General features: G+C 46.4%; 1 protein-coding gene and 2 long non-coding RNA genes across 9 annotated transcripts; all 3 read right to left on the minus strand.

Annotated features, from left to right (window-relative positions):
* Window positions 1–32,172: 32,172 nt before the first annotated feature.
* Window positions 32,173–34,987, minus strand: BMP4 (bone morphogenetic protein 4). The gene is made up of 3 exons (XM_042865232.1): window positions 34,878–34,987; window positions 34,097–34,473; window positions 32,173–33,212 (listed from the first exon to the last, which is right to left on the minus strand). Exons 2-3 carry the CDS (start codon window positions 34,464–34,466, stop codon window positions 32,368–32,370), a joined length of 1,215 nt encoding a protein of 404 aa, XP_042721166.1. The 5' UTR covers window positions 34,467–34,473; window positions 34,878–34,987; the 3' UTR covers window positions 32,173–32,367.
* A 3,600-nt stretch (window positions 34,988–38,587) lies between these two features.
* LOC122180553 lies at window positions 38,588–85,572 on the minus strand. Of its 7 annotated transcripts, XR_006179166.1 has the most exons (11): window positions 85,410–85,572; window positions 85,035–85,141; window positions 83,753–83,948; window positions 58,032–58,146; window positions 57,636–57,730; window positions 48,028–48,135; window positions 45,509–45,583; window positions 43,333–44,034; window positions 41,216–41,967; window positions 41,042–41,079; window positions 38,588–39,102 (listed from the first exon to the last, which is right to left on the minus strand). It is a non-coding gene; the product is annotated as an uncharacterized LOC122180553 (long non-coding RNA). The 7 variants fall into 7 exon arrangements; XR_006179169.1 differs by lacking the exon at window positions 41,042–41,079; XR_006179162.1 differs by having other exon boundaries at window positions 41,042–41,967.
* Window positions 85,573–103,600: 18,028 nt separating this feature from the next.
* LOC122176624 lies at window positions 103,601–143,627 on the minus strand. Its single transcript, XR_006177782.1, has 4 exons — window positions 143,486–143,627; window positions 134,129–134,334; window positions 106,889–107,037; window positions 103,601–103,831 (listed from the first exon to the last, which is right to left on the minus strand). It is a non-coding gene; the product is annotated as an uncharacterized LOC122176624 (long non-coding RNA).
* Window positions 143,628–144,179: the final 552 nt, after the last annotated feature.

Raw genomic sequence — 144,179 nt, forward strand, 5'->3', positions numbered from 1 at the left:
TCCATTCTGCCATGCATGGGGCAGTTTCCACTTTCTAGGATTTGCACTAGGTTTTCGTGTCCTCAGATGGGTGCATCTGTGTCACTCAGTGCATCTCACAGTGGTGATAGGTCAAATCAAGGAGAGCAAAAAATAAAAAAGAAAAGAAAAATGCAATCATGTCATTGCTGCAGATTATATAACCCCACTTTGTTCCTAGCTACCAAGCAGTGCTGTGGGACATGCGTTCATGTGAAAATAAGCCCAGCCAGACATGGAGACATATACAAAATGGATGATTCATTGTAATTGTTGCACTGGAATTGCTCGACAAAGAGACAGGAGGAAGCTGCTGATTATCAGACACCTCAAGAAAGACCAGAGATACACAGGAATTTAATCTTACAGTCACTGTGGACGTGTGAATTTTCATCCACAGAATAATAGGCAAGCCTGTGAAAAAGAAATGAAGAAAAGCATGCTCATTAGATTCAAAATAACTGGAAAAAGTTGCGTATCCACCAATTCAAAAAGGGTGGAAGTCACTGAGTCACACCGGCTGAGACCATTGAATAGGTCAACCACGAGCACCCGGAGGTTCTAATGGGCTCTACACCCTTTATAGGGTGAAACGCTTTCATAATCCTTTGAATTAGCAAAGCCCTGAAGACAGAAGGGACCACAGAGAAAGCACCTGGTTCATCTGCTGGTTATCGCCCTTCTGTTCCTTGGGACTTTGCTTTACTCAGGGAAAGCAGCCTCATTGAACCCTCAGTACACCGAGTGACTTGTAAGTGTAAGTATTTGTTGGATCAAAGTATGCATTACTTCAAAAGCATAAAATGCCTAGATATTGAAGGCAATAAATCTTTCTCTGTAAAATACATGCATATATAATTTATACGATAAGCTTAATACGGAGATTTTCGTGTCGGCTTCCCACGGACATGAGATACAGGCATTTATGTTCCTGAAGAGTGAGTCTGTCTGTCCGCTCTCCATCCCAAAGAAAATAACTTTTGAGCTCATTAGCCAGTTTCAACGAATTCTGGCAGAAGGATAAAGGTCCTGAGGGTACCGAGTTCCCACGTGCTTTGTGGTGGTAGGTGGCCAGGTAGGTGTGGCAGGCTTACTGATGCTTGCCGTGAAGGAACGGCATCAGCACAGACACAGCACTTTCTTAGAGAATCCCCAAAGGCCTCATGAATGCCCAGGCAGACATGGAGTAAAGAAAGCTTCAGTCCAAATTCACCTCTTAGTGGACATCATCAGCAAAACCAAAGCACGGAACTCCAAATAAATGCTGCCCTGTTCTTTTCCTGCTCGTGAAACCGCTCATTTCTCCCTCTCTGTAGGTCACGGTGGTACCCTCAGAGCACCTTCACATCACAGCCAGCAATTCTACACGTACTGCTTTTGCTTCTTCCCGTTTAATGGGAGCCCCATTGCATTTTTATGCCTTAGCTCTCTGCTCATAACTGTCAGGCTATCTCCTAACATATGGAAACAATTCATTTTCTTTGTCATCATTTGGATCTGAAACGAGGGTACTCTGAAATGCAGCTATACACGAATTTCCCTGAACTAATTACATAATATTTATCCTATTTTCTTTAAAGTAATACTCGCTAGCTAAGAAATGAAGAACTGCATTGCTTATAATAAACTCTGCATGCTACATTGTAATCTAAACTGTACAGTTATATATGGTGAAGAACTAAAAGGTTTGAGTTATTCCCCTTGGCAAACATTTTTTTAAGGATTGCTTAAATAAGCAGTACAGAAACCAGATGTCATTTGGTAAGAGTATCTGAATGACCAAAAATTTGCTGTCTGGGTATTTTTTTCTTTCTTTCTTTCTTTCTTTTTTTTCCCCCTTTATAAAAACATGAGAAATTCTTTGGATTTATATCATATTTAGCAGCTGTGAAACAGTGCAAACATCTGTTTGTACCTACAGGGAGCTGACCTACAGGGTCCCCATCTCTTAATCACCAAGCAACAAGCCAGTCTCATATACATCGTTTATTGTTTTCTTTTCAGCTGCCTCCTGCACTTCAAAGTTTTTATACTCTCATGTTCTGTTATCGTGGCAAGAGGGACAGCCCATTTGTTATAAGCCCAGATCACTGCAGCCACCCATAGAAACTGCCATAAAGCACCCAGAACTGCCCCTCAGTGTTCTCAGCAGCCATACTTGGCGCGTCCTTACAAAAATTGTTGCTTCTTTTTTTCTTCTTTTGTCCTTCCAGCGTTGTTGGATTATTTATTTTAACTTAAAGACTGGAAGAAAAGAAGATGAAAAGGAACAGAAGTCTCTCTTTATGGCTCGTTCTGTTGTGGGAAGAGGGGCTGACAAGACAGCTCCATGAGGTCCTACCCACCCTATTTTTCTAGGTGTCTATGATTGTTATCACAAGCCTGGTATTTCCTACGTCCAAACAGCATCCCAATCAGCACAGAGTAGGGAAATAGGGTGACTTTATTGGCTGTCCCCCTCCAAAGAAGCTCTCCTGCCACATGTATGCACAACACCACACCTAAATTAGATCCCAGCCTCCTTCAGGGCTTTTAACGCAAGGCAGAGGAGGGAAAGGGAATTCACTCAAGAGAAATGTTTTGCCCTCTCTTTACAGCATTACTTACACACACACACACCATCCTTCAGTGATTTAGCCAGGAGCAAAATTTTTCAGCCTCTGCGATAATCTCTCCCCTTTTTTCCCTAATGGAATATTGACCTTGGGACCTTGATTTTTATGCAGTGAGAGAAAGGTGCAAACAGCGGGAAAGAAAAGATTTGTGAGCCTTGGACATGAGAGTGGAATCAGCACTCCCAGATATACTATGGGAGCTTAAACTGTACTCTGAACTAAGTCTGAAAACAAATGGGGAACACTGTATGATTCCATCCCATTACAGTACAAATAAATCATTTCTGGAAATCTAAAACAAATGGCCCAAGCTCAGCTCTACGGATGATCCAAATGCAAAAAAGCTGCTAATTCTAAAAGGCAGATGCAAGTAACCAATTAAGCAAGAATGCAGCAAAAAAAATAAATAAATAAATAAATTAGGAGTGTAACTTGTTTAGCAGGAAGATGTTAAGGCCACAGAAGTGGGTCTTCCAATCACCTTTTTTGGTATTCCTGAGCAAACATTCTTTTTTGCTTACGTTAATATGGAATGTATTATGACAACGTTCTTATGGATATCCATGCCTTTTGTCTATCAGTACTTGCAGATACATTCAAAACAGCTGCAAATATTTTTTAAATTATGTAAAAGTCTCAAACACTTTGAAAAGAATATTAATATCCCTTTAAAACAGCAGTGTATTATATTAAATTAGGGGTAGGAATTTAGAGAACAAAAAAATATGTTGTTAGCGTTAACGTTTCCACTGTTCTCAAATGCAGTCATCTTAGATAAGGATTAGTCTTATTTGGGTTAAATTTAAAAGAGTTATGGTGTTTGCACATTTAGATGACAAAGCAGATAATCACATATATAGATTACAAGGAAAGGTTTGTGTTCACAAAGCTCAGCAGGTTTTCTTTCGCTGTTTGTACACACAGATATCTCTATCTATAACCTCTCTCTACAGCTCATCTCTTATCACAGAATCCTAGGATCATAGGATGGCTTGGGGTGGAAGGGACCTCAACGATCTTCTGGTTCCAAGCCCACTGCCACAGGCAGAGTTGCCAAGCACTACACAGACACCAGCCCAGGCTGCCCAGGGCCCCATCCAACCTGGCCTTCAACACCTCCAGGGATGGACGGGGCATCACAGCCTCTCTGGGCAGCTGTTCCAGCACCTCACCGCTCTCACAGCACACAACTTCCCCCTGACATCCAACCTCAATCTGCCCTCCCTCAACTCCAAACCATTTCCCCTTGTCCTGCTGCCATCTCCCCTTTCCAAGAGCTGACTCCCCTCCTGTCTGCAGGCTCCCTTTAGTTACTGCAGGCTGCACTGAGGTCACCCCGCAGCCTTCTTTTCTCCAGGCTGAACAAGCCCAGCTCCCTCACCTGTCTTCACAGGGGAAGTGCTCCAGCCCTCTGATCATCTTCGTGGTCCTCCTCTGGACCCTCTCCAACAGCTCCATCAATTTTCATCCATGCAGCTATAAAATAATTCTTGGAGAGAATTTCAAAGAACCTCTCTACCATCCTCCAGTGATGGCTTATTACAATCTGCAACAAGGAGGAGGCTGCTCTGGGGCACAAGCAGCAAAATACATCCTCTCTTCCATACTCTTTGGGAGGGACAAATATTAATTAGTGCTTTTCCCTGGTGCATGAGAGCAATGCTATTGTAACCCAGAAGCACTGGCACTACATAAGACCACTGCACAACTACAAGTACAGGACCATGGGAAACCCCCCAGAAGTCATTGCAGCTTTCCACACAGCATTTGGGAACCATTTGCTCCACAAAAACAGGAGGACTGGCAAACTGACCCAGAGTCCAGCATAAAAGAGAAACAACAGTGAGAAAGAAACCAGGAGAGCTAAGAAAACATGTTGCAAAATAATCCTGAAAATGTGTGCATATGCAGAAGTGATTGCAACTTGGAAATGTGTTTCCTGGCTCTTAAGCCAACCATTGTTTTTAGTTTTAAGAGATGCCCAAAGTGTAACTTGGAGGTAGCGTATGTTCTGCAAGCAAGGATCCAGTCTTTCTTCTGGCTATTTCTTTTGTTATGGCCTGCAATATCATTTCTTTTCGTTTGATGTGTGCAGCTCCATTTGCAGACTTCTAGCCTTGATAAACAACATGACAAATAACAGAAAGGACGGGGAAAAGAGGAAAGAATAAAGCTGATCCATGTGCTAACTCCGCTGATGGGGACTTATGGACTGTTATTACATTTCATTTTTTGCTAGGATTAAACAGCTAATAAATATAGATTTCATGTCCCATAAATAACATTGTGTTTGTCAGCTCACTCAAAGAATAATCGATAGTTAGTGCAAGAGATTTTCCAGTATGATGAAATAAGCTCTACGTTTACTTTTTCCAGAGATACCTATGAGTTCTCCATTTGATGTTGTCCCTATTTAAAATATCAGCTATGCTCTCCCCAAAACCACCTCGAGTGACCTAAATGTTGGCAGCTGGGTGCCTTCAAAACTTCTGGAAATAAGACCCGGACCTAAATAATTCCTGCATCTGTGGAAAAATGAAAAGCCACTTGGAAACCGCTTGGAAAATCAGGATATAAGCCTTGGTCAGAAGCTGCCATCCATCCTGGGCTGTCTCCCAGTGCCTAGTGCTTGCTTGGAGTTCATCATGAGAGAGCAGCTTGTGGATATAAAAGTCTTGGTGCTGTCAGCCCCTTCTGACACAGGCGTTGCCTCTTTGCCAGGCCCATGGGTTACAGGTCTTGGAAATCTGAAACCACTCTCCACACTGCTGCAAGCTGCAAAATGCATAGTGTCACAGAATCATAGAATCACAGAATGGCTTGAGTTGGAAGGGACCCTTAAAGGCCACCTGGTCCCACTCCTCTGCAGTGCACAGAGACACCCACAGCTCCATCAGGTGCTCAGAGCCCCATCCAGCCTGGCCATGCTGTGTGCAAAGCATTTACACTGACCCGCACTGAGAGGCGGGTTCATGGGACAGTTGTCTCTGCTAAAAACGTGGGAGATGTTCACTTTACTAGTGTTGGAGAATTAGCCTCTGAATTTATCCTCTGATTGATCTGGGATTTGAAAAATGGTAGCCCTGACAAAATTCTCTCTTAACGATCAGATAATTCTATGGTGGCCGTTGTGCCCATACCTCTCTGTGCATGGATTTCACGAATGAAAACCTGCTGCAGGGGGGTTGGTATGGCCCTGTGTTTCACCTGAGAGCACAGAGCTTCTCAGACGCAGGTGAAGTGCCTCAGTTCCACCTGCCCTCCCCACTCACCTCATTTTAGAGCAGCCTGGATGGTCACCATGTATTTTTGCATGCCTCTCCTCGCTGTTTTCCTCCATCCAACACCTTGCAAGGAGCCCACAGAACCTGAGCAGCCTCCCTCCTTCCCATCAGGCCCTGACTCGGCTCCAGTCTCTCGATGGTCCAAGCAGCAGATCTGCCTCGTCCCTCTGCTCTCACTAGTGGAAGGTTTCTGCAGATGGCTCTGAGCTCAGCTTCTGGTCCTCGCCCCCTTTGTCACAGTAAGTCAGTGAAGCACAGCACAGGCTGCCCAGAGAGGCAGTGCTGCCCCATCCCTGCACACAGCCAAGGTCAGGGGATGGGCTGTGAGCACGGATGGAGCTGTGGGTGTCCCTGTGCACTGCAGGCAGTGGGACCAGATGGTGTTTAGGAGTTCCTTCCAACTCAAACCATTCTGCGATTCTGTGATTTCAGCATCTGTACCATGGGGCAGGGTGTCTCCTATTCAGCCCTACAGACCAACCAGGAGAGATTTATTTTTATTTTTAACTTTTTAAGTACTCAGGTATTTTGCTACTTGTGCCCTGCTTGTTTGGACAGAGGCAAGGCAGCATACTCAATGCATTTGTTTTTTTGCTTTTCATCTCTACCTTCCACTCATGGGTGGCACTTATCTATTCTGCTTTTTCACCTGTGTCTAATTTAAAGGTTATAGTCCATCCATTAACCCCTGCTAATACCACCCTAGAGGCAGAGCAGTGATATTAATTTAGTGGAACTCTGTCCTAAGACTTCATTTCTGCATTTCTTAGTCCACAAACTCCTGTCCTGTGTTTCCCTCTAGCCAGCAGCCTTCATATGCACAAAACCAGGCAGCAGTTCAGCATCAAGATGGTTGTTGTATGGCAGTCCAGACACTCCCACAGTCACCCTCCCAATCTTCCACATTCATAGGAGTTATTTGCTCCTCTCTGTGCACATAGCCTGGGTTTGTCTCCCAGCAGCTGCACCCAGCACACAGCCCACAGGAGCAATGGTCTCACTGGAGGAGCTGAAATTTGCTGTGTCTGCACATGGAAGCAGCCCTGCTATCTGCACACGTGGTTACCTGGCAATTCCAGCAGACGATTTTTGGATTATAGTTCTATTACCCGCACTGCTACCAGTTCTTGCAACCTGCCCCTGCCAAGAAAACTCCAAGAGAAACAAAATCCCTTATAACCCACGCTCACAATGCTCACAAAACCTGGCAGCTTCCTTCCAAAATTAAGCGATTAAAACAGTGCTAATGAGACATTCATCACCTGTGCTTTTTCCCTTAAAGGAAATATACAGGGCTCTGTATATTTTGCATACAGGTGCATGCAAAATCATGGTAATAGAAAGCTTTGAAGCACTGTAAAACAATAAATGAATAAATAAAGGTCATTCTGGCAAAATGTTCCCCAAATACTTGAAAATGTAACTGAATAAATAACTCCATTTTGGACAGAAATCTGCAGACCTTAGCAGATGTGTCCAAGCTAAACGAAATATCCAGGGAACTGGATCTCCTTACTGATGAGAAATAATCAAGAGCACTGCCCTGGCACGGAGGCAGCCTGGAGGAGCCCTTTTCCAGCTCTCACTTCCATGATAGCTCTGTATTATCCTTAGGCATCAGCCTGATCCATCAGTGAGGTTATTTACTGTGAACCCAGACCAATGGGCCGCCAAGCCCACATCCCATATTGAACTGGAAACAGTCAGAGCTTCGCCAAGTGAATGGGATTATTGGATGCTTACAGTCGAGCACGTGTCTGTCTGTGGAGGAGTGGGAGCACTGTAAAGATGACTGCATGGAAACGGGAAAATCCTCTTAGGAAGTGGTGGCTTTGGAAAGATATAGAGGTCACTTAAAAAAAAATAATAATGGTGTTTTAAAAATGCCACTGTGGGAGAGTCAGCTTAAATTATTAGGCAAAGTGCTAAGGCAAATAAAGAAATCACATTCCACGGACCTGCGTGGAGGTATAGAAGGAATATATTCAACGGGATGATTTTTGTTTCTTTTACTAGGCCATGCTACAACAGTACCCAGCATTGTGTTTGCAGGGTTGGGTGTGAAATCTGCTTATGGGATTTCTGGCAGCACTGCTCTGCTCCGCGACCCTTTGCTGCAGGGCTCCAAAGGTGAAGCCCTCAGCAAAACCTTTTTCCTCAACAGCAATGGGAGCAGGAGCAGGCCCTGAGTTTGTAAATATTAACTCATTTCAAATGTCAGATTATTTACTCTCTGCTCTTATAAGCACCCAGGCCAAATGGATGGGATCCAAGTTTGTTAACAATAGCTCTTGGCCAGGACAAGCTGTAGCAAAGGTTAAATCCTGTTTGCTGTACTCCAGCCTGGAGCCCCATTGACTCGAGTAGCACTGGCGGCTTTGGGAGGATGGCAATGAAGGTGGTGAAGGCATGGCAGCAGAACCCCTGCCAGCATGGGTTTGCCATCACCTTGCCATGGGCACCTTACCAGGGAAAGTGAGGACACGTCTGCATGTGCACATTGATGCACAGCACAATGGAAGTGGAAAAGAACCATGTCCTATGAAACAAGTCTCTCTGCTGTCAAGATAATACAAGTAGGTTTGCTTGTTGTGCACTGGAAAACTGAAAAAGTGTCCATTATCTTGCCTTGGGCCTATCTGCATGATGTTATATATAGACGTATGTATGCACCAAAAATTTTCTTCCATTCCATTACACAGCTCCTGCATCATTCCACATTTTCTCCTTGCTCCTTGCCACCTCCACTGAAATACATGGCTGCTGCATGGCCCTGCGAAAAGAGAAAGCCAAAAGCGACTTTCAGAGATGAGGTAGGAGGAAGCCAAGGTATTAGCCACCCTGTTTGAGATCCTTGCTCTTCTCCTCTTGTTGACCAACCACACAACAAGCAGGTGCCATTTGATGACAGATCTCCAAATTCACCCCCCAAAAAGAAGCACTGGGTGGAAAGGAGGTGTTGGAGATATCGAAACAGGCTGCCCAGGGATGTGGGGGGTAGGTCACCATCCCTGGAGGTGCCCAAGAACAGTGGAGATGCGGCGCTGAGGGACGTGGTCAGTGGGCATGGTGGAGGTGTGTTGGAGTTGAACGTGGGGAACTTAGAGGTCTTTTCCAACCTCAGTGATTATAAGGAGGTGGCAGACCATCCTGAAGCACACATGGCACATAATGAAGAGTTACTTGCACTTGGCAAAAGCAGTGGGACTGCAAGACCTCCATAGATGACAGGATCTTCATGGATCACAGAACACAGAATCTCTACTATGAGGAAAGCTTGAGGGAACTGGTCTTGTTTAGCTTGGAGAAGAGAAGGCTCCATGGAGACCTCATGGTGGCCTCCCAGTGCTTGAAGGGAGCGGATAAACAGGAGGGGGAACAGCTGTTTGTGAGGGTGCATGGTGATAGGACAAGGGGAATGGTTTAAAAGTGAGACAGGGGAGGTTTGGGTTGGATATGAGGAGGAAGTTTTTGAGCCAGAGGGTGGTGAGGCACTGGCACAGGTTGCCCAAGGAGGCTGTGGATGCCCCATCCCTGCAGGCATTCAAGGCCAGGCTGGATGTGGCTCTGGGCAGCCTGGGCTGCTGGTTGGTGACCTGCACACAGCAGGGGGTTGGAGCTGGATGAGCGCTGTGCTCCTTTGCAACCCAGGCCATTCTAGGATTCTGTGATTCTAACATTCACTGACCACAGGAGCACATGACACTTTCCTGGCTTGGTGTGACAAAGCATGCTGACCCATCAGGGCACGCAGTGTGCTTTGCCCGGTGTGACCTGCACAGATGGCTCACAAAGGAAGCACTTGCCAAGCCAAGTGGTGCACAGAGCAGTTTAGCCGGGAGCACTCACGTCCAGAGACATTCCTGCGCTGATTAGGGAGGCTGAGCGGGAGCCAGGGGCGGGTCGACCATCTCCTTCCTCCGGCAGCTCAGATCACACCTCTCGGAGATGCTTGGGTCAGGCATGGGAAGTTCATGGCTGCAAGCTCGGTGGCGGGGAAGGGGATGCGGGGGAAGTTCACAGGGTTCAGCCAGAGCCAGGTCCGGAACAAAACGTCTGATAAGCAGAGAGAGAGTCAGACATGGACATGAGCCCCGGGAATCCTTGCCTCTTCTCCAGCTGGTGCGTGGTGCTGGGTGCTTTGGGGACAAAAGGCCAGGCTCTGCTCTGACTCAAATGATTTCTGCAATGAATGGAGGGACCAGTGTCCAACAAATAAAAAGATCAGATGAGCAGATGGGACAGATCAAGCTGACCACAAAGACTCTGTCCAACATTTTTTGACAACTGTCAGAGACATATGTGCATAAGGATTTTGGAGTAACTGGGAAGGGCATGTGGGCTGGGAGGGAGATGCATGGCTGCAGGAGGACGCAGGCTCTGGATACTGACTTGGTGCCTTTGGTGTGTGGCCCCACGTCCTACAAGGAGGAAGAAGCTGGTAGATCATTCATCACACCTCCTCACCAGGCTGAACCAGCCCTTCGCATGCTTTTCCTGGTGTTTGGTCCATCACTAATGAGCCATGTACTGGGGGGAATTCTTAGGTCATTTATTTTGCATCATGTCTGCTAGGAGAGGTAACACTACAGTAACTAATTGGGAAAGCAGACAGATAGCACTGAACAAAGCCATGGGCAGAGAGACCATGTCTGCGAGCATGAAGGACTGGAGCTATCCCTTCTGCCAGCTGCCCTGATGAAGTCTGCATTTGAAATGAGCAGAGATGGCACATCCCAAGCAGCCCATCCTGCCCTTTGTGCAATGTCTCTGAAAAAACAAACAAAAAAAAACAACAAAAAAAACCCCACAACCACACTTTGCTCATTTATTTTGTCAGCTGCTCTTTTGGTTATTTAGTGCATTCCAAGGATCGTGAGGAAATACAACGGATGACGTTCTGCAAAATCAGTGGCGACAGTTTGCAAGAGTGACTGGCAGCAGCGGATGCCCAGAAAACCACAGCCCTGGAAACGTGCAGTTTGTCACCCACTCATTGGTTGGTGTTGTGCCTCCACCAGGCAAAGCCAGGTCTCTTTGGTGTGTTTGCTATGTGGCAAATTCAAGAACCTGGAGATGGAACCCAACCATGCGAGAATTGGCTTTGGCCTCTTAAAAGTGGAAAGAATTTAGCTCAGTAATATTGCTTCCTTCTGGCCCAGTCATATTATCCTTACATCATTACAGCCTTCTTTCAGGCTGCTTCCCACCCTATGCTGCCTTTTTGTCCATGAGTATTTGCATTAAGGCAGTTTCACACTGTGAGCTTCTAATCTGGCCCTGGGCTTTAACAGAGTCTTGAGTCCTTTTGCAATCAGAATAACACATGTTCCTAAAAGCATAGCTCCTTCCTCTGTGGATTTGCTTTCTCTTGCTCTTTCACACACTAGAAAACTCTGGTTCCCTCAAAGAGATTGGCTAGAGGTTGGACTTGCTGATCCTTACGGGTCCCTCTCAATTTGGCATATTCTATGATTCTAAAAAGCAATTGGACGTTACTGCCTCCTTTTTACCAACTCTAAGCAGACACAAAAAGGACACTCAGGCAAGCTGGGACCAAAGCAGGGATTTTATAAAGCACTTATTCCCTTTGCTGCAGGCAAAAAACAGAGAGCAGCAAGTCAACTATGTGAGTGCCATCTTCTCCAAGGCCAAAACACCACACCAGCAGCAGTGACAACAATGCTCACGTGTCACTTCCCCATGAAAACTGCTGCCATCACCAAAGAGAAATTCTGCAGTAAGGCTGCTGGTGTTCACATTGCTTGGGCATCACAGCAGGACCTCTTCATCCCAAGGAACACCAATATGTGGTAGTGATTGATTTGTCCATGGATGTCCACCAGCACTGCAGCAGCTCCCAAATCCCTCTCTCGCCTTTTCCCCCAGCACCTCGAGGCCCATACAAACACTGCACCATTCTCTAGCCTTCTGCGTGATGCATGTTTTGTATACACACACCTCCCAGAGACTGACTCCATCAGCACATCCAGCGCAGCTCTGCACCTTGCTGTAACTCCCCCAGATTCTCACCAATAGCAGATCATTCCTCACGTTAAGGCTGTGTTAAGCAGGGTAGTACTTCCTGAACTTCAATCTTGCTTGCTGGTGTTATCCCAATTGCTCAGCAAAGGTCTGTGGACCACGTCCCTCATGCTCAGCAGCTTCCCACTGCCACAATCATCCTCGCCTGTATGGAAGAAGGAAAGAGGAAAGAACAACTTGCTGTGAATGAGATCTCCCAGGGAGTCAGAGTTAGCAAAACAACCACTGAAGAGGGGGGAAGTTTCCAGTGCGTTTACATGGCTGTGGCTGGAGGCAGCAAAGCTACCCGGGCAGATGGGACCGACATCCAGGTTAGCGAATGCCACCTGAACCCGCTCCCCGCCAGTTAATGTAAACAGGGCTGTCGGGCGCAGCAAGTGCTGCAAGGCTTTGATCAGAGCCAGCTGCACAGCCAGCCTCGCCGTGAGCCCACAGCCCCTGCCCCATCCCAGAACAGGGCCCTGAAGCGGGCTGGTGTGTTTGCCAGGAGGGGAAGGAAGTTCATGGGATCTGTACCTCGCACGAGCGAGTTTTCTGATGTGGAAGAAATGCTGCGGGTCATGCCAGGAGCTGCCCAGGCATAGCTACAAGAATTTGCTGGCCAACAATTCCCAAGTGCAAAAAAATAACATTAGGGTTGGAGATTCTTTTTTTGGGGTGGTGAGTATGGATGGAGCTCAGCGATGGTTTTTTCCCCACCGGCAAAGCCCAGGGAACTGGGGTAGGAAGCTCCCATCGCCATGCAGTTCACAGCAGAACCCTTCCTCAGAGAAATGATCCGGGTTAGGAAAATAGTGACTGGGGGAGTGAAGAGACAGGCCTGGGTCACCCCAGGGATGTGCTTCAGAACCCAGGCTGCATCATCCAGCAAGGGTTGTGGGACAGCACAGCTCACCTTACATCCCCACCCTCTGCTCTGTTAAGCAGCAGCTGCAGTCCTTACAGAGAGAATAACTTGGCTTTTTTTGGTATGGAGCTGACCTACGCTGTGCAATTCCTGCATGCTGGTAGAGGAAATAAGTATCCCAGGCTGGAAAACACCAGCATTTTCTGTTTGAGAGGAGCAATAACTCAGTGAAGTGGTAAGGAGTTTACAAGGGCTTGGAAAAAATTACCTCGTTTTAGTAAGTGTTAATTATATGACTAATTAAATAGAGAGGAGGTTGAAACACTTTCCAAGTCATAACCTGTGTGCTTCCAGACCAGTCCTTGCGTGACAGAGAAAACAGGGAAGGAATCCTGTTTGGCCTCCATGGCAGGAAGTGGCTACTAAACCAGCTCTAACTTCTAATTTATTTATCTGGAACTGTTTTAAAATTCACCAATGTTTCTGCTACTTAAAAAAAAAAATAAAAGAAAAAAGAAAAAAAACACCAGCCATTCAGTAGAACATATTTGGAGCAGCCTGAGTTTTAGGAAAGATATAAAAGGCCATTTTGTTTATGTTTTTCAGCAATGGTATGTTGGCTTCTTTTTTTTTTTTTTTCCTAAATGGCTGTGAAGAAAAAAACCCATTATGTTAAATCTCTTATCTTCACACAAAGTGGTTGCAGCTATCATAAAACACACACATTGTGTCATTTCAAAACACAAGCAGGCTCACAGACAAACATTCTCCAGATTACCTCCTCTCTCTCCCCTCTTTATTTTATGATTGTGTTGATATTAATAAAGTTTAGCATATTCGAGTGAGGTCCTTTGTTCCTCCAGTCAGGTCTGAGTTGTGTTCGCCTGGGGAAGCACAAGGAAACCACAGGGTCACAGGCAATGCTTGTAGAACTCCCTCTGCACTTCAGTGCTGCATCCCACTCTCACTGCTCTCTTAAGCTTTAAATGGGAAAAAATAGTGTCTAAAAGTAACAAACATTGGGCTGAGATGCAGAAGTCTATACAAAAAAAAGGTCAAATCTCCCCCCGATGGAGATTGCATCTCCATTCCATAGGACTGCACTGCACACTCTTCAGCTTTGTACAGTCCCAGGATGCTCTGAGCCTGCTGGGATGTAAGGGATTGCTGGCATATGGACACGTGCCATCATCTGCTGCCCTCTCCCTCCCACCAGCTTCCATCCACACTGGCAGGATTGGGCTGGGCAACAAACATCAAGCCAGCTCCAACTGGAGAGCACTGGGGAAGCCCAGCCAAAAATAAATTCTAAATATAACAAAAACATGGAGGAGTGAGAAGCAAAGAGCAGCTGTGCAGGTGCGTGGTGCTTTGGTGGGTTCCTTCCTAGAGAAGGCTGCAGGCTGATTTGAGCCAAGCTTGGTCCTTCAGTACTACCAATGCCAATATGAATAGGACACATCTGCTGGCCACCAAAGGAGGGACACCTTGTTTCCCTAGAGCATCCATTGGCTCCCATAGCATTTCCCTCACAGAGATTACATGCACCAGCATTCTCTTCCATCCCAAATCACCTCTTGGTGTTACCAAAGGTGAGTTTGACACAGAGTCAACAGTCTCCAAGAGCCACTCTGGCCCAGGCCATATGCCTCGATCTCCATGACAGTCATAGAGGTTCAAGATTTGTGAAAATGACAAACTAGTGGAACAGAGATGGTCAGAGTGTGTGTCCTGGCTCGTAGTGCTGGTTGGCATGCTCAACTAACTGACTAACCAGCTCTTACACATTCAGACTGCCAACCCAGCCAAGCACCATGTGCACATCCAGCCAACCAATCTCCACATGTGCACGCACAACTAACCCAACCAGACAGCACATACATGTGCACAAACAACTCAACCAACTCGCACACGTACCTGCCCAAACGAGCACCTGCACATGCACAAATTACAATCACTTGCACAAGCACTACCAGCCAACACAGGCACAGCCAAGCAAGCAGCACATCTCCAGCCAGTGCTGCCTTACACTGCAGTGGAGCATCATGGCAGAAGACAGGTTGGGTTCTTATGACCTTGGGCATTGAGAACCAAAATGCTTTGGGAAGCAGGACTTGCCTTTACAACCTGCTGGAAACATACTCTGTTGCCACAGCAGCATCCTCAGTGCTGTTCATTGCTCTGATACCTGTGATGATCCTGGAGGTGTGTCACCAAGCCATGGGGACACTGTGTAGATTCAAACTGTGAACCCACAAGTTGCTTGCAGAGAGATTTCCTCTCCTGGCAGCAATAGGAACTCAGAGGAACTGCACCCCACCTGGTCTCTGTCTGCCACCAATGGTTTGGGGTGCTGCCAGTCCCCACCAGCAGGAACCAGGAAGGACCTCCCAGAGTCTGGAGAGTGGGTGTCCTCACCAGGAGGTTCACATATCCCTGCCCTCATGGTGATGAGAGTGCAGGAGGCAGCAATACCATAAAAACACACTGAGCCACCACCACTGTGCAGAAACCATGTCCCCTCCCTCCACTCTGCTGCCATGCAGACACTCAGCCTGCCAGCTCAGGCACAAACTGCTTGTCTCCCCATGAGTCCTCACTCTGGGGCAGCTACCCCAGAGTTAGCCAGGGGCAAAGGAGGTAAATGGACAATAGATATCAGGCTAGTCCAAATAAAGAAGCTTAGAGGCAGCACACACTCTAAAAACAAAGCTCTAAACTTCAAAACAGAACGAATGCACAATTTCGGGGAAACTTCTGAAAGCACTGATTTCCTCTAGCGCCGTAAACACGACGGGTTTAATGAGCTTGTCCCACTGATGTGCTGAAAACAGACGGAGCCGCCGTGAGTCACCGCTGGTGCTAGCAGCAAACAAACCCACCAGGCACAACACCCGCACCGATAACACTTGTGCAAGGCTCAAACCGGAGGACCTTTCAGCAGCTATAACTAATCTATTTCCACCGCTACGCCGCATTGCTTCAGAGACAAAGTGGGAATTTTTTTTGCTGTTAATTAACATTTGTTCGCGCACAAAATGCAGAGGCCGGTGCCAACCGGACATACCTAGATAGAGCCTAATATTAGATTTCACAAAAGCATTCATCCTGTCTAAACAAACATCCTCCATACGATATTAACCTTAAAATCGTTGCCCAAACAGATGTTTGCACTCGTAGGCACTGCTCGGCATCGTTTCCCAGGGTGAGGCAAACCCTCCGCATCCATGACCGTCCCTGCACCCCAATTAACCCAGGCATTGACAGGAAAACAGGCTGTTGTTTTAGTAAGCTTTGCATAAAACTCGGTTTCGGATTTAAAACCATATCAGTCACTATTTGTCTCTAGCAGAGACTCGGTGTAAGGTTTCTTCCTCTGGCTTTATTGCCGTGCAGTGTTACTCACTTCTTTTTGTTACAGCCAGAGACAAAGTCCTGCTTTAACAGCTGAGAAAATTTGCTGGCGGATGATATACGACGTTGATTAACCAATAATGTGGCTCAGGTCTGGTCGAACATGCGAGCGGCTGAAATGGGAAAGCAAGTTTTTTAACAATTTGTTATACACGGTAGCAAGAAAAACAGGAAGGAGGTGTTTATTAGCAGTTTCCAAATATACCAGCCAAAATAAAACTCCCCGTGCAGTCTGAGGTATTCAAAATACAGCAACGACCAGAATTCCTAAGATTATAAAAGGGTAATTAATCACAAACAGTGTTCACAGACCAGTGGTTTGGAAACTTCCTTTTTATTGAAGATCTGGATCAAGAGCAAACTTCAAAGCACAACTAATTGATCTGAGATTCATTGCGTCTGGTCGATAAAGCAAAAAAATAAAATATCATTCCGACGAAGCCAGATCCACGGTTTACATTCATTATGCCCTGACAGCCCATAAAGCACATTAAAAAGCCATTTTTCAACGAATGCTATAGCTCTGACCTATTTCAACATAAAAGCAATTCATACGCGAGAGACTGTTGCTTCCTCACAGTGTATTGCACCCAAAAGCCAGCCGTGTTATTCCAGGCTTGTTTCTCAGGAATGCGAGCATATCTTGGAGACCGATTCATAAAAGGAAGAGAGCAGCCCACTCCCGGGCCAGGCTCGCATGCTTTATTCAGAAGTGAAATTTCCGAATTTTGTTTGGCTTCAGCCAACTGTTAACTCTAGTGGAGCCGAGGGGGAAGTGGTTGCAGACAGCCAAGGTGCCAGATGAGCTCTTCTTCTCCTTCCTCTTCTGAAATTACCTGGAAACAGCACCTTTTCTCTTAGGGATTGTACACATCTCACCCAGGGAACAATTTGCTGCCAGCAGCCGTTGCCATTCACCAAAAGGTGAAATTTGCAATTTCACCTTTGTGATTTGTTGTGAGAGGAGCTGCATCCACGGGAGGATGCCGTGTGCCCCAGTCATACACTCACAAAACACAAGCCACGGCCCCTTTCTCAATCATAAACTCAGAGAATCATTAAGGCTGGAAAAGACCTCCAAGATCACCAATTCCAACCCCAGCCCACCCTGCCCACTGCCCACGTCCCTCAGTGCCACACCTCCACTGAACACCTCCAGGGATGGTGACCCCACACTGCTGGGCAGCTGTGCCGACACATTGCCACTCTTCCAAAGAAGAAATGTTTCCTAATATCCAACCTGAACCTCCTCTGGTGCAACTGAAGGCCATTAGGTGATACGGAATTGGGAGGAAACATAGAAAGGTTTTCTCCTTTCTGGCTGGCACAAACTATCCCAGCCTGGAGGCAAAGAAGCCGCCTGCACTAGGCAGAGCTTTTCAAGGCAACCTGTGAGTCTTCATTGTTTTTCTGGAGAACCAGAGGAGTCCCTGGCAAAAAGACACAGGAGTTGCATCCCCTTCAGCCCTCCCTCCATCCTGCTGGAGGGTTCTGCTTCTCAGCAATCCCAGCTGGGCCGTGGGATGCAGAGCTTGGAGCGCACACCCGGCCCTCCCAGCGCCAAGCCTCCCCACCTCAAGCGCTGTCAAAACACAGGCGGTGCGGACACATCCAATTTATTCTCAATAGGTTTTGCAGGCTTTAATTTTGCTGCTCCGCTTTCCTGGAATGAAAAGCAGAAGCCTCCAAGCTGCCAGGTCGCTGAAGGCTCTGATAAAGGTTTGATCTCCAATGTGGGCTGTGATTTTTTTTGCCTTTTGTCCGCTGTTGTCTTCACCTGTGCCATCCTCTCCCTGTGAGGGAGCCTGTTGCTGCGAACAGGAAAGAGCACAGTGAACAAAACCTTTTACAAGGGATTAAATTTCATCTAAAAGCATGTAATTCTACATAGCCAGGAGCAGTTTCTAATCTTCATATATAGGAACTTACAAGGCATGGAATTCAAAGCCACCGGATTAAATGAAAAATGTGAATGAAAAGCTACATGCTGATACTCAGCTGACCTAGGCAAGTTACTGTACATTTTTCAAAGTTTTAAATTACCACTAATGGAAAACGTGGGGAGCGAGCTTCAAGTGCTTCTCCACATCACGGCTTTAAAAAAAGAGTCCGAAACAGTGAATGAATATTTGTGGAGAAGCCCACGATGCTTTCCAACACAGTTGGCCTCGCTTTGCTCTTGCTGTATAGATCAGTAGGTATCATCGGATCAGATTAAGACCAGCTGTTCATTTCTAGGAAAGGAATTTCCCAAAAAGGTAAAATATAATGCAAGCTTAGAAACCTAGACACTTTGGAAGAAAAAAACCTCTGCTCGTGACTGTGAAAAGCAGAGAAAAAGACATTGAAAAGCAAGACACTTAAAAGACATCTTAAAAGCATTTAAGAACTTTGGTTTCAATTATTCTGTATTAAAGGATAGGTAAGCTTAACTTGCTCAGACTCTTTAAAAAAATAAAAAATAAAAATAGAAGGGATTGTAAATAAAATTGGAAACAGATATACAACGGCCGGGTTCCCACAGGTGCGCTCCTCGCTGTGGGATATACCCGTGTGAATTTGCTGTTTCCCATCGTGTCAGGGGAAACAATGAATTCTGAGGTTACCCCGCATGCCTTCAGACCCAGCACAGAAGAAGTGACCTCTTGTCTGGGCAGGCTGAGGGCTGCAGGTCCCCTGCACCAACGCGAGGGGTTGTGCCGCCGGGGCTCACCGCCAGATCAAAGACGTGGGCCACTCACAGGGAAACAAGAGGGGAAAGCCCAAAGAATCAGAGAAACAAAGGGAAGGTTGAGGAGATAAGGATCAGTCTCAGATATGATATTTCACCCAGATCAGAGCCGGCGCAGAAGTTCAATTCAAAGTTCATAAGACAAAAATACAAAGGGAGCTGCTGGAAGGTTTTGTTGCTCTACGTCTGTGCTCTCAATGATATTCCCATCCTCCAGGTGACAGAGGTTGCCTCTCTATTATGCAACATCATAGAACTGAGCTCACCTTTTCCTCCAGACCTCGCCTCCACCCAAATATGCACTTTGAGCATTTCTAACACCTTTGTACAGCCCAAAACCAAACCCCTCCAGGTGCTCCCAGCAGGTGAGGCGTGAAGCTGTGAGGTACCCAGCACAGCCAGACCCCCTGACCTTGGGGAAAGGGACTTCTGCACGCATTGAAGTTACACCAGGGAAGGTTCAGGTTGGATAGTAAGAAAAATTTCTTCTTCAGAAGAGTGATATTGCATTGGCACGGGCTGCCAAGGAAGGTGGTGGGGTAACCATCCCTGGAGGTGTCCAAGGAGAGAGGAGATGTGGCACTGAGGGATGTGGGCAGTGGGCATGGTGGGGTGGGCTGTGGTTGGGCTTGGGGATCTTGGAGGTCTTTTCCAACCTGAATGGTTCTGCGATTCTGCAAACAAAGCAAAGAGATAACACAGGGCAACACACTGAGATGCCTATAGTTAAACCTTGAAAGGACTAATAACAAAGGGAAAAAGCCTTCACCTTCAGATTTGTCAGAAGTGCCAAGCTTTTTTAGAAATTTGGTGCATGCTGTGTTGGTTCATACAGATCTATGATTTGGTACATGGAATATTTACAGACACAACTGTTTTGGCTTGCAGGTGGATACCTGGGAATTATGTGGCTGTTTATCGAGGAGAAACAGAGCTCTTGGAGATGTAGATCCTTTAGAAGGAGCTAGGTTGCAAACAGCTCCCTAGCACATCAAAGCCTGCAGAGATGCAGCCTGCACCGTGCCCATTAACCCACTGCTGACTGGCTGAGGCAGCACAGGAATGTCAGCTCCAGAGGTTTTATTTGGACCATGGGGGACAACGGTGGGATGTCAACACCATATACAAACCAATCTACTACAGGCTGTACTATTTTCCTTGTTGCCTCCAGAGAACACACACCTTCTGAAGTTTCCTAACATGTTGCCTCATAAGGTGCTTTCACAACATCCACGCAGCGGATACATTAGCCAGCCACAGCCGAGCATAATTCCAGTCTCATAAATCTTCCAGCAATTACAAGGCCTCGTTCAACCTCCCCGTGAGATAAAACAACTGCTGCATCATGGCGTCACAAAGGGATTTTTCTTTTTTTCTTTTTTAGCTTTTGCTTTCCAACAAATCAACCCTGCAAAATGACAAGTGCAATGTGCTGCCTTCCACATGGAGCCTTGGATACGAAACCAGCCCATCCATTCCTTATTTTATTGACAAAAACGTAGAATCATTAAGGCTGGAGAAAACCTCTGAGATCAAATCCAACTGCAACCCACCCCCCCATGCCCACTGCCCACGTCCCTCAGTGCCCCATCTCCACAGTTTGAGAACGCCTCCAGGGATGGTGACCCCACCACTCCTGGGCAGCTGTGCCAATGCATTACCACTCTGTCTTAGAATAAATTTTTCCTCGTATCCAACCTGAACCTCCATTCTTGACATCGTTGTTTGTCACCTACCAACGAGAAGCAGGGGGTCCATTTAGAACAGGAAGAGAAACAGCATTCTGGGTTACCAGCGCTGGGCAGTGGCATCCAGCTAAGTGCAGCCAAAGGGCAGGACCTTTGTGAACCATGTTGCTGCAAACGTGCTCTGACTCACAGCAGATTCTTACTGCTGCTTGCCCACAGTGTGAGACAGAGCCAAACTACCACATTTCATTGCCTGTTGTGCTCTCTTCCCTTGCCATAAGGATGAAGTAATGGGTACCCTGGGCTCTGTGCATGAGGTGCTCAGACTTTCCTCTCTCCCCATCAGGAGTGGAAAATTGTTGGAGCTCCCTTCTGAAAGCCCTTCCTTCTCCAAACACATTACTACGCTACTGGAAGCCATTCAATTCAGCCAACTCATTAAGTGACATCTCCTGAGCACATTCTGCAGGAAGAGGAGGCTGTGTGGTGGGCAGGGTTGGGAGGAGGGCTGCATATAAACCTGCAAATGCCGGGGACGCATTACTGTTTTGGGGCTGCTCGTTTCCACCAGAATATTATTAATAACAGCAACAGCCAGCAAAGCTGAGGCATCTCCCCTGGCAGATGTTCACAGTATGTGTTTGTGCTCCCGTCGCTGATGTACGAAAACATTCTCAAGACAAGATGCTCAGCATGGCCAATATGCCACAGCCTAAACAGCAGCCTGTTTTCTCCTTCACCTGTCCCAAAACAAGATACTTTCTGTAACTTCTCATGCATGTTACGGAGTGGTGACCACTGAATAAATACACGAGGCAGCCTTTATTCTGATGGTTTCTCAAGAAAGCAAAAATCTCAGAGCATGGTCTCCAAAGACTGCTTGGAAAACATTAGCAGCTCATTACTGATCAACTGTTTAAAAATCCCCATTAATGTATACACATACATCCCCAGACAGTACGTTTACCCCTAGTTAATGGCACTGAGTGGGGCTGGAAAGATATGTGTGTAACAACCCGGCACGCTCCCAGCCCACCCTCATTTACAGTTTTCTCACACAGGCTTCTTCTGACCTCTTCAAATCCCATCCCAATTACAGCCTCCCACTTACCCTTCAATGTAAATAAATCCTGCATGGTGGGGATCGCCGCTACCAGTGCAGATGAAAGCCACGATGATGATGGAGGCAAAGCACAACCTGCAGACAGTTCCCAAAAAGGGCAAGAAAACAAACTGCACACGGGCCTGGCAGGTGGGATTGATGGTGACAACCTGTGGGATAGGAGCTGATACCCATCAGGACACTTGGAGCTTGGGCACGGGGATCCAGAAGTCATGGAATCACAGAATTGTAGAATCACTGAGGTTAGAAAGACCTCCAGGATCTCCAAGCCCAAGCCCAACCCACCCCACCATGCCCACTGCCCCTCAGTGCCACATCCCCACGGCTCTGGAACACCTTCGAGACGCTGACCCCACCACTCCATGGGCAGCTGTGCCAGTGAAGAAGATGCCTAAAGAATGAAGAAAATGCAAAGAGAGGCTCCAAGGCACTGTATGGCTTACCTTGCTAAAAATAGGAAATTTTCTTAGGAGACTGCCTGATTTCTGTGCTGAGATGACCCCTTCCACTTCATGCTGGAGGATGCAAACACTAGGAGGTGCAAAGTTTTCTTTACATATTAACAAGGTCTTGATTCAAAGGGAGCAGTTTGAACCAGTTCAGGTGGAAATTACTGTGGTGCCATTGGCTTTGGCACTGTTGCATTGGTTTTACACCACTGACGCAGTGGATCTTTTCCCCTTGGGAAAAAAATAGGCTTCCACAAATGTGTTCAGCAGGCTCAGAGGGAGCAAAAGCTGAATCTCTGCTGTCTCTTGGAGCTTCTTTAGGCTGCTGCTGAGGATGTTAACAACTTTTTCTCAGGATCTGTGGACATCTTAGAGTACTTCTGGACACAGCAAAAGGGTAAACGCCATGGAGATGTTCTTCCCACTATAGTGTAAATTGCTTCTCTGAAAATTCATCTCTAAACACATCTCAGCTCTCATCCAGCTGTCCCAGGTCAGGATGCTGGGATTTCACGCTGTAATTTCTGCACCAGCTCTGCAATTTCATGCTACTGGGTGCATAGCAGGTGGGGCAGGTAGTGGGATTGAAGTTGCTGGAGTCTGTGGGGTGGAGGAGATTTTGGATTTTGGGACATTATTTTTTTCTCAATCATGGGCTTAATGCGGGGCTCTTCCACTGATCATTAAATAATTACCCTGTGGTTTGAAATTGTTTTTAGTGAGAAAGGGCTAAATGATCTTATAATGTCCTGGAACTGTCAACATGATATATGGGGCTTATTCAGCATAAATTATAGGCAGTTTCCATGCCACAGAAGCCGCACAAGTTCACGGATCCAGCCAAAATATTCAGCAGAAGTTTCTGCCAGGCCGCAGGGCCCGTTTTGCCAAGAGGTGCAGGTGTTTGCTGCCGAGAACGGCCCCATCGCCGACCCCAGTGGCCCCGCTTCCCCTCCTGCCATGGATTACCTGAATCGACGCGTTCTGTGATGCCAGGAAGCACAGGAGGGATTTTCAAAACAAGCCCAGCTCCAAGATGACACGGCCTTTCCTCTGCAGGTGCAGGAGCAGAGGATGGAGACTCTTGCAGATGCTCTTGGAGAGGTGTCCATCAGACGAGGTGCCTTGTAGGGATAGGGAATCCACCACCTCTCCGGGCAACCTGTTCCAGCGCATTACCAGCCTTTCAGAGAAGAATTTTTTCCTGATGTTCTTGAGCACCTCCAGGGATGGGGCACCATCTCTGAATGGTCTCTCAGAAAGGACAAAGCCACCACTCAGCCATGGCAGTGCCAGATTTACTGTGTCCATCACATCCATCACACGCCCTTCGTGGGACAGCGCTCCAAGCTCGCATTGCATTTCCCCAAACACTGCCACAGGCTGAGGAAATCACGTCTGTGTCCCTACCACTGACTTCCACAGGAGTTCAGGAGCAGCAAAGAACCTGCTCTGCTCCTCTCGGGGACAGGCAGCCCAGAGGATACCCAAGGCAACAATGGAGGACCACCAGCAAATGAACACCCCGACTCAGCACAAAGGTCTGCTTTAAACCAGCCTGGAAAAATAGTGACAGAGACCTGGGTAGCTTGGTGGGATGTCCATCACCAAAACTCTAAAAATGGAACAGGTGTGAGAATCCAGGCTGGAGTGGGATAAAGGCACAGAGCAAGGATGTTCCCTAAGCCCCCTCAGCACTGCATCAGTCATGCTGCTGGGCTCTGCACTCTACCACGCATAAGCATCCTTCGTTCAAGTCTCCGTTCAGGCCAAATGTCTCTGCAGCCTCACTATCTCTCACTCTTGGCCTCACTTTTCTGTGCATGCCACAGGGATGGTGGGCTGTAAAGCCAGGCTGAAACCTCATGGCTTGGAAATGCTTCTTGCCATTAGCCCCAGTAGTGGGAGACAGCAGTCCAGCCACTACCAAGCTTAAGGGACAAACTGCAGTTCCAACAACCTTCCATAGCCAGCTTGTCCATACTGATGGAGATTTGGGAATGTTCTGTGGGAGATTCCTTCACTGCTTTGCCTGGCCATGCCTTTTCCAGGGGGCAGTGGGAGGACTGGTGTCAACATGCGTGAACAAGGCTAGGAAATTTTTTCCCTATCCCTGCTCTTGGTTTTGCTGAATCTGAAATGAGTTGTTCAGAACAAGATAAGAAACCAGCAGCAACGGATGCATGCAGGAGGCCACGTGCTCAGACCAATGCATCCTGTTGGCCTTCACTGTGTAAAGCAATGGGGACAGACAGAGAGCATCAGCACGAGCACTGTCCCTTCTGCAGCCACTGCATCAGGCATGACTTCTTCTTTCACCTCTAGGAGGTGATGTCATGTGGGAACCTTTAACCACAGGGTAGGTTGAGATTGGTGCTTAGTGTCATTGGGAATAATTTAAAATATAGAATTATAGAATCATCTGAGTCAGAAGGGACCCTTAAAGGCCATCTGGTCCAACTCCCCTGCCATGAACAGGGACACCCACAGCTCGATTAGGAGCTCAGAGCCACATCCAGCCTAACATTGAGTGCCTCCAAGGAGGGGGCACCCACCACCGCTCTGGGCGGTGTTTAGGAGAGATTCCTAAGGGGCTGTGAGAGCAGGAATCCCCACAGAACTGACTCACAGTGGCTCTTCTAGACGTCACATTCGGCTCCAAAAAATGACATTTCCCGGCAGAAAACGTTTCCCCTTCCTTCTCTTCAGCACTGCTAATCATCACCCTCCCAGCCGCTGGATCAGACCCAAACCAATCACATCTGCACCCAAAGAAAGGAAAACGTCCACTTGTGTTTCATTTACTTTTATGGGAGCGTTAACACATTTCAGTCACATAAAACCTTCACCTTCAAACAGAAAAGGGGAAAGACAGAAAGGAAAGCCATGTGAGGTGATCGACTCAGCACCAACTACGCACCGAGCGGGACCAACCCCAGAGTAGCAGATTTAACTTCCCTGCATGGGGCTTTGGGTCAAGCACAGGGCTGAGGATACCAAGCACAGAGAGCAGGGACAACACCGGGACCTTGGTGTCACCACACTGCTGGGATGTGCCTCCATGGCCCCAGCCAGCCCACAGCTGCAGACGGCTGCCTCGGCCCCATCTGTGGGGTCTCTTGTTGGTGGTTTGGGGTTTCTCCACTGAAGATGCTCGTAACCAAAACCAGATTTGATTCCCAAATAGCCCCAAACTCTTTTAAAGCTTACAAATCTTCCGCACCTGTGTTTGCTCATTCCTGCTGCTCAGCCCTGCCCTGGGAAGGACGATGTTTATTCCACTCCTCCGCAGTTATTTACAATGGGGTTTTTGGATGGAGATGGAGCACATATTTGTCTAATGGCGACAGGGCAGTGAATTTGATTCTTCTCATTAACAGTCATCAGCTTAACGGGAAGCAATAAAAGATTTTTTAAATAGCGGGTGCTTGAGAGATGTTATTTATTGCAGTCGCTGTCAGCAGGATGAGAGCATTCCTGGGCTGCAAGGGGGGAAACTGAGGCATGAGGCCACTTTCTGACCCACCCTGGACCACACAGATGGAAGTGGGAAGAAACCTCCACCCTCCTGCCAACAGCCGTGCTGCCCTGGGGACACACAGTGATGTTATTATTATAAGCCATTATTCAGCCCACAGCAAAAGCGATTTGTGATGTGCCATGTACTGTTAGCTACATCCAGCACCCAGCGGGTCTGCTGCAGGGTCCCCTCCCCTGCTCCTCCCTCCATCGACCGTCTCCAAAGCTCCTTGTCTGCTCAAGCACAGCAACTTCCTCAGGATCACACTGTACTTCACCACTGCTAAAGAAGCATCACTACCAAACAAGAACAGACTGAGTCCTTGGGAGACTCACTGCAGTGGTCCATCTGGGCTCTCACTTCTCCAATAGCCAAAATTTTTCTCCCAGTTTCCCAGATGTCTCTACTGAAAGACAAAGAGTTCTTTTCTCCCCATGGGATTTACCAGCTGTACCATCACTTCTTTCTCCTGTATCCTGTACATGTTGATCCTCCTTGACTCCTATCATTGGTAAATCAAACTGAAAATCATTGCGAACAATTTGTGGGCACTGCCTCTTGCAGGGAAGCTGTCCAACTCAATCAACCATCTTTTGAGGAACGCTGCGGGGATCATTTTCAATATTTTTAAACACCGAAACAAATACCAGCTGCATACATTAAATGTCTCAAAATGCCATCTAGGAATACCTGCTTCAGTTGTCCCACATCCAGAAATGGTAAAGGTCAGCGAGTTTCATGGGATGCCTTGCTTGATGCCTCTTCCAGACCTGAAAGCCCTTGCGTAAGGCTGTCCTTGAAGCACAATACCGTGCAGGGTCCAGGCTCTTTGCTAGGATGTGCAAGCAGAGACAAAGAACATCACCATGTAGTTCAAGTGGGCCGTTGGGTCCATAAGAAGCAGAGCAGGTACTAAAGCATGTCCTAGAGCCCGGATTCTTCTTTTCAGTGTAATTCAACAGCAAGGAACTCTCCCCCATAAATCACCCAGCAGCATGGGAACCCTCCCACAGCAGGTCCAGAGCCCAACCACATGAGCAGACAGTGTGGCATCAACTGGGCTGTGATGTCTTCAGCAGTTCACACAGCTTCAGCCCATCACCCTCTGCGCCCCAACATGGAGAAGCTCAGGGTAGCAGGGATTGGAACCAAACAGGCTTTAAGGGTTCATTCAAAGCCAAACCTTTCTTTGACTGTGTGTAGGCAATTCCCTACTGAAAGTCATGTTGCCAGCACCTGTCCCATGGCCCTGTGAGCCCTCTCCCACGTGTCTATCCTGCACAGGGCTCCCCCAGAAAGGTCAATAATCAATTTAGCGTATCTTAGTTAGTCTTGGCATGGAGGCTTTCATTTGTTTTCTTATTAAATAGCAGGTGTGTGTTACAGTGCGGACAAAACTAACAAAACCAATAAAAGTAACGCAAAGTTCCAACTGTCTTCCATATATGCTGATATGTAAAGCAGTGGCACTTGTTTCAGCCTATTGCTTCATAGTACATCATCTTACTTTACTGGAGGGAGAGGCAAAGGACAGGTGGGTACTGGGAGAAGCATTTGCTCCTTGCCTGTGGGACTCCAGATCTGCCCACCCTGCTTGGTGCCAGGCGTACCAGACAATAGAGGTCCAAGCAGCACTTCCTGAAGAAGAAAGTGGGTGGGAAGCTCTGAGCAATGGATTTATGGATACAAAATTGGAGCTGTCCTATTGAATGCAATGACCTTAATTTTGGCTCAGGAAGCTCTGACCTGTAAATATCAACAGGTAGTGGGTATTCTGGAAAAACATCATTACAGGTTTGCTTTGTTCCTTCATCCTCCTACAGCATCTTCAGAGATGGGCTGCAGCACTAGATGGTCCTTTGGAAAGAGTTAGCCCAGGCTTCTTTTGAACGCAGGGCAGCATCAGCATTTTTCCATTCATAGCTTGCTAAGACTGGGAGCCAGTGCATCCTCTAGGAGCTGTGTGGTCTCCCAAGGTCTGCATATCATCATAGCATCCTAGAATGGCCTGGGTTGCAAAGGAGCACAGCGCTCATCCAGCTCCAACCCCCTGCTGTGTGCAGGTCACCAACCAGCAGCCCAGGCTGCCCAGAGCCACATCCAGCCTGGCCTTGAATGCCTGCAGGGATGGGGCATCCACAGCCTCCTTGGGCAACCCTTGAACAGTGCAGGTATCTGCAGGCTGTGAGAAAAGGGGGAATTAGAACAAGAGTGGAAAGGAAAATCTGCATTTATTAACCAAGAGAAATGTGAAAGCAGTACAGAAGGCAGCAGAATAACCAGGCAGCGAACAGCACAAAGGCAGGTGTGAGCACACTGAAATGTGCCTGTGCTTTCCGAGGCGCATGAACAGACCCAAAGTGCATGGCTGGGTTAGGATTAAAGCTCTCCTCAGCTCTGATGTTATGGCAGAGGCAGCAGAACCGAGGTCTCAGCATGTGTCCATTTGCTGGGTGGGACAACCCGTGGTTGACACAACAGAACCAGAGCTCACTGTGGCCTCATTCCTCTTGGGCTCTACAAGCTGAGTTTTATGTGGCTTGAGTTTAAGTGAGGGATGCTCAGGACAAACCCAAGGGCAGAGGAGAGTTTTGCAGCTAACTCACAAGGCAGATCAGGCAACTGTTGGTTCTTCGTGTGTGACTCAGCCCAAGTGCACACATCTCTCTGGGCCCAAGATCCCCACCTGCAAAAGGGCAGAAGGATCTCCTCACACCTGCTCAGTCCAGTGGTTCCACATAGGGACAATGTCTTGTGCTCAGCACAGAGGAAAGCCTTTGGGTCTGCTATCATGTGGCAAAACCTGAAAATAAAGAGAACAGAGCGGCACTTTCAGTGCCAAGGTTCAGCAGCTTTTCAGGCCACCAGAGCTCAACTATTATTGTAATAGGTGAGAAGCTTGCCAGAGGTGTCCAAGCATGAAGGCCAAGAGGAGAACGGCTCCATCTTCGTTTGCTGGATCCTTAGCAAAGCCTCTGAGCTCATCCCAGAATAACAGTGTACAAACCTTGGTGCCTCTCTTCCAAACCAATTGGCATTTTTAGAAACTAATTTGCAAAGCCTCAGGCTCTGTGGCTACAAGCAAATCCTGGCTGTCTGAGCAGCACTTCTCAGTGATGGCATCTCCAAAACAGCAGCTTTTTTCAGATTGATGCCGTAAGATCTGGCTTTGGAAGGCAAATCTTCACCTAGAAGAAGAAAGTTCTGCCCGATGATCCTACAAACCAAGAATCTGTAGGACCTCAGTTGGAGCCACAATGGGTTACAGCACCTTGCTGAGATGTTCTCCTCATCTGCTGTATTCATAAACCTCATAGAATCGTATAGGTATAGAGTTGTAGAGTCAACAGCTTGGGTTGGAAGGGACTTTGCAGCCCACCCAGCCCCAATCCCTGCCTTGGGCTGGTTGCCTCCCACCAGGTCAGGCTGCCCAGCCACTTCTGTAAACCATCAGTTTTTGGTACCCGGAGTCACAGCCTTCCTAAGGTGGGCCCAAAGATGAAGGTGCACTGTAGTGAGACGCAGTGCTCACCATCTGGGGTGCAAGATTTTGGGTGAGAGCTGCCTGGGGCTGGTAGGAAATCTGCACATCCACCTTCAAGTCGTTCTGCTTTCGTTTACAGCCGGAGTTGAGTAAGAGGAGGGATTACATTGATACATCTTATCTCAAACCTTTATGCACTGAAGGGCCAGGGATTTCTGTGCCACAGACAACAAAGCGCTCTAAAATAAGTCACGTCTGCAAATGCCACATTCCATGGTCTAAAGGAGTTACTGCACTTTTAAAGCAGATATGTTTGTCACACTTTTAAACAAAGTTGAACACAGGCTCTGCAACGCTCCATCTCTTCTCTGCTGTGTGATCAAGGTAATTTCTGACACAGATAAGCCAGCAAGAAGCCAAATGGGCTGTAGGTGTCTCTGATTATCGCAGGGGAGTTGGATTTGATGGCCTTTAAAGGTCCCTACCAAGACAAATGATTCTAGGATTGTGCATGCCACATCCATGGCACAAAGCTAGCAAACAGCACTGCCACTGTGCTGACCCCAGAGCTGGGCATCAAACCCCAAAGCACAGCATCAAACCCCAAAGCACAGCATCAAACCCCAAAGCACAGCACAATGGCCAGAGACACTCCGTGGGATTCCTGGCTGTTCCCCACACCTGCACTCAATTCACAGCTTCCCAAAGCAGCTCCTCTGCCCTCTCCCCTTCCCGAGGTGGTGAGAAGAGATCTGATCAGCAAAAAAAACCACCCCCAATTACCAGCTGGAAACTGGTAGGGGCCTGAATCTGTTTGACCTGACCACTTTGCTGTGCTTTCCTGGGGACAGAGGGATGCAGGCACACGGGAAGGGGAATCCTCAGCCCCTGCACACACTTTGTGTTGCATGCAGGAGTTCAAATGTGCTTCACTGAGTCAGCTGCTCAATGCATCCACGAGTGTTTTGTTACTGACAGGCAATCCATACCCATGGGTCAGATTCTTCAAAAAGTTACTGAATCGAAATGTCTTGATTTAACAATAAAAAGAGAAACGAAGAAAGAAAGATTAAAAAAACCAGCAGTTCCCTACAGTTTGGGAGCAGGACAGACCCTGCAGGATCAAAGCAAACGAGAAGCTCTCCAAGGCCGCACAGCACCAAGACAACATCTCCCCTCGCAGCACCTATAGGACATGCAGGTGCCTCTGCAGGGCTGAGGCTCTGCTTTCATCATCAAAACGCAATGCAAAAACCAACACCAAAGCAAGCAGACCCAGAAAGCAGCAGGAATGCAGCAAAGCAGTTGGAGGCTTCTCCTCACGCAGCCGCAAGGGGAATGAGCTAAATCCCAGAGCCACTCGTGCTGCACGGCTCCATCACACTGCCAGGGGTGGGATAAACCAGGATGGATGAGAGCAGGGAGACAAACCTGGGAGAGGCCTCGGGAGCTTTTTGTTTTTATCCTTTGAGGAAAAGCAGAGGGATTTTCTCCAGTCACTGTGCTGCGGGGTGATGGGGCTGAGCCCCTTCCCCTGTCCCACAGTGGGGTTATCATGGGGAGGTGGGGAGCTGTGTAATTGCCCTGTCAGGCAGCTGAAAGGCGCTTGCCTTTAGCTGATGCCACTTCAAAATGAAATTCCTTCTTTGGCACAGCTATGTCTGATATGCAGGCATCAAAGGGGAGGCAGCAGGTCGCCGGTGCCCCGGGCCACGCATTTCCCTTCTTAAAGGCAGGAATGAGAGTGTCAGCTCCGGGCCGAGGGGGGCCCAGCAGCCATCACTGCTGCCCCACACACCCTACACACCCCACAAACCCCCATGCAGAGCCACGCAGGGACCCCGCAGCGTGGGCAGACACAAAGCACCCACAGCCCCTCCATCAGCAGTGCCATGAGGGGGACAGAGGGGAGCACAGGAGGTTGGAAGGGCGGTTGTTGGGGGCGTTTTTGTTGTTTCCAAGAGAACTGCAGGGCCGTGCTGCCTCCCCCCTGGCTCCCATCTCCTCTCTCCACCTGCACTCCTCAGGGAGCCAAAGCTTTTGGCAAGCATTCCTGGCCGCTTTTTTATTGGTTTCGGCTAAGCCGCCCCTTTCGGAGGGTTGGAGAGCTTCAATCGTCAAAAGAAAAGAAAGAAAACAAATTAAAAACCAAAAAAACGCATCACACCCCCCCACCTCTGCTGCTGCCCTCCCTTCCATTCCCCCAATGGCTGCAGGGGGTCTGACCCCCCCCTCCCCCTCCCTGTGCCACCGCTCCCCCCAAACAGGCTCTGACCACAGCATCCAAGCCCCCACTGTACCTGTTTGGCTCTGATCCCCTTCCTGCTCGGAAGCAATTTGGAGACGACGCAGCGCAGGTAGCTATTAGCTAACACATATTTAACTGCTCCAGATATCTTTCGTTTCTTGTTGGGGTTTTTTTTGGCATTGTAATGGGGCGATTTGATCTTCAAAGGCCCCGTGCAAACCTTTGAAGCTTCCCAATCTCCAGTAGGGAGGGGAAGAGAGATTGGGAAGGGAGGGGGAGGGAATGTTAACAGTTTTAAAACCTGGGGAATCCTGAAGATGAACGAAGGGTTTAAAACCCATCGGGTTTAAGCACATAGCCCTCAGGTAAACCTTCACCTTCTTTTCAAATGCAATTTTGGTGGGTGGCTTTGCAAACACTCGGGCCAGGTGAGCAAGGTGGGCTCTATTCCCAGCAGCTGACTGTCCAGTGAGGTGCTCCTCAGCACCGGGGGCTCCATGGTACCTCGGTGAGAAACAGAGACACCGAGATTGGCAAAGACTATGGGGTGGGGGGGGAGGGGAGGAAGGGAGAGAGAAAGAGAGGAGGGAGGAAAAGAGGGAGAGGAGGGAGGAGGAGAGCAGATACATTCCCTGCTGCGCTCCGGGCCAGCAGCACCCCAAGAGGTGAGACACAAAATGCATTTACCTTTAAAATAATGACTCATTTTATTTTTTTCTCTTTTAATACGTAGTTATAAATATATTTTGTCAAAATATATGATCATTATTGTCAAAAAACATTTGCACATAAAGTCATAAATAAGGTCAAGGTGAACGTTTAGTTTAGAGGAAGAGTCCAGCTAGAGCAAGCAGTTCTGGGGGGGACGGGAGGGAGAGAGGAGGGGAGGGGAGGGAAGGGGTCAGCGGCACCCGCACCCCTCCACCACCATCTCCTGGTAGTTTTTCAGCACCACCTTGTCATACTCATCCAGGTAGAGCATGGAGATGGCGCTCAGCTCCGTGGGCACGCAGCAGGCCTTGGGGATGCTGGAGTTGACGGAGTTGACCAACGTCTGCACGATGGCGTGGTTGGTGGAGTTGAGGTGGTCGGCCAGGGGGAAGGGGCAGTCCCCGTGGCAGTAAAACGCCTGGTAGCCCGGGGGGGCCACGATCCAATCGTTCCAACCCACGTCGCTGAAATCCACATAGAGAGCGTGGCGGCGGCAGTTTTTTTTGTTCTTGCGGGAACGTTGGTGCTTGGGGCTGCGGCGGGCCCTGCGGGTCAGCGCGTGGCCTCGTCCGTCGTGCCCGAAAGTGACCAGGAGCGGCCTGAGCTGCGCCCAGTCCCCGCCGTGCCCTTGAGGTAAAGATCGGCTAATCCTGACGTGTTTGCCCTGATGAGTCTGTGCCTGGTGGAGGTGGGTCACCTCGATCACCAGCCCGTGGTTCGGCTGCTTGTCCTTGGTCCACCGGATCACGGCTGGGCTCACATCGAAGGTCTCCCAGCGCGTCACGTTGTGGTGCACCAACCGCGTGTCCAACAGGCGCGTAATGGCCTGCGAGCGCTCCGACAGCGGCTTCATCACTTCGTAAATGTTTATCCGGTGGAAGCCCCTCTCCCACGCCGCGCTCGGCTCCTCCACCTGCTCCCGGTACAGCCGCAGCTCCGCCGACGAGATCACCTCGTTGTCCGGCACGCTGCTGAGGTTGAAGACGAAGCGGATCCGCGGCGCTTCGCTGGGACCCGGGACGCTCTCCAGGTGCTCTGAATGGGTGCAGGGAAGGGGGAAAACGGGACAAAAGAACGAAACGGGAGCGCGTCAGCCTCGGGGCACGCAGCCACAGCCCCGGCGCCGTCCCGGCCCGCATTCACCTGCCTGGCTCAATTACCCCGCGCATCCCAATCGCAGTCGCAGCGGTCCCGGTGCCGCGCGCACTCCTCCGCACTCTGACCCCTTCCCTCCGCCTCTCTCCCACTTCGGAGGAGGTTTTTCCCCTTTTGCTTCCCCCCTTGGGGCTCTGAAGCAGAGGGGAGCACAGAGCTGCCTTGTTACGGGGCGCAGGGGGAGAAAGCGAAGCAAATTCCAAAGCCGTAATGATGCGGCTGGATTAATAATTCAGATTTACTTTGGAAAAGAAACATCCGCTAGGAAACATTTGGATCAGATTACAAGGGCCTATTGAATAAACCTTATAAACACGCAGCTGTAAGTATTAAATTCGAGGAGGGGTTCTTGGGGGGAGAAGTTTTCGTTGTTTTTTGTTTGTTTGTTTTTGGTTTTGTTTTTTTTTTTCCTTAAGAGCAAAACCAGGCAGCGATCGCTTTGGAAGTTCAAAAGAAACACCGCGGGGGTGGGCGACCTCCCGCCCTCATTCGCTCCCGCATCGGATGCATTAAATCCACGCGAGCCCAGCAACGATCCCGTGGCACAGCGACCGAGGGACAGAGTCGTCAAAGTGCTCCAACACCCTGAAACAGCCACGGGATGCTGGAAAGCCCGGCAGCACGCTGTCACCCGCAAACCGCACGCGTCGGGAGCGTTTTTCCTCCCGTAAAAAGTGAAGAGGCGGGCACAACCCGCTCCTAAACGCATCGGTGAGCTCCCGAGCGCTGCCGGGGCTGGGAATTTCCCTCCTCCCATCACTGACCTTCATGGTGGAAGCTCCTCACGGTGTTGGCCCGGCTGGTCGATCTCTCGGGATACTGCAGGCTGATCTCCTGGAGGCTCTCCTCCTCTTCTCCGGACTGGAGTCGATAGAGATCCAGCATGTAACTGGGGATGACGGCTGATTTGCTGGGCTGGGGCCGCCTTCGCAGCCCAAACATCTGCAGCAGAGTCGTTTCGAAACCCCGCAAGAGTTCATGGCTTTGGGCAGAGCGGCGTCCGGATCCGGCTTGTCCCTGAAGCTCTGCTACTTTCTTCCTGCCGGTCTCGGGGATCAGGCTAGCATGGTTGGTACCTCCCAGCAGGACTTGGCATAGTAGGATGACCATCAGCATTCGGTTACCAGGAATCATGGTGTCTCTGGGGTGTAAAAAACGCAACAACAAACGACAAGGAAAGTCAGGATGAGAAGCGAGGGGCGGGGGGCGGCGCCCCCCCCCCCCCCCCCCTCCTCTTCCGAAGAAAGTTAAAAAATACGAAAAAAAAATACATGGCAAAGCGAGATGAGAAGGAGCCAGCGGGGACAGGACGGCTCCCGGGGCATCGCGGCCGCTGCGGGAAGGGGCGCGCGGCGCGGCGGGGCGCGGAGCTGAGGGTTCGAATCCCGCTGCGGGACGCGGAGACAAAAATAAAGTTAAAAAAGAAGAAAAGGAAAAAAAATAAAAAGGATTTTTTTTTTTTTTAAAGCAAAAAATAAAAATCGGCATTAAAAAAAAAATAATAATAAAAAAAGCCAAGGCGAGGAAGAAGAGGGCTGTACTCACTGACAGCAAGCAAGGCATATCAGCACAGTCCATGATTCTGGAGAGCCAGCGCGGACCCAGCGCGCCGAAAGCCTCCGGGGCAGCGGCTGCCGAGCGCCTCCCGCGATCGCCGCCCGGGCGCAGTGCGGCCGCCGCCGCCGCCGGCCCCGGTTTTCTCCCGGCCCCGCAGTCACGTGGAGCCGCTCACCACCCCCCCGTCGCCCCCCCCCCCCCCCCTCCCGGCCCGGCTCGGCCCGGCCCGCCGCCCCCGGCCCGCCCCCGTCCGGCCCGGCCCCGCGGGGGACGGCCCGACCCGCCCCGCCGCCCGCGCCTGGTTCTCCCTCCAGGGAGGGGGGAGGCGGCGGAGAGCTGCGGTCGGGCGGGGAGGGGTCCGCGGGGTGAGCTCAGGTGGGCGGCACCGTGGTGTCCCTTAAGTCCCCCCTTCGGTTTGGCCCCTCTCAGGTGCGTCCCTCGGGACGCGTCCCCGAGGGGCTGCGTTAACCCTGCGCTCTGCCTTCGGTTCCCACCTGAAATCGGAGTTTTCTCTCCCTTCCCTCTGGAATAAAGCTCATTCCCTCCGGGCCGGGTTCCCTGACCTCACGGGGGACACGTGTCCACAGCACGGTACCAATAGGGACACCCAAAAGAATGCTTCCTCTCCTGAACGTGCCAAAGGTTTCAGTTACGGCCAGATTTGGGGCTGAGTTGAAAGCCCAGGGCTCAAAGCTGCTCCCCAGCAGGGTGTGGGGATGGAGTGGTTGGTCACTGGGAGCAATGGGGTGGTCTGGAGAGGGCACTCGTGGGGTGGGAGCCCTGATGAAGAGTGCTGGGGTGCCACAAGCAGACAAGGTGCAGACTGAACAATCCCATGGTAAAGAAAGAGTTCCTCCAGAGTGTCAGATTCATCCCTTTGCCCTCCTGGGTTGGATAAACCACCACCCGTAGATAGAAAAGTTAATGAGATTACGGGACCAAAAGACACAGTCAGAGGGTTGGCCACAGGAACTCCTCATGGAATCACAGAACCATTCAGGTTGGAGAAGACCTCCAAGATCCCCAAGCCCAACCCCAGCCCACCCCACCATCCCACTGCCCACATCCCTCAGTGCCACATCTCCACTGAACACCTCCAGGGATGGTGACCCCACCACTGCTGGGCAGCTGTGCCAGCACCTCACTACTCTTCCAAAGAAGACATGTTTCCTAATATCCAAGCTGAACCTCCCCTGGTGCAACTGAAGGCTCAGCTCATAGACGAACTGTGAGCACAACCCTACATGTTCCCCCAAAGCACCAAACTGCCGTGCCCAAGCACACAGCAGGACTGGGGCAGCACTCATCACCTTCCTGACACTGCCCCACAGCTCACACAACCAGGCACGACTTCCTTTAATATTTCATGTTTTCTAGCTCAGGCCTGACCCACGCATTACAAAAGCCTGGGGATGTCACCGAAAGGGCGCACGCAGATAAAAGGCAGTGCTGACACTGTAATATCTCTGAGTTATTCCTATACCACTCTGAGTTTAAAAGAAACATCTGTTAGCAAGGTATTTGGGCTATGAATCCATCACAATTTGTGAAATATTGCCATCGCCATTTCTAATGTATCACGCTGTGCGTTATTCTTAACAAGGGAAAACAATTTTTGGAGTAGCTGCTGTGCAACTTTTTAAAGTTAAATAACATTTTCATTGAAAATATCCCCACCTAAAAACAAAGTTTGTGCAAGGGCCTGCATAGCACTGCTCTTAAAACAGACCTCTGGGTTCAGCAGAGCAACCCATGCCTCTGTGTGGGAGCAGCACTCAGGTGTCACTCCTTCCCTAAGGACCTCATTCAGATTTTGGTAGGATCGGAGGTGCTGGCAATGTTTATCGATGAGGAATTCAGTCCCACAGCATCCAGTGCCTCCACGACGAAGCTGTCCCGTGTCCTTTGCCCAAGGAGGCTGTGGGTGCATTCAGGGCCAGGCTGGATGTGGCTCTGGGCAGCCTGGGCTGCTGGTTGGTGACCTGCACACAGCAGGGAGTTGGAACTGGATGAGCACTGTGCTCCTGTGCAACCCAGGCCGTTCTAGGATGCTATGATAAGAGGGATCCAAAAAGTGACTTATGTAATGCTGGTTAACCATGGCTCTGCACTAGGAGGTGGCCAGCTGGGGACAGCAAGCCCGTGGAGAGCACTGTGGTTTAGGCTCTTGTAGGAGGCAGTGGTGTATTTGAGTAGCTTATTGGTTACTAAGAAGTGTTAGTCATGGGGAAAGCTGTAGTATTTATTCCGTAAAATGTAAATACATAACCCAAACCACAGCGGAATAACCATGGATGGAAATAGTGTAGCATTTACTGAGGGAGCTGAAATGCGTTTCTACAGAAGCTGTATTTCCTTAGCCCCATAGAGAGTAATTCACCTTGAACGTAGCTTCTGCTCCAGCCCGTGGAGTTACACACAGGCTGAACTCGGTCCAGGCACGCTAAATAACTGAGTGTGTTATATATTCCAACCAAAAAAAGTGAATGCCAAAATGGAGCTAAAAATACAAATGTGGAAGGTTTGAAAAGCAAACACTGCTTAATTCAGCAGCAGATACAACATTGTATGTTTTAAAGATCCAGCAAATCAAAAATAGAGAACGTTATGTCTGTGCTCCGTGTGAGACACACCTCACCACGCATCACATCTCGTGGTGGTGGGGAGAGTGGCTCAGGTTCTTCCCTGTGATCTGGGAATGTCCCAGCCGTACTGGGGCAATCCTACCTCTGTGAAAACCTCCCAGGATTGGAAGCAACACTGCTCATCTCTGAGCTAAGAACCACTTCGCCAGATATTTTAGGTCAGGTCTTAGGAAGCATTTCTTCTAAAAGAGCGGTGCTGCCGTGGTACAGCTGTCCAGGAGTGGTGGGGTCACCGTCCTGAAGGTGTTCCAGTGCCATGGAGATGTGGCACTCCATCCACATGGTGGGGTGGGGATCTTAAAGGCCTCCTCCAACCTGAATGATTCTGTGGTTCGCTGGGAATGTCACCTTGCAAAGAATAGCCAGAGGACAAAGGTGAGTTGTGCATGTAGACCTCAGGTCATGTTTGCTGGTGGTGGTGAGAAGCCCAGGAACTGGCAGGTCCTGGATCCCTGGTGCCCAGCTCTGCTTGCAGTTAGTGTTCTCATTTCAACCCTATAATCACAGAGTAGCCTAGAAGTATTCCTGATACAATCCCAGCTGCTAACATCTGCTCTGCTTCCAGGTTTTGTGTGCTCAGGCCTTACCAGCAGGCACTGTGGGTGACAGAAACACAGAACCATTCAGGTTGAAAAAGCCTCTGAGATCCCCAGCCCCACGCAGCCCACTGTGCCCACTGCCCACCTCCCTCAGTGCCACACATGGGACACCTGCAGGGATGCTGACCCCACCACTCCATGGGCAGCCACTGCAGCACTGCTCTTTCAGAGAAGAAATGTTTCCTCATTTCCAGCATTCAGCACCTCTAGAAATTAGGCCAGTTCTGTTTACAAGACAAACTTCTCCACTCATGGCAGCACTTTGGGAGATGCCTCTGGACTTGGGCAGAGAGAGACCTCCCCAAACCAGTTCTTATATCCTGTTTTTTTTTTTATTTTATTTTTAGAGCAGCTGCACCTTTTGGGCTCCAGAGTTTGCAAACAACCTGCCTTGGGAAAAGAAAGAAAAAATCAACCCCCAACCCCCCCCCCCCCCAAAAAAAACCCACCCTTGTCTCACCGGATTTGTGCTACAGCAGAAACAAGCCTAAAGCTGTAAATAGGTAAATAAAGTTATATACCAGAGAAGTTGTAATGACATGAATTACAGGAGGGGATGCCCATAAGTGTGCTGAGATCGACTCCCTCCTACCCCCTCCTTTCAACTGCCTAAGCTGGTCCATTAAAGCAAAAACACTGAACAAACAACTCCGAGGGATTACATTTTCCAAAGCAGCTCCTCGCTGAAGAGCCTGAATGCAGCCGATGGAAACAAGCACAGCTGCTGCAGTGGTGAAGGGAACAGCTTTTATTGCCACACTGAAGTTTTTGTTATTGCTCCGAACGCTTCAGAGCTGGGCTGTCCCACCAGTGCTTCCTGCCTTTTCTTGAGAACAGAAAGCCAGACCTCTCGTGGAACGCAGGATCAGGCCCAGCTTGGAGCTCACTCCAGCTTTACTTTCCTCTATTCTTAAGTTTTAAGGCTGATTTTTATCGTTTTGCGAAGTCTACAAAGAGGACGACCATCCCCTGCAGGGAGAACATTCAGACTGAGCAAACCTGGGAATTTCACCCCTTCCTTTTTGTACACACGTCGTCCATCTGCTCCAGTTACAACGCAAGGCCCCTTCAGTTCAGTGCTGTCCCTTCTGAGATTCTTGGGCAGTGCATGGAAACAAGGAGGCCTGGGTCCTGGGGAAGTGCTCCAGCAGTACAAATCACAAAATAAAGCTAAAGCCATTCTAGTGGTATGTTATGGAAAGTCTCCTGACCTGTGCTACAAACAACTCCAGCACAGGTTGCTTGGAGAGGCAGTGGATGCCCCATCCCTGCAGACACCCAAGGGCAGGCTGGATGGGGCACTGAGCACTGATGGAGCTGTGGGTGCCCCTGTGCACTGCAGAGGAGTTGAACATGATGACCTTTAAGGGCCCCTTCCAACCCCAACAATGTGAATCTGTGACTGAAGCCACGTGTTGTAAAATCGTTTGTACACTGATTGATGACTGTTACCAGAGGAAAATCCATATTCTCATGCACGTTCTGGAAATAATCATTGCTTTTAGCCTACATTTGCTTCCCATTCAATCAAAGCCTCATCCTTGAGATGCGAGAGGGACCTCCAGAAGGTGAGGGATGTATTTGCAGGATCATACAATCATTAAGGCTGGAAAAGACTTCTAAGGTGATCTTTGAGGTCCAGCTGCCAACCCATCACCACCAAAGACCATCCAGTTCCAGCCCCCATACCACAGGCAGGGTTGCCATAAACTACACAGACACCAGATGAGGCTGCCCAGGGCCTCCCAACCTGGCCTTGAACACCTCCAGGGATGAGCATCCACAAAACCATCGTTTTCCTAAGGAACACTGTAAGGCCATAAGAGAAGAAGGCTCATTTCAGACTGGTTGAGCCACAAATACGTTTTGAGAACACCGCAATGCTGGCATCTCCCTCAGCATCCACACCACTTCAGAGTCTCCAGCACTGATATTAATGATTAATTAATTATGGCTTTAATGATTTCAAATGCTAGCACAAGGCATAAATAAGCAGAGCAGGACAACTGCTGCAAAAATAATTCTAGGAGGACATGCTTGAATTTGCTAGATAAGTTTGTTTAGAGCACTAAACACGTTCTACTTGGTTTTCAGCAGCAGAGGAGTTTAGCAGTGAGCATTATTGTAAGTGCCTGGAAATGCCAGCACATCTATGAATTTCAGACTCATGACTGTGACTGTCCTCTCCTGAAATTAGAGAAGAGAAATCCTTTTAGGGATTCCCATCTGCCTGGAGGTGGAGAACACGGGAACAGCTTGTGGCTTCCATCTCCAGCCACAGGAGGCTGGTGGGGCTCATTTGCACCACCTGCCTGGTGACTAAGTGCTCACCATGAGCAGATCAAGGGTCATTCATAGAAAGTACGCATCAAATAGGCTTTCATAGCGAATGTGTATGAGAGCATCAGCTTCCCACAGACATGTGATGAGAAAAATCACTTCAGGAAGAAAGGCTGCCTCTCCATGGCCATCTAAATGAGGCTGCAGGTTATATTGGCTTTGTTAGTTCTGTCCTACTTCAACTCAATATCCCATGTACCTTTATAGCCATGCATGTGGTTATAAACACACACGAACACGTAAACACAAATCCATCACACTTGGCTAAATCATGCTCAGTGCAGTAAGGTCTTCACTCAAGCTTACTCTAGTGCAAAGCAATCCATGTTAGTGCAACACATTTGTCAGGTCAACGCAGTTCACTCCAAGTACCCTACAAGTTTAGTCCTTCTGAAACAGGTAGATGGGAAGGAAGGAACTACAAGTACTTCCAGTCCTTCCTGACAATAACTTTCTAGCAGGACCTACTTCACTGCAGTGCAACAGGACCGTTTTATTACTGATGAAGTGAGCTAAGGAGTGAGGTGTTCTCTGGGTTTATTCTCAAGGTAGAAGTGTTCTTACTTACTGTTACCTGCTCTGTCCTCTTCGGTTCTGAGACAACACCTGTAAGCAGAATCAAAGCCCACCACATTCTCTCCTAAAAATCTATTACGCAAAGGCACTTGAGCAAGAGCAGAGCTTGTGTCAACTGCAGCAAGGCACGGTTTCATTTTTGGCTTTTTCCTCCCTAAGCAATTACCTGTTTCCCCCTTCACTGCTTCCATCACACACAGACGCTGAGTCAGCAGCCTAAAGCTGGGAAGTTCAAAGGCGAGAGGTTCTGGGCCACGCTGCAAGTGCTGGCGTGCCTGCAGGAAGGCAGGTCTGATGATGAAGGAGTTGATTTGGACTTCAGAAGCTCTAGCTTCAGCTTTGTGACTCTGTGACACCACAAACCTACTTTATCCAACTGGTTAATTATATGCTTAACCGTGAAGGGTGATTAAAAAAAATTAGGAAAGGAGAAGATTAGAATTAAAGGCATGTCAGAGTCTCCATCTGGGAAGGAGAGCACTTTGAACCATCCTCAGAAATGAAGCAAAACCACATGTCAGTTCTGAACAAGACCTAGAGTCACTGCATGGCTCAGGTTGGAAGGGACCTTAAAGATCATCCAGTTCCATCCCTCCTGCTGTGGGCTGCTTGCCACCCGATAGATCAGTGCCACCCAGTGCCACAACCCAGCACACAGAAGGTTCTCACAGCATTTCAGTCCCCGTGAGAATACCGGGAGAGCTACATCATACAAGATTGTTGGATAAGATCTTGTTTATGGCCCATGAAACAACAGTTTTGCTGCTATCAGGGTATGCATTGCCCCACACATCACAGAGGGACATCCTCACCACTCAGCTCTTGGAGAACAACCAGGGCTGGCTCTCCTTTTGTCGCACTGGCTTGAGAAGAAGAGCAGAAGGGAAACATTGCTGGGAGACGGAAGCAAAATCTTCCCTGTAAGAAAGAAGCAAAAAATGAACATGCCTGGAAAGGAAGAACTAAACACATTGTTGTCTGAGCTGGGTTTTCAGCATCTTTCAGAGATGGGCTTTAGCTTATGGGCTGGCAGCCACAAGGCCTGTGGGCCGAAGAGAGGCCAACTCCTTGACCTGCGGACTTCAGTGCAAAGGCAGTCTGTGTTCTCTGATAGCTAATCCAAATGATGTGGGCAAACCATTGCTGTACGTGTGTACCATGCCTGTCTGATCCCACAGGCAAACCAGGCTTCTTAATCAGGGCCATTTGCAGGGTCTACTTGTTTTATTTTAAAAATACAGCCCACAGAGAAAGAAAACCGAGGGACTGTTCCAGGAAAAGAGAGAAGAAAGACATTTAGGAGAACTATCTAAAATTCAGTTTGAAGAAGGAAGAAAAACTGCAAACATCCCACATCTCTCCGTTATAAATGAAGGGACCCTGGGAGGGAGGCGCTGCACACCCACCTGGGCACAAGGGTTTGCAGCCAGATCCCTGAGGAGAAGCAGGAGAGAAAAGTGATATGGGAAATAAGTGAAAACCAAGAAGGCAAATTCAGGCTGGGCAGAGGGCCAAAGCAAGGCCAAGTGCAATTCTAGAAAATGGGAGCGAAGCCAAAGGCACCAAGGTGTCACAACAGGTTTGTGCTGCTCTGCAAAGACAACTGTGAGCGACGCAGCCGGCAGGTGCACGGCATCACAGACCTGGAAGGATGCAGGCTTCGAGCTCGGGTGTTGAACAGATGGCTTAAGATAAGAGTTTAAAGCAGCATTTTCCATTTGCGTTGTGCCCACTCTCAGTGTGACACTCATGCTTCACAGCAGCAGCCAGCTGGGCACACTGGTGTAGCACTTTGAGTCACAAAAAGCAGAACAAGGCAGCTGCAGCAATTTCCCTGAGGATCTCTTTGGTCTCACCCCACATTCCTGCTCGTCCCACCTCTGCCCTGCTGCTTGCTGCCTCTTCCCACCCTCTGTGCTCGTCCCTGAGGAGGCACAGAGGCAAAGCAGGGCGGGGGGTTCTGCTGCTTCCACTTCAGACCAGGCTGAGCATGGCAAGGACACATGGGGCCGAGTGGGTTTGGGACTTGAGGGACTCCAAGGAGGAAATTAAGTGGATTAAGACACATGGTTGGAGAGCGGAGGATAGAATGAGGAAGTGAAGAGAGTTTAGAGCCACTGAGTGTTGACTTGAGTCAGGGACAGCGGATCCAAATACGGATCCAAATCACAAAACAGCAGTGACTCCTTTTTTCAGAGGTTCCCCTGTTGGTAAGCCACCAAGAGCCCAAAATGAGACAACCCCAGAGGAGGAACCATGAAACAGAAGGCATGACTGGATCACCTTCATCACAGCTTTTGGTAGGGAAGCATGCTTGAAGTGGATGTCTGAAGGTATTTACAGTGTTGAGAATGGCTGCAGCCTGCAGGCAACAGAAGGGTCACCAGAAAACTGGAGACCTAACTGGTCTGTGCTTGCAGGAGACAGCTCTGCTCTTTCAGAGGTAGCTCCCAATGCACTCAACATTCTTCAGGATGCAGAGAATTTATCTCACTGAGCAGCATCCACACAGGCTCATTCTGCCCTGCTGGGCAAAAACTCCTTTCTCCCCAAACAGCAAAACTCCAAGTCCAGCCTGCAAACAAAACAAAACAAAAGAAAACAAAACAAAACATCCGACCACAGGCAGCGGACGAAACTACAAAAGCATTTTTTTAAATAAAATAAATAGCTAAAAGCTGAGCTCTGGGCTCGGTGCTGCATTCCCACAGTCCTGGCTCTACCAGCTACAGAGATCCCAGAGCTCTTGGCCTTCACGGGGCGAGCAGCTCCGTGTCTCCCATGGCAGAGGGCACACATGGTGATGTGGCTCGCGTTACTGAGCAGGATCGGATGATAGGTGCAGATCCACGATGCTCAGCAGCAGGCACAGCTGGTCAGCAGCCCACAGGTCAGTCCTTTCCCTCTGTCTGAACGTCCATCCCCACCTTCCTGCTCTGAAGTAAGAAGAGGCCCTTCCTTCTTCCTTCTCTTGTTGCTGCAGCTCTGCATGGACATGATTACAGCACAGGGCATCAGTGCAGTACGTTTCAGCTCACATACACTTGTTACAGCCAGAACTGTTGTAAAATGGTTGTTTTGACTGCACCGTAAGAAACGAGCAGTAAATCCAGAGAAAAGCCCTGCCCCACAGCCTTGGGAAATGCACTGTCATCCTTTGCTCCCTTTGTAGGTCGGGAGATTTTTCTCCACGTAATTTTATGCTGCTCAGACACCTGATGACCCGAGTGGTCCCAGGAAAGGGGAATTGGCTTCCTCTTTAAAAAGCCTGCTGTTTATTTGCAATTTAGCTTACCTGACTTGTTTAAAGCGTTATCAGAGTACGCCCATCTACTTTCTTTTATTCGTTTTCACCTGATATCCAAGATTTGCTTGAATTGAGAATGCCTAAAGCCTCAGGCGTGTTCCTGGGTGTTCTCAAGTCTTAAATGCCACTGCTTAAAGAGTTAAAGATCTAGATGGCTGCACTAAGAGGATGATAAACTAATCACTCAGTCACTGCTGGTGAGCCTGGTGTCATTTACTGAAACAAGGAATGCATTTAAAAATGTAAAAGAAACTCCATGCGGTGCAAAAGCCAAAGATGGTTGTTAGATTGTCAAGGTTTACTTTGGAGAAAGTCCTCAGTTTAATTACTTGCATTTAAACAACAGAAATATTTTTCCACACATTGAAGAACCGACCGTTTTCCTTTCAAGTCAATGTGGTTTTTTTTAATATGACTCAGGGCAGCAGATTACATTCAGGGGACTACAGAAATATAAGAAAAGGGCTGGGGAGAAAAAAATAAATCTTATAGGGGCAAGTAAGAGATGTGTCCTATCATAATCATAGGAAAAGCAGATACAGAAATTATAGTACTGCAACTTCACATCTCCCCGTTGATTTGTATCTTCTTGTTCTGTGAAACAGTGTGATAGAAAAGCACAGCTCTCAGCACTCAACAGAAACAGTTTTCTCTTTATGTAAAAGCCAGGCTCTGTTTTGGTGTTAGAAGAAGGAAATGCTTCAAATCATTTTCCTTGCAGACTCTGAACTGTGAAGGAAATGAAAGGGTCCAACGCTTTGTTTTTGCATTTTAGGATTTGGAAGACTGGAGTTTTTTTAATCTGGCCCTATTCCTATCAAATAAGACTAAAACATCAAAGGAATTTTGTAGGGCTCACCCAGTCAGCTAAGCTGCCAATAATATCACTTTTGTATCGTTGGTTCTTATAGCAGAACATGACAATTCCAGCGTGCCTTGGGGCCTGTGCTTTTCCACCACACCAAATCACAGAGCTACAGTCAGTGGATTCCACCACAAGTTCATCACTGATGAGGAATTAAGGCCTGGAGTGATAGAGGATATCCCTCCAAAGTAAAACAGAGGTGTGCCCACAGCTCCTCTCTGCAGATCAGTGTCAGTTTGCCCTAGCAAACTGGCAGTCATAGGAATATGGGTTTTGCACATCCTTACAGTTTAGCAGCTCTTCAGAGACTCTGGATAGGTTCTCTGATGTGGCTCTAGCAGACCAGTTGGTGTCAGTTTGACCTAGGAAACACAAGTAATAACAGAAGATGAAGCAATATCCGCTTAGCAAGTGCTAACTGCTTACCAGCTCTCCAGGGACTAGGTGGGCACTGCTTGCTGGCTTGAGCGAAGCTCGTCCCACAGCTCTGGTACTGCAACCCAAATTTCTTCCTCTTGGGAGGCAGAACACACACAGGACCACCACGACATGCCTGACAAGCTGCCTGGGATCCCTTCCCTGCTGGGTGATGGCCGATGGCTCAGGTGGCTCTGCTGGTATAGGCACAGTGTCTGTAGAAGTAAAGAGAGCTTCAACCAGAGCCATGGGATCAAAATTCGGTTGCAACCCCAGCTGATCAAATGGAGAAATCTACAGCAACCTCATGTCCTGAAGTGAACATTGAAAATACATCAAATTGCTCTTGAAAGGCGGCTATTTCCCTGCATGCCTAAAAAGGGAAGCTAAATGAGTAACTCAGGTGTTGCTGTCTACACTTAAAGATCTAAAGGCAAAAAAGATGAATGCTAGTCAAAGGAACCTGCTGTTCCTGTTGTATAAACTTTTCCCTCTACAAAGAGACTGCGTTCACCCTAGGAACTGTCTCACTTGCCTCACTGCACTCCATGAAAGGAAGAGAGCAAACACTTTAAGATCAGTGGGATCCAGTAATGGTTCCACTGGTAAGGAATGGGAAACTTGAAATATACTCGCAGTTCAACACAGCATAATCACTGTGCAAACTATTTCTCCCCCATCTTTGTATGCATGTATTTCAAGAGTTGAAAAACTGCTGCTCTAGTGCTTCTCAGCAGCTAATAAAAACCCTTGTTAATAACATCTGGGTACAAGATAAGGAAACCTTGCAAAGAAACACGAGGCATTCAACAAGTTTCTGCAGTGGGTTCATCACCAGTCCTCTGAGGACTTTGCTCTGATGTCCACTGAGGTGTTGGGGTGTTTTTCCATTGACTTCACTGGGCCCTGAACCAAGACCAAAGCCTCCCCGCTGCGTTTTGGACATTTATTTGTGTTTGATCTGTAATAAGATCTTTCATTTCTCTTATTTCTGTAAAAACAAATAAAGCCACAGAACAGGAAAGCAACTAAACACACGCTTATCTTTGAGCATATCCCTAAACCCGTTCACTTCAAGCCCTTAAGTCCTATGGACCCCTGAGAGAGAAAAGTACACACTTAAAATTAAACATGTGCTCAGGGTGTTTGCTAATTAATGATGGCCCTGTGTCTTACAGGGCCCTAAGCACATATTAAAGCATTTGAGGTTTTAGGGTCAGTATGGGAGAAATTCCATGGAAACCACCTCAGAAGTACAGCTCTCGGTGCTGTATCTAACACTGAGCCTGTCTTTATGAAAGGTGAATCTGATCTAGCAGTGATTCTGTGACAGTACCATTTGCTACTAGCTGCAGGAAGTGGAGTTTCTTAGTTGTACAAACAAGAATATCTAAAACAAGAGCCTTTTCTTGACTATTGCTACAAAACAGCTCCACTCCATCATGATGACCAAACTCATCACAGCAAAACTCCTTTTTGCAATGTATGTGTTCACTGGCATCTCATGAGCAACTGTGTCTTGCTTCAGACAAAATATGGTCTCTGGCCTCCTCCACTTTGCTTAGAGGAAGCACTCATGATCCTCTCAAGGGCTGCTGTTGGAAGATAAGGGAGCCTTCACCATCAGACCAGACAAAAAAAGAAAGATCATTCCCAGTCATCTGCAAGGAGCAAAAAGCATTTTTTTCTTTGCCACACCTTGTTTATTTTGGACCTTTGCTAAAGAATTTTGGAACTCTCAGCCCACAGATAGGGCCTCAAATTTAACAGCTCTGACAGGTCAAATCAATGTTGTCTCTCATGAGAGAACATTTGGGAAGACTCCTTGCAGAAAAGGCCTTTCCATACAGTTCTGCCTGAGAACTTCTTCCAGTTTCTACTGAGCATTTCACATTCACATGGGCACCACATGCCAGCTGACATCCCACCTCGTGCCTTTATAGCATCTCCCGTGCAAGGACCAAGACTTGTCCTTCTCCATTTCTTTTTCTTTTAACATATCCTCCTAAACTTATTTCTCAAAGTCCACCATTACACTCCACTTTACGATGCTCTGGCCCTCCAGCTCTCTCTATACATTTTATGCTGCCCCACGCTCATAGGTTCATTGTTCTGCAGGCTGAACAACGAGGCTATGCTTTCATGTCCACTACCAAGGAATCTTGATGAGATGTTAGCACCCACAGCTCAAATTAGCCAGAGCACCAAGTCTGATGCTCCTGCTGGCTTGGCTATTTATACAGGCCAAGGAAAGAAAGACAGGTGACATCTAAACCCAGCATTAAGCCTTCAGAATAAATAAATAAATAAATAAATATTTGAGTGCTTCACATCATATGGCTGCACTGTCTTTGATCTTAATCTGGATTTACCACAGCTTCACACTTACCTTTGAGTAAAAGGCTGAGTCAGTGCAGCGCCCAATGAATTCACCAAGAACAAAAGGATGCTGCAGGCTTTGCTTGCCTGGAAGCATTAGTCCTCCACAATCCAGGATCTAGAAAAAGACACAAAATAGCTTCAGCCCAGCCCACGCTACTTTGGAGGACAAAGAGGAGCATAAGCACAGGAAACTTTTTATGGATCCTTTCACAGCCCCCAGTTTTCACATTAACAGCAACAGTCTCTGTAGCTCCTTAATTCTTCAGTGCCAAAGGCTCAGCCCATGGGACGCCACAATAAGAGGAAACTTTCTGAAGAAGCAAGAGTGATCATCCAGTTTTAAACTGCCCTGGGGGACAGCCTACACAACTTTTGGAGAGAAACGTTGATATCACTGCAGGCAAGCGGATTTTAGAAAGTCTGTGTGATGGACATACAATGCTACTCAACATTCCCTCACTCTGCTATCCTTCCCAATGCTTTTCCACAGGCTGCTTTCCACATAGACTGTGGAAATGATGTGTTGTCTTCCTTCTGATGGCAGATATGTGGATTTTCCCAAGGAAACTCAGGGAAAGAAAATGTGTTCGATATATTTCCAAATCCCAAAGAAGAATGGATGGCTGTACTCCGAACAGACCTCCGAAAATTCACTTCTTTCACCACCAGATTCCTGTTCCCAATGCTAACGCTAACCTCTCTGTTTCCCTTCCTTTCTACACAAGATTGATTCACAGAACTTGATTTAAAGGATGTTTATTTCCATAACAAAAATGATCAGGGGTCTAAAAAACATGACCTATGAGGAAAGATTGAAAGAATTGGGTTTGTTTAGTCTAGAGAAGAAAAGACTGAGGGGGAGACATGATAACAGCCTTCAACTATGTAAAAGGTTGTTGCAGATAGGAAGGTAATAAATTGTTCTCCGTGTCCACTGGGTATAACACAAGAAATAATGGGTTTAAATTGCAGCAAGGAGGAATTAGGTCAAGCATTAGACAAGTTTCCTAAGAGGAAGGACAGGTGAGCACTGGAGTAAATTAGTCAGGGAGCTGCAGACCCTGTCACTGCTGAGACAAAGGTTTGCCAGGAATGGTTCAGACCTTGGGGCAGGGGGGATGGATGATCTCCCAAGGTCTGCTGCTAGGATGTATTTGCACCAGTCAATGTCATCACAATTACCCACAGCACAGGAAGAAAAAATCCTCCTTGAGCACTCCCAAAGATTCTTACTCTTGGTTTTATCTGTAGCAGCAATGTATTTGAAGGCATCCACAGTTATTTCTATCTAGACAATTAATTAAAGAATCATTTTTACATACCTACCCCCTGCATGTTTTCCTCTCGTGGTTCACGCTGTAAGATGACTTTTCTCCATCTACGAGGAGGCTTTTCTCCAGATAAGAAATGCAGGACTCCCACATAGGCAGTCCTGTCTGGAAGTGATGCCTGTCAGCATCAGCTGTGCCCGACCAAGGCCCTTTCAGATCCCTGGGCTCATACATCACACCCATGCCCTGCTCACAACAAGAGTTCTGCAGGAAACCCATGGAAATACAACACTCACAGAGCGTGCGCTGAAGCCAACCTTGTCAGACAGGATTCCTCTCCTCCCAGCATGGGGGACTCAGCCCCACAGCATGTCCCAGTCCAACCAGTTCACCCCCAGTGCAAAGGACAATGGAATGGCTTTTAAAAAACATATCACAACTTCCTGCCATTGCAGGCAGCCCTTTGCTATAAAAGCCATTTGGCTTCTCAACAACACAAGCGATATTCAATAAAAACAACGGGACGTTTCTCCACATGCTTGATGGTTCAAGACAATCATCCTGGTAGATACACAGCTAGAGGAACAAAAACCCCATCTATCTAACCAGTGAAGAAAACACAAATATAACCATTCCGTGGTGAAACTAATCTGCTCCATATATCCTCCAGTAAGCCATGATTTCAGTTTCTTGCCCAGATTGCAGTTTCTTTTCAAGTGACATTAAAACTACCTTACCCACGGTTGGTTTCTTACTTGAGGAAAACCACAACAACTGTCCCATTCACCAGGAAACGCCATTTTGGTGCGTTCCAGCCTAAATGTTTACTTTTTTAAAGTCTGGTGACAGATTTCCATCAACGAGAAGGAAAAACATCAGCAGAATTCAAGGATATCTGGGTAAATCTTGTTTCAATGCTCTGATTTCTCATCTGAAATAACGTTAACATAACTGCACTGCTTTCACTGTAAAGTCATGTGTGCACACACACATGCAACTCACCAAAAATAAGAGAAACATTTTTTCTGGCCAAGGAAACATATAGTATGGTACCAGGATATAGACACAAATATATTTAAGAGAACTTCTTGTATCATTATTTCATGCTGTTCAGCAGATGCAGACTTTAATGGCACACAACATCTCACCACAAGTGTTCCTCCTTCAGGTTTCCAGTTCAGGTTCCTACAAAGAAGCACCGATTCCTACAGGTCCTGGTCTGATAACAGGGTTTGTCTCCCTCTGCTGGTGCTGTTTTAGCTTTTAGTGTCTTGAGTGGCTGGAAAATATTAATAATATTTTCTAAAATACCTGAGAAATCCAGGAGACACTCCTCGCTCAGTTCTCTAATCAGAGAGATCAAGTGCTGGCTGAAGAGCCAGGTGTGGTTAAATAAAGTAACACTGATATGTTGATGCTGATCAGGAACTGCTATTTCCCTCCTTGCATTTGCTGAAGATTCTTTGTTTCTGAATCAGAGCTACCAGGGAGGCTAATGGGGCTGCACCCTGGGGCATTATTTCTTCATGTCCCCTAACAACCAAACAGCCACACCACAGCATGCTTGGACATGGGTCTGTTTAAACCAGAGCTCCACTGAATAAGGGCCTTAATTCGGGTCCATCTTCACGTTTTCCCACTCTGTAAGGACAGCAGAACTCTCACTGATGTGTGAATGGATAATGCTCTGCCCATGGAACCTGCAGTCCCAGCCAGCAGCATAAATAACTACGCAAAGACCAGGGAGACAATGCTTACCAGTTTAGGACAGAGTATTCGTGGAACGGCAGAATCATGATGGCTGGAAAAGACCACTGAGATCATGTAGTCCAACCATCATATTCCTGGTCCTGAAGCAGGACAGCTATGGTAGGTGAACGTACTGGACGCAGAGGAACCAGCTCTCGAGGCTGTGCAGCTATGCCTTCAAGCCTAAGACTTGCTCCTTTGACTGTGAACTGGTAGTATTGTCAGGAAGAGTGGCATTAAACAGGACTATTCCCTGCAGTGATGAAGTGTGACAATTGCAGGGATGGATACCTGCTGTTGTGCCATCTGAAGCTACGGAAGGCAAACCTCACGCCATATTCCTGAGACATTAACTGCACCCCTTAAACCTACACGCTCAGATTACCACAGAACTCTTTTCTTCTTGGTGGATTTGGCTGGGGAAGACCCTAACCCAGAGTGTCTCACACCACAGCACGAGCATTTACAGCAATCTGGCAGCACATCTAGAAGACAGGGGAAGCTGATACACAATACTGTGTATACAACACCAGGTAGGATTCATCTTACCTAACTCTATCCATCTGAAAGACAAGCATCAGCTCTACACTCGTCATATTAGCTCCCCAAAGAGTCAGCAGTGACATCCACTTCCAGAGGGCAACTTATTCCATGGCTTTGCTGAGATAAACCCAACCCCATGAAAGCATTATCACCTCCATTTTTCACTTCAAAATAAGAGATGACTATCAGTTCTGTTCTCATCATTCACCTGACGGACAAGTGAGGCTCTGTAGAAGGCAATGGAAACACCCTGAATGACTTCAGCTGAAAAATGAGTCATGTGCTGAGGTCAGAACAACGACCTGGGTAGATCCCACATAATCTTTGCATTCATTTGAATATCTTTGCTTAAGATATTTTAGGGAAAAAATGAGTCCGATGGATCAAATCTATCACTTTCAGTGTGAGAACTGAATCCTCCTTGGAACAGCTCCAGCTAAATCTCCTGCCTGTGAGATGAAATACTGGAGTTGCAGGGTAAGGAAAGTGATCATCAGGACATACATTTCCTGAGCATGGGAAATAGGTCTGTAGGTACAGTACTGATGCTTAAAGAACTCCCCATCGTGCGTTTCACTCCTGGTTCTAAAAAAGACGACCACTTCAGCAGTGTCAGATCCCAACACAGGCTGCTGCATTTACTTCTGCATTTAAATGCACACAAGCACATAAAAACACCATTACATCAAGAATATGCCATTACATCAAGATTGATTTAGCCGAATCCCCCATAATTAGGTCATAACGTACGATTCAGCAGTTGTTAAGTCTGTCGTAAGGAAATCTACAAAGGGAATGAAATATTTAAAGCAGCAATAACATACGGATCCTGCTTCGCTATTTAGGCACGGTTACACACATAAAAACAAAGGAGCAGCTCTTAATCACAAGGACAATTTATTTTGCTGACCTTCCTATGGGGACGCATGCCAAAGCTGCTGGGGGTTGGTTGTTGGGCCACTGGGTGGGTTTTGCAGCAGAAAGTGCTCTGTCCCATTGTTGGAGGCTCTGGAGAAAGCATCGTGCAGCGCTAATTTACAGGCAGCACAGCTGGCAGGGCGGCAGCGCGGTACACAAACTATGGTTAAAAATAGGGCTGGCTTGACGAAATCTCATTCTGGTGCCTTCTAAAGGTGAGGGGCTTGGAAGACAGGCATCTCATTTTGCGCCGCCTCTGAGTCCATTTTCATCTTTGTGCTTTTCCCCTTGGATCCTGAGCTCCGCTTCGGTTTTGAACTTACATCGGAAGGCAGGAGGTTAAACCAAACTGTTAACTGTGTCTCTTCAAAACTGACATTTAATACAGGGTATAAATCACTGTGGGAGCCTGTTATTCCTTCAGGAATGCAATTACATAGGGTCAAATAAAACATGAAAGAACCCAACAAGTTTTAAAATGTAGTATGTTCTCAGAAGCAGGCAAGAAGGAATGCAAAGCAGTCCAAATATGCTAACATCCACATGTTGTTCTGTATGAGGGGGATTAGAAGGAAAGGTTTCTGTTCTTTAATGATTATGTTGTTAAGCATAGGTATGTCTGCAGGTTCAGGGCCCTCACTGAACACCAGTGCATTCAGGGAGCTTTGGGCAGATTACTGTATTTATTTAAAGCAGGTGTCTTTCGCCTATCACTACTTTAGTTGCCACTGCTTAAGACGCCATGGAGCGTACAAATGGGATATGCAGGATGGACACTCATCTTTACCCACGAGGCTCTGGGCCCAGAATGGAGGTATTCCCCATTCATGTGGGCTCTAGCAGCCACATTGCTGGGAGAGAACCACAGAACGGCCCGGGTTGGAAGGGACCTCAAGGGTCACGAAGCTCCAACCCCCTGTGCCATGCAGGGCCACCAACCTCCACATTTCACAGCAGCCCAGGCTGCCCAGGGCCCCATCCAACCTGGCCTTCAACACCTCCAGGGATGGACGGGGCATCACAGCCTCTCTGGGCAGCTGTTCCAGCACCTCACCACTCTCACAGCACACAACTTGTAGGACCACAGTATTGCCAAAGGACATCTCTGGTCCATCTTAGGTCACCCCAACCCCTCTCAGTCCCGTTGCTTTGCCATGGAACAATGCTAGAGAGTAACAGGCCAACACATAAATAAAACATCACGCAGCCCGTTAAAATCTGAACAAAAGACAGATTAAGCAGGTTCAGCACCTCCTATAAAATCACTCCCTGTCACCATTCACGTTTCACTCACGTTTCTCCGAGGTCAGAAAAAAACCAACACCCTTCTGCTTTTGTGTTTCAGCTGCGTGTTTAAATAGCCCAGAAGGAAATGTCGTGTGGCCAGAGATTCGAGCAAATTTTAAGGTCAACTTCTGCCACCCTCAATCGTGCAAAGCAGTATTTTACACTCTGAATGGTAAAAGCAAGCAAACTTTGAAGTTTCTTCACTGCAAATCTGGGACTTATTGAAGGCAACAATTTTATCTGAAAGTCATTTTGGGGTGTTGGGTTTTTTTTTCTTTTTTTCCTGCCAAATGGGATTTTTTAATTCCAGAGGAAAGGCTTTATGGATAAATAAAATTTTGGACATCTTACTATGGGAACTGTTGGCAGTGTTCCTTTTTCTCGTTTAAGAAAGGTGAGTCCTCCTCTGGAAGGAGTGATTTTTAAAATGTAGAAGCACAGAACCTGTAGAGTTGGAAGGGAGCTTCAAAGGTCATCTAATCCAACTCCCCTTTCATGGATGTATGAGAAAGCCTATTTCCCTTCTGAAAGGACCCCCACTTTTTAACTAGCTAACTTGTTTTTAGGATTCACATTTCCACTTCTGAAAGTAAGTTTCACGTTTTAACTCTAAGGAAGTAAAAACAAACAAACAAACAAACAAACAAAACCCCAACAACATAGAAATCAATGCATTTAGGAACTCACTCCTCTTGTTTCTTCTGTGATCAAGCAAAAAAAAAAAAAAAGTGCTAAAAAAGTTCTTAAAAATGGAATAAATAGGGAAAAACAACCCAGATGTCTTTAAGACTATTTTTCTCCAGCAGATTTCCTAATGGAAAATGACAGGTGGGGAGTTTGTCCTACACAGGACCCATAGCTCCAGCTACCAGATTCACCAGTGTTACCTTCACTGACACTGCCTGAACTAAACCTTGCATTGCTCTCATTTGTTTTACAGCAACCCACTGCATTACAGTCACATGGGTCACTGGTCCTGCCAACACTTACATATATTCTGAGAACAAAGCCAGTGAATAACATTTAGCATAACAAAAGCTTTGCTCAAAGTACAGATAGCACTACATTCTGTTACAAAGATGATTAAATACTTCCTATTGTAAGAGTGTGGCTTCAGTTGCTGAACGTGCTGCCCTACTCCAGCCATGGGAGTGAAATACCTCCTGCTAATCGTGTGCCTCAGGGCTGCTTTGTGTGTGGGAAAGAGTTTTTTTTTATTGTTTTCTTTTTAATATCAGCCAGAATGACTCACCTGTTTCAGAGAAGGAGGACTGGGGACCAAGCATTGCTCCAACAGTCTCTGAGCCCTTCTGTTTTAAAAGTTCTGATGTCTTACTTCTTTGCAACAAGGGCGTAAAAAATACCAGCAAAGAAGGCTGCAGCTGAAGAACAAACCTTCCCTTCATCTTGCAAAAGCATCCCCAAGAGAAGAAGAAAATAGCAGGTAGCCTGTATGTACATATATACAGGCTCACCTTCATGTCAGAAGGGTTGCCCTGGATTCAGCTGTTCTCTTTGCCAATGTGGACGCAACAGAGAGTTCCACCTGGCTGCAGAAAACCCCATTGTATTTGTAGTCAGGAAAGAAGTGAAAAACTGTGTGCGTATAAAGGTAAAGATCCATTGTAGCTGCGTTTGGTACAGCACAGACTGTGTGCAGTTCAAGGAGAAATACAGAAACTGACCGCAACAAACCGAAATGTTGAATGTGGTTGAGCTGGGAGGAAGTAATGTCAATCCAGCTGTGAACAGTGCAAGTAGGAACACATGGAACTGCAAATCAGATACTAGGATCGATTATACTGAAACTGATGCGTTAGAGAAAAAAGGATGCGGTGCCTTTATTTAAGGGGAAAATTATAGAATCATAGAATACCCCAAGTTGGAAGGGACTCCTGAGTTCAGCGTGACTGGACTTGATCACACACAGGGTCACATCACCAGTGTCAATATTATACAAAACTTCAGATGAAATACTGGGTGAAGGATAAAGAAAGCTGTGGGATAATGTGACATCAGGGACAAACTTTGGATCTGAGATTGGCAATGACAAGCATTTGTGCCAGGCTACTCTACCCAGATATCATTTAATATCACTGATATTGGCACACAAAACTACTAGTTAAACTGGAGAAGATAAGACAAGTGTTGTAAGGGGGATGATAAATTGGCTAAAATGGAGATGATAGCAAGTTGTACTGACAGAAGAACTGAGCTGAAGGGAGGTTACTGGAGGAATTCTCAACATCAGCCATGGAATGACTGCATTTAACACTGCCTCTGCCAGCGTTGCTGCAAAATGTAGGAGCATTTCTAACCATATTTGCTGAGGTGCAGAGTTAAAAGACACCATCAACACCACAAAAAGGGGAACATCCTACTACACAGGACTCAGACAGAAATAGGTTCATCAGATGTCATTATCGCTGCGTAGGGCACTAGTGACTGCTTCCTCCTCAAGTCTTCCCTGCCCATTCATATTTGAGATCAATGCAACGAAGGGGGGAGGGAACGAAAGCTCAGCGCTGGCACTATGGCTGGGAGGAAGGAGGGAATAAGGATTTCTGTGGATCAGGGTAGAGGAGTTCACAAACAGCACCCCAAGAGAAGCACCAGAACTCCGAGGCTACACCTTGATCATGTTAGGAACAGAGTTAGAAAATGAGGTTGCTTGTTCTTATTTATGGGGATCTCAGCTAGCAAAAGGGAGAGAGTCCTAATCTCAGAAACCTGATAAAACCCCACTAGATGTTGGCTATTCAGCAGGAAGAGAGTGCTGAAAGAAGGCGCACGGTTCAGCAAACACTTAGATATCTGTGCTGTCTGCTGATAAAGTTGTGGCTCAAACTCCATTGCCCATTTCTTAAATAACGTGAGCAAGCACACATTTCCAAGTAAGAATCAGATTCAAAAGGCACTGTATGTTAAAGAGAATTTTCATACCCAGAAAGAAGCCAGCATTGAGCTAGAACTGCTCCTGAGACCATCAAATACACACATCACCAGGCAAGATTTAAAACAAGGCTCTGACTTGGAAAATCCAGGACACCTTCAGGGTTTCAGGGTAAATCCCACACCATGTGTATTGGCAGGTACTGTGTATGCCACGTGCAGTGCATAAGCTGAAGGGGCAGATCCTGAGGACTGTACTTAGTGCTTTATCTGTCTTATATCACTGGTAAAACTGGATTTTGATTAAGTATTATGCTGGGGATCCTTGTTCCACTCCACACACATGCATGCATTCAGGCAGGCAGTCTCATAAACTTTAAGTACATTCAGAAATTCCCATATTACCTCTTGGATTCTGACCAGCGTGTGAAGGGAGCACTGGTAGATGAACAGTACCCACCAGTTCCAAAGCTATCTTTTTGCTTCCTGTGTCATGATCTGACCTATTGTCTTTTCAACAAAACTCCACCAGAATAAATAATGAGCTGTAGCCCTTCTACCAACATACATCTGCTGTATAAAGCAGGCCAAGAAAACAACCAACAATGTCAGCTCTTCATTCTGTTCCTCAGATCATCAACTCTGAAAATAACAAAATCTGAAAGGCATATGGACCTTCTCATAAAAACAACAAACACACAAACAAACCCTTAGATGAGTTTCCCGAGTCAGCAGGATTTGTCTGCTAATTATTACTGTGCAGAGGGTCCAACTGTCCCACAGCCAGGGATCACCCTAGAGGAGGGCTGAGTTCTTCACTGCACGCAGGATGGTTTGGGTAGGCTGAACTCCTTCTTTGGGGAACACAAAAGGGGTTGAGCTCCCCAAGCCGCCAAGACCTAAAGGACAGCAGGGGACTTGTGGTGTCCCACGTGAGAGCTGCTTGAGCCCTTACCTTCCACTTGCTGCCTCCCAGAGGTGGACAGCATGGGTTCTGCAAAGATGGGGAACGTGACTCTGGTTCAGGTGCCTTCATGGAGAAGTCTTAACCTGCATGGGGACAAACTCAGATAGGTGAATGACATCAGGTCTGGAATAATGCATGCTGAAAAAAAAAAAAAAAGAAAAAAAAAGGAAAGGAAAACGAGACAAAAAGGGGAGGGAAGTCTGTAGGCAGAGCCTACTTGTCCTTCACCGAGCCCCTCTGCCAACCTAGAAGGATGTCCATGGGGCATGGGAGAAAGGAGAGCAACACAAACCTCCAGTGCCAGACACAGAGGAGTCCATGGGACTTGGTCTCTCCTTTTTGCAAAGGACAGAGGGGAACAACGTGAACCAACACAGCAATTACCTTCAGCCAATGGGCCCCTGTGCAGCCTCCACATCCCAGCTCAGCGCTGCTGCCAGCCCTCTCTTCCAGGGAGAGGCTCGAGCTCACCTCCTCATCCAGAAAAAAAAAGTAGCATCTGTGGGAGAAAGACATATGTCTGGCCTCTACCGTGAACCCTGCGCCTGGCAGGAGAAAGCAATGCCGATTCCAGCCCCAGCTTTTCATTCCTGTTGTAACAGTCATAAACGCCTGCTGAAACCTAAGAAGAACAAGACTGTAATCCTAATAAAACAACATTCTGGAACCCTGAAAACTAGATGGAGGTTTCTCAGGCCAACTTTAAAATTATGTTCCCCTCTCCAAAAGCCGTACTTTCTGTGTGCCGATGGGATGGATGCTGTCAGGCTGACCCTGGGAAGAGCTGTGATGTGAGATTTCAGCAGGGGAGATGCAGAAGGCAGTCTTTGCAGCACAGAAGCCACCCTGTCCCCAAAATAGAAGAAGCCCCAGGCTCCCAATGTTCCCTCCTAAAAGCAAGGCGGGACCTTTGTCTCTAAAGCCAGCTTTCCTTTCCAGGTGCCCTGAGTGCCTGACTCAGTAGAGCAGACACAAGCTGTGCTGGTTCGGATGCAAAAGCTGGTGGAAAGGCACAAGTTTTCCGTGCTGAAATCTTTCCCTCCTTCCTTGGATAGTTACACTGAACAGAAGCCTTGGGGCTTTTCACTGTGCACCAGCACCCCCAAAGTGATGAAGAGCAGGGAGGAAGGCGTTCAGCTTCCCTTCTGCCCATCATACAGAGAGCAGCTCACAGGGATGCTCACTAGCTGGCACGTATTTCGACTGAGGCACCAAACCAGCTTCGTGCTCCTTGAAACCTGAGGGTGGCAGATCCACAGCAGCTCTCAATTCGCATCCGTCCCCTGGCACTGGTGAAGCTGGAGTTGCACCAGTGAAGGAGCTGCTCTTTGGAACATCTGCACGTCGAGCCGTGCCAGCCCGTTCCGAAGGAAAAGCTCTCTGCTGCCAACTCCTGTGATTTTCCTGTGAATCTTCCCTGGTGTTATGCAAAGCCCAAGCTCCTGATGTGCTGCTCTATCTGGCAATACCACTTTAAGAAAAAAGTCTGCCGTCCTTATGGTCCTAAAGAAAAAAAAAAAGCCTCAGGAGGTGGCCTGAACACATGCTAAGGGCTAAAAGTAGCATTTGCAGAATAAAACCATCCCATGATTTTTAAAAGACTCCTGGCATTCTGGAGGCCTGACTTGTGATCTGGGGACTGGCTGCGGAGAACCCAACAACTAATTGGGAAAGTGCTTCGTCTGGTGTCAAGTCTGTTTTTTTTTTTGGTGGTGGAAAGCACTTGACAGCCCTCTAATCAGCTCAGTGACACATAGCAATGACAGGAGTCATTCCCTACAGGGAATAGTACATTTGAATTGCAAACGACCACGGGGTGCTAGTAGTATTTATCTGGTAAACAGCTCTTTCTATCATCATGTTGACTTAAAAGCATTGATTAATTAACTCTACTGAGTCCCCAGTGAAGTAGGAAACTATTTTCAGGTGGTGGCTGGGGAAGCTTTGAAGGTGCAACAGTGCTCCATGCCCCAAGTCCAGGAGAAGCTATTGGGGCCAGGATTGGTTCCTTCAGAGCTCAGCACACAGGTGCTCCATATTCCATGGAGATGCTGCAAGAAGATGTTGTCTGCACCGAGCTCTGACAGCCTCAACACACCTGGCCAGGAGGAAAATGAAGGGCTGAAAACTAGATGGACTTATGGACAGTAAAAGGCATGGAGTTCTTGAAGCAGGTCCAGAGGAGGGCCACTAAGATGAGCAGAGGGCTGGAGCAGCTCTCTTATGAGGAAAGGTTGAGGGAACTGGGATTGTTTAGCTTGGAAATTAGAAGGCTGTGGGGAGACCTCATTGTGGCCTTCCAGTGCTTGAAGGGAGAGGATAAACAGGAGGGGAACGGCTGTTTGTGAGGGTGCATGGTGATGGGACAAGGGGAATGGATTTAAAGTGAGACAGGGGAGGTTTAGGTTGGATATGAGGAAGTTTTTCAGCCAGAGGGTGGTGAGGCACTGGCACAGGTTGCCCAAGGAGGCTGTGGATGCCCCATCCCTGCAGGCATTCAAGGCCAGGCTGGATGTGGCTCTGGGCAGCCTGGGCTGCTGGTTGGCGACCTGCACACAGCAGGGGCTTGGAGCTGGATGAGCACTGTGCTCCTTTGCAACCCAGGCCATTCTGTGATTCTGTAATTCTATAAAACCTGCTCCCAGGCCACAGTGCCTCCGATCTTGGTGCTGATACTGAGGGCCTCCTTGGCCTCGGCTGAGCCATCAAACACCCTTGTGAAGACAGATGCGCCGATGCCCCCCTTGCCACATGAAGATCACTCTTGATTTGCTGACTTGGCCCTCATCAGGAGGTGGTGAATTCTTAGAAATCTGGCCCTGAGCTATTTTGGTTCAGCCTCACCTTGCACAGCAGGACAGATGGACTTCAGGACAGACAAACCTCAGCACGGCACTGACTGGGTCTCAAAGAAAAGGGGAAAAAAAAAAGGGAAAAGATGTGCCAGCATTAGCGAGTGCTGTTCCTGGTTTATTTTGAGTCTTTGCTGAGTGGAGCCTTCAATCGCTGACGATTGGAGCCTTGTGAAGGGGGTCTTATGGATTTGGAAAGAAATCAACAGGCATAGGCAGTGCTGCAGATCAAAATGATAGCATGTATTTTTGCTGGCCATAAAAGAGTGAGCATTTGCGAGTGTGATGCACAAAGGGAGGAGATTCAGCCATCAGCGCCTCGCACATGGTACGTTTTTCCCCCATAGCTAATACAGGCATCTCCCCGTGCTTCTTAGGATCACCTCTGTGTTGGAAAATAAGCTGTGTAAGTCACATTCCACTCATTGATTCAAATCAGCTAAGTAGAATTTTGCCTGATATTCAGTCCACAGAGAGGGGAGGGAGAGAGAACACTTAGCACTCAAATAACTAAAAGCTTCTACTGTGACACAAAGGCGAGCTTCACCAACCTTTCGTTTCCCCCACTTTGTCGCCGCGCACAGATCCAATGAAATCAAATGAGATAATCCCAGCCTAGAAGCAGAGGTGAAAACCTCCCAGAGCTCACGCAATCAGCGTGCAGCTCGGACACTGCCGACTTCCCCCTCAACTATTTCCAAATAAAACACTTTTGTTGCTCGGCTGCTCCTGCCAAATGAGCTAACAATAAAAGAAGAAACTCGCAAAGCCTCTATCCGCAGGAAAAAAACATAAGAAGGAGAAAGACGTTAAGGACCTTTAGGAAAAGAATATGAGAAAAAAAGAAACAGGAAACTATAGGGCAGACCCTCTGGATGGAGCAAACCAGCATAAGGCCCAGCTCTGTTGCTCGACCCCAGGCAAATTGTGGGCCTGGTGCTATGCTGCATTTCTCAGGGGTAGGGGGTGGTCTCCACTGGAAGATTGCGACACTGCAGGATACTTTTCCATATTAAAAAGGCGCTTTGGAGCGTTTTGTCTATTGCCAGGTTTTGGGTTTATTGAGGACTCATTTGGCAGAGCCATCCTGGAAGAACAATACAGATGTTTTATGGAGAAATAAACTGGGACTCGGGCTGGATTCTTTCAGTGCTGAATTCCACCTAATTTGGAGGGTGGAATGACTCTTTTAATGAAGGGTGCAATCAAAACCTGTATGAAAAGCCAACATGCCCTGGGCAAAGAGAGCAGTGGATACACTGCCCCTCTCTGCTGCAGCAGCCCTGTAAACCCCGGTCTCTTTAGCACAGCAAAAGCCTCCCTTGTCCCACCCCTCTTAACCTGAGGAAATGGAGGCTCACTGTTCCTCTTGGTGCCCTCTGTTGTGTCTCTTGGAGGGAAGCGGTGGTCTTTCAGGAATGAAGGTGATTTCCAGACCAGATGTGCTACATCTTGCATCTTTGTAAGGAGCTGCTCCAGTGACTCGTGGAGTTAGCTCTTCTTTGTCAACAGTCCCTCATCAGGGACATACAGAATACTTTTAATTAGTGTCTCCTCAACTTTTCCAAGGGAGGCTTCTGGTAGGTCCTTCACTTGGGAGAAACTGTAAGGGAAGGGTTGAAAAACGTTCACTTTCTGCTCACAGAGAGCTTTGGCTGGGCAGATTGGGCTCCCTTACTTGCAAAGAAGGCAATGCCAGATGACTGAACCATCCAGCTTCATTGCTTATTGTCAGATTTTTCATTTCAGAAGCCGTGCCTAATAAAGTCATCCAGCCTGATTCACTACCTAATCCACTTTCTTTAGCCTCCTCTCCAGATACACTGAGAGGAACATAATGTAAGTATCCATTAAATCACTGCAATTGTCATCTATCAAATAAATGTGTTTGCCCACAATGCTAATTGCTCGTACTTCAGTGAGAGCAAACCTGTTGACTAAAAACCTTCTCTGGCTTTTCACAGATCCATCAAATCATTCAGGTTGGAAAAGACTTAGAGGATCCCCAGGCCCAACCCCAGCCCACCCCACCATGCCCACATCCCTCAGTGCCACATCTCCACTGTTCTTGAACACCCCCAGGGAAGGTGACTCCATCGCTTCCATGGGCAGATTTTTCTTTGGTTCTTTCCTTCCTTCCCATTATGTGCAATTTGCTCTTTGCATCAACCATCCCTTCAGATCTGTTTGTGGAGCTCAGCACTTTGGCTAGCAAAGCAAAGAAGAGAGACTTGAGTGTTAAACTGACACGCATTCTCTAGGGCTATGAGAAGTGGCCAGATGTGCTGGGCTATGCTACAGAAAGGCTCACAGTGGAGAAGTGAAAGATGGGAACAAAATTCACACAAGCTCCTTTTCACCTTGTTGCAGCAAACTGCAAGGTACCAGAAAACAGCATACATCCTGAACAGCTCTGAGAAGCTGATAGCTCACAAGTGGAGGGATGGGCTCATGGGAAGACAAGGCTTTCAGGAATTGCACTGTGCAAGGTAGAATAGGCTGGCTTTGATCCAGGGAGCCCTTAAGCACACAATTTGCCTGCATAGGATGTGTCAGTGGACTGCGCTGCAGGCACAGAGAGAAATCTCCTTTTCTGACACTATTTCTAACTTCTTCTCATTCGTTTCTTTCTCTTTTGAAGTCAAAACTAACTTTTCAATAATACCTGTGGAATCTGCCTTGGTAGGAGCAGCGGGGACATTCCTGCTAGCTTTTCCAGAGCCTGCATTTCTCTGTTTCTCTTTCACTGTTATTTTTTGGACAGTACGTATGTTTTTGACCCATCTTTGGAAACGCAGTTTAGAGGATAGTTATTCAGTTTCTATCAACTGGAGTTGATACATTGCTGGGCTTCCCAGTTCCAGTCAGACAGGGAACTGCTGCAGAGAACACAGAGATGCTGTGGGCCTGGAGCACAGGGGTGGGACTGGGACAGAGGTGATGCATCTCCTTCTCTGGAGATACACAAACCCACCTGGATGCTTTCTGTCAGCCCCCTGCAGGGAGCCTGCTTTAGCAGGGGGTTGGCCTGGGCATCTCCAGTTGTCCCTTCCAACGCCTACTATTCTGTGATACACAGGATACAGAAAAGACAAGGAGTTGTTTTTGCCTAGCAGCTGAAAATAACAATACTGATGTTTATCTGTTACTGCTACTCCAGTTTTTAGCCACCAGAGACCAGTGGTCTCTGTTTGCATTTGCATTAACCTAGGAGTATTAATCAGGTCATGTAGACAACCAGGAACATAAACCGATGCAGGCAGCCAGCAGATACACACTACACTCAGAATCAACACACAGAAACCACAGGGCAGAGTGCAGCCCTCATTAACAGAACCAATTAATTGCAGACACACTAAGTGTGTCCAAACGTAAAAAATCTAATTCCCACCAACCTGTAACTATACAAACCTGAATAAATACTAAAGCACCCTGAGACCTGACCAGCTTACTGCCCCTATCAGATATCATGAGCTTTAGCCCCCTGAAAACAAGGTCCTCTCCAGATGGAGTAATTTCTATCCCTAAAAAAAGCTTCTGATACAACTCCTGGACTAAATCCCACTGAAAGCCAAGATATTCAAGGCTCAGCACTTCCCAGGACACAACCTCCAAAGCCCTGGTGTTACAGTCCTTTCCCACAAACACGCCAAGTTTGTCCTTATAACAAGGAGTTATTTGTCCCCAGCTCCTACTAGGAGGCTGTTTTAGAGCCTCGTTGCTCTGCGCAGTCACAAACCACCTTCTGATTTCAGCAAAGTGTATTTATAGCCGATTTGTACCCAGTTAGCCTCGTGTCCTTTAACTTAAATAGCTTGTTTGGGTGTTGTTTTTATTCTCTGATGTGTAGATGTACAGCCATCAACCTTCTCCTCAGCTTCCATTTCTTTAAGAAGTTAGCTCTTCCGTTCTTCTCTCCAAGGACAAGCTCTCCATTCTTCCAGCATCTTCACTGTCCTTTTCCACATGAGCCAGATTCACGCTTCAGGAACAAAAGGAATTGAACTGTCCACAGGCTGCCAAATGAGGTTTTGCCTATTTCTGGGAAACAGCACACCTACCTTCTAGAGGAAGAAATACCTCCCAGAAATACCTATATTTGAAGTTGTGCATACCTTTACCAGAGCCTCATCCTGTGACGGAGCCATCCACACATGTGTTTCTTCTCCTTTGTCATTTACAGCTGATGAGCCTCCAGTTTATAGTGGAAATTCGGATTACTCCCTAAACTCATGACTTTGCATTTTGCACTACTGGATTTCATCTCGTTTCTATTACTTCGGTCTTCAAGGTCATCCAGTTCTTTCCGTATGGCACGCCTCCCAACTTTGTGTCATCAGCAGGCTTCAGCAACATGCTGTGTTTTGTGCCAAGGTCATTCATGAAGATATTAAATAAGATCCGTCGCCAAGATGAATCCTTCAAGAGCTGCGCTCTTATACCCAGCCAGATACTTTTCCTTTCTATGCTACTCCTTGTCGCTCAGACGGTTCTTCAAAGTGTCCTGCAGTACTTCTTCAACTCTTTAATTTATGTGATAAGTGAGCAAAAAACACAACATCAAATGATTTACTGGTGCCCAGATAGGCAAATCCCATTGCCTCTTGCTTTGAAAGCACACTATCTAATCCTGGTTTGGTATAGCTTCTCCCTGGGCTCACACAGCTTATTCAGGTTGCCACCTTGTTCCTTTTGACTGTGACTTCTCCTGATGTCTGCGTTCCTCAGGAATGGTAGATCCACCGGCCTCAATGGAAACTCCCCCATATAGGCAACATCCTGCAGGCTGGCCTGGGCTTGGGAGCTCATTTCCAGAATGACACTAAGCTTGGTGCTGCCTGCATGAAAGGAAAATAAGACCCAAACCAAGCTGGGCCCTTACAGACAACGACCATTTGCACTATCGCAGGCCAACACTCCCAAGTAAACCAGCTCCTAGTGAGCCAGATTTCATATCACACTAAGACAGAGATGGCGACTGGTAAGGTCTGCTAGGCAAGAACCTATACCTGCCCAACCTACTGTGTAACGCCAGGTTTCTAGGAACCAGTACTGTGTATTAAAATTAACACTGCTAAATTAACGCTGTTAAAGCGTGAAGGAAGTACCACTCATGAAAGGCACTAGCTGAGTTTCTTTAATTTCACCTAATGTAATAACACTGTTACAAAGGAGATAAACAGCTTGATTGCTGACTTTACGTACTAGAATTTTGTTCATGATAAAATCCACTGGCTGAAGTACGAAGTTGCATGTATTTTTGTCCTAAGCAGGGAGAAAAAGAAAACGATGTATCGATCCAAAGGGAAGGAAGGTTATGTTATTTCCCTGGGAAATAAGCAGCTTGCCAGTTGGGATTCATTGGTATCGCTGTAATAAACACACTTCCTGATGTACATATGTGATTATAACGAGCACTGTACTAAAATGACACTGCAATTTAGGAATAAGACAAACACAAGTGATGCAGTTCAAAGCTCCGCTGCTCTCGCTGGATTTTTGTTTGGTTTTCTGTTTTGTTTTTAGCCGACTCTCCGTGCCCACAAAAGCAAGGATAGCCTCCAGGGTTACCCCAGCTGAAAAGCATCTGAAGTGATCCCCGCTGACCTTTCTTTCTGATAGCACCCCGCCTGCCTTTTAATGGAGGCCTGAACCGAGTCAGAGGTGAAACAGATAAATGACTGAAGATCCAACTGTTTTCTCAACGGGCGAGTTCCCACATGCTCGATTTTCTTTTCCTCCATGAAGAACAAGAGGGGAAAAAAAATTGCAAGTGATTAGCTAATGAACATCTGTTTTGTTTTATTTGTGCTTCCTTGCAGCCAGGAGTTGCACTTACTAATTTTTATTTCCTATTAAACACAAAAAAAAAGGAGCGTTTTTTTTCCAAAGCCTGCAGAGGAGGAGGGCTCACTGGTGTGGCCGTTCCTTCCACTGCTGTGATTACCTGGCTCACATGCCACGTCCTGTGTGGTTACCTTTTGTCCTGAACTTTTCATGTGGTTTGACGTGTCTTTAATTTAGACGATCGGATCACGTCTGACCTGAAACAAAACTGCTCTTTGGAGATCCTGAGCCCTTTCTGAATTCTACAGATGTCAATCCAGCAGGATGTAATGTCAAACTGTTAATTATATGCATGCAGGGCCAATGGTAATTACATACTAAACACAAATATAGACTGATTGTGCTCTTGCACTAACTACTATTGAAAATAGCTGATCTAAGGCCAAGCTCTCCGTTGGCCTCAGATTTGGCAACACCAGTGATTCACAATGACCAGTGTGTGCTCACCTCAGCTCCTACATTTCTCTCTTCTTTATTTTGAAGTGTTTTCACAGAACTGAACGTGAGACCTTGCACAGGAATAATCGGAGATGGTGTTTATGAACAAGCATCTTACGTGAAAATGACGACGCGATTTCTTTGCCTTCCATCTTACAGAAATCAGGTTTTCCGAGAGCTCATGACCACTCACCTGAACTTCCCAGTCCTTCCTGAGTGTTGCAAGCAGGTTCCCAAAATCTTCCACTGCTTTGGAGAATTGAAACCTTTCTTTACACGGTCACTTCAATTTCAGAGGCAACTATGGCTCCTTCCTTGTTTACTGCTGCCCAGCACTGAACCAGGAGTTAAGGAGATAGACTGCTAGCCATAAACCCTTTCAAAACACATTTTAGTTTCTCCCTCACACTCTCACAGGTTTACCTTCTGTTTACTTTGCCAGTGAGATGCACATGGCAGTCTCCCTTCACTGCAGTTATGAAGGCATTCTGTCCTTGAAAGTATAATTTTACCCAGCAGACTAAACTCCAAAAATACTGAAACAGCCACTTACGGCAAATCATGGAGCAGGATCCATAGCAAAGCTACAGCAGTGTAAATCTGGAGTGATTCTCCTTTAACACTTGTAACTGATATCATACTCTGCCACATTTTATCACCCTCATCTTTCTTTCTCGTCAAACTATCCAACCAACTTGTTCTCTTGAGAAGGATCATAAACCCACAGGTAATTGCAGGATGGCCACACAGACAGTAAAAAGCCTGCAGATGGGTAGTTCAAAGAGAAATTTCTCAAAAAAAAAACACTAAACCACTGAAAGGAGCCAAGCTATGTCTCGTTTGCAGATGTACTGAGAATCTATAAGTTTATTTAAAATCAGCAGTAGCTGCAATACGCAACGCCTATCAAAATCAGACAGTTACCACAACTGTGGCTTTTGAGAGAAGTGATTTACATCAGAACTGAAGAAGAAATAACAGGGCTTTTAGGCAGACAAATGTATGGTCCAGATACTTTTCCAGTAGCATATTCAATGACCAAGGCCTCCAGTCAGCAGCATACTTAATTTTAAGCACATGCTTAAGTGCTTTCCTGAACAAAGATGAAATGCGGGCCTACCAGGCAGCTCAAGAAAAGGAGTTTCACATTAATTACCCTTCTTGAGCAGTGATACAACTGAACTTTCTGATAGCGACAGGGCTTTCTACCTTCCTATGCACAATCCAAGCTTAGACAAAGCTTTGTCCTTTGGAGCTGTCATCTAGCAGAGAAGGCAGCACACCAGGAGAATGAGAAGAGTTAGAGGCTCACCAAAGTCTGAATGCTGCTCAGCATCCAGCCCACCCCAGCTACTTGGGTTGGGAGTTGAGGAAAAGATCCAGGGCGGCCACATGCATTACAGATGTGTAAAATCCTCCCTGCTGTCTGTAGGCTAGTGGAAATGCAAACATCTTCCTGAGTACATGAACTGGGCTAATAGTGTGCTCCAAGGGCTTTGTTCTGAACGCGCACTGTTGGTAACTCTGCAATCTTTGAAAGAAAAGGGAAAGGTAATGACATCAACCGAAACCCGTGTAAGCGAGAGGGCTGCAGAGCTCATTTTGTTATAAGAGACAATTTCAGAGAAGTAAAATGTTGCCAGCAGATAATGATTTCCTGCAAGATTGAGCAATAGTGAGTAGTCACAGCTCTGCAAATAGGACTTAAGGCAGGTAGGAGTATTCATTTCCTGAGGACAAGAGATTGCACAGTGGTGGGTGCCTACTGGCACGAGCAGTCCCACAGACTTGTCAGTAGTCTGAACTCTCTGGGGACACTTATGCAAGAGGTCTGCCTGCCTTGCAGTGTCTGGAGATCTCCAGGCTGACCCTCAGTCTGCAAATTGCCTCTCTTCAGTACACAGCATGCATAAGAGAAGGAGCAGCTGTTTTGAGCTCTGGTCCTCAGGAAGCCTGGGACCCTTTATGCTGATGCTTTGTGGATGGCAGGCTGCTCACTGTATCCTGCCTGCAATGTGAACTTCCCCTGTATAAAACAACAGAGAATCAGCATGGGAGAGAGGGCTCCCACTGAAAGAAAGCCATCCTCCATTGTGCACTGCATTGAAGATAGAGAATCCACACAAAGCTACCTCCTTAATTGAAGGGAGGTAATCTCACCTTCTCAGCCTCTCTTTCTCTTTTCCATCTCCTGATGTCTAGTAAGGGCTGAGTCTAGATTTCCCTGTGCTGGGAGGAGTAATTAGATCTCTTTCCAATGCTTGACTGCATATTTGCATCAATCCTGTTAAAGCTGATTACTTTTGAGATTATCATAGAATCGTTCACGTTGGAAAAGCCCTCTGAGATCACCATGCCCAACCCCAGCTCATTCCCACCATGCCCACTATGTTCCCCAGTGCCTCATCTCCACGGTTCCCAGACACCTCCAGAGACAGTGATTCCATAACTTCCATGGGCAGCCTGTCTCAGTACCTGTCCACTCTTTCTGAAAAGAAATTTTTCCTAATATCCAACGGGATTCTCTCAGATTAGAGTGAAACTGGCTTATAGGTAGAGAGCGATGGGGCAGAAAGCAGGGATGCACACAGCAGAACAGTCTGAGCATGACCGCATACATCTTTCTTTTTTCCTAGGAGATCAGGCTAAAAACAATGATGAAAAAAAAATGCAGATGGATCTGTTGTTATACTGCAGACTCTCTCTCATTAAGCACAAAACTCTGTGACAAATCGGGCATGTGGTAGCGCCTGAAGGACTCGGCCGAGGCAAATTTCATGCCAGTCTCCATGCATACACACTGAGAAAACTGCTCTGATTCTCACACATTTTTTGCCTAAATAAACTAGGCTGGCAGAAGGCACATGATTACTGCCCCTATTTTCAGAATAGGCAAGGTCCACATACGTCCGCTTTATTCTTATTTATTTAAAAAGAAGTCCAGCTGCCTGGTATTTTTTTGCCAACGTGGGCTTAATTAATTTGTCCATCACGTTTTGGAAAACCAAGAAAATCTGGCATTTGTGCATGCTCGTGCAGAGCCTTAGCTGCAAGTCAGGTCTATTTCCTCGAGCAAGTCGTGTTCAGCACACCAGAACTGCACAACCCCTGCAAACACTCACGTGCAGGCCTGGACTCCCGCAGAGCGAATCTGAGCCTTCTGACAATTTTCTTCATTGACTTTTAGAGACCCCACAGGGGCTGTCTGCAAGTCCTGGAAGAGCCACCAGTTATAAAACACTGTTCTTTATGCTCCAGAGCACAACTACAGCTGCTTCTCCTCTGCCCCGGTTTTAAAAGCCACGCAGGACACGCATGGGGCCCTAACACTTCTGTCTAAACCAGCTTTCAAGCTTTCCTCCCATAGGTGAGTGGCAGTCGCAGGAAATACGTGCACAGAATCACTGAGGTTGGAAAAACCCTCTAAGATCATCAAGTCCAACCATCACCCATCCCCACCGTGCCCACTATGCCGCGTCCCTAAGTGCCAGGCTTGGCCGTGTGTGCAGCCATGCGATGGTGAAGCCGGGCCCTTCCCCATTTCACTGGCAGCCCCAAAGCCAGAGCCTTGCCTGCTGTTTGCTTCTCTCCTTCCCTGCAGTGCTACCCCCGGGTTTTGGAGCTGCAGCCCCACATCCCATGGAGGTGCCATAGGAGGCGAGGAGAAAGCTGGGAATTTTAGCAGCCTTTTAAATGTCATCCACCAGTACCAGCACCCAAAATTTACATGCCTTCAGAAAGAACATGTATAGGTTTAACAAGGTGACAGACAAGATAAAAGTGGGAAGAACTGTCACAGAACACAGCAGGAGCCCTGGATTTTCATCTGTTGCACAGTTGAAGGTTTTTCTTCCCCCTTCAACATGCACAGACCAGGCCTTCATCTACTCTTCATTGGTGGACTAAAAAAGAGCTATTTCCTTCCAAACCTTGCGGTACAAGCAGCTTTTCCTTCGCAAAGAAAACTAGAAGCCATAGAAGCTTCTGTTTACTATGGTTAGAAGGGGCTGAGGCTCTCTGCGTCCTACCAGCACCAAAGGGACGGATGCTGGCTTTGGGGTGTCAACAAAACCCCAAGGGCTGCAGATGAGGTTTTGAGACTGGTCCAAGGTGAAATCCTCTGCCTGGTTTGGATGGTTGGTGGATCCCAGCCTCACAGCCCTGCCCGGTGCCTTGGCTCACAGCAGGCCCAAGGAGTGATCCCACAACGCCCAGCCCCCAGTGATGGCTGCAGAACTTAAAGATTTGCAGAGTTTACTTGCAAAGCCTTTTAGAAGCAGGGACGAGTAAACAAGAGTGAAAAGTTAAACAAAGGAAATACATTTATGCTTGTACTGTTTTCAAGTTTATGCAAACAATCCATTTCTAAAGCTGTCACTGACACTCCTGGCACGTTCTCGTTCCCCAGCTCAGAGTCATGTTGGAAACTGAAATCACAAGCATTTCTGAGATGCTTTGAGCAAAATACCTCCCTCTGCTCCACCAGCTGAAAATCAGCAAGCCCACGATAGTCATGGAGCCATGGCAACACACTTGTGCACCAGTGGATTCTGGAGGAAGAGGGAGAAAAGTCTGAACGTCTCTATCCACAGTGGCCATGTAAGAAATGAATTTAGAGCTAGTCAAATGAATTACAAAGACCAGTTGAACAGCAGGAATTCATCAGGCAGAGCAGGAATTAGAAAATCCTACTTTCTAGCTGCTCAGGCAGTAAGTAGATGTGCCATAAGCATAACCTTCTGCTTAGGACTTGACATGGGGAAGGAGACAAGGACAGCCTGCTTTCCAGCAGCTGAGCTCGCCGAGCTGCACACGAGAAGGGAACTCACTGTGGACCCATGTGAGAGCCAGGGAAGGGCATTCGGAGACACTTTCCTGCTTGCATTAATTCACTTCTGCATTTGAGATTGCACGGCAGCCATACAGGGCATATGGAGGATTGTCTGTTTGGAAAGGTAGGGTCTCTACGGCAGCTGACTGTCAGCTTGCACAGTTTCTGCACTGGCTTCCAAGGTTAGAGCCCACAAATGTCAGCGAAGCCACAATTTCCCAAACTACATCTCAAAAAGTGGTATGGGTTTAATTGAAAGGGAAAGCATGCACTTCCATGACAGGCAAACAGCACAAGTTTCAGCTACAAGTGAGCATGGCTGCCATTCTGGCAGCTCTTCCCTCTTTTTCCTCCCCTCCATTCAGCTGCACAAGACGGCACGTTTAACAGCTGATCCATCTGGAGGAGAGCCTACAAAGTTAATTTCTAGCTTTGAGATGGTCACTGGTAATTGTAGGTAATTTCAAATATAATTGCAATTGAGTTGAAAAAGCTCTGTTTGCAGTGTTTATGCTCATCACTCTAATTTAAGACCTAGAATGCTGGATACACTGCTTTTCAATACACACCCATTTTTCATCTTCCTGATTTTACCACCAGTGATTATAAAAACAGCCCCAGCAAACCACAGTCTGCAATGCAAGACAAATGTTTGAAAAGCTGCATATAAAGTTTCAAGCAGAGCTTCTGGAAGGTTAACGACGGAACATGTTAATGATTATCAAATAGACAAGGAAAGCCGCAAAGGGTTTCGAACACAGAAACGCAAGAGCCCCTCGAAATAAATGGTGGCTAACTTTGTTTAGAATAATGCTTCTCTTCAAAGAAATGGAACTGTTGCATGTCGCAAATATGTCCACATGTCGTTTTAATACAGGAATAATTACCCATGGCATGTTTGTTAGTGGAAAAAAAGCAAAGGTCTCCTATTACTTACACATAATAAAACCTGCATTGTTTACCAGGAATGAGTTATATGAGACTGGTAATAAATAAGTGTTGTAACAAACCTTGGTGCCCAGGCCCAGAAACTGATCTTAATATCTACATTTTGGTAGCACCCAAAGGCCCCCGGCTTGGGGCTCTAACCTGACCATTGTAAAAGCTGAACTGCACCTCTGAAGGTTTGGCCAGCTGTGTGCTGGCTTTTGTACACTTAAAATATCAGATTTTTTTAAAAATACATTTGGCTTTCTATAGCTGACAGAACTGCTTTGTAGTTTTAAGCTCTTTCGTGGCTAAAATTGTATCTGCCAAATCTATGCATGCATCAGAGTTTCTCCATCCATACCTCTGTCCACTGCTAATCTCTGCGAGCGTGCGCCTGCTTGAAAAACAACAATAAAAGAATGCAAGAATCCTCGCTGGCGATATTCTTGACTCGACAAACCAAGACAGTTAAAGGAACTGGTTAAAGCTGGAGCTACTCAGGAAACTATTTATTTTTCCCTGAAAAATGTAGAGGAAAGTGAAAATCCTTTTCCTCGACGTTTTCTTACTTTTTGTTTTAAAATGAGGAAGTATCTTTTCTTGTACTGTTTTTGTTGGGTATCAGCAGCCACTGAGCCATCTGAGAACTGATGCAAAAGGAAATTATCCCACCAGCTCTACTGAGAGCATCAGCTCTGTAAGGTCCGAGTGCTCATTTATTTCAATGCAACCCGCAAAGCTAAGCCCTTTGGAGATTCAGGATTGAAAAGCCGTCCTTAAAATAAATGCTACGTAATGCATCTAAAGCAAAGTTTAAAAACCTGCTCTAGCGATGAAATGGAATTACTTTAACTTCTCAGCAAGTTGCTTTAAATAGAGAAGGATGCAGCTGTGGAATAACTGGTGATGGTTACACATACCTTGTCGCTCTGCACTGCTCTGCACGCTGCACCAGGCCGTGTTGATTCTCCTTCATTCATCCCCAAAAGTGCAGGCCCACTTCCCTAGTTTTTTCTGCCTCTTCACTTGAAGAATAAGGAGTTCACTTGACGAATACAGAAGGCAATCTCAAACTTTCACCTTTGTCTCTATGGAAGCCTCAGTATGACTGGCAAAGCTTACTAAAACTCCGGGGCTTTAGGGAAAAGCAAATGAACAAGTGAAAACATTCAAGCAGATGATTTTCATGGCAGCCTTGCAAGTCAACAAGGTTGCTCCAGGCTTACACAGGAGAAATCCCAAATGCTAGCTCCAAAATGAGGCATTGTGCTCCCAAGCACCAGCAAACCCACTCAGTTCACACCATCCCCCAGCTACCTGGCTGGCAATTATACACCCACAGCCCTATGCAACAATGTGGTAAACATGGAAAAAGGAAAAATCTGGATGGTTTGCTCTCAAGAGCCGTCTTAGGGGTCACCAGGACTCAAGATCCATCAGCAGAAACTCCCTCACCGCTTCCTTGTCCTTGAATTTCAGCTTTTCCTGGACAACAATCTTGGGCAAGTAAGCAGCCACACAACAGGGCCGTGGCCTCCAGCTCTTGACAACTGGCCCTGCTCTGTTCCTTCAGGCTTACAAAGCTTGTGCAGCGCTATCTGGAACGATAACATCATGTAAGGCTTTCCTGAGAGGGCAAAATAATAGAGAAGCCTCCAAAACATGATAATCAAAGGCAGCTGCATGCAAGGCATTATACTCTAGCTCTAAGAACAACTATTAATTGTTTGTGTGGGTCAAAAAAAAGCAGCTTTGTGAAAAATGATTATCAATTCATGCTTAATGAGGGGCTGGTTAAACATTAGAGAAATAACAGTAAGGGAGAAAATGTCAGGACCCCGACATTACCAAAACTGATGGTAAAACTGTCCAAGACAGTGTAGTCTGATCTCCAGGAGCTCAGCCAGTCATATTTATTAGTTCAGTTATGGGTCACCTCCATGTTATGTAAGGGTGTCTGGAAAAACCTGCAGTGTTACTCAAACTGAAAGGGCACAAGGACCACAGAGGTAAATCAGAGTCTTTCCCTGGGATTGCAAAGGTCTTTGGGATGGAAACACAAAGAGTGGTGCTTTGAAAGGAGTGCCTTCAGCTCACCTAATTGTTTTCTCCCTTTAGAGCATCTGCTGCATTGCTATCCAGGCTGAAGGCACTTCTTCATACTCTGTGAGCCAAAGAATAACCCTTATCCGTCTGCATGGGTCTAAGCAAGGCAAAAAAAACCCCAACAGCTAGAGCTTACCTACAACCCCGGTTCACATCTTTGGTCTGGTTGGCACTGTGCTTAGCCTATAGTGTTAAACTTACAAATTCATCAGGATAAATTTGAAAGTAATTTGCATTAGCTCCTAGCCTGCCAAGCACTCCTAAGTACAAAAGAAATTCAGAAGGGATCAAGATCAGAAGCATTAAAAGAACCTCCTGTAAGGGGTACAGCCCTCCTTGTTTTCTGGATAGCAGTTAGACCTGAAGGATGGTCACACGTCCTGTCTTTTGTCATCACAACACAGCCCAGATGGCAGCAGCCCAGGAGACCCGTGTCCCATGCTAAGCAGTGGCTTGCTTTGGTCTGAGGGAACTGACGGCACCACAAGACCAGGAGATGGGAACGGGCTCCTCTTCATGTGTGCGTGAGTCAGCGTCTGGTAGCCACATGCCTGCAGGAAGATGGCAGAGGACAATCTGGTGTCACGCACCATCTGAGTGAGATGTTGTGCTCCTCGGTGGGGACGTATGAAAGCAGTCCAGCAGCCCGTGTTCTGCTCGTGAAACCTACCCACTTCAGTTCTGCCATCTGCTCTGTAACGGAGGCGATGGGCTGCGGATGGGTAATCCCCAAGGAGCGCTAGCCAAGTTCCCAGACTTATTTTTCAAATGCTTTGCATTTCACTGTGCAAGCTGGAATATCAGAAGAACGACCTTTCTTGGTAGCTGTTCTTCTATTCCTGGAACTTGGCAAAGAGACACTCAGTGATGTTAGAGATGCTCTGGTGTTCCAGAGGCTAATAAGCAACGCAAAATACTTGGAAAAAAGCAGCAAATGCAGCTCCAAGGAAAAATATTTCTGGCGATAAAAATCAACCCTAACCTTTGCAAAATGCACATCAACAACAGCATTGTTTATTATTCCCAACTATAGTTCTGTTGATACTTGTGAGCTAAGAACATGTTTCCTCTACGCTGCTCCGCACTGCCAAGCTCCATCCTTTTGCCTACTGTTCCAGTTAGGAAACTTAACTCTAGTAGTTGACAATTAATTCATTGTATCCTGGATCCTCTTTTCATCACTTGGAAAAAAATAAAACCTTAACATCAAAAAATTTGCACTGAGACTTTGCAGTTTACGATTTACCAGAATTATCCAGTGTATTACATAAGTAACCTTGAATTATAGCTTTGATTTTAGCTGATCTCTGTAACTATTAATCCAGGAATGTGCTCTCTTCTCTGAGTCACTTGACATAAGTTACTGTTTCTGATTCAGTGACTAAAGCTATATAAATAAAAGGCATTTCTCCAAATTCACACAATTTGGTTCTTTCTCTGAAGCCCTGTTTGTACCTGTATTGGTGAACGTGTTATTTCTGGGCACAGCCTTCTACAAATTCATTCATTTGAGAGACTGAAAAGCTAACGGGAAGCAATTCGTGGCTAATCAAACTCAAGACCTCAATTTGAACAAAAGCTTTCTGCCCTGAGGAACCCCATTTAAAATGGCATTTAAAAAAAAATTTGCATTCAGATTTCAAAATCCAGCACGGCAAATTAAGAGAAGCAGACATCTCACTACAGCTCCCTTGTGCAATGCTTCATGATGTGGCCCTTAATTACAGCACTGTTTCAGGCCATTTCTATGTAATCTTATTCACACCCAGTGAATAGTGCTGAATGAATGGGCAGCTATTCAGTATTTTGCTCCCCCTCACTATGCACTGTCTTTCTGTCTCTTCTTTTGCAGCCCAAACTCTGCTCTGAAGGCCGGATTGATAATTTCTCCCTAGGTTTTTCTAAAGAGCATTTCAGTGTAATATACGAGCGCTTGCCCACTATTAATTAATTACTTTTCAGCCTGAAAAATGGGAAAGTGGCACACTTCCCATTTTATAGGCAAGGAGTTGAGACACAGACAGGAGGTCAAAAGTGCCCATTAATTTTCAGAGCCCAATTCGATATGCCTTGGCCGTGATTATTCACGGCACTTAGCATTATGTACTACTTCATGCACTCAGCACACCACTCACATTGAATAAAGGGGCTGCTGGTGGTCCTTTGTAGGGCTGCCTATCAGATTTTGGAGGATCATAAGTCAGGGATGCAGAAGGTGATCAGCATACAAACAGTGGCCCCCAGGAAACGTCTAGTTAAGGGTCAGCCCCACCTGGGAACTGCTCCATTTTCCCAGCCAGCATTACAAGGCCTTAATGCTGGGACCATCCAGTCCCTTGTTCATCACACAGCTCCCAGCTGCAGAACCAGCAGAGAAAGGAACCTCGCAGACAATAATCTCAATATGAGGAGGAAGTTTTTCAGCCAGAGGGTGGTGAGGCACTGGCACAGGTTGCCCAAGGAGGCTGTGGATGCCCCATCCCTGCAGGCATTCAAGGCCAGGCTGGATGTGGCTCTGGGCAGCCTGGGCTGCTGGTTGGCGACCTGCACACAGCAGGGGGTTGGAATTGGATGAGCACTGTGCTCCTTTGCAACCCAGGCCATTCTATCATTCTATGATATGATTTACAACACAGTGCAGTGGTCCAAGGACAAAACAGCACGTGAAGATACAAATAAAGGTCTCTACCCCAGTGCATATGTACAAGGGGGTCATATCAAGCTCAGTTTCATACTGATATTCCTTTCACACACTGGTGAGTTGATACAAGGAAAGGTTTAGCCTGGCCCTAAAGGCTTTTGCAGTAAGGCATCCTCATTCTCCCCAAGAGGATGCATTTGTGTGTAGTTCGTGGGACAGTTATGGGATGCACAGTACTGAGACCACTGAGCAGCCCTGGATCCAGGCTTCTGCCAGTGACTACCAAGGAGAGCTCACAAGTCAGATGACATTTTTCGAGGTGACTTTTAAAAACCTCCTGGAATCATTGAATCATTGAGGTTGGAAAAGACCTCCAAAATCCCCAAGCCCAACCCACACCCACAGTGACCAGGTCCCTTTGTGCCACATCTCCAGTGCATCGCTGCTCTGCGGGATGTCTCAAACTCCAGCGCACAGGCGGAGAGTTGCAGAGGTACAGAGTGGGTTCCCAAGACCACGAACGAGCAGAGAGGCAATCCTTTGGACCACCAAACAACTAAAAAAGACCAAAAAACCCCCACTTTCTCCACGTACCGTTACATTTTGGGAAACTAAACAAGAGGCACGAGGGCAGGGAGGGAATTTCGATCAGGTCCAACATGGGAACAGGCTGAGCCGTGGCAGTTAACCTCTGACAGACAGTCTGTAATATACCTGACACTGAAAACAAACCAGGTGGTGCCACTGCTGGGGAAATGGAGGCGCAGCGGGGGGACTGGGGCTGGAGGAGGGGGAAAACGTGAGCAGGGGAGAGCAGAGAGGGCAGGAATCGTTAACCCCTGATAGTAAGTCGAAAGTATTTTACTCCCCATCTCATTCATTAGGCCGCGTCAACTCCAGAAGGACTACATCCATTCCCGCACATAAATCTGGCAAGCTTCTCTTTTAAAAAGGCCAGACACTCTCTTTGCCATGGCAATCCAGCTGTCTGGCCGGCTGCCTGCCCTGCAAACAGGCAGCATTCTCCCAGGGGCTCTCAGAGCCCTCTGCTCCATGCTGCACCCCAGGGAAGCCACGTATCCCGGGGGGGGGGCAGGGAAACGTGTCCCCAAGCTGCACTGTGTGAGCAAAGCACTCACTTGTAGGAGCATTCCTGAGCACCTTTTGGTGAGTGACCTCAAGGATCGTCCAGCCTCAGGGCTCCAACGAGGCCCTCTCGGCTGTTTGGGCACTGGGATATGACACAGGACAAAATGGAGCTCCGATCAACCGCATCCTAAACAACCCTAAGAAACAAATCCCATTTATGACCCAGGTTTAGAGCAGGGCGCAACAGCGAGAGAAAGAAGTGACGCCGAATAGCTTGCATCTGCTGCTGGTCTGGAGCTAATAAAGTTATCTCTGGGCTTTCAGCTCCTGGGGCTCATAACCATGGACACTGAGGGCCCCCATCCTGCCCACTTTTAAAAGTTGCTCAAACGAAAGCTTTGGAAAACGCAGGAAACAGTTCTGTCCTCAAACTCTAATCTGAATTTCGATTGAAAAGCTAATGACTCCAATAAAAGAACAAGGGCACAATATCTAGCTATTTTTAATACATCTGTCTATGGTTAAGCAGCATTGTTTTTCTTTGTGAGAACTTAGTAACATCGGGGAAGTTGGACAGCCTTCCTCGAGCTGAGGTATTACAGGGCATCTTGTATACTTTGGCACGGCGTGGCTTTCCAGGACATCATTTTAACACTTCACAAATCAGACTTTACAGGCATTCTTCTGTCATAAACCCATTGCAAAGCAAACACAAAAATTCCAAGTTGCATGTAGCCAGGTAAACTGTGCAGAAGATCACCGTTGAGCAGAGGATTTTTAAGCACATGAACCATAAAGCATTTGTGGTGTTTTACGATGGCAACTTTTCTTTTAGAGCCTGATCCAGCCTTCTTTGAAGTCAAACGGAGTCTTTCCATTGACATCAGAGGGTGTGGGATTTGTCTCACGGCAACTTATACCAATGAGAACAATATTTTGCTCTGAAGTCATTACTTTCTGCCATGGATGTTTTCAAAACAGCCCGTCACCTGACAATACAGCCTCAAGGTACTGACAGTCCCTGTGTTTTCCTTATTTAAAAATGAGACTTGGTAACGGGCTCAGCTGTTTAGGGAAGGTAATATTTTTCCTAAGCACGCTTACTATAAAGTAAATTAGCAAAATCTTCTTCGAGTTGTAACTAAAACATAAGGGCACAGCTGCCCTGGAGGAGTACAAGGGCTCCCAATGTAAACTCCACTGATATCATCACCATCAGAAGGTCATAAAATTGATGGATTATAAATACAGTCCTCATTTGTTTACAGCTTGCATTTTTGGGACTCGGGTAATTAGCACATTAGCCATCTCTCAAAGTGAGCGCTTACAGGTGCCGCTCCAAGATGGCCAAAGAGCTGCGCCGGGGGAACCCAACTCCCCTTCACCAACCGCAGCAGGGCAGGAACGTCACTCGTGTGAGCATTTAGCTACTTCATCACACCTACCAGGAGCCAAGGGCACCAGAGGGCACTGAAATGACCCGTTCATTTCCTTCAGCAGTGAGGTAGCACCCAAAAAATGAGGCACGTCAGCAGCGTGCGGCAGATATCCTCTCTGTGAAGCCCGCGGCTGCGCAACTCGCCTGAGATTCTTTTCCCTCGGCACAAGCCAACGAAGGAAGATAAAGATCACCCTATTTGTGGTAACTGGTACTTAGTTCCTTTGAGTTACACTTAAAATAAACTCTCTTTGGGCTCTCCCGAGGCCGCACTACGGAGCTGTACGTCAGCCACCTTCCCTCGGCCCGCCTTGGCTCCAAGTTCAAGCCTACTCTGCACACAGGACATGAAACTTTAAAGTCACGTTTTATTTGTACAGCTGGATGCATCAGGTTTATGTTTATTGTCTAATTAGCCAACGAAACCACTTTTGAAAGGATTTTAATGCTTTACCCCCAGTGAGATCTCTGTAGTGAGTGTGTGTTGAAATGCTAATGGAGGCAAAGAATTTCTTTCCGTAGGAATTTACAGTATTTTGGATACATCTCCTGGGCAAAACGTTCAGCTGTGATGGCTCTGATGGAGTGAGTTGGGCTATGTGTGTAAGGGATTCTGCCGTGCAGCAGGATAATGGAGAAGCTGTTGAGTAGCTTTCTCATTTTTAAGGTGCTTTAAAACCTCTACGGCCAGCATCCAGATTTTTGTCACCTTCCACAAAAACTTTGTTAAAAATGCCTCCCATGGTTGGGACGAGATTCACCAGCTCCTTAACTACTGAAGTAATTAATGAATGTAGTGGGCCTGGCGGTGATGGGTCAGCAGTTGGACTAAATGACCTCTTCCAACCCTAATGATGCCCTGGCATTCAAATAACTTCACAGATCAACTCTCTCAAAGCACTTCTGGCATTACTTGCTGAAGAAGTAATTTATAAATCTCATACCAACATTTTTTTCAACCATGAAACATGAGAGGCAGGTGAGCAGTAACTGAAGCCATTGGCATATCCTGAGTAGCTGCTCGTTTCTGCTCACTAGAAAAGAGATCTTGCTTCACATTTTGGGGGTATTTCTGTTATATTAACAGCTTTCTTAAACTAAAGCATTTTGGAAAAGAACTGTCTTCACTTCTGTGTTTTTATAAGCCATAGGAAAAAAAGAAGGGCCTCTAAACATTACAACATTGGCAATAAATAACACTAATAGCCCTTAATCATCTAATTGAATTCTTCTGCCCAAGTGCCATGAATGCTAAATGACAGCAAATTCTCTCCAAAAGCATTAATAGAAAGTTTCTCAGTGGTGAAGGATGGATTTTACCATTCTGACAGGAGGGGAACTTCTTCACCAAGATTCCTCTCCAGCCCAGATGAGCACTCAGGTCACCTGTTTAATCTTCAGACCTTCAAACCTCGACATGCCAAGAGAACCATTATCACAGAATCACAGAACAGCCCGGGTCGGAAGGGACCTCAAGGATCACGAAGCTCCAACCCCCCTGTGCCATGCAGGGCCACCAACCTCCCCATTTCACAGCAGCCCAGGCTGCCCAGGGCCCCATCCAACCTGGCCTTCAACACCTCCAGGGATGGACGGGGCATCACAGCCTCTCTGGGCAGCTGTTCCAGCACCTCACCACTCTCACAGCACACAACTTCCCCCTGACATCCAACCTCAATCTGCCCACCTTTAGCTTCAAACCATTTCCCCTTGTCCTGCTATTATCCACCCTTTTTTGCATTCTCAGTGCAAGGCAATGACATCCTAGCTGCTTTACTCCTCAGATGAGTGAATTTTATTTATACAGTTGCTTGACTCAGCACTGCCTCTATGCCCATCTGCTTAAACAGAACCAACTCCCGAGCTCATTCCAAACCTGCATTTATAGGAAACACAGCTTCCACTTCACTGTCTATCCAAAGACAAACACAACACGTTTAAAAGCAACAGAATTCTGCACCCCCATACCACTGCAGAATATTACAGCAGTGCCCACTCAGTCTGAAGAACTGCCTATTTCACGACGTTCCCTCTTTGGGCCTGATGCCTCCTTATGCAACTGTCTCATGATCAAACTGGAGAAGACAAGATCAAGCAAATGATTTAGTTTCAAACATGTGAAATTGCTGGGATTTTTTTTTTTTACACTCAAGCCAGTTGCACTGCTAAGCCAATAAACACAACTTCAGTGGAAAATCTGATGTATTTGATCAGATGGTGCTCCTGCAATGGTGACTGTAGATTGCAGGCAACATCAGCACAGTAATTTTTCTAGCTAGTGGTGACACTCCAGTAGAACCAGCTGATAAAAAAAGAGGGCTAAAATTGTCAAGACAAAGAGATTTGTTTCTAAAGTTGCCCATGCCCCCTTGCTGCATCACTTGTGTTAACCCTCCCTCTCCTTACCAGTTTTGCTTCACATTTGATCTTTGCAAGCACTAAGAGAAATAGGAGATAAGAGATGAAAAAAAAAAAAGAAGAAGAAAAACTTATCTTTGCAGAAAGCAGACTGTGCCTGCAATTTATCCCAGCAGTCTTTCTGGCTATCCTGAAATGCCTTGCTACCATTCCCCCCTCCCATTTGTATTTTTCACACTGCTGTCTTGCTGCACTCTCGAGTCTCGACGATCACTTAATGTAGATTGCCACCTCCCCACTGAAGTCAATGAGTTGGTTTAGCAGTTAAGGATTTAGTTCCCGACAGCTGGACAGCAAAGAAAGGGCTGAACTGTGTTTTGCAAACAAGCAATCCAAGGAACTTCATTCTTTTTCTCTGTTCATGAACCAACATTGGTTTGGTAAGAGATATTTGTTATTCAAGTACTTGTTGGACAGCCTGGATCAACAACAGCTCATTCCAGAAATGGTTCGTTTCAATTTCTGGCTGCTCATGGGGTGAGAACTGTCACCTAAATCAGATTCCAATCACCTAAAAGCTGATTCTAATATTTGAAGGGATGAGTAACCCTTTTAAAAATAGGAGAACAAAGGCTGATGAAGAATAACTGCTCTTGTTCACATGTAAATACAAGTACACATATGAAGTACAACCATTTCCCAATCCTGCCCAGAAGATCACAGACAGAGCTACCAAGGACCTCAGCAGGTTCAGCGTGGGGAGTCCAGCTGCAATGAAAACATCTGGGGTTGAAGGGGTTGTTATAACTGCTCTGATCCAGCTCCTGTCCCAGGGGCAGTGGGATGCAATCTCCAGTTCCTGCCTTTACCCACATACACTGTGGCTGAACTACAGTATTCTGCCTGCAAGGCTGTTAAGGAAGCATTCAGGCATCCCTCTGTAAAATGCAGTGTCAATTGTTCAGGGTTCGTATTTGTTTAAATTTTCCTGCTCAGAACTGTTAATCCCAAGGTTCTGAACTACCAGTTCATGTTTCTTCTGCTGCTGGATTAAAAATCCCTGCTGATACCTTTTTTTTTCCCCTGATATGCAGACTGCAATTAAGTTCATTCTCTATCCCTCTTTTGGTGTTTACAGTGATCACCTTGCAATTCTTGACCAGCACCTATTTTCAAGCTTTGGATAATTGATAAAATTAGAAATCAATCAGAATGAAGTATATGAAGTAAAGGTTGAACTTCCTGTGAACTTCACAGGGACCATCAGGATGAAAACTGTGCTCCTAAACTGCACCAGTGCTACACAGTAAAATTACTGTGCTGATGTTGCCTGCAATGTACAATTGCAATCTGGGCACAGGCAGAACAGCGAGGGATTTTACAACGCTCTGCCACATTTACTGCCTTATTAAAACAGCACTTCGGATCCTGCAGCCTCATTCACTGCACCGTATTGCTTTTCTGCTTGCACTGCTCTCAGGACAGTCTCTTTGGCTTCAGTATCCGAATGGCGAGCCAAACCAAACCGCTTTCAGAACATTTTATGAAAATGTTAATATTGCTTTGTTACATTACCAGGCAGATGTGAAGTCTTTCCCGTTTGTATTTCGACATCGTGGTGCTGCTGTGTCAGTGCAGATGGCCACGTAGAGCCTTACGGTCCTCCTCACCAGACTGCACTGCAGTGCTGTTATTGCAAACAGGAGACTATAGATGCCATCGCTGCAGCTCTCACCTCATCAAGAGCCAAAAGAAGGAACAAGGAAAAGTTCTAAAAGAAGAAGCCAGAAGTGTGCTGGAATTAATCTCACTGAAATAAATATTTTTGTAAAATCAGCTGTACAAGCTAAGCAGTTACTACATCATTCAAGAATGAAGATACACTTCTCCAAGCTGCAGGTCATTGCTGTGGATTTTTTTTTGAACTATGACATTACATCTTCACCACACTTTCTTTTTGAAAGCAAAGTGTGACATAAAGAACTCATTTTATAGCCTGGGTCAGATATAAAACACAGAGGGTGGTGAGGCACTGGCACAGGTTGCCCAAGGAGGCTGTGCATGCCCCATCCCTGCAGGCATTCAAGGCCAGGCTGGATGTGGCTCTGGGCAGCCTGGGCTGCTGGTTGGCGACCTGCACACAGCAGGGGGTTGGAGCTGGATGAGCACTGTGCTCCTGTGCAACCCAGGCCATGCTGTGATTCTGTGATAAAAGCTACTGAGCTGTAGGTTAATGAATGCCAAAGTGGAAATCTGAGTTTCAGAACTGGCTTATCAAATGCAAAAACTACACTTACATCCAGAGAGCCACAGAGTGCTCAAAGTGCCCTTTGAATCCCATGGCAGGTATCTCCCTTAAGCTACCAGAAATCCATTTGACTAAGATACCTTCTTATTTGTACATCTGCTCCTGAAGACAACAAATCAGCTGCTATGAATCAGCTTATCTGTGCAGATAGCAAAGGGCCACATCTATTTCTAGCACTGGAAAAATCTGTCCTGCACAGATTCAGGATGGCAGCAGGGCATAACACAGATCTCACCTGGGAATTCCCCGCTGTGCCCCTCAGCCACCAGGGCTGCCCTCTCTTGCCTTAATTTAGCCAGCTGTGCTCTCCAGAGTGGACATCCTAATTATATTAGTGTCTCACCCCCTGTTCTAACTTACCATTGTAGAGAAAATTTCTTGTTTATGCCTTGGGAAGCCAAAAAAATGTTGCCGAGTGCTTCCTTTGGTAACATCTTATACATTTTAATGTCACAGCTGCTGCCAAGGCACGGGCCCTAACGTCTCCATAATGATGTATGGCAAACTGAGCACATACCCTTGAACTGTGCAGAAGAGCTGCTGCCTCACCTTCAGCAGACAAACCAGTCCTTGCCCACACGGTCCCACAGCTGGTCACAGGTTGCCACGTGCATTGAGATTCAATGAACACATTCCAGACAAGGCAGGACCAGGCTCTTCAGTGAAGAAAGTTCAGAAAAACATAGAAATTAGGGCGATTGCAATTCTCAAGTATGTTTCTTTCACGGGATCATAGAACAACTTCGGTTGGAAGGGACCTTAAAGATCATTGACATCCAAGCCCCATGCTGTGGGCAGGGTGGCTAACCACCAGAGTTTTCATACGCTTTGTTTTGTTTTCTTTTTTAACAGAACTGTAAATAATCAACGGCTTCAAACCAAGGAGGAAAAAAAAGAAAAAAAGAGATATTTTCCTGGACATACCATATAACAGCCTCGCAGGAGAATTAAACAAACAAAATCTTCCATGTATTGCTGTAGAAGCACGAGCACCCCGTCCTGCTTGTGGGTGAGGCAGCCATCACTGAGGTCTGTTCCCTGGTCCCTCCTGCCCCAGAGAGGCTGCTCCATATGTCTGAGATGTGGCTGTGTGCTGGCACAGAAGAAAAAAGAGCATCAGAACCATGAAGAGGAACAGATTTTTAATTGATCTACACTGATACAGGTTTCTAATGAGCTGATCTTCCTGGAATGCCATCACCAGTGCTAATTAGAAACAAAGCAAATTGTGCTGCTAAAGTATGCAACAATTGTGCCAGCCTGCAAAAAGCAGCGGTGTGGCTGTCCTGCACTTCAGTATTGCTACCATGAGCTGTCTTTAAAGATCTCAAAGTGAATCACCCACGTGAGGTTCACAACCCAGAGAAAACAGCCTTGTTCTCCTGGGCAATTTGAGGAGCAAAGCCAGGCTGGATGTGGCTCTGGGCAGCCTGGGCTGCTGGTTGGTGACCCTGCACACAGCAGGGGCTTGGAGCTGGACACAGTTCCACAGACTTGCACATGCACCCTTCCCAGTCCACCTTTGACAGTAAGGTCGTGTTTCTCAGAAGTAATCACAGCATGGCCTGGGTTGCACAGGAGCACAGTGCTCATCCAGCTCCAACCCCCTGCTGTGTGCAGGTCACCAACCAGCAGCCCAGGCTGCCCAGAGCCACATCCAGCCTGGCCTTGAATGCCTGCAGGGATGGGGCATCCACAGCCTCCTTGGGCAACCTGTGCCAGTGCCTCACCACCCTCTGGGGGAAAAACTTCCTCCTCATATCCAACCCAAACCTCCCCTGTCTCACTTTAAAACCATTTCCTATTTTTCATTGCCCAGTTTGGGGTCTGACTTTCAAAGAACTTCCTGAAAAAGCTGTTCCTGCCATTCCCACCCGGCCGTTAATTAGGGATGCAGGTGCCTCCACGATGCATCTCATTTGAACATTTTTGCTTCCACGCTCTGAGCTATTGACTTCCTTCTCACTAATCAGCTGCACAGCACAGAGCTAACACCTTAATTACTCAGCTGTTAAAAGTAGTTTCCAAAAATGAAAATGATTTTCTGGCAAGTGCAATGGATGTACGCCTGCTACCGATGCAGACAAGGATTATTTTATCTCTTTGATAGGCAAGACGTGCTTTGAAAGTTCTGATTTTAACTCCTGTTAAAATCATGTTGGCATTTCAGTGACATTTTGGCCAAACGCTACGGAAACATTTGGTCACATCCTTCCAACCCTTAATTTCTTCCTTAAATGCGCTTTTTAATATGTCACAGTTGTTAAATTTGTAACAATAATTCCCTTGAGACCAAGCAACGGCGCTTGGTATGCGAAAAATGAACAATGCATTCGAATCAGTAAATCAAGAGGAAATTTAAAATAAACGTTTAATTGAGTACAAATAGTCTGAATGTTACTTTAATGAAATTTGACCATTCCGTAGGCTGATTTTAGCAGCAGGATGTCCTAAATAAGCTCAGCTAAAACATATGCTGTCCTACACTTTTTCGGTCGTGACAAAACTATCCAGATTCACTTCTTCTGATGGCTTTATGGCTTTTAGTCAAACAAGGAAATGCACTTAAATTGATTTCAAAGCTTTCACTTCTTGAAAATGGCCATCAAAATCCTGGAAACAAACCTTACAGCGTATTGGCACTCTGCTTTTATCCATGGGAGGGAAGAAGACTTTTGAGATTTGTATACAGAAAGACTCGTATACAGTCCTGCTAAATCTGGTTCGGAATTTGAGCACGCCAACACTGGGTGAATCGATGCCCTGGGACTCCAGGAACACCAAGCTGGTTCCCTGGCAGAACTGCCCTCATCTACCCTCCAATCAAAGCTTCTGTTCTTGCTGCCCCAACGCTGCATTACATAAACCTTCAGACCGGTACTTAACATCTTATTTATCCTGCCATGCAAAGCGCGGAGGGCATTTCTAGGCCCTGTGAAAATGCTGAGAGTACCGTTAACCTGCGTGTTTCTCAGCCAATACAAACAGCTTCCAGTAACAGATTCCAGCCTGCATCTCCCTCCAGGGCTCAGGGCTGCAGCCCTTCTGATTTTAATGGGATTTCTCCTTTAGTGACACAGTGCTCATTGTGTGCTATGGTGGCAGCAGGACCATGCAGAATAGGAATGGATTCACTTGCTTTTTCCTTTAAAAAAGCCAAACCAGCCCATTTCAGATTCTGGTTGCTGAGGCAGACATCCCACAGTGCTTTTAGCCTTGAGCATTTACTCAGACCTCCTTTTGGCTTCAGTACGAGTGCAAACAGTACAGTTTAACAGATACATCAGTGCCCTGGGATTCAGCAGTCCAGCCATCAGCTCTGCTGCTAACCATTGCCACCTGCTTTACCTCTCAGCACTCTTGCTCCTCTCCCACTCTGTGTCTGCCCTGTCTATTTGAACTGAGCCCCTTAATGCAAATACCATCTTCCTGTAGAAGTTCTCAATGCCCAGCACTGGAGCCTTGATGTCTTTGGGGACTGTCAAACACACAGAAAATAAGAACACAGAGACAAGCCTTCCCTGTTGGCTTTGTTAATAAACGTGGGCATTTCAGCCATGATGTATTAGCCTTGTGCTCTCCACTTCTGTTATCTCTTATTAGCTATCTGCTAAAGCTGTTCCCTTCTGAACAGTACAATCCTTCTCCATCTTCTTAACCCATTGCTCTGTACTATTTATCAAGACTACACTCAGAGAAACATTAGTACAGTTGCAAATTCAATCATTCCACACTTGGAGAATGCACAGCCTAAGATGGCCCACGCCTTACGCACTCGGAGTGCAGGCAATGACATACACGCCTTTCTTCTATGATCAGCCCATTTTTTTCCTCAACTGGCCTTACATATTCTCTGTTACGGACAGCAGAAGTGGCAGAGGTGGTGAGGAACTCAAAGCAGTGGGATGTCGTGTCTCTGGCTGCAGCTTGGAGAGAAACTGTGGACTAGACGATCTCTCAAGGTCCCAACAACTCAAATGAATCTGTGCTCTTTCCACTGCTGTCCTACAGTCAGGCTCCTTCAGCCTCCCTTTCAGACTGACCTGCTTCGAAGAGCACCATTCGTGCAGCTATCTTGAGTTCCAGGTTCCACACATGACCCTGGTACTCCTCCTCACATAAATGGGACACAAAGTGTTGTATCTCTTCCATGCACACTGGTTCTGTGTCACAGAATCATAGAATCACTGAGGTTAAAGAAGACCTCTAAGATCATCCAGTCCAACTGTCCACCTACCATCAATATTCCCCATGAAGCCATGTCCCTCAGCACATCTCAGTGTTTCTTGAACACCTCCAGGGACGGTGACTCTCCACCTCCCTGTGCAGCCCGTTCCATTGCCTGACCACTCTCTTGGAGAAAAATTACTTCCTGAATCTCCCCGGTGCAATTTGTACCTGCTTCCTTCTCTGCACTTGGTCTACTACACTTCCCTCCTCTACCACTGACAACTGTTTCCAGCCTATACATTCCCATTACTACAGCTCCCACCCACTACCTTGCCTCCAGCCACCTGCATCCTTTAGCAGCCAGCAGCCTCTACCCCCGTCTCCTTGGACTTATCAGCCCCCATCTGCTTGCATGCCCTGTTGGGCATCTCCACCATTCTGCTTCACACATAACTTTGGAAGACTCCTCGTTCCCTTCTTTCCTTTCCCTCATCCTTTGCATTCATTCTGGTCCACTGTGAATTTAAATCACGGATTCTCTGCGTTTTCTGGCCACCTCTGCTCCTGCTCTCAGCCTCCCTCCAGCACCATGTGGGCTGCCTGTGCTACAGGAAGACCTGAGGCAGGCAAACCCTACGAGGATTTCAGCTAAATCTTCATTGAGCTCATGCAAATTGAGATCTTCCTGTCCTCTGATTTGCCAAGGTGCAGGCGGAAGGCCTTCCTTAAAGGGAAGAGCAAAAATCTAACATCCCTGGAAGTAAGAGAAACATAATCTGGGAAGAGATGAGGTAAGAAAAGCTTTTTGTATGCCGTTCTTCTGAAAGAAATTCTTGTACTCAGTCACCAAAAGAGTACCTGCTGCTTCTGGGCAGATATTTTTAAGCTCTTGATTCATTAATTGCATTTCACCTGATAAGTTTCTGGGACAGTACCAAAAATAACTGTATTCTCCACTCAGACATGTTTCGAATGGTGCCGCGTGACGGTGGGAGAAGGGAGAACATGCAATCACGTAACCTTCAAAGCTCAGTTCCCAACAACCTGAACTGAATTATCAAGGTCTTTCTAGCTTAACCCCTCAAAGTTATCAGGACAGTTTCATACAGGAACAAATCCACTTCACATTTGCCCACATCACTTCTGCTAGCTGTGCATATCATGAGCATGGCTTTAAATGATTTCTGTGAGTACGATAAAAGACAGCATGTCCTTAACCAAAGCAACATCTGGCATGACTGAACGGATTTCCAATATTGCAGAAACAAAGGGCAGCTAATAGCCTAATCACGTTCCACTTCACTTCCTCAGGCAGAAAGCCACCGCACCTTTCCTCACTTTACCTGTTCCCAAGGCTGTGCATCACATCTCTACAAAATAAAGCTTCAAAGGAAATGCAGCTGTAACAACCCAGCCAGCAGCTATGCAGGTAGCAAATTCCCCCAGGAGCCGGCCAGACAATGCTACTGCTCATGAGGTCTGGGTGGGACAGCAGAAATGGACATTTCCCTCCATTCATCAAATTGGAACAAGAGCGAGACTTCAGAAAGAAAAAAAAACAAGCACTTGGCAGAGTCCATGACTGGGGACAAATCAGGAGAAAGAGAGACTTTGATCATTAAAACTGCAAATGAAGGTTAGAATGAGCTGTTACATAAAGGGGATTCTTTAGTTACAGGAATGTTTGATCCGATTCACAGCGAAGGATGTGCACCCATTTCTAACGGAAAATCCTTTAGCTTTGCTATGAATTTATCTAGCCGGCCAGACAAATTGCTCATATCAAACTGTCATTTGGATGTTCAGCCATTGAAAACACAGTTAAAGCATGTCCCCTAATTAGAAATCCCGTGGAAATGAAAACAATCCTCTCTGGCATCTGGTTACCCTGGATGGTAAGTTGGACTTATCATCTGGCACGCTCCCCTTCCTGTTTGCGCGGGTGGATCGAGGCAGACGTGGAATTCTGCTCCCCTTCCAAGAGCCCTCGGAGACGTGCAGCCTCCCAGGGCAGGGCTCTGTCTCCTGAAAGAGCCTCGCTGCAAATAGGTCTGGTAGACACAGCGAGCTGCTCAGATTAGAGGTGGATGGGATAGGCGTCGTCTGCTCAGCGGGGACCAAGAGGAGCTTAGCAACATTTAAATGGATAAATTTGTTTTCAATCTGTTTGGTTTCAGTAGACGGGAGTCTCTTCGATCAGGATGTGTTTGTCTTCCAGAACACTGCCTTTAGTCATCTGCTGGTAAAAACAGTACAGCTCCGCCATGGCCCTCACCTACTGGATGAGCGGGTCATTCAGCACTCCTTCCAAACCTATCCTTTCTGTTGCTGGCCTTGTATTATTCGATGCTTTCTTCCTAGCCCCACGTCCCAGCAGCTTGCTATTACGTAAGAATTCCAGTCTGATTAAAAATTAAAACAGGTCTTAAAACCTCACAGTTGTGGAGAAAACCCTAAAAGATTGATTCCAAAGGCTAAAAAGCAAAAGGTGCATTTTCAGCAGTGTCAACAGTTAACCAATTGGGTTTGGCTTCGGGATACAGTAAGTCTTATACCACAGAGTCATCTAAGTCATCATCTCCTCTTGTGTATCATATACCATATCATCTCCTCTTGTAGACAGGCCTAAACACAAGCTTTGAGCCCTATCAGGAGCAATTCCACTACACAGCGAAATTCTCTGCCTTGTATTTTGCTGATCAGCTTAGAGAAGCACAGCCATTCCTTGGGACTTTACATGCTAACCAACATGAACAGAGAACAAACAGGAACAGAGCCCAAAGTGATCTGGCTTTGTTCTTGGGGTGACAAATTCATGAGCTTTGAATGGTGCGCGTTGGCAATGGTGACACAACTGCATTTCATTTCTTTGTAAGCTTTTGCTTACAACCACTGCTTATGTGAGGTTTGGGATGTTGCTCACATTTTAGGAACTCCCAGATGCCAGACAGCTCAGCCAGATGGACTTAGGCTGAACTACGTATCTTTTCACCAGAAGTAAATCTAGCTGTTTCTCCCCTCTGCCAGGAAGAGTTCTTGAAATGGTTACCAGACCCAAGCACGTATGCAAGAAATCATCATCATCTCTCAGATTTCCCAGGTTTTACATAGATTACAGACCAGATTCATAGAAGCTGGATAAGAACGTCCCCTTATCCCACAAAAGAACCTGGGGAGACTGAAGAAATGACATCACCTCATCCCACGCGGCCTCCACACAGGCAGGTTCTGAGGTACACAGACAGAAATGGAACGAGGGAAATCTGCTCTGTGCCAATCGTTCTCTGGGAAACCTACTTGTGCTATGGGACCACTGTAACAACCTTGGTGTGGTTCTGCTCCTTTTCCACTACTTTCCCTCAAGATGCTCCCCAGTGCTTGGCTAAGTTTCCCAGGACACAGGATGAAGAGAGGAGATCGACTGCAAGAAGTAATAAGGAATAAAAGTAGGGTATTAAACAGGACGTTGCTGTAGAGCAATAGGAAGGGTGGAAAGGAATGGGCTCATGCATATAACAGTCCTATAAAAGAGAAAGAATTCTTAAATGAGTATTAAAGAGGGCTAACTCGGTTACAGCATGAGAAAACTAGTTTAATCACCTATTGTGCAGCTGTAGTTAATCTTGTGTCCATTTTACGGACATCCCGGCTATCGTGCAATGCTCCATACAATCACAGTGGGTGATGCTCCACTTTTATCATGGGTGCAATTAATGACACCATTACTTGGTTACATCTTCCATCAAGCTAAGTTGGATGTTTCCTTGAGTAGGACCTGAGGTCATAAAACACCTGATGAATATACATGGTGGGAGGATGAATCTGCTTCCTGGCTGCATGGAAGAGAAACACAGGGGTGTGAGGATGCATAAACTCACACACATACTTTCCACCCAGACAACCTCAGTGGGATTGGTTCCAACCATCTCTGCAACAAACCTTTAACGTCTCCCTGGTGAGAGTGTCTCCTTGGGAAAGTCATAAACCAGTCATAGATTTGTGAGAGTTCTAGTCCCTGCAGGGGAACGCAAGCTATTTCCTACAGTTTGGGTTTGTTAGTGGCATATTCTCATCCATCTCATCTTAATACATAGCCAAGCCACAACTGAATGATCAGAGAACTGACTACTGGCCACCTCAAAATCTAACAGGTAAACTGGTTGAGCAACACCTAAAAGACCAGCAAGAAGCTAAATGGGAAATTTTCTTTAACCAGTTAACAGCTTGATTTAAGCTGTGTGTTAACTCAGACAGCTTCAATATGTCGTCTGTTAAACCCTAAACAAGCCTTAAAGCATTGTGAAAGCAGCTTCAATTTCCAGGAACCATGCAAAGTGTGTCACTGCATATCCCGAGACGAACATCTGAGCAAGCTTAAAAACAGCAGAGACTATATTTGGCTTGACTCACCCAAAAGGCTACTGCTCACCCCCTTAGGAATAAAACCTCAGATGATCCATATCCCCAGATCACCTGGAGTAGGCTCATCAGCACTGAGCGTGCAACAATAGAAAGGGTGTGCAGTCACTGCTTTCCGCTGCCACTGGCCAACAAGATGTTAATTATCACTGAGATGTAAAGAGGATCAGGAGCTGGCATTGGCTGAGCACTGTGTAACACCTGCAATGTTTGCTGCCTTTAATGCCCAGCAAGAGCAGCAGCCCTGCAATGTATTCCAGCACCTGCTGCCCCAGAGCTCAGCGCGTGTGACCAGAGGAAGACCTGCCCTGTCCCTGGGGTGCCGATGGGAAGTTGCAAGAGGAATCACTGATGTCACTGCTTCCGATGTGGGAATCCACTGCAAACGTGCTGCTTTGCAAACGTGAAGTTCTCCAGAAGAAAGGAAACTCTGCAATTTGGGAAGAAGTGCCAGGTGACTTGCATTGTTTCCTTGCAACCGTAGAAAAGACAGTTCCTGGCTTGACTGGAATTGTCCATGTGAGTTGATGCACGTGTTAATCCTACACCACGGGTTGGTTGAGCCCTGCTGCTGACTTGGAGTAACAGTGGAAACCATTCTGACTCTGATTTTCATTGATGTTCTTCTATGGCTCGCTCTGATGGCTTCACACAGAGAGCCAGGCTTCTGCTAACCTGCAGACACAGTGCTATAGCTGCAACTTCCCAATGGCCTCTTAAGGATTAGAATAAAGCACCCAAGATTCAGAAGCAGGTACCACTGCAATATTTCCATACACTTAGTCCTGGCCCAGTGCTCCTGGTTATCGGTGCCTTTGGTTTATATGACTTGTGATGCAAAGAGCAAACATTTATCACATGCATGAGATGTCAGCCCCCCTGTTAGAAGTGCCCCAGTTCTGACAGTTCTGGAGCAGAGGCGTTCCATGACACTGCAGTGTGCTGCAACCACAGAAGAAATGAAAATACAAAATTTGTTTTACATCAAAATGATATGAAAAAAATGTTTTGTAAATGGTGAAACGCACGTTTTCACAGCTACTTTGATGCAATCTTGCAAGACACAGACTTCCCATTACTCCAGGCCATGTCAGTGTGTCCCTGTGTCTCTGGGAAACGCAGAGACATACACCTAAATTGTATCACTGCCATCATACTGAAGCAGTAACATAAGTAAAAATCAAGAAAATAAAGTCAATCATAAAAATCATGGGATACATCTCCAGTAATCAGTGCAAGAGTCTCCTTAAAGTGTTTGAGCTCACTGTATACCCAGTGAGCACGCTATAGAAAGTTCAGCAGATCTTTTTGATCCACTGTGACTTGAATAAAATATATTCACACTCCATACGTATGGAAACGCCAACAGCACCACAACTAAGCCCTCCTGCTTCCATTTTAAGCCTTGAAATTCTCACCTATGCACTGGTACTATTAATAACAACTGCTTAATTGCATGTAGAATTAGTTCCCCATTAAATCTCCCATTGTAAATAATGCTGTTCTAATTACACACACACACAAAAGAAACAACAAGCAGAAGAAAACCTACCAATATCTAGCATGGCAATATCTATCTACAGATCCCTAGCAAAAGTCCTCCAGTGTCAAGGATTTATTTGCTCTATATGACATAAGTAGAATCATGAGTACCTCTCTTCTTTCCTTCACTCCTCCAGAAACAAGCAGCTGCATTTTGCAGGATGATGGTGGTGAGGGGTTGATTTCAGTGGTCTTTTCCAACCTTAGTGATTCTAGAATGGTCACAGGACCGTAGCAGGCACACATTAAGTGCTTTGCTGAACCAGGACCTGCAGCACCCTTAGACAAACTCTGACACCTCTACAACAATCTAACAGTGGGAAAGGAAAGAGGCCATAAAGTTGGATTAATATTAAAAGTTGCCATCTCAGCTTTCCCACTGCAAGACAACCCAACAGCAAACATGGAAGTGAGAAGGTAAGCACTGATACACCTGGACAAGGCACCTGCAGATGCCCAGCCATCTATCTAGAGACAGAAGACACCCTGCCCCATGCTACCACTGTCCTACACAGCCAATCTGTGTTCATAAAGCTCCTGATTCAGGCACAGCCCTGCCCACCTGCACCACCCAGCAAGATCAGGCTGTGGCTAGCTGGGAAGCTCGCTAGATGTGTGTGGTCAGGCTTGCAAATATAATGCTGCAGTAAGGCCATAAAAGACGTCTTGAACTCCATTTTTCCAGGGCTGATGTAACTGGGTGGGGGCACTACCAGGCTTGTGATAAGCTGAATATAAAGATGGTTGAAATGAAACATTTGCATATAAAATTTAACTCCTAGAATTTACTAGCAGCAGGGAGATAATGGTGTAACAAGCTGACGAAGAGTCATTATGAGATCATATTCATATTAATCTGAAGCTCGTAGGCATTGTTTCTTGGAGGAAGTACTCATGGTGTGTAGAACAGTAAAAACTGTTTTAAAACAAAGAGATGAAATAGTTGCTTTAACACAGCAACAGCACTGTCATTGTAAATCTGCCGTGCCATGTATTTTATGGCATTTTCATAGCAGAAGAGGGAATTTATGATGTGATGCTACAAGTCCAGCCAGCCTTCTTCTGTCAGTGGGGTACCTCTCTTAACTCACATCTAAAATATTTGCTGATACCGAAACGTGACTGTGAGATACAAAAACAACCTTTTACAACACAAGAGAACATTATATTCATCTAGCTCAGAGCAAAAAGAAAAACAAATAGCTCGAGTATCTGTTTCTGCAAAGTATGGACACTGCTCTGCAAAAATTTCTGTTCTATGGAAAGCGTACAGAAAGAATTACCACTGAGCTTTTGTAGATGAAGTAGTAAAGATGCTATTACTATTGTTATCAAATGAAAGACACCTCACATTTATCATTACTTTTTGAGATAAGAGCTACTCAACATAGAAATGCACTTGGGCTCAACCTGTAGCCAAGTATCAATACTGATGGTGTCAGGGCGTCGTATCCGCTCTTGACAGATTACACTAAGCAGCAACTAGTCCCACACAGTCAAAGACTGATCATTAACTTTCATCTGCAGGACCATTTATAGTAGACTTACAGAATCATTCAGGTTGGAGAAGACCTCCCAGATCCCCAAGCCCAACCCCAGCCCAGCCCACCATCCCACTGCCCACATCCCTCAGTGCCACATCTCCATGGTTCTCGAACACCTCCAGGGATGGTGACCCCACACTGCTGGGCAGCTGTGCCAATGATCAGCACTCTTTCTGAATATAAAAGCTTCCTGATATCCAACCTGAACCTCCTCCAGGAGGTTTCAAATGTGCTTGCCTAAATAGAATTGGCACTTAGGCATGACAGGACCAGATCCATTCTGAACAGAAGCTGTCTTCTGATAATCGAGAAGTCAACATTGAAAGTAATATAATATTTGGGAAAATTTCTTCTCCTAAAGAGTGGTCAGGTACTGGAACGGGCTGTCCAGGGAGGTGATTGAGTCGTCATCCCTGGGGGTGCTCAGTAACTATTTAGATGCTGTACTAAGGGATGCAGCTTATGGTGAAACACTGGTGGCAGACAGATGGTTGGACTGGATGATCTTGGAGGTCTTTCAACCTTGGTGACTCTATCAATAAGAAAAACGTTTGTGTGACACTGAAAATTCAACTTGATCCAATTATTTGATGGGGTTTCTGTTCACCCTAGCAGATACCAAAAAAAATCCTCCAGGCACAATGAGGAAAGGAGCAACTTGGTGCATAGCTTATGAATGAGACAACAGCAACAGAAAGTGGGTTGGTTTAAATCAAGAGGGAAAAAAAATACTTCAAAAGCATTCGCAAGGAGGAACATTCCACCAAGACAAAGTCATCTGTCCTTACTTTCCCAAAAGCAGCACGATCAAAGCTGATTATGGGATTTCGAGCCCTGAATGTTTCTTTGTATTGCCCAAGCAGAGAGTGAAAATGCTTTACGATACCAAAGACAGAAGGAAGATCCTCAGATATTACAAAGCAGGGACCAGGATTTAATGCTTTTAAAAAGACCAGTGCCTGCAATCCACTTGCACCATGACGTGAGACATGAGCCATAGGAGATGTGACTGGCTGTGTAGCTTTAGGTAATGCACCAATGCAATACTAAACAACAACATATGCACTGCATTTGTAATGAGATTGGACTTTTAACCTTCTAAAGCAGTGGGAAACAATAGGGCTTTTAAAAATACCAGCTCAGAGGTAAGGAGAGGGTCAGCCCCTTACAATTTATATTTATAAAGTTGCATAGCTGAGTTTCACTTTGAATTAGAAATTATTTGAAAAAGTCAGAGGAAATCAGGGGAGGAGGGAGAAAAAGAATGTTGGCATAGGGGAAAAAACTAGGAGACAACAAAAGAAATGGGAGAGGAGGCTTCTCAAAAAGCACCCAGGGAATTATGCTCCCTGGGCCCCAGCTCACACACTGCCATTAGTGATGGCTCATCCACTTACCTGAGGTGCAACACAAGAGCTGATGGGCACATTATCCTCTCTGCATCAAATGTTAATGCCTCCAGAAGTACCAGGCAACAACCCTTCTGTCTAGAGAGATGACCCACATGAAACTAAAGTCAGAACTTCAGCTGCTATAAATGAGATCAGAGTGAATCCAGCTGATTCACACTAATTTAATGAACCTGATGAACTTGCCACAGAAAATATCAGAAAGCAATGAACCACTTTAATGACAGATAGAAGCCTGAAGCTCATTCCATACACCACACAAACCTCGGGAAAAAGGAGAGCAGGAATGGAGCCCCACAGCAGAACATCAGCATTGGGTCTGGGCAGAGGGCCATGCTTCAACTCCATACAAGAGCAGGAGCTCCCCATGAGGCAAGCAGTCACGTCCTCCATCCTAATTCCTCTCCTGCCTTGCGCTGAGGAGAGGGGAGCCCCTCTCTCCAGTTCAATCCAACACAACCCTGAGCTCAGCAGGTTTAAGTGGGAGGTGCAGACTTTGCCCACAATTTTATATACTAAGCTAGAGGCCATCTGATGACGTTTCCCTCACCAAACAGGTTCCAACAGCAGCAAAGCAAATAAAAGAGCAACTAAAGAAAAGAAAAAAAATAGAAGAAGATTCAAGATTGCCAAATTCTGACACCATTTTTGGTAGAAACATGGGACTGGACAGGATCACAGTGAGCTCAGATCTCTGCAACCTCAACCAAACTCACAGCACTGTTTCAGGAGGACGCAAAGGACATTTCCTTCACACACTTTCAGATATTACAGGTCAGTGGACATCGTTACTCAACACCCTACTGGATCAACTGTGGTTCTATGGGAAAAGACCAAGTGCTACAACCCTGATCTGCCTCATGTAGAGCGCAGGAGATCAGCAGAGCCTCACCAATGCAGCCATGGGAATGTGTTACATCAAAGAACGCAGCAAACAGATAACGTTGTCCCAGTCCACAGGGACAACAGAAAGAAACCTCAAGCTTCCTTTCAGGGAAATGGAAGGAGCTAAGAGAAGGCCAGCGTCCCCAGCATCCGTGCAAATGCTCTGTTATATCACCAGTGGCACAACCCGCACAGCCCTGCTGTTCTACAGCCCCATGTTGCCCTGCCAGCCACAGACCTGTACATTTTAGATGCTGGGGATAGGGTTAGGGTAAAGGCCCTTTCTTGAGCCTAAACTTTAAGCACATCTTTCTGTTTTTCCAGCCCTGTGGATGCAGTCTGCCTCCAGCTATCCACCCAGGCATTACCCGTGTCCCTGCTGCGGCACTCAGAAGCTGGCACCTCCTGTTCATGAGGCTGAGCAGCACTGCAAGCAGCCAAGTACTCTAGTCCTTCACCAAGCAAAACAACCCAAGGAGGATTTGGCAGGAGAAGGAGCAGCAGAATCTGACCCAAGTCAAATGCAACTCTCCAAGAAATTCCTTTTCACTTGCAAGTGACATACAGACTTGGCCTGCCTTCCTCTGACTTACCAGCACCCTCCTGTAAGGCAGCATTAGAAAGGAGCCTGTCTCACCCAGGGATGTTTTTCAACAATACTTCATGTCCTCTTTTACTGTCTTCTTTTTAAGCCACTTCCAAGCTCCATTCCTTCTGCTCCCTACTCAGATCAGACTAATAAGAACATCACCTCAGGGAAAAGACTTGTACACAGACAGACTTCCTCTTCAGAGGATCAAACAGACCAGACTGTTCCTTTTCAAGTTTTATTAATCCTGGTTCATAATTTCCACCACATCATTAGTCATTTCCTATTATTGAATAGCTGGTAGCAGCAGCATCGCACAGTAAATAGCAAGATAACCATGCCACCTGCAATTTCTTGGCTGATACCTTCCCACAACCACATCTGGGGAAAAGACGAAGAGGTAAAATTAAAAGCCCAGCCATGTCGACTTTTTTGATCTGTGGCTCATTTCTTTTATTCACATCATCTGCTCAGCTGGCTGCATAAGCTGCTGCAGACCTTGTTTAAAAACAGCTCCAGAAGATTAACACTAAAACCAGCAGTTTGGAAATGTGGTGATTTTCACTGGAATGCCCATTCCGAGGCATGCAGGGTCTGAGGGGATCTTGCTGGTTATCAGGCCTTGTTCTTTATTTGGCTTCCTAAGCTTTTCCTGGTTTGTCAACATCCTTTAGGTAATTCTGCCACCAAAAATGGGCAGAGAATTCAAATGCCTTCAAGCAATCTGTTTCCTATTGAGTTTTTCTTGCCCTCTCTCCAGCAAAACTTATTTTTCTAATAATATCCTTTTTTCCTTCTACCGTCCAGCTCAGGAGACTAATTGGGAAAGAACGCCACAGCCTTTTCAGTTTCAGTATAATATCCCAGGAGTTGGACTCGTTGATCCTTATGGGTCCCTTCCGACATGGGATGTTCTATGATTCTATGGTCTACATTCCTGGAGTGCTCTTGTGGACCCTCTTCTTTCCTTCCATAGTGCAAGGGTCCCCCACTCAAGTTCTGGGTCAGAGTTTCCACGTGGTTCAGTGTTTGGTGGAGCAGGACAGACCCCCAGCCAACAGCTTGGGTCAGAAGTGTGTGGCTGCAATGACCATGGCACAGCTGTTAGAACAGGGAGAACCGATTCCCACCCCAGCAGTGCAACTTCTCCTCTTTCCTTCTTTCCCACTATATCTCAGTAAATTTTCCAGCCACCCTTCTTCTGGCCTGCTGTTTCCCCACAAGCTCTGCAGGACAGCCTCACCCTGGCCCCACACCAAGTTCACCGAAGACAAGGAGTCCTCCCACCATCTCAAGGGCAGGCAATGGAATCCCCAGGACTCCAAAAGGATTTCCTCCTTTTCACTTGTCCTCGTGACTGCAGCCTGGTACACAAGCACAATCACTTGGGCTGGTGTGTTCCTAGCAGGAAGGAATGGCTTTGGGTTTATGGCAGAGCAGGTTGCTGTTGCAGACTTCCTGCATGACCTTAGGGAAGAAGTCACTTGCCATCGGACCTTCTCAGTGCTTGTTTCAGTTTGTGCCCATTCTTCTGAACACAGATATTGTTTATTAGAGGTCATCTGAGTCCTAGGTGAAAAGAGGTAATTAAACGCCCGATGACTAATGTGTTTAACACATTAACGTGTGTTTGCTTTCACAGGGGCTTTGTGAAAACGTGATCTGCCAACCTTGTGTGCCACTGCTGGCATTCAGTGCTTCAATCTGCCAACCACAGGTAGCAACACCTGAGTGCATCTGTCCCTGTTTACAGCAGCCCACTGGGACAGCCAGCTCAGTGCCCCACAACTTGTGCTGTCCTTACTCATAGGACAAGAGAATTGTCCTTTGCAATCCAAGATGTCTGCATGTTTCTTTATGCTCGTTTATGTTTTCATCTCCATTACTCTCCTAAATACACATAAGCGTACGCTCATCTTTCAGACTACCAGATTCTTCTCTGACCCAACTCCCTAATCCCACCCGAGCTTTTTGTGTCCCTGTCTCCCCTGCGGTGTGGGCAGATAGACTGATTCACCTCTTGAGAAGGAGATGGAGAGGACGGCATCACAGAGGTCAACAGCATTCCATGGCAGGTCATTTCAGAGCGCTTTGAATTTCACAGCGTTTTTCAGGGACTCAGTCTCGCTCAGTCTCCCATGCCCACCCTCAGTGAAGGCAGGAGCTGCTTTCCCCAGCCGCCCCTCTCAGTCCTTCCAAGGGAGCCTAGAGCTGAGATGATAACTGGGGCTCCTTCAACAAGCTAAGGGGGGTGAACCAGCCAACAGAGCCAACAGGGAGTCCCCAAATTCCTTAGCTGTTACAGCAGACTTTTCACTGTTACCCAGGCAAGCAACTTAATCCCCTACCCTGCTTCTAGCGAGCGTGAGCTTATCCTGCACAATAAAATCTTCGTCCCTTGGAGGAGTGCAAAAAGCTCTAATTAGCGTTCCTAAAGTATCTTCAGGCCTCAGACCATAAAAGTGTAAATGGCTCATCTTCCAAATAATAGCAATAAAATCCTGGAATCAGTAACTTGACCGTAACTGCTACATGGGTATAATAAATTGCTTTTGCCATCTCAAAATGAATTGTCATGAATCAGGGCCTTTGTTCTCGCAGTCAGTGAGTTATTTTTTGCCCTTCTGATGGAATTCCTGCAATAACAATGGGGGAAGCATGTAATGGAGAGTGACGGGCATCTTTATAAACAACTTTGGTCACACGAGCCATATATCAGAGAAATAGATTTCTGGTACAGTAACATCTCAACAGCTTAGCGAAGATGGGGACAGCCTGTTGATCTGGTTACTCTGTATAGAGGCAGAGTTTTTTATTTTAAGCTCCTATAATCTTAAGAGACAAAAGGACAGAATCATTTCCAGCCATATTTTTCAAATGGGAAACAGAGGGCAGTGAGCAACTGATCAGATCCGAGGAGACTGAGAGGAGGCTGGGAACTGAGCTCAGCTCAGGGCTTTAACTGCGAGCTTCTCCTTTTCTTTCAGATCCCTGCCTTTGCCAGGATCCTGGTCACAAAGCTGCTGTGTAACTGCTCTGTGACAGCAAGCACTGCTGAACTCCTGTGCACAGCAACAGGAGCCCGGGATCTGAACCCCACTGTGCCCTTCAGCCCCAAGCAGAATCAAACCCTGACATCCCAGGTTTGAAAGCTCTGCATTTCACATTCCTTCACCAATGGGAACAGCACATCTTAATTCAAGAGAGGGTCAGGCTGTAGCTCCTTATAGCAAACAGGGAGGAGGGAATGGTTTGTCATGGAACCTAATTATTTAGCAGCATGCTGAAAAGTTGCCTGGCAGGGTCTGCCCTTGCAGACAGCACTTTCTCCCCTAATAGTGATCCTGATAGCAGGACTTTTATCAGCAGGGCAGCACTGCGCTCTGCTCAGAGCCCAGTGATCAAGTGGCCTTCACAGCTGCCACTGCTTCCTATTAAAAGGCTACAAGGGGCCTGTGAGATTAAGAAAGGATAAAAACAAGTACTTATCATTTGGGAAGTAATGTCACTGGTTATCTAAAGCAACGTAATTATATCACAAGCTTTATCTGCGAGTGGCTTTTTCCTTCCAGGGAGTAGGAATAGAAAAACTTTTCACTTCATAATGAGTCCTATTGAAACTCCATTTTGCCCTTGGCAAAAGGCCATTATCCAGCAGAAACATGTAATCATCCTAAAAATGCATAATGGCATGGAAAACGGACAAGTAGTTTCTTGAAATATTGTTTGTAAAAGGCCTAATTTATAATGGGGATTGTTTGTGTTAGGGCCTTTTGGCATGTATGGTTAACAAGAACTTGCTGTTCTGCTGCCAGTTTGTCTAATCAAGAGGGCCTTGTGTAGGCCTCCCTCGATACGGCCACGGCAACAATGGCAGCTTTTTCCAGGAGCTGCCCCATCATGACAGAGCAGCCCACTGCTTCATCTGTTGTTCCTCGCGATGGACACCGCTGCTGTCAATGTGCCACATCAAGGCAGAAACATCATCGGATTCAGTGCACTGCTGTCTGTCTAGAGAAATGTTAGGAATGAGCTGGCAGCACCATTAATTGAGTTCAATCATGCAACTGTTGGCTCTTTGTAGCGATGCCATGGTGTGACCAACGCCCTCCGGAGCGTTCCTTCCTCCGGAGGAAAAGCAGCAGTTTGCACACACGCTATGAATGAAAGCTCTGGCCCTGCAAAGAGTTGGATCACGTGCGTGAGAAAGCATTCTCCAAAAGGAAATGAGAAAGTCACAGAATCACAGAACTGCCCTGGTTGGAAGGGACCTCAAGGATCACGAAGCTCCAACCCCCCTCTGCCATGCAGGGCCACCAACGTCCACATTTCACAGCAGCCCAGGCTGCCCAGGGCCCCATCCAACCTGGCCTTCAACACCTCCAGGGATGGACGGGGCCTCTCTGGAGAGTCTGCAGTAAACACTCTTCACCTGCTTTATTACTAGGTTCCGAGTACGCTTTGCTTGCATTTTGTATCCACAAAATGGGAGTGAGAAAGTCCCCATTATATCTGCAGATATCATAAATGCTAACAAATATGTAGGCTTACCAGGCATCTTGGTCCATGGCAAACTCTGCAGGTGCCCAATACACCTTCTGGAGTCCCTCAAGCATCTTCCTTTATGCTGGGAAAGGTTCCACCCAGTGCTCCTGGCAGATCCAGTGCTCAGCCCACATGCCAGCTTTGGAGGAACTTTCCCCCAAAGCAGAGCTAAAGCTACACAATACACGTTCCTGATGATCCTGGATTTGGGAAGCAGGGCACCATGCGGAGGGGAGATATGTGCTGGAAAGCAAGCATGAGAGATTGCTTTAGAGCAGAGCACAAGATGATACCGCTCCCACCAGTGAGCCACAGTGCACAGCACAGAGGGAAAGGAGGAACCACGGATTTCAAGACTTCCAATGCCAAGATCCAGGCCTGAAAAGTTGTACCTTGTGACACAAAGCAGTCATTTGCTGTAGGTTTGTGCCTCGAGGCCTCCAGCACAGATGATGCCTACTGAGCCTGGCACTGTACGTGCCTTTATTTTAAGACAGTCCTCGCTACTGAGAGCTTAGAATTGACACAGAATGGTATTTTTAACAAAAGTACAATAATTGCCACAAGTAAGATGAAAACAAAGCTATAATTTGGACAGCTTGACAGTATGTGAAGGCCCTCTGTAGAGAAACATAGTTCAAAGCATTTTTGGCTTTCAGGCAGTTTTGCTGAATCCATGGGTATCTCCCTAATGCATAGAAAACAAGAATCCTTCTTTATTTGCTCCAAAGCTGTGTTTGTACAGTAACTTCTGAAGAAGGCGCTTCTTCCTTCCATAACCAAATAAAATGATCCCCTGGGTTATTTTTAGTCCTCATGGCCCAAAGACATCGCTTGGCTCTCTACCACAAGCCCAGCCGTGTGTTACTATATTAAAAAATGTGAAAATGTAATTACAGGGTACTGAAGCCAGTGTCTGCAGACAAAACCTGCCAGAAGTGAGGAGACAGGAAACACGGGCCCTTCGGAGCCGCGCGGGGCCTTCCCTGCCTCGCTCCTCACCAGGACCAAGAGGGGCGAGATGGGGCCCGGCTCTGCAGGGCGGCTGACTCACAGCTGCCTTTCTGTAGGAACGGGTTTGCTGTAACCTGCAAGTGCAATCCTCACTGCCCACAGTTTAAAAAACCCTTCCCTGCCAATCCACAGTGTGGCACCACCTATGCCTGGTCACACTGAAGCCACCCATTCTTCACATGGAGAAAAGAGCCTGGATCATTTCCCCTTTGCATCCCAGCACTCTTCCACAATGGAGGGCCGATGTCACCAGGTCACATTCATCTTCATGCTCTTTACTGCCCAGCTTTCATGTATCTTCCGCTTCTAGACTGCACGTCTATTCTCCCCACTGAACCACAGAATCATTCAGGTTGGAAAAGACCTCTGAGATCCCCAAGCCCAACCCCAGCCCACCCCACCATCCCACTGCCCACATCCCTCAGTGCCACATCTCGTCTGAACACCTCCAGGGATGGTGACCCCACCACTGCTGGGCAGCTGTGCCACTGCAGCACCACCCTTTCAGAATATAAATGTTTCCTCATGTCCAACCTGAACCTCTTCTGACACAACTTGAGACCATCACCTCTCGTCCCATCACTGTTACCTGGAAGCAGAGACTGACCCTCACCTTGCTACCACCTCCTTTCAGGGAGCTGGAGAGGATGATAAGGTCTCCCCTGATACCTTATTACTGTGCTTGAGCTGGCAGCTACCATCCATGGCAGAATGAAAACCTGCTCTACTTTATCCAGCTGTCCCTATCAGGCTGCAAGCCCTAAGCGTCCCCATGCAGGCACATTGCAGAGTGCAGCTAAGCAGAGCCAAAAGCAAGCACAGCTCCACTTTCTCTGAGAACCCAGGACAGCAGCACAAGTAGCTACTGAAGAGTGAAGGTATGAAGAAAGCAAAAGCACTTTTCCTCAGGGCGTGTGAGCTCTGACAGGAAACTTCAGAGAAACTCTGGGGGAGGGATAAGTCATTGGGATGATGAATCGCCCACTGCCCTACAGAGTCATTTCCAATCCAACTGTCTTTAGGAGAGTTGCCTCTGAGCTGAGCACAAAATCCTCTTCAAAATATACATGGAGTCTCAGGGTAAAGAAGCCAGGCACACAACGCAGAGCTAGGATTGGTATTAATAGAATGCAGACAGCAAGTTGCTCACCTGCTCCTTCCTTCCGACATCAGCCTGATCTCTTAGCAGTCTATCAGTTTGTCCCTTGCTACTGGCCTCTCACTGACAAAAAGCTGAGCATTTGCTGACAGAAGGAAATGCAAGAGGCAGGAGCGGTTGGCCCAGCCCAGCACAGCCAAGCGAGCCGCAGGAGGCTGAGCAGCAAAGACTTGTCCATTTCCAGCTCAAAATGACCAAGTCTTCCGTAATGCCTTGCCAAAGCCAAGAACCCCTCTCCAACGGTTGCCCTGCAAACCTCCTGCCAAGCTCTTTTGCTTTGGCACTTTGCAATAAAATTGCACATTTCAACATTTTGCACAGCTTGATTCTGCAGCTAATACAATGACAATGTTTCAAGTGGAAGATTAAACATCAGGACGTTCCCTGTATCCTCACATTATCCACATCCAAACTCCTGCTTTGCCCATTCACGCTTCTTGCTTTAAGCTCTCAGAATCCATCCACGTAGCCTGGTTTACCCAGAGTCCCGTTACTGCAGCACTTCCCCACGTTCCCCTCTGGCCGGGAGCACTGGGACCTCTCCAACGCAGTATCCGCAGTGCCACCTTCTGGTCTGCCATACGAATCCCAGCCACTCTGCTGCAGAATGATGGAATCGTTCAGGTTGGAGAAGACCTCTAAGATCCCCACGCCCAACCCCAGCCCACCCCACCGTGCCCACTGCCCACATCCCTCAGTGCCACATCTCCTCAGCTCTGGAACCCCTCCAGGGATGGTGATCCCACCACTCCTGGGCAGCCGTGCCACTGCATTACCACTCTTTCAGAGACTAAATCTTTCCTAATATCTGACCTGAGAAGGGCTTGTCAGCTTGCCCATCCCCACTGCAGTTACCAGCTCTCTGGCCACAAGCAAAACCTCTCATGCACGTGGTCCTCGACGCACTCCAGTCCCATCATTTCAGTTCACCAGACTGCAGAGCTCGGAGCACTTGCTTTTCTCCACCTCAGGAATCTTCAGACCGTTTTCCTCTCCAGGAAAACAGATAAGCAGAGGAGTAACTCCTGCACTTCTTCTTGGCCTGCTGTCCCAAGATCTACAAATAGGCCGCTGTGCTGCTGCAAGCTGCAGCATGTGAGCCGTGATCTGATATCAGCTCACCGTACCTGATAACAGAGGTGCCTCTGCAGATGTTTGCAGCGCCCCAGGCTGTCCCCCAGAAGCTTCTCAGCTGCTTCACACCCTCAGCACATCAGCAGGTGCAATCCTCTTGAGGACAGCCACAGATCCATGTCCTGAAGCTCGGCACCAACGGCTGCAAAGGAAGAAACGCCGTCAGCAGCCTGCCTTGAAGTTGTTCGTCGGACTTCTGTATCAATTCTCCACCGCATTATTTACAGCCATACTAAAAAATTAAGTGCTTCATGGAGCTTCTCTGTGGGTTTTGGCCACATGGAACAAATGCGATTTCCTGAAGCTTGCAACACATTGGCAGCATATCAGCAATTTCAATGCATCTCTCTAAATAAGGACTTAATTCTCTTTTATTATAGGCCCCATTATACTGCTCCCAGTGGCTAAAGGGGCCTTGAGTTTTGGCAGAAATGTCATTTACACCCACCTTATGTCCTTCTTACAGAATTCTGATCTATAAAAGAAAGAGGCAGTGTACTGTGCAGCTCCAGCTTGCAGTCTGGAAGCCAGAAGTTTTCCACTGCCCCTGGCTTTGGCCAACTGGGAAGCCATTTCAAACCAAGAGCTCAGCTTCCACCAATACACTTGTATTTCACTTCCTTGTACTAATGGAGCCCTTAACAAAGCTACATTATAAGAGCAGGGGAAAACAATCCAGATCTCGTGATGTAAAGGACATATTAGCGATAGGACTAGAGGGAATGGCCTCAGGTAGCTCCAGGGGAGATTCAAGTTGGATGTTAGGAAAAATTTCTTCTCCGAAAGAGTGGTAAGGTGCTGGAATGGGCTGCTCAAGGAGATGGGCTAGGTTAGCTGCACCCTAACCCTAACCAACCTGGAAGTGTTTGAGAACCATTTAGATGTTGTACTGAGGGACATGGTTTGGTGGGGAAATATTGGTGGTAGGTGGATGGTTGGACTGGATGATCTCGCAAGTCTTTTCCAACCTTGGTGATGCTACGATGCTGTGATTCACCCTCATCTGGAGGGTTCAGCTATGGCACTGCAGCAGTTCTAGGCCCTTTCTGGGGCACCCCACCAGGAAACCCTGCCAGGATGAATCTGTTTGAAGAGAAGCAATCCTCTGTGCCTTCTCTACGAAACAGACCACGATACGTCATTCCTCTCCATCTGCTCTCTGAGGCACAGATTGCCTCCTGCATGTGCAGGTCATGCCTGGCATACACAACTCCGATCTCGGTTGGCCGCTACGGTAACACACCACAATATTTGGATGAGGAGAGCTTACACATATGGGAAGTCCCACTGGCTTCTAGAAGAAGTCTCCCGACTTAGCCTGGGAACTGCTATTGGGAGACGTAATCATAACAAAGCACAGCCTTTATCTCCCAGCGGGAATTCTTCCAGCTTCCATTCTTTAGAGCCTTATCCATCCCTTTGTAAAATATTTCTTTTCTTTTTTTTCTAATGAAGAACTTTCCAACTGAACTCACATTTCTAAAGATGATTTTGAAAAGAACATACAATTTTGGGGATAAACTGGCGAAATTCCAGTTGAGCTCTCACCACTGCAGTTGAAGCAATTTTCCCATCCAAATATACCCCCGGCGTGGAGAGCAATCACACTATCACTGCATAAAGCTGTTTTGATAGATCAGTTCCCTCACCGAGCAGATTTTATACTCATCAGAACTATTTATACATGCTCACATATCAGAGCTATTCTAGGAATTAGCAGTATGAATAATCACGTTAGTCATTCTCAAAGGAACAAACAGATGCAGTAGCTTTATTCATGCAAAGCAGGGATACCTACGAGAAAGCTGATTCCCTCTTCCTGCCTGCTGCTTTAAATGCATGCACACACATCCACGTGCATGCGTGGATCACACGTCCCATTGCAACCAAAGATCAAGCTTAATTAAATAAACAGCAACAAAGAAAGCAGGTTCTGTCTATTTTTAAACAAGTATGCCCTAAACGTGCACCAAATCAAAACTCCTTAGCGCACAGTCCTAAGAGCTTTTGTAAAATCCAGCTTAAGGGAATTAGGCACGCAGATCTAATTGAATTTCAGGGCGATACGGACACCTCCGTCCTTGAAGCTCCTCTGGAAACTCCTGTCTTATCCAATACATGGTTCACTTTCCAGCTGAGAAATACCTTAGTAATGGTACACTTAACACTCAACAGTCATTTGACCTATTTTACTAATGTGTTTGGGAAGGAGGTTAATTAACAGTGGATAGCTATATCCTTAAGCTTAATTTTTCCAACAACCCTGCTCATAAAAGGAAAAATTGAGTACATATTAAAGGAAGCAAGCAATTAAGTTGCACAAATAGTGAGCTCATTGAACTGCAGCTGACTTCTATCATGTCAAAGAACAACTAAACACAGAAGCAATGAAAAGATTGTTGCCACGACCACCACTGAGAACTGCCTGGCAATAAAGATGAATAACTTCCTACTTGAAGATTACTGATTAAGGCTCTTAGAAACCAAAAGGTTGGATATAGGCATATCTGAAGCAAAATATTTTAATGCACATTTGGCAGATTCTGTAACGTATTTACAGTGGATTTAAAGCAAAGATTTATACAACTCCAGTAAACTCTGTTTGAAGCAGTCTTTAAAATGACCACCGTTCCAAACTCCGAAAGCACCAGGGAACTGGTTCATTTCAAAGGAGCTTCCTTTTCTGTTTCCTAAATACAGAGGTGGGGAAATGGAAGGTCGAGCATCCATAGGCCTAAGCACACTGTTGATGGACGGCGCACACAGAGCCCTGGCCACCTGCTTGCCATGGGGCTGTGCCCCTGTGCAGCACAGCCTGCTGGGGAGGAGGCCAGACAGACAGACAGACAGACAGAGCTGGGCATCCATGCGTGGGACCACAGGGCAGCTTTGAGTGGTTGCCTTGGTTGTCCTGCTGCAGATCCCCACTGCTGCAAATCCTGGGAAATATTGCTGAGTAGGGGACAATCCAAGCAGTGCAGCACGGAGCTCTTCAGCTAAACCCCTGCTGATAGCAACAGCTGGGGCTGAAAAGGAACTGTAATCATAGAATTGTAGAACCATCGAATCATTCAGGTTGGAAAAGACCTCCCAGATCCCCAGGCTCAACCCCACCGTGCCCACTGCCCACATCCCTCAGTGCCACATCTCCATGGCTCTGGAACATCCCCAGGGATGGTGACCCCACCACTGCTGGGCAGCTGTGCCACTGCAGCTCTGCTCTTTGGAAGATATTTTTTTTCCCAATATCCAATCCAAATTTTTTTCCTAATACCCAACCTTTAGTGGCAGCAGAACAAAACCCAAGTGTTTTGCAGTGAGTGTGCAACACACTGATGAACACGTGCTGCTTGTTCCCATCTCCATCCAACGCAGACAGCTGATTGCAGTCATGCCTCTGTCTCTCCTGACTCAAACGGTAGGTTTTCCTGTGTATAATTCCAGGAATACACAACACTGGCCAACACACCACATGTTAGGAACAGCACACCCCAGAAAGTGCTGTCACGTGCTTTTCCTTCACCCGGCCCACCAAGGCTAAGCTAGCCAAAATCCAGTGCCCCAGAGCAACCACTGTGGCAGCTGTTCTCTTATAGTACATCAGCAAACCCACCTTCTAAATGAATAGGAAAGAGAATCTCCATAGCCACGTGCTGTCAAATCCAGACTTAATAACTGTGCTTTTCGTAGGGACATCTCGAAACCCAAGAGGGAAAGCGTGACGAGCTCCCCTCCCCGCACATCAGGACTCCCTGTGTCACCACCTGAGTGCCACCGGCCTGCACAGAAGCACACAGTCAGGGGAAAGGCACTGACCAACACTGCCATGCCCCAGTGGTGGAATCAGAGCAATGAACTCTGCAGAGACGTCGGGGAAAGAACTGGAAAGGCAGTTTGGCTGGGAGCAGACAGTGAGAGCATTCAGGCAGAAGAGTCAGGAAAATTTTATTCAGATAAGTTCTGATTATTTGCAGTCTGTGACTAAATATGAGGCACCTGCAAATGCAATAGAGCAAAAATCTACAAAGCAGAAAGCAGCTTTGTCCGGCGTCCAGGGAACAGCTGGCTCTGTCTAGAGAAAGACACTTCATTTTAGGTAGAGCAGGTTCAGAGGCTATATGCAGTCCCATGACAAATGACATTAAATACGATTATTGCTCTCTTAGCTCTCACTGTAAAATACTTTTCTGCACTAATGACATGAATTTTGAGCTGATGTTTTTAAACATCAAATCCAAACAAACAGAAACTACGCTCCAAGCGCAATTATCCCGATGGCTTCCAAGGGCTTCACTTTTTATTTCTCTCCCCCTAATAACTCCTTGAAGTCATCTTCCCCTGAGTTACGGGCCTTGTGCTAATGCCCCACAGCAAGTATCTTCTTACTTCAATTGCTGTATGATGATGGAAGCAAGACTTGCTTTTGTCATTCTTTTAAGTGCAACTTGAAAATAAATAAGTGGGAAGCAGACCTCCATTTCCACCTACTTGCTCCTCTGACTTGAGTCTTTTTGCCCTTGAAAACTTTCTGAATCCACAGTCCCTGCAGTGAATCACATCAAGAAGTAAAAATCTTAATTGTAACATGTAAGTTAAACAGCAAGACATTACTTCATTACAGCAGAGATAAAAGGGCAAGGGATTACTGGCATTTTTCACCTCATCTTAATTCATGGGGCTTCTTGGGACTGATACAATACAAGCACATGTGAGTGCAGGGAAGTTATGTCTTAAATGTTTTCATCTGCTTTGGGCACTTTTAGTGCCTTTCTACGCCTAGTCCCCACATCTGGAGTCCTGAGTGTTGTGAACTGCTGTGGCTGTGCTCACACCTAGATTCTTGTGCAAGACACAGAAGCACAATGGCACGTTGATTCACAACAGAAAAGGCTTGCATTTCCAAAGCGCCCTTTTACCTCTGATAAAGCAACAGCAAGCACTTAACTACCCAGGAGCGTCTCCTTAGCCTGAATGAGATACTGAGACATGGAAACACAAAAGGAAGGTGAGATAAGAGGACTGCAGTGGAAAAAATCGGAACACTAGTTTCTTTAGAATCGCAGAACCATCGAATCATTCAGGTTGGAAAAGATCTCCCAGATCCTCAGGCCCAACCCCAGGCCACCCCACCGTGCCCACTGCCCACATCCCTCAGTGCCACATCCACTGCCCTTGGACACCTCCAAGGACGATGACCCCACCTCTCCTGGGCATCTGTGCCTCTGCAGCACTGCTCTTTTGAAGAGGAATTTTGTCCTTATATCCAATCTCCTTTTTTTCCTAATACCCAACCTTTAGCAGCAGCAGAACAAAGCCCAAGTGTTTTGCAGTGAGTGTGCAACACACTGATGAACACGTGCTGTTTGTTCCCATCTCTGTCCAGTGCAGACAGGTGACTGTAGTCATGGCACTGTCTCTCCTGACTCAAACGACAGGTTTTCCTGGGTATAATTTCAGGAATACCCAGCACTGGCCAACATGCTGCATGTTAGGAACAGCACACCCCTGAGTGTCCCTCCGGCCTTATGATCTATAGATCTTCCCTGCATTTGTGGGGACGGAAGCAGTTTTTCAATAGCTCAGACTTACTCTGATAAGGCTAATTTACAGTCTCTCCTCACCAAATGCATTAAACTGCTTTCCAAAAATTCTGCTGCACATTTAGCAGCTGCATTCACTGCCCATTGGGGTATTTTGGAAAAAGCAGAGGCTGACTTTTATACAGCATTTCCTATGTGTGAATGTATAAAAAAGCAAACAGCAGTGGTGTTCCTCGTTTTCTTTTGCATCTCCTTTTTCAGAAATAATTTAGCTTAGAAACTACATATATGCCTTATTCTTATTGAGGGTTTTTTTTTGCAAAATATTTATGCTCTCACCTTCAGATGAGAGCCAGCAGCAGTTCCAAAGTCCATTCCTATTTGTCAATACATCAAACTGCATTTGTCTATGCAGCACTCAGCTTTGTTCCAGCTATTCATTCTGTATTTCTTGCGAGTACTGGGGCAAACCAATTCCCTGAGATACACCTACACTGACATGAGCTGGGAGGAAACAAAAGGCATTCATGCACACTCGTGCACAGAAGCATATGCCCAGTTCTTCTGGGAAAATTCAAAACAGTGCAGACATATGGATCCTTTTCAGCTCGAGCGTCGTAAGTGCATGAATGGCCACTTTTGTGTGGAACTGGCTGAATAAAAACATGTTACATTGATACAGAGGGAAGGCAGGAAAACCAGTACGGCTAACTGAAGCGTACCTCGAAACAAGCATTTTGTACTCCTTGAACCACATGGGGCATTCAGGTGTACTTGTGTAGGCTCAGCTTTTTGTAGTGCAACGATTAGAGAATGTTGTGAAATCTGAAAACTCAGGGAGAACCATAAGAAACATAGAAAGAGAGCCATAAAGAACTGATATTTGAGTAAATGAAGGAAAAAATACCGTATACTTCCCTGACCAACTGTGTTGACCTGAAACAGCATTTCTAGAGACCCTTCTGATGGTGGAAGCTCTTCAAGATCAGACAAGGATAGATTCAGGCACTCGGAATTTAGCAATGGATTATTATTTGTGCTGATGTTTCAATAACACTTTGAGCCAAGGATGAAGGCTCCTGGGCTAAGGTGTGAACCAGTTCATCCATCACAATGCTACAGCAAATTGATGAGAGAAAGAAAGACGAAGAGAAACGTCTCAGGCGTTCAGTTCCCAGCCGATGACAAAGCCAGACCAAAGGCCATAGGAGTGGCAGAGCTACTTTTGTGGTGATTCCATAGGAGGGTTTAATCAACGGCATCTGCAGAAGTGACACGAATAAATGAAATTTATTTAGTCATTGAAAAGACTAATTCCATGCTGAGATAACACGGCACGGCTGGTTTTGAGCAGACAAGACCTCTGCAGGAGCAGGAAGATATTTTGCAGAGCCAGATTTTCTGTTGCTGAGATGATTTCTTACTACCTGAAATAAAGATTTAGATGAAAGTTTTGAGTTTCTGCTGGAGACCCAAGCTTATTGCTTTCCATGCACCAGCCCTCTTATCATGCAAAAGAAAAGGGGGAACGAATGCACCCTAGCACATGGGAAGAAAATCACACTGTCCTCAAATCTGTATCCAAGTCTTTGGCACTGGAAAACTCAGCAGTAAAAGTTCTGCTTGCTGAGCGAGCCCAATATCCAGCTACTTCAGGTAGGAGCTGGAAGAGCAGATGCAATTTTTTTAGATGGAATTGAAACCATTTTTATATAGTAATTCAGCACATCAGCATTCCTGGCAAACAAAGGCCATCAGTGCTGCCTTCATGAGAGGACAGGACTCTGTGCACGGCTGCCTCTCACCTCCAGGAAAACAGAATGGAAAGAAAGAGAGTATCTGCTTGGTGCACTAGAAATTGCAGGGGGGAAAAAACAGTCAAACTCATGGGATGACTGCAAAGTAACTCTTTTTGGTATAGGCATTAGTTCGGGGCTCATTATGAGGAACTATGAACTCAGTTTGACCACTGTCTTGGCGGGAGTTTCTGCAGGAATGGGGGGAGCTGAAGGGGGAAAAGGATATTAAACACACAGGATTATGACAGTAAACAAGAAAGCTATTTTAATGCTATGCTAGGGTGTTTTTTCAAGCAATTTTAAAATTCATATGAAAAATACATGCACGTAAGGAATTTAGGGTTAGGTTTCTCCTTTCCCCACCCCCCGCCTGCAGCTACTCCGTTTCTCCCGGGCTGCAGCACCGGCCGAGCAATGTTGGTAGTAAGTAGTTTATCTTCATAGCTGTTTTGCTGGTTTGTTTGTGTTTAGCTCGAGTTCTGATCCTTTCTGGTCAGCGTCTTTCACTGGTGATTACAGGCAGTGTACTGTGAAAAGGTTAGTTTGGTCAGTGGAGCAGAGGGATGGGAGGGGGGAGAGGGTTAGGAGAGTTTATCAAATGATCAGAGATGCCTTGTTGGCGCTCATCCTTTGTAAACAATGCGAAATGTCAGCGTTGCTGGTTGCTGTCACTGCTGACAGTATAAAGAGCAGAGAGTGCAGCATTCTTTTGGGAAGCGGGTTTACTGGGAGAGGAAACGAGGCTAAGGGATGAAGGCACTTGGTGGATATCTGAGTACCTTGGGAAAAGAGAGGAGTTTGGGCTTCTCACTCAGCGACCTAATGAGAACTAGACAAATAGTCTTGCGTTTAATATATAGTTTCCACCAATTCATGCTCCTTTTGTTAGGAACAATTCTAGTCTGTATCGGAAAGAGACAGATAAATATAAAGAAATCATTCCACATTGACAAGCAAGTTTCAGATTAAGAAGCCAAAGGAAGTTTATGAAAGGAAAGAGCTGCACTCAGATAGGTAAATTTCCACTGCTTCCGCTGTGTGACAGAAAGGGAAAAAATGCAATGCCCGAACAAACACCCAAGTGAAAAACTGGGAGATTAAATAGGCCATCAGAGATAGGAAGTGTTAGGACACAACCAGCTGTAGGTAAAACAGAAAGCTTTATATGTCTGTGAAAAGGGAACCGCAGCAGAAAGAGGACCAGCATGAACCAGCCTGGAAACACGCAGCTATAGCTGCAGGCAAAGGTGCATCTCAAGGAGCAGAACCTCCTAAGAAAACATCCTGCAGAAACAGCGGTGCATTTCCACCATCAACTGGAGCAGTGAACCCAATGCACTGCATTGTGCAGCATTTCTAATGCACGCTTGATGCTCTTAAAATAATAAAATAAAACGAAAAGAAGTAAAATAAAGGCAGATTTCCTCCGAGAAAACAAATTACACATGTTAAATTGTAATAAACAACGAACTGTCAAAACAGCATTACTGAGAATGACCGACGGTGCTCTGCAGTCACTGCTGATTTGACACACAGAGCGCTGAATGGATTTGGGGAGTTATCAGTCCATCAGTCACCCTGGGAGATTTATTGCACTCGAGTCAAATAAAACTCACAGAACTGCTTAACTCTCGATCTTCTAGACTCCGTAGAAGGAAAAGGAGAAAGGAATGAGTCTGGGAAAACAGGTAGACTCTCTGAAGCAGAACTCCAGCCGTCTCATCTGTGTGCTCCCGCTATAAACCCATCTGTCCACAGAGGTGGCACTGCCACATGGTATCTACACAGACAGACCCCAGACAGATAGGTGTTTAGAGACCCGGATGGGACAGTATTCTGACAAATTCAGTGATTCTACAATCCAGACCCACTGCCAAGACCAGAGGCGCCTTGCTGTAAAATCGCAGCCCTTTCAGGTGCCCTGGAGCATCAGTGCTGTTGTGTTTCACGTGTTCCACTGTAAAAATACACTTCACACTTTTTCCCTGAAAATGGCATGTAGTACCCATGAGGCACACTGAGACAGAGCCCCACAGAACCCGATGGCCTGGGATTTTCCCCTCTGTTCAGCAATGTCGCATGAAATCACAGCGGCCCATGAGATCGCAGGCACGGACGAGGCCTCTGCGCTTCTGTTCACACAACTGCAGTCGGCAAGAATGCCATGCACTTTCCTGGGCACGGGGACAAACCCACACCTCCCGCAGCTCAAACCTGCTCTCCTTCCTGCGGAATTCCACAGCCGGTGAAATCAACGGGAGTTTCACTTAAAAAGCTTAACAACTCGTTTTAGATTCTTTTTCCTCACCAGTAATCTCAAATCAAGGCATTATCAGTGACCTCGCAGCGCACAGGGCTAAGCAGAACTCCGAAAATATCCCTTTTCCCTTTGACTTTCTTGTTCCTTTTTGAACTGCAGAGGAACAAAAGGGACTCTCGCTGTTTGGATCGCTTTTATGAAGAACAGTAAATTTACAGACCCGCTCTTAACAAACAATTGTTTCTGAACCGCTTTCTAAAGCTAACGAATAGTAAAAATAAAATAAAATAAAAGAGATCTGCCTGTCATGGGAGTTGGCCAATAAAATGCAACAGTGTTTATTACAACATTTAAGGTCTGTGATTAAGAACACCAAAAGGCCCAAACTAGAAAGGGTTTTAGCCTGTAATTTCCCTACAGTCCTGGCCTGTACTTCCTTATGAGCCAGCTCAGCAGGGCTTTTCTTCCATGTCCATCATCAGCTTGTAATTATTGCCATTCTCAAAGCTATGCCAGATGGGCTCTTTAGAAGCCGGCATGCAGCTTGTTTATGAGAGAGCGAGCTGTAATATTACTCTACACAGAGACCTATCTGGTCCTAGTCAAAGAGCCACGGCGCTCCCCTCCCCATCCCTCCCCACTCTCCCTGCCCGGTTTCAGCCCGAGGACGGCACAGGCGGCTCCGTAACCCGGACCCAGGAGGCTGATCCCCATCCCTCATCTGCTCATTTCTAAAGAAGATGCGCCGGATTGGCACAAATCGGGCTCAAGGCATTTTCCCTGCTTTCTCCCCTTCCTTTCCTCCTCTCCAAACGTCTGTTCCTTTCCCTGCGCAGGCAGTGAACGCAGGGCTGGGATCTGCCATGGCTGGACAAACATTTTGGGGAGGTTGAGGTTAAGCAGTTGTGCGCGGCAGCGCAGAGCGAACAACCCGGAGTTCATCTTGCTGTAGGCCGCCAGCATTGGGTATCTGAAGGCCAGGACAGTGCTTCTATCAGTAGTTAATGAGGCAGGACTTGCAACAGATAGCCACTTTTAACTTACAAAAGCTCTTAGATGTCTCTGTTTACTTTGATCCATTTCAGTTCATTTGAGCCTTTTCTCTTTTCCTTTTTTTAAACCTTCCCCCTTCCCCCCCACAGCCACCCCAGATAAACTGCCTTCCCCCTCTCCCAACCCTTCACTCCAACAATAGTATCATTTACCAACTTTTATACTTAACAAGTTTGAAGATCTTTAGTCAAGTTCTGCTACAATGGCATAAAGAAAATACACGGCTCTTGAGAGCAACCTCGTAAAGAGAGAGGGAGGGGAATCTGGCTGCAGAAACGTAATTAAAAAATCTGACTGCCGAAAGATAAATGAAAGGAAGGGGGAGGGGGCTGGGAATAACAGGAAAGGCTGCATTTTCAGGAGAGATTTAAAGTTATTTGTTCCTGATTGGGGGAACTGGTCATTCTTTTATCCCTTGTTATTTTATCCATGTGATGCCAAAAGAACTTTCTTTGTTAAAATGTTCTCAGAACGGATAAAACTAATTTGCTGGAATGTGAAATAATCCAGAAAGTAAGAGGACTGTGCCTAATGTTCACAGACTGAGAATGGCAAATTAACCTGCTACGGCTTCCAGTCCCTGGGGCACAGAACTGGAATTTAAAGCTTCCGAAGAGAGCCCTGGTGCTAATGGATTTGCATGAAACTTGGCATGTTAATGGAGATTGTCTCTTGTAATGAGCTTTTAATTAGGTCTGCTTGGTGCTTGACCTTCTTGTAATATGGGGCCATTCCTCAGATGACAGCATTTCTAACCCACAGGTGTGGATGCACAGAGCTTGTAAACACGCAGGACTTAGCCAGCATTCTCCAACTCTTCCTGCTCATCAGCCAGTATTGCTTCCCTCCTGCGAACATCCTTTCTTGATTATTGTTTTGCAAGAGATTTCACATCAATTGTTTTAGTTTTCTTGGCAATTTGAATACAACATTCCCAGGCAAATGGAAAACAAAACCAAACCACAACAGGAGCCTAGTGGAAGTACACGCAGGCAGCCCCAGCATGGCACCGGGGTGGGAAACAGGTTCTAAGAGTTCTGATTCCCACTGTCCTTATAGAAAATAAACGTGGGTAAAAGCCTTGCTTTGCCAGCTCCAGACATGTGTACATCAGCCCAGCTGCTGATGGCTGTACCTCCCTTAAAATCCTGAACAGCTCTGAACACAACACAAATCATAGAATTGTTTGAGTTGGAAGGGACCTTTGAAGGCCATCTGGTCCAACTTCTCTGCAACGAACAGGGGCACCTACAGCTCCAGCATCTCCATGTTCCTCCAGAAACAGTCTGAAGTCATCATTTCTGCCTTTCATACTAAGAAGGTGCCCTGAAGTTGCTGCCAATGTGGTAACTGGGAGCTGGGTGAATAACTTGTCACAAAACCACATTCTCACAGCGGATACCATATGCAACCATGCTTCCCAAAATGCTCCGGCTATGCTCACAGGTCTTAAAAAAAAAAAAAAATCTATGAGAGGAAAGAAGCTGGGTGTGAACTATCCAAAGATGACCTTAAAGGGCAATGGATATCAATAACTAAATTTCAATCCTTCTTTTGAAGCAGCATCTGCCTACTCTGCCTTTCAGGAATAGAATTAGCAGCCAGTCTCAGAGGATACAAGCTCACAGATTCATAGAGCTTGGGGCCAGAAGAAACTATTAGATCATCTTCTGTGATTTCCTATATATCACAGGTCGGTAACTTTTACTGGGTTACCCCTGTGCTGAACACTATGATTTCTATTTGAGCAGTGTTGCTTGGAGCTGTCTGAAACACACCTTTTACAGAAGCAACATAACGTGGATCTATGTGCTCTCTAGCTACAGTCCTCAGGTTGTTTTCATGATTAAATACTGTTTTCTTTAAAAAGCCTCATTTGCAGTTCAAATACTTTGGTATTTGGCCTCCAGTTAGCAGGTCTCCATATATATTTCTCTAATTGATTAAAAAAACCTACTTCATTAATTATTTTATACCTTGACAGGCCTTTCCCAGTAAGGTATAAATTAAGCAAGGACTTCAGAGCTACCCTCCCAGCAAGGAAAGTGAAAAGTCTCTGAGAAACAAGATCTACCCAACTCCGCAATCAACAAAGGTTACTAGAGTCACTTTAGATACTCACATTGGTGACATCTATCTTTGAGCTTGTCAGGAAAACAAATGAAATGGGCAATTTGGGAAACAAATCGTCTGAGCTGTTTTAGGCTGCCATTATGGGAAGAAACTGATACATCTTAATTCTCTTCACTCATTATTTGGGAAGCTAGATAAGTAGCTCAGGTGTGGAAAAGTTGCTGTTAATGTCTGCATGTGGCCTCTCTGTAAGTATTAACATCTGAGCAAAAAAATACATCTCTTCATGCAGAAGCTAATTCATATTGATCTGAAATGGAACAATAACAGCTTTCCTCTTTAATCCTTATGCACAAAGGTAGGAAAACGCAGAGTACCTTCCTAACTACCCTACCTCCATCCAAAATAGCACTCAAGATCTTATTATTGCCCAGGTTTGAAATTTCTCTTCTCTTTCTAGAGGAAAGGCTTCAGATGAAAAACCTGAAAACGAATGCTTTAATTTAAGCAATATTCAGACAACAACTCTTGGCAAATGCTGTGGATGAAGATGGAGGACAAGCATAAGACAAGTTTGTCTTCGCGCGATGAGTCATGAGACAATCAGCTGTCAAGACCTACAACTCATTCTGCTCTTCTTACAGATGTTTTTACAATTAAGAAAAGTGACTTGAGTGTCAAGTGGGAGAAAGAGTATTCTCCCAAGGATCATCCATTAACCCTGTCAGCAATACCCCAAGCCTCCACGTCAGGGCAGGTTCCTTAACTGTTGACAAGACAATAAAGAATGGCTATTTACCATATGGTAATTCTAGTTCAAGATGTGTCGTCCACATGGATTCTGCTTTTGCATCTCCTGTAGCTATGCAGACAGTTGAGGTCTCTTGAATAGCAGTGCCTATGGAAGCATCTTTACGGCTGGATTTGAATTTCTTGTGTCCTCACATGAGCTGTGACAACCACGATTTCTCTGTGAATGCCCCAGGGCTGTGAAAAGGTCAAAGAGAAAAAACCCATCCTAGAATCCTAGTGAGATATCCTTACAAAGAACTTGAGGTACTTTCTGTAAAGCAAATGAATGAGCAGATGAAAGAAAATACCTTGCCACCAGCCCTGTAATGAGGTATGAGGGAGGAGTGTTGAAAAGGCATGGAAAGTTGTTGAGCTATTCAAAAGCCAGATGGGGGTGGTAAATCTTCTACATCTTGTGTTTTCTTTCTTTCTTTCCAGATCTGAACTGCCTCCTCACCACCAAGGTTAGGTATTGTTCTACTAAAGTAAAAGACTGTGTGTGAATCTGAATGTCCCATGAATGTTTGATTTATGAAGTACATACAGTGAGAACAAATAAGAATCATTATACTGGGTCAGAGCGAGCGATCCTTTTCCTAGTAGTGATACTAAGGAGGCATCAAGGTAAGAGCAAGAACAGGGCAATTCATTTGCCTCAATACTCTTCGAGCTTCCAGCTCTGCCTGCCTAGTAGATTTCATGGTTCTGTTTAAAAAACTAATCTCTCTTCCAAGTATTTGTGCAATTTTCCTGGAAACCTATTTCTACATCCATCTACACATCCCTTGACACAGAGCTGCAGAGGTGAACTACCTGCCTCTTTTGTCTGCTTTGAACAGCACTCATTAGCTGAGTTAGCTCCCGCTGCCCTCTAGCTCTCATGCTGATATATGAAGAGCTGATCCCTATCAACACGGCTCTGCACATCAATCTTCAGGTTTTCCACACTAAGGAGAACCAAGCACCATCCCAGCCCTGTTATCCTGCTCTGATTTTTTTATTCCAAACGAGGGCCCAAAGTTGTACAACACACTGGATGAATGGGCAAAAGGTGGGTTTACATGATGGTATAAGGAGTCTTACCAATCTTATTTCCCTGACTAAATCCTCACCACATTTTCTCACTACTTCTTCTCCCCTGTCCTCACACGAATATGTTGAGCAGCACTGGCACCAGCTCAGTATTCTACCACTGAACTTCCCTCACTGTGAGAGCTGACCAACCTCTTTTTCCAACCTCTGCATGCTCTTGTTTCAAGCTGGCCATTTATCTGTGCAAACAACTATCCCATGGTTGCTGAATTTCCTTTGGTGGGAGATTTGCTGTAAAGTCTTGTGGAAATCCCCTATCTGCTGGGTCACTGATAGTCACTTGTTCATTGATCCCTCCAGAGAACTCCAAGACATTTGTAAGACAGGACTTCACAGGCATCATGTTAGCTCTTCTCAAGTATGTCATATTTCATGCAGGTATCAACTGTTTCTTACTGATTGACCTATGTGAGCGTTTGTATTACAGTTCTGTAGTTTCCTTGGTCCTGGCTAGAGCCTTTTGAAGGGCTGGTGTTTGATTTCCTTGTGTTGGAAAAGACAGGTAAAGCTGGAAGCTACAGGGCTTGCACAAGTGGTGGAAGGAGCAGTTGTTAACAGACTGCCTTCTCTTTACAGCCCAGATGGTCAGAGCTCAGCCAAACTGCTCCGTTTAGGCACCAGAGGTCTGAACTGTTGTACTGCAACTAATTTACAAGCACCGCACAGCGTTCAAAACTGTAAACCCACTGCTCTACCAAGTGGGTACTGCCAGTTCACACCCCAGAATGCACGTATTTATATAAAATCTAGGTACTTACGTATTTAGACCTTGTAAAAGTAGCCAGTGAAGACATTGTTCGAGGAAATGCAAGTAAACCAACAAACAGGTAAGACAAATATAGATCCCAGGGACAAACAGTTCAGTTTGGGACACTGTGACATCTGACTCTCCCATTCATCCTCCTCCACTTTCATCTCGCTTCTGCCTATCCCAAATCCTTCCCAGCAGCTACATCTCCCCACCCTGCCTACTTTTCCATACCTCCACTCCTTTCATCCCCAAACCTCAACTGCCTTTATTCATTGCTTTAGTCCTTCCCAAGCAGTTCATCTCCTCAGGGCGGATACTCCTCTCCCTTGGGCTCTCTACATTATAATGGCTAATCATTAACTTTTCTTTAATTCCTTATCATTCACCTGTGTTAATGGAAGACTATTACCACTATTTCACACATGACAATCATGGAGAGCCAAAGTGGCTTACCAAGACTTACAAAGAAAGTCAGTACCAGAGCAGAAAGTCGAACCAGGTATCCCTATTCTGAAGGAAACCATCTCAAAGCAGACCAGCCCTCCTTTCTCAGGCAGCGATCCCTTGGTGGTATGGAACTGAAATACGGCAGAGAAAAATTAATTAACCTAAATTCAAATACTTCACCTCCACAACACCTCGGTCCGTGTTCATTTTGGACCCTTGTTTGGAAAAAATTGTATCAACTTGACAGTTGGACTTGATGATCTTAGCAGCCATTTCCAACCTTAATGATTCTGCGATTCTATGAATAATGGAGAGGCTGCAGTACCATCTTGAGACAAACCAAGATCAGCATCCTGCAGCTCAGCAAAACAAAGGCATCCACACAAAATACTCTTGCCAGCAGAGCAGGGCAGCGATTTTGGATGAAGCGACTCCGGCAGCGGGTAGCTCAGCAGCTCTGGCAGCACCAGGCTGTTTGTGCTACTGATGACAGCTGCACGGAAGAACTGGGAAAGGTTTTCACTTTGCATGTTTCCTACTCTAGCTGCCCTTTTCAGGAGCACAGCCCAACTGGAACGGCCTGAGGCCTTGTCTCACCCCTCCCTGAAAACAGGAAGGCAGCTGGTATATTCCACATTATGTACCAATGGCTTGTAAAAATTAATGCTATCCAGCTGCCCGTGAATGGGACGACTTTCTAGAGCTAGAGTCACACTCTGGGAGGGCTGCGTTTGCCCATTGCCTATGCAGTGATAGGAAGATGGGCTCAGTTTCAGGACTCTGCTCCTGCTCATAGGTTCCATGCCTGGGGACCACTTGTCATGCAAGCATTCCCAGACAGATCAGGGAACAGCGTCAGGCTTTCTTAGATTACTCACATGAACCAAACAAGCGGGATTTGGCCTGAATACAGGAATCATTCAGTTACCCACTGCAAAAATAGAGTGAATAATTGAAGATGAAAGGCAGCTATAAACAAGCGGCAGACCGGAATATTGTGCTATTCTACAACACTGGGATTGAGCAGCACATGGAAAAGGAAATTCCTATCCATATGAAATGGCTGGAGAAGGTTTGATAATCAAGTGCTGTCACCTGCAGAAGTCAGGGGCACCTCTGAAGATGGAGGTGGGGCTGCGGGCCAGGGAAGAAGGGAAAGGGAAAAGAGCTGTGAATAATCTGGTTTGCTTCTCCTGCTGCTAGGGAAACAGGAGAGGACAGCAAGACAGCTGCTGCTTCCTCCGGCTGCTGCTGCTGCTGGGAAAACTACTTCCTCCTCTCAGCCCAATTTCTCCACCATAGCAGCAGTGGGATTGCCAGTCCAGAGACTGTCATGCAGCAGAGCCAATGCCAGATTGCCAGCTCCAAGGCAACGGCTTTATCCAGAGCTAGAAGCTGCTCCGATCCAGTTCAGTGTTGAGACAAGATTCTTGGGTATGCTGAGGATGATGTCCTTCTCTTGGTTTTTAATCCCACCAACAGAGACCAGAGCCAGCAATAGATGTGGGAGAATTGACTCCTCTCCATCTGTGTTGAACACACTGGATGATTGGATTATAGATGTCCCTGTTCACCACTGCAAGGGAGCTGGGCAAGATGGCCTGTAAGGGTCCCTTCCAACACAAACCATTCTGTGATTCTGTGATTCTGTGTCTCACCCCATTTCTAAAAGCCAGCCTCCAGCAATCACCATGGCTGTAGACTTTAAAGCCTGCCTGGCAGCAGAGAAATACTCCTGGCATCCTGTGATAACATCCCTGTGCTATAGACCAGCTGATCCAAAAGGAAGAGAGGAATGTTGGTATCGTTTACCATGAATGATGTGGACAGAAGGGTGAGGCTGAGCTTTGGCTCAAAGCCCTGAGTGCAGTCATTCCTGCACCACCCCAAGGAGCTGAAGAGAACAAAGTATGACCCCTTCCCCGCTCACCACTTGTTGCAGTCAGCAGAAGCATATGGCAGTCCTGTGGACTAAACACTTTGCTTTTCCCTCCTTCCAGCTCATCTCCAGTTGCTGGGACACTGTGGCAGAAATGTGGATCTTCATGACTTTCTCTATCATTTGCTTGTGCACCACCATGTCGGATATTAGGAAAAGCGTCTCCGAAAGAGCAGAGCTGCAGTGGCACAGCTGCCCAGCAGTGGTGGGGTTCACATCCTGGAGGTGCTCAGGAACAGTGGAGATGTGGCACTGAGGGATGTGGGCAGTGGGCAGGGTGGTGTGGGCTGGGTCTGGACTTGGGGATCCTCCAGTTTCCAAAGGCAGCCCAACAGAATTCATAAGCGCTACAAATATTCATCTTTAAAAATCCTGTCCTTTTGTTCTGGAGAAATTACTTTTACACCAAGGACTCCTGCTAACAGCCCAGAGAGAGATAGGACCTGCCTACCTCTCTTCCTTTTGCACACAAGAGGAGACCTGACAGTCATGGCAGCAACAACAGAAATAATTTTTGTGTTCAATGATTCTGTGGTGAGGTAAGAAGTCTTTTCTAGAAAATGTTTTGCACTTGAAAGAATATCTACAAAACTTGGGAAAGGGAAGCTTTGGTCAGAAAGAACAATTTTTTGACTGATCATGTATGTCATCCCAGATGAATTTACCAGATCAGAATATCCAGTTCTGTCAGTGAAGATCTTTTCTGTTCATTCATAGAATCAGAGAGTGGTTTGGACTGAAAAGGCCCTCGAAGAACATTGAGTTCCAACCCACACCTGCAGGCAGGTCTGCCAACCACTTCTTCAGGCTATAGACCTGGCTGCCCAGAGCCCCATCCAACCTGGCCTTGAGCACCTCCAAGGATGGGGCACCCACAGCCTCTCTGTGGGCAGAAGGTTGTCAAAGACCTCCATGACTTTCCATGACTTTCAGTCTAGAACCAGCAATTCCAATCTACAAATAACGCCAAACTGACTGCAGTACCTCAAGAAACCCAAGAGCCACACTGGAAAATCTTCCTTAGCCACACAAATACCACTGAAATTTAGCTAAAGGAAGAGAGATGTTCACAGATTTTCCGCATCAACACAACCAGGCAAAAAAGAGCCACTAATGTGGCAATTCTTTTTTCTTTTCAATATCTGTCTTACATATATATATATATATATATGTATTGGAAGAATCCTACAGCTCACTGCATTTTCATGCCGGTTTAAAGACTAACCAGAGCTGGGCTCTGTAGGTTCTTCAATGCAAGCACAAGCTGCCATGGGCAAGCTGAGCAAGAGCATGGTGCCAGAGCTGGTAAAGCAGATTTCTCAATACCCAAGACATCTACAAGTTTTTCTCCTTCAAAACATTGCAGCTTCAAACCTCAGAACTCAACACCAAACACTGCACTTCCCACTCCTCCTCTATCCTCTCATCTTTTTTTTTTTTTACCTGAATGGCCATAAGCTTCACCAACAGATTCCATACGGGTTATGTTACACCACCACCTGACTCCAAATCAATTACAGCCCAAAAGGGATAGAGTTGCAGAGAGTCTGTAAAGCCCAGTCCTGGTGTTTCCATGAGGCACAGAGAAACTACAGTGCTAAGAATGGAGCCTGGATCTCCAGCTGAAAGAACTGAGTGATTTCACAATGAAAGCATGGGACTGGAAGGCAGGAGACCTCGGTTTGCGTGCCAGCTCTGCTGCTGACTGCCTGTGTGAGATGGAGCTCTTTATTTCATGTCTCAGCATATGGCTCCTTGCACACCAGAGTCCCCAGGGCCTCCCTGTGCTATCATAACACTGATGGCTCATGATAAAGATGCAGAACGCTTTCTGGGAGACTAAGGCACTGCGAGGGTCTGGGATTCTGTTTCAACACAACACCAGATATTTCTACTGCAGTTCCAAGAAACACGAGCATGCTGATCAGCAAGAACTACCGGAACGGACCATGCTCTTCTCTGACAGTCGTCATTAGGAGAAAAATCACAGCCACAGGAGGATGGAGGGGACTTAATTCATGAAGGCCTGTTTCCTGCTGTGACAAGCAACCATGTCATATAATCCTTTTCATAAGTCATGCACGTTTGTTTGTCAGGTGTACTTTACTGAGCCGAACTTAAGGTGTAACCTAAGAAAGTAAAGTAGCCAAACAAAAGAGCAACACTTTCTCTACGGGCAATGACTGTGAAGCATACAGAGATAAGGGATGAGGCAAGCTGGGGCTGCTGCAGATCTCATGAATGAAGCCCTCCACCATCTACACGGGACAGCGAGCTGTGCTCTGCGCCAGCTGTGAACAACCTGCTGAATGGAGGCTGCTGCCTGACAGCTCAGGTCTGAGACCTTTGGGGCTCACTTGTTTTCTGCTGATCTCAGCAGAAACCGGAGCATTCCTAATGAAATTGAGTTTGACTCCTCACTGAAGCCCCCTTCAGCTGCTTTAGCTTAAGGCTGAACTCACCAAAGCACGAAAAATCCATGACTTGCGGCTAAAGAGCCTCCGTTCATCTCACTGAACTGAGAAATCCAGCAGTTGCAGGCGCTGCTGTAAGAAATGGATACGGAAAGTGCCTTGCAAAACGTGCTGCGTACCCGCATGTCCCAGTGGGCACACTTTTAAACTGAGCACAGCTTATCCTTAAAGCAAAGATAATGAAAGAAACAAGTGAATACTCCTGGATAACCCGGTGGAAGATGCTGTTGCTAAGCACCTGTTTGATAAGCTAAACAAAGAAACACGACACATTGATCACACAAGAGCCAGTTTTCTCTCTGGCATAACTCTACTGAATCAAGCAGATCACACAAGGAATGAACTCAGTTCAAAACACCTCTGCCTACAGCCGCTCAGGGTTTGCCCTTCCCAGTTTTAGCACTGTTTCTCCAAAAGCATTGCGAGGTAGAGCAGGGAGTTCACCGCAAAGTCATCCCTTGTAGATGGGAAGCTATGAGTGGGGGAAGGGGGTTTGCTTCCCCTCTATCCTAACCTGCCCCGAACTCCCCTGCTGCAGGATGCGATAGAGCCTTTCAGTGCATTCATACCAATGTGAGTGCAGAAAGAAAAAAAAGCCTTCACTCGCCAGCTTTTGATCCAAGCTAGCAAACAAACATCTCGGAAGAGTTCCTTTTCCCCCAGCAGTGAAAATCGTGGTAAAGCACCATCTTGATAGTTCCCAAAGAGATTCGTTTACAAAGCTCGGTATAGGGGAGGCTTGTTTGGTCTCCCGAGATGTATCTCATCCTCTGACAATTCACTGTATCTAGCTATATGTGTACAATTATCTGCTCTGATACCTGAGCTTCTATGCGACAGTCCTGCCCCAAGTAACCCAAACTATCCCCAAGGCATGGCACGCACAGAACGGTCAGGGCCGACGGGAGGGGGTGGCGGGCTGCCCCCGTTTGCCACTGGAAATCAGCATTTTAGGGCCTTGTACTAATTTCCTTGCTCGTGTGTAGAAACTTTTTGTGCATTTATATAAAATAGGAGGCCAGAGGTGCACACCCCCATCTTACTTCCTAATATATTATGTCCTCCCCTGCCGAGTCCTGGGACTTAGTCTGGATTTGGTAACTGAAGTAATATAAATGTTAGCTAAGAAGCATTCCAGCAATATGGTTCCAATTTAGGCTTGTTTTGAAGTCTAAAGGACCAATATGTCTTGGAGATTCTCCACTGGACGCTCAGCCCCGATGCCATTTGCACAGGAGAGCACACCACTCTCACAGAACCCTTCTGTGATGCCACAGAGCTCAGTTCACTCCCAGGCAGGATGCAGTGCAGAGCTCCAGGCCTCACTGATGGCTCTCTGCCTCTCCTGTCTGGGGTTTTGCTTGGGAAAGGGCACTGTGTCTGCTAGCAGAAATGATGGCACTCAGGCACTGCGCATTGCCTCTGCTGTCACACCCCCTATCCTGTGTTTCGGGGGTGAAGCTGCCACCCCTGAAGGGAGCCATTCTCTGCGAGCTGTTTGCACTTTCCTTCACTAACACGCTCCTTGCGACGCTGCCTTTATTTGTGTAGACGTGCATTCTCCAGGTTTGCTGCCCCTTTTCCTCCCTCACACCCCTACGGAGCCCCTGCCTGAATCCAAGTAATGAGCTAACCCATGGAACTCATTGCCCTTTATCTTGCTGGGGAACGTGCACCTTTTGAACTGCCATCTGCAGATTGTGTTGATGCACTGACTTGTTAACTGTGCCATACTGTGAAGGAAATGGCATGATTTAGATCAAGTGCTCTGGACGGCTGTTCATAAGAAACACTTGAGCCAAGCTGTTACTGCTCAGGATGTGCCCTGGGGAGAGGGGTTTCGTTTCGGGTCATGCTCTTGCCTTGTATGAGGGCAGGCGCAAAGTACTGAAATCACAGTCCTTCCCTGAAGCTGAGGGGAGGGGGGAGGAGAAACATTATGAAACCATAGAAGCGAAGCTGCCAAATTAACTTCTCACCCTTTCAATCACACTCCAGAGGATAAAAGCCTAACATTTCTGCCTCAGAAACAGGCTCAGTTTACACCAAACAAGTTATTTCTCTAATTTATCAGACTTGCCAGCTATCATTCTAATTATTAGAAACTTTTTATGAAGTCAGACGGACAGCGTATTTGCATGGTCATACCGTACCACTGGATAAATAGGTCTTGAGGAAATAAAGGGTTTTTAGAAAGGAATCTGCAGGTTTGGTTACAGCTGGGGGGTAAAGACGCTACCACTGGAAAAAAAAAAAGCAGTTCTGGATTTAATTTTCTTTCAAAAAACGCCACTTCCGACACAACGTAACAGAAAGTCAATGAGAGAGGAGGAGGCTGCGATAGAGGGCTCATCAAAAGCCTCCCATTGGCTTCCACTGGCGCTGGGTCAGGCCTTCATTCTGTCTCCTTGCTCGCACAGCAGAGCAGCACAGAACCAAGCTAACACCCAGCGGCCGCCTGGGCTGGAGGAGCAGTCAGAGCCATCAGACAGGCTGCTCACCTCCCCTCGGCAGCACAAACACTGATTTGTCCATTATATGTAAATGGATGATTAGAGTCATTCTCTAAGACAAATTTACTTTTCTGCACACTCTAAATCTGTTTAGTCACTTTAAAGGTGTCAATTATTGGAGCACGCAAAGACTATGAATTTCTTAGTAATAGCTTTAATAACGTTTTGAAATGAAAAGCAGATACCTTGAAGTTGGCTTACTTTGAAAAGACATATGAGTAGATCTGGTTTTAATTTATGTCCTATTCTACATCTGGAATCCCTTATAATTAAAACTAAAAGCTGGACTACTACTTCCACCTGTCAAATGATGAAAAGATGAATGCACTAATAGCTTACTAAATAGCCCAACATGATAGAGTTTACTTTCCCGTTCCATACAGTAAAAAGGGATTTTGGACAGGAGGCTAAAGGTCTTTGGTCATTACTAATAGCACGCTTTCAGTATTAACCTACATACCCCACTATCACCACCACCAGTGCCTTTTAGCACGGAGATCTCCAGGCTGCAGTTTGCATTTTGCTCAGATGTGTGTATTGAGCTCTGCTGCTGCAGTGTTTCCAGCCTTCCCAACCCACACGCTGTCTGCCGCATAGCTTTTCTCTCCTATCACTATTTTCATCCACTCCACACTTCGCTTCATAGAGTTACAAAATAACTGTGTGTTGGAAGGGACCCTTTAAGACCCTCTGGTCCCACATCCAGCAATGCACAGGGACACCCACAGCTCCATCAGTGCTCAGAGCTCATCCACTGACCTCGGCTGTCTGCAGGGATGGGACATCCATCACCACTCTGGGCAACCTGTGCTGTGCCTCACCATCCTTACTGCAAAAAAACCTCATCCTTATATCCAATCTAAATCTCTCCTTTAGTTCATTTTGATTGCCAGCCAAACTGTCCACTCAAGTTTCTGAAGCACTCGTATCCCAAATGACAGCTTTCCCATTGATGTGAGCAGTCCACAGCATGTGACAACGCAAACCCTGCTTTTGCACCTTCTCGTGCCATTCCTTACGATCCCACCCTCTCCTCTTCCTGTTGATTCACCTCTCACGTCTTACTACACTGCCTGACTCGGAGCATTTCATGCAAAAAACAGGCCCTCAAAAGATCTGCAGGGCTTCGGAATACAGGCCCAATATAAAAAATTATTGGATTAACAGAGGGAGGAATTCATTTGCAATGCTACACATTCATGGAATCACAGAATCACAGCATGGCCTGGGTTGCAAAGGAGCACAGTGCTCATCCAGCTCCAACCCCCTGCTGTCTGCAGGTTGCCAACCAGCAGCCCAGGCTGCCCAGAGCCACATCCAGCCTGGCCTTGAATGCCTGCAGGGATGGGGCATCCACAGCCTCCTTGGGCAACCTGTGCCAGTGCCTCACCACCCTCTGGCTGAAAAACTTCCTCCTAACATCCAACCCAAACCTCCCCTGTCTCACTTTAAAACCATTCCCCCTCATGCATAGTATTCAAGCAGAAGTTTTAGCTCAGATGGAGAGTTACAAAGAAAGCTGTCCCAAATATTACAAATGCGCAGCACTCGACTTCTTACGTCAAAGCAAAGAGTAATGTTTCAACTGCTCCAGCAAGGAGGAAATGATGCAGGTATTAAACATTATTACGAGAACAGAGACACATTAATTACTGTTTATCCACCAGGACTGTGAATGGAGCTTTTTGTTGTGAAGGATTTTCATGGGGAAAGTTAATATACTTCGTCCAGACCATGAGATGGTACAAATCAGTGTAGTTCCATCTAAATCAATGGATCAGTGTTGATTTACAGCAGCTGAGGATCAACCCCCTCTTTTTCGGTCTGCTGAGGATTGTATAACATACACAGCCTAGAAACACCGATGACAAATTTGAGACCGTGTAAGGATATGCTGAACCAAAAGCCTGATTCAAACCCAAACTGGCCGCTCTGCTTTTAAATCACAGAGAGCTGCTGTGTGAAGCGGCGCTGTCAAACGAGCGCTGTGAGACATGCAGCACGGCGCAGCGCTGCACCTCCGCACACTGCATTCCATGCAAACTCAAACCCGCCCAGCGCCGATTCATAAATGATGTGTTGGTTTAATCTATTTTTCACAGGGGGTGTTGCAGAGAAGGAAAATTAGAAACAGGTAGAAGGGACTATTATTACTGTCTCATAGTGTGCTCTCGTACATGAGGATCGGATTAAGATAACATCTGGTCCGTATTTCTTGAACTATTTCCCTTTTATCACAAGAAAATCGGCAACCCATCTCACAACTGCTCCTAATTTAGATCTAAATATCACTGATGAAACGTTGTACAACATGCTGTTATCTATTAAAATGATTTCCCTGAAGGAACAGTGAATACTTTTATACTTTCCAGCGAAGCCAACCATATTCCCCCCTTAGCACTAACGAGTCGCCTTATAATCAAATACTCAAATGGTAAAAGCAAAATCACTTTGGAAAAACAAGTGAGTCCCTACTAAGTCTTCAGCCGATGCAAATTCTGCATATCCACTGGTTGAAGTGAAACGATGCCCATCGGCACCACTTTCTGTCGGAAAAAGGCTTTTCATTTAGCAGAGGCTGTCAGATTAGGGTGGGATGGTTGGGTTGCGGTTGGACTCAATGGTCTTTAAGGTCTTTTCCAACCTGAGCAATTGTATGATTCTGTGATTCCTGCATGGTACAAACCTGCACTGTGCTACGTATCTCCTGCACTCACTGGTTTGAAGAGGAACTGCTCAAAATTAAAGCGAGGCTGGGATGCATCATTTATCAAGAGGAGCAGAGGGACAGCAAAGAGCCCTGTGGTTTCTTTGGGAAGCAGAGCACGGCAAACTGTCCTCCCTCCCGTTTGGTTCAAACAGAAGAACTGTCAGTGGAATGCAGTAATCTTTTTTTCAGCACTTTGCAGAGTTCAAGTCCCCAGAAAGGAGCCTATTGAGTTCAGCAAATAAAAACTTCTGTTTTCTTCGCGAGTCTATAATTCATTTTCATGGACAGTAAATCAGGAAAAGGAGGAAAAAAAAACCTTTTGCAATCTCAAACTGTTTTGCATACCTTCACTGCACATCAGTTTTACCCATTTGCATTGTATCCTCACCACTTAAAAAGGGGGATTAGATAAGCATACACTCTCTGTATTAACTGGTTTAATTTAAAAGTAATTTCTACCATCTGGAATTACTGTTTACTGTTGTTTGGAGGAGGAAGAAAAAAAGAGAAAGAATCTGAAACCGTAGAAGAGATCATCACAGAATAATCAGTTTGAAGGAGGGAGAAGCATACAAGGAATGTAATGGATTGCCCACCAGTCCACTTGTATGTTTTGGAGGGGCTCTGAGAATAAAACCTCTCTAGCAGTTATCGCCGGTCACACTGGAGCCATTCATTTTTCACCTGCCTGTGGTTGTTGTCTGGCAACCAGTCAAGGGTGCTATTAGCAGAATTAAGCTCCAGAAGAAAGGATTACCCTGTAGGAGGTAAGATAAAGATGGGGCAGCGTGGCTTGTTATCAGTATCACAATGAGGACCAGGTCAGTGTGGGTTTCATTTCAAACAGGTAATCTCTGCTGAAATAATAGAGTAATTGTTGCTTTGAAACCTTTATGTGCTGCAGCACACTACAGCTCATTTGATACAGATTCTGGATTTAATGAAGAACTCCAACAAGCCCAAAACAGACACACGGAGAAAGGAAAAAGCAATGCACCAGTGGAAAATGCCTTTATCCTCTAATTCTGGGTCAAAACAGTGAAACACAAAATGCTACTCAGGGCAGTTTTATACCTTGATTTATGCTTCTCCTCCTTCTCAGGTTCCTACCTGCCTACCAAGTTTTGGTCTATGAACATGCAGTAACGGCATACAAAATATTTCAAGCGTAATAACATATGCAGTTATGTGCATCTCACAAAGCCTGCACACAAGCAATGAATCAAAGAATCCTGGCCTTTCCTTGAAATACAACTGTTCCTGAGCTTTATTCAAAGGCCTGAAAGATGTCAGTGGCACAGGCTGCAGGGGGAGGATGCATGTTGCAGCTGATGCTGACGGGCAGCATTTCACGTTTTTCTGGCAAACTGCCGAAATGTTTGTCTTGAAAAGTAATTGTGGAGCAGTCTTTTCCTTTTCTCTTTGTAAGGCACCTTTCCTCGGTCTCTGCTACTAGAAATGTACATTAAGTGCTTGGAGATTAATCTACTGCTCGTGTTGTGGATGCTCCATCCCTGGAGGTGCCAAAGGCCAGGCTGCACGGGGCTCTGGGCAGCCCCATCTGGTAGGGGGCATTCAGCCCATGGAAGGGGTGAGACTGGATGGTATTTAAGTTCCTCTCCAACTTCAGCTGTTTTGTGATTCTGTGACACTACAATACCATTTGCAGAAAGTGCTAACTAGAGAAATACTTCAACTTCTAAGTTGGGAAATACAAAAGATGAGCTGGCAAACACTACCAAAGTACAAAGAAATTAAGGGAAGGAGTTGTCTCATCTATGGCCTCTTACCTTAAGGCACTCTTGGTATTCCAAAACGTGAAGGCATTTAAAGAAAGCTTCACTCCGGTGTGGACACTGCCAGTTGTGCACAACCTCTCAAAGCCAGGTCAAGGCTGTAGTATCTTCTACTGGAGCCACTCCGAGTTCTGGATGTCAGTTAGGCAGGGTTCTTCCACATGGCGATGGTCCTCTGACTTCCATAGCCCTCAAACAATCTGCAGATGATATATATGAAAAAAGGGTCAACACAGCATCAATTCCAGGTAAGACTATTATAAAGTCATGATGACATGCCACCAGTTACAAAACCAAAGTCTCACAAGGCATCGATCCTCTTGATGTAATGGAATACAGGTCTTACAAAGCTTTACCTGTTTTAGCGATTATGGATTAATTCGGCAAAAAGCAGTGGAGTTGACAAAGTAAATAAGAAAAATATTCACAAAATGTTGTTTTAAACAAGGCTTTATAAAAAGTGATTCAGCACAGCCTGTGGCTCAAATATGGGCAAGCAGCAGCTGCATGTGGGAAATCAAAGGGGCAAAGAATGTAGTCTGAGAGCTCCAAGGAGTACAGCACAGGGATACATCTTACTGCTGCCATTCAAGAACGTTATCAGAGTTCAGAAGAGAGTGCTGATGCTGATAAAGATTGCAGATGGCACAAGGCTCGGTGGAGCGATGGACAGCAGTATAAAGATGTCGATTCTTCAGGCTTCTCTCATTTGTCTAGACACATGTTTTGTACAACAACTGGATGCAAGGTCATCCACCCATCCATCCCTTCAGAATGCACGATGCAGGCAGATCATCACTTTTAGACTGCTTTTAATATTGAATCATCAACATTTTGCAGTGGTGAGCGCTACAGAAAGCACACTGAATGATTGACAAGTGCAATGCAGACACTCAGTAGAAGCCAGCGGCAGTGACAGACGTGGCATACATTGTCCCATTTGCCCCTCTATGCCTTCTACTCACATTCTTTGTACCATCTATCTGCACTAAATTAGGGCTGTCAGAACTGCAAAGCCAAAGGGCTCAGAACTCAGTACTTCTGCATTACTCCCACTGTCAAATGCAATCTCAGCTATAGAGAAATTGGTCTTTAAGGAAATTATTTTCTGGTCCTGAGACAGCAAGAAAACAAGAATGAGAGGCTGGCTTGGCATTAAGAGCTGTTTGGTTCCTGGTTGGGATATATAAGCTCTGATTTTGCCTCCTTAGCAAAGGCCAATCACTTCAGTTAGTCCAAACCTGTGCCAGTGGAAGTATTCACACAGTGTGCACCACCAAAAGACAACACTGTCTGGTTCTAAATCCAGGGAGGAGAAAGGCACCAGCCACAAAGGAAGCCCAGCATTCCCATCCTTTTAAGTTGATCACTGAAACAATTATTTGCTTGTGCCTTGTATTTTGCTAAACTACCCTAATTATTCTTTTTGCTTCTGTGATGCCTTGGAGGCAATGAAATTGCTGCACAGGTCAAAGAAATATGGAAAGCTCCTCATTCATAACCAAACTTAAATTCTGAAAAGATGACTGCAGTGAGTCCACCGGGGAGCATATGGGCTTGCCTACAGAAAGATCATGGCAGATTTGAGCATATGAGCTGGGGGGCTGATCCTGCTAACACCTCATACCGGGCACAGAGCCAGGTGCACAGAGATATTCAAACTAAATCCCAATTAAGTGTCTGAATTCCCAGTGAAATCCATGGGCAGTTGGATGCCAAAATATCAACATGGATATTGATCCAGCTGCTTATCAGTCTGAGCAGCATCCTGCTGATTCCTGGAGCAGGTGATGGCATTTGCTGCTTTATCCCAATATATCTTCTTTTTGCTTTAAATGTGAGAAAAGCGAGCTCTGAGGATGACTGCATTATCAGTAAGTGGGCACGTGCTAGAACCTCCTCCAAGGAAAAGAAGGGCTCATATCTCAATATGAACCCAAGCTTGAGAAACGCAGGGGGGAAATCAGCACATCGGAGAACCCTCAAGGCCTGAAAGTGTCAGAGTCCACATCTTATAAAGCCTTGTGAAATAGCTAGCCCTTCAAGAAATGCACAGTCGGAAACATAATGACCAGCTCCACCCTTTTTGCCACATTACCATTGAAATGAGCTGATAAAAAACGTTTGGCGACCAAGCCAATATAAAAACATTCTGATTTCACACCAAAGGCATGCTCAGCTTCTAACAGGAACGAAGAATCCCGCACCTCTCTTAGATCATATCTTTGCTGCCCACTCAGTGTAAATGATTGATATAACAGACGTGTTGAATCAAGATGCTGGTTCATTCTTTTCCTTTTTTAAGCAGCCACTTTCAGCCAACGGATTCTTTTCCCCCAGAATATCTGTGATTCCTCAGATTCTTTGAGGCTATTGCATTCATAATCGGAGGAGCTGCCTGAGCACAAAGCTGCAGCACAACACTTTCTCCCCTCTGCAGGAGCTCCCTGGGTCAGAGGCACACGCTGCTGCGATCAAGTCAGCCTGAGAAAGCAGGAACACTGTGGTGGGCAGAAGAGCCCAAAGCAGGGAGACAGAAGGGAAAACACTCATGTCCCTGTTATTTCTTTAACAGATAAGGGCCTCAGCTAGATCCCACTGAAGTCAGCGATGCAGTTCCTGTCAGGTCCAACAGAAGCAATCTCTGAGAGCGTGTTTTCTTGCCAGCTATCTAAGCAATATGGCTGAGCCCTACAGAAAGTGATCCTTTACTACCTCCTAACCCATACAGCTCCTCAGAAAAGCCAACCTTTTTTTAAAAGAACAACTTAAAATAATGCCTCAGGATGCAGGGCCTCACTCATGTTGCTCCTGGTACTTTCCTCCTCCTTGCCTGCTAGGCATTATTAGTGGGGATTCTCAGATATGAGACATACCTTTAAAGAAAGCAGCCCCTTTTCCATGTTGTATTTACACGAGCTGTCACTGTTTCTACTCATACCAAGAGGGTAAAGGGAGTCTGCAGAATCATGACTTGAAAGTTACCTGTCTCTGCAGCTTAGCAGGTGAAAAGAGCTACACAACTTGTGCAGACCATGGGGAGATATTCACAAGCCACTGTTTCTCAACTTTTGATTAAAGCATCCCCTATATTCTGACATCCTGGCTCTGTCCCTTCACAGTCCTAAACACAAGGAGCCACACTGAAGCTCTCTGTGCTTGACCACACGAGCATGTGCATCAGTTGGCCTCTTGAGTTGGTGCTGGAAGAGCCACTGCTGAGGTACAGCTCAGAGCACGCGGATGTTCTGAGTTTCCTCAAGGGGAGCTTTAGATTAGACATCCAGGGAGATGAGAGGGGACTGAAGCCCTGGCACTGCTGCCCAGAGGACTGTGGGTGCCCCATTCCTGGAGGTGCCCAATGCCATGGATGGGACTCTGGGCAGCCTGAGCTGGTGCCTGATTCAGTGATGGGTGATCCTGCCACCAGTCCCAGATGATCTTTCAGGTCCTTTCCAACCCAACCACTGTGATTCTGTGATTCTTCACTGCCGATTGAGGACAGCTTTCAGCTCCAAAATACCACATGCCAACATTGCCAGTACAGCAGTTAAACTGACAACTCCTGATAAACAGTTACTGACAGTTACTGTTCACCCATGCAGTGCCTTCCTATTGCACCTTATGGCACTGAGCAAGGTTGCTCACCTGCACACATACTTAAATGTGTGACCTCTGCTGGTTTGGTGTGGACGGAGACATGGGTGGATGTGCTGTCAGTGAGGGTGGATGGATGAGTCGTAGGAGAGGCTGTGAGAGTTCACTGCAATTTTGAAATGCTAGATGTTGATGAAAAGCAGGTTTTTAAGTTAGAAAAATCATTTCTGATCCGCAGTTTTTTTGTGTACAGACTCATGTTCTAACTAAAAATACTTTGCTCCAGGGATGCTGTTTGTTTTCTACTGCTGTCAGTGCAAGCAGCCTGGATCTACAGAATCTGGACAGATATTATAACCAAACTATTCTGAGAAAACAAATCTTAAAAACAATATATGTGATGCAGCTGTTTAGTGGCTCCCCAGGGCTTAGTGGCTCTTGCTGCCAGCTCTCAGCTCTTTTTGCTTTAAGCCGGGAGGGCCCAAGTCTTTAGATTACCTTATAGAGTATATATGTCCCTCTCCTCTCTGTGCTGTCACCCTAAAAGGCTCTAACAAGGCTCCTGCTCCACATTCTCATTCTCAGGAAGGTCTGTTAACGCTTTTGCCTCCTTTTGATCTTCCGGGCCTTCTCTCAACACTTTTCACAGACTCCTGAAAATGGGATTCTCCAAGTCAGTAATTTGCTTATTGTCTCCTAGTGTAAACTTCAACAGTTTTCATCAAGGAAGCTTCTGCCTTGCCTGTTCTTTTCACACCTCCTCTTGGATTCCAGGTTTAAGAATCATTCCCCCACCTGAAACGAACGCTAGCACCTGTCTGTCTATTGCTCAGCGACTCAGTTGTGTATGGGTATTATGGGATTTGTGCCCGATAGCTCCTTTCCCTTTCACTGTTCAGTTTAACTATACCAAGAAGCAGCAGCTGACAGCAGAATTTACACATGAAGTGATACTCAAGGGTGCGATAGTAGAGAAGACCTCTTGTATTCACAGAATCCCACAGGGCTGCTGGGGTCCATGCCTTTGGCCCTGGTTGCAGGATGGGAGCCTAAACAAACCATCTCACATAGTAAGAAAATACTCCTCAACCTATTATGTTCCCCCCAGCACCACCACCCCCCCAGCCCGTTAAAATAGCACAGTATTCTGTACCACAAAGGACTGTAATTTGTATGGAATGCCAAGCACTTGGGAAGCACAAGGGGACACGGAGTGGGGAGGGCTCATCCCATAGACACTCTGTCCCTTTCAAACCATGGGAATACAGCCTGCCTCCCTCGATGTGTACTGCAGCCTTGAGAGACGAACGCTGATCTGAGCCTGAACAAAAATTAAAAGAAGATGTTTCCAAAATGGCACAGCTCCTCCCTAGCCCAGAATCTTTCCCTTAGGACAATGAAGCTTTTTATAGGTTACATACAAACAAAGAACATGGAAGATAGAATCATAGAATCCTTCGAGTTGGAAGAGGCCTTTAAAGGCCATCCAGTCCAACTCCCCTGCAGTGCACTGGGTCACCACAGCCCTACTGGGTTGCCCAGGACCTGATCCAGCCTTGCCTTGAAAGTCTCCAGGGATGGGGCATCAACCATCTCTGGGCAACCTGTGCCAGTTTACTCCTGATCCACAAATGAAATCTAATCACTGCTCAGCCATATGGAACAGAGAACATCTCAGCCCTAGGGACATTAGGCTCTAAGTAGTGCCTGCTGCTGCCTAGGACTCTTCCTTCAGTGCCATGCAGGAAGACTGAAGAAATAAGATGGACTAAATCTCCCTGGCTTAGACCTCAACTACTACCTGCAGGGTAACCATCGTGAATGTCTGGTTCAAGGTTTCCTGATGTTTTCCTCTTGTTTCACACTATTTTAGCAGTCTGAACTAGTTTTAATATAAGCAAAACTAGTTTATTATAAAGGATAAAATTCTTGTTCTGAAGAGAGGTGCTGTGTCTGCTTTTGGCTCTTCTGACTGGTGACAGTGGGCACAGGGAGAAGTTGCCATGGTTCTGCATGGATTTTCTTTGCCTTTTGCTGACTGTTTTTTTGGGGGTTGAAACCCTCCTGCTTTCACACAGTTTCACTCATATTATCTTCCCCTTTCTTACAGTGGAGTGCTAATAGCATTAGCTAAACCACATCACCCATGCTTCTCCTGTGGAACCCTGACTGCAGCTGGGAGGTTGGGTGGGCAGTGGGGAATGGCAGCCTTTCCAGTTACTGAAGGCCAAATGCCACAAGGAGCACAGACCAGAAGCCCAAGATAGCTATAAGCAATGACCACGATTTAAAACCTGGATGTAGATCCTACACAGAAGGCACAGTCATAGCAGAACTGTGTCTTTCTGCTTCCATCCTTGCTGGATTATAAGAAAATCTCCTGCTGAACTATTAGTAATTTGCACAAAGACTGAGGAATGAGAAAGCCTCCACCCCAAGGACTCAGAAATAAGTACATGACTAGAAAAGCAAAAATGCCAAAATCAGTCGTGGTATCATCTGTTACTCATTGTATCTCCACTATCAGAACTTCCAAGAAAGCTGCACGTCCCCAATCCTTCCATTTCCAAATCCACATCCAGCTATAACACAAGGCAGGATTTGCAGGGTGTGCATTGCAATACTTTGATCTTTGGCCTTCTGGGAAACAGGTCAGAATCTTCTGAGATGAGCTCTGACTGAGGAAATTGACCATTCACACCCTCAGTGCAATTCACTCCACCTGTGGGAAAATATTTGTTCCAACTGAAAAAGAAATGAGTTCCTTTTATCCTTCTTGCTGGTGAGTTGGCTCAGCTTCTACCACGCAGTCAGGCAAGCACATGAGTGGCTGCAGCAGAAGGAATGGACCCACTTAGGTGCATAAGGAAGAGCAACAGAACTGCCCCTTCCAATTCAAGTGAGCTGCTGAACTGGTTCACCTTTATCATGTACATTCCCTCCTGGTCCCTATGAAGAGTCCATGTATAGATGACCTGAAGTACCACCCAGAGGAATGGCTTAAGACTGCACTTCAATCTTCTGCCTAATAGGGATAGAGTTGAAGCATCTCTATGGGATGAGGCCATGGTATCTGTGCCTTAATTTGCTCTTGCCAAAAGGTCAGTTTAGATGGACCCAAAGGGAGGACTGCATTATGCATCTCGTTTGAAACAGAAATCTTGCTTTCCCCTTGAATACAGGCATTTTGCTCTTCTGACTAGGCACACCTGTTTTCTCAACTAACTCAAATCCTTGCAGCCACGTGTGCCCAGGGGAAGGAGGGAGTGCAATAAATAGCAGAAGCAAATAATTTACCCAGTAAAGAGCATTCCATGCTTTCTGTATGCAAATTCTGCATAAAAATTCTACATATATGGTACAGAACTGCTCTGAACTGAACTCTAAAAATGCTTAAGGCAAACACAGCTGTTATCAAGTGTTGTTCTTTCCAAAACGCCATTCAGTTTGATAGTTATCGCTATGCCAACAGCATTCTCCATTCAAATCTCTTTTTTGAGGTCTTAACAACTGCTTTACACAGGAGAAATTCGCTCCGAAAGTCGGTGCTCTGGATCTGTACCCAAATGTGTGTCTGTCCCTTCTTATGACACCAAGGCAGCCCAAATTAATTCCAGCAGATCCTGGCCAAAGAGGCTGAGACAACTGAGGTTTTTAGGAACTACAGCTATTTTTAATTTGAGGACATACTTTGTAACATCCCTGTTCAGCAAAATATTTTAGTGCCTTCGAGTATGTACTGAAATCTCACCGGTGTCAGAAGACACATGATATATGATGTTCAAACCCAAGTATCTGGTAAAATCTGCTGAAGTGCCTGGAACTGAAATAACACCCTATTCAAATACCAGCTTTTGAGAGCTGGGTTAGATCAGAGTTGTACTTTAATCGACTGTTGGTTTTTTTTTTTCATCCAGCTATAAAGGACTGCTTTTAAGAATCAGAAGTCTTTTAAACTCATAATCCTACAAAACTAAAGGGGAAAGCACTTCACGTATGCTTCCTTGAGGGGGCTGGTCATAGGATCTCTGTGCACATCGAGTTCTTGAGAAAACATCTAAAATAACCCAGCAGCTGGCATTTGTAAATGTCATAGAGACAGTAAGGTCAGCTCCCCAGCTGAGGTCTACTTAGTTCAAATCAGGACCTGAACTGTTGATTACTGAATATGATTTAGAACCATAGAATCACCAAGGGTGCAAAAGACTTCCAAGATCATCCAGACCAACCGTCCACCTACCACCAATAGCTCCCCACTAAGCCACATCCCTTAGTACAACATCCAGACACGTCTTGAACACATCCAGTATTATATGCACCATTGGTGCACCATATGCACCAATATATCCAGTATTATATGTGTTATTGAATGTGTATTGTTTACTATTATATGCATGCGTGTGATTTAAAAATCCTGGGCTGGAATGATCTCATCCATCACCCCAAGTGCCTACAAGAGAGACAGGAACTCACTGCCCCTTTGCATCCCTGCATTTCCTTCACTCCTGCCAAAGTGATTCCCATGGAGGAAGCAGAGCTGGCAGCCTTGTCTGGGCTGCCTCTCTTCATCCCTTTCAGGTGGGTGGATCTTTCGGGGTCATCCTCCCAGCACTAAGCAGCACTGCTGGGCTAATGAGGTGGAGCAGATCATCAGCACACACAACAGAATGGGGACAATCCTCCTTCCGCTCTGAAGCAAAGACAGGCAAGTGCTGCAGCGTGCCTCAGTGCAGTGTAGCACACCTACTGCTGAGCCCCAGCAGAAGGGAATTCACAGAGTGCCTTGGGAACACAAAGCAACATCATCATGGTAAAGCCCAACCTTACAACTGGAATCCCATTTTCAGAAAGTGAAGTAATGGATCCTCTGTGCAACGTCAAAGCACTCTGCACAGCTCTCCCTCATTAGCTCACCAAGCAGCAACAGCAGGGAAAAGTTGGGGGTTACTGATGCGTTGTAATTACTGACTGACAGCCTGTCACTGGGCAAAGCAGAGGAAAAGTCTCTAATTAATGCAGGCCAGTTACTTTCCTCTCTGAATGCTTCCTTTCCTGAAGCACGAGGTGGAGCTATGGTAGGGAAGCCCAACTCGAGACTTGATGGCTATTTCCATCTCTGCATCTCTGTCATCAGTTGTAATCTAAAGAGGTTTGACTTCATCTGGGCACAAATACAGCTTTGAGAAGAGCAGAAAACAAAGGCAGATGGGCCTGTCCACTAGCAACGAGGTTATTAACCCTGGATCCCAATCGTGAGCACACTAATAATCACAATGAAGGAGTCCTGGCAGCAGGCTGAGCTCCAGGATACTGCTGCCTTCAGTATCTCACAAGGAGACTGTGTAGAGCACATCCTCAGGGTCTTTAGGGGTTCTGTGGTGGCTTTTTGAACTCTCATGTGGTTAGCATCAGCTTTAAGGATATGCTGTCAGTACTGCCTTTCCACAGTAGTGCAGTTTCCCATCAGCAATGAAGATGGGCAGAGGGTTTTCAGCACTACATTGGATGTGACAAATCTCTGTTCCTCCTTTCAAAAAGCCATCCTTTTGCCTCTAATAGTTCAGGGGAAGGAGGAAGTTGGTAGAGAAACACCTTTCCTCAATAGGCAGGTTCAAATTACTGCACAGGAACTCTCACACACTCTCCCAGAGGAATCACATGAAAAAACAGGGTCAGAGAAAGAAAAAACAAGTGAAAATGTCACAGAGAAAGGAGGAAGCATGAAATCTTCATCCTGAGTGTGTTCAGTTATACCTGATATTGTAAACACGGGAAGAGCCTTGCAAGAATTAGGTGGAGGAACAGACTGAGAATTACTACTGCCTCAAAGCAGGCAGATTTCAGAGGTCAAAGACAATCCTCAAGATGTCAGAGCTGACAGACAGTCCTGTCTGAGGATGCCACGAAGGAATCTGATTAAGACAATCTGCAAGAGACAAAAGAAAGATAACAGAAAAGCTTATCATTTTCCAGGAATGAAAGCAACATCGTTGAACAAACGTGGAACGATTCCAAGCTCAGAAAGGACTTCAGTTACAGCCCATGTTGACATCCATGACATCAGACCAGGCACCATTCTGGAGCTCATGACAGGCTTCAGAAAAGGGTTTTTAAATGACCTTTTCAGAAAACTTTCCAAGCAAGTTTTCCTGGCTTGGAACAGTAAGTGAAAGTTTAGCTAGGTAAGCAAACAGTGAAGGAGGGGAGACTTGGTTTTGTTGAACACTGAAACTATTGCAGGGAGGAGGGTTTCAGTTTCACACAGAGGGTTAACAGCCTCTTGGAAGAGAAGCTGGGATTCTTCAAACTAGCTGTGTCCTGGGAGGCTAAAAATGAGATAATGGTGATAGGAATGCCTAAATGTGTGTGTAATCTCTAATTGGACAAGATTTGATTAGCAAACAGCATTACAATTCAAGGCATTATCTGGCCTAAGGATACCTCACTA

Source organism: Lagopus leucura, unplaced genomic scaffold, assembly GCF_019238085.1.
Source record: "Lagopus leucura isolate 7727_CA_CO unplaced genomic scaffold, USGS_WTPT01 Super-Scaffold_1, whole genome shotgun sequence".
NCBI classification, from domain to species: domain Eukaryota; kingdom Metazoa; phylum Chordata; class Aves; order Galliformes; family Phasianidae; genus Lagopus; species Lagopus leucura.

Bases quoted from the DNA above. Each gene is read 5' to 3' on its own strand.
- BMP4 (XM_042865232.1), bottom strand. From the start codon at position 34,466: ATGATTCCTGGTAACCGAATGCTGATGGTCATCCTACTATGCCAAGTC. The intron at 33,213-34,096 runs GTCAGTGATGGG...GCACCCATTCAG, and splicing joins GAGGAGCTTCCACCATGAAG to AGCACCTGGAGAGCGTCCCG.